Below are 121,896 nucleotides of genomic sequence, written 5' to 3'. Positions count from 1 at the left end.
GATGAGGCATTTATGTAAACGCAGTCGGTTTGGTCTAAAGTGAGTGTAAACAGAGGGACAAAAAGCGTATTTGGATTAAAATGTTGGACTTGGAGTGTACGTGTAACCGAATTGAGCACTGTCTAGAAGGCTATGTCATATGACAGCTATAAATCAAACAACAAGGAAATGAAAAAAACACTCACTGCTTTTGGCTGAATAACTTGAGTAGCTTGACATTTATGCATTTGGCAGACATTTACATTTATGCATTTGGCAGATGCTTTTGTCCAAAGCTACTTACAGTGCACTTATTACAGGGACAATACCCCCCGGAGTAACCTGGAGTTAAGTGCCTTACTCAAGGACACAATGGTGGTGGCTGTGGGGCTCAAACCAGTGACCTTCTGATTAACAGATATATGCTTTATCCCACTACACCACCAATTGAGTAGCTAGAGATGATAAAATAATTTATAATTATGCTTAGCCTTTATCTTTTTTCTAATGCCTGATAGAAAAGTATCAACATTTCTAGAGCAATACTTCAGCAGAACATTCCACCAGTCACAAACTTCAGAAAATTGTGCATCATACATTACAATGAGAACACAACTCTTTCTGGGCTTAAAAGATACAAGAACTAAATAATTGTGTAACATTGTATCTCAAAAGGAGGACAATGTACCCCCCCCAGACAACAGTTCACTCAAAAATGTACATTCTCCCATCATTTACTCACCCTCATGCCATCCCAGATGTGTATGAAGAAGAACACAAACTAAGAGTTTTAGAAGAATATTTCAGCTCCATACATTTTTAATTGCAGAATAGATGTTTTATTATAAAGGGGCATAGCTATCGCAAATCAGTACTCAGTTCTCACTACTCTTTACTCTTAACTGAGGAGATTTTAGGACAAGTACATTTACTCTACACACACTACATTTTTTAATATGTAACTTAAGTATTACTGTTACTTGAGTATTATTTTTCAATACTCTTTCAACCCTGCTCTTTAGCAGCATAAATCTAGCTAACATTTTATGTTTTCGAATTTAAAAGTTTATCAAAGCCTTCTGGAAATATGTCAATAAGTCAACTTTTAGTTTAATAATTTGGATCTAGTTAATTCAAGGTCAAGTTGATGGTGGAAAAGTGCATTAAGAATGAGGGAGAGTAAGAAAGAAAAAGTTATTGTAGTGGTATATACAGTATTGTAGTTCATAGTAGCCAGATTGTGTTTTTTATATAATGTGTTGTCAGACTTCGTTATTCACTCTTTTTCAGAAATTTAGCAACCAGGGAGAAAGACACAAGCATGAACACATTTTTGTTTACTGTTTGCACAGCCTGGTGCTGTCACATAGACTGATGAGGTATCTCAGCACACTTATTGTATTTCAATTATATCTTTCAGGACGAAGGAATATTTTCTCCATACCATTCCATAATATATATGTTTCTCTTACTGCACCTTTAAGAGAAAACCAATGTAAATGTGTGTCACTGAAGAGGGCACCATCCCATAACTTTGCCTAGTGCCCCCAAATCACTAAATCCACCCCAGGCTGACACAATTCTGTAGGAACACCAAATGTACAAACCTTCAGTTTAAAATGGAGCATTAAATCATAAATGACTTTAATTTGTAGATACTAAACAAGCATTAAACAGTTAATCTTTTAGATGTAATTATACTAAAAAAATACATAATGTCTGATTATTATGTACATTTAGTGTAAACTTAATTTAAAATTCAAAATCCTTGCGCCCAACGTGGGGCTCGAACCCACGACCCTGAGATTAAGAGTCTCATGCTCTACCGACTGAGCTAGCCGGGCTATGAAGAAGAGAGTGCACCTGCTTCTTTGGTGTTGCCGTCGTTTATTATTTATTGATTTCCCGAATAAGCGTTTTATAAGACAGATTCTGTTGCTGAGTTCGGAGCTGCATATTATGCATACTACTCGTACTATTTCAGTAATATCTGTCACTGTCTTCCAAATATTGACATACTCTCTCCTTTGTAATACACACCCTCTCTATACACGCTCTACAGTGGCCTAAAGCAACCTGTCAATAGAGCTAATTTCTGATAGTGATATCCAGAAATGAACCTACCAAGAATAATATTCGAAGAATGAACCAATCAAACGCTTGTCACTTCCTGGTTACTGGAATTGACCAATCACGGCCCATACCGCTACTTGGATTCTTCGACCAATGAGGCGCGCGCGTTATCTAAATAATACCTAAGCATGTAAATAGTATATTATTTTGGCTTCATGTTAACAAATTGCATTGCTGTAAACATATAACCTGTAAAGTGAATGTTATTGACTCTCATGGCAAAAACTGTAAAATAAATAAATAAATAAACAGGTTTGTAAGCATTTGTGCTCACGTTATTAGTATTTTTATATTTGCACTTATATTTACAATATACTTACATTTGCAAAGAAAGCATTTTAATGTTGGTGATTACTCATTTGCACAGTCTTATATTATGATATTAATAATGTGACATTTTATTTCATGCGTTTGATTTTCTAAGTAATACCTAATTATAGAGTATGAATATTGTTTACAAACTGCACTGCTGTAATTATATAGAGTATATCCTATAATATGTATGTGTGTGTGTGTGTGTGGGGGGGGGGGTTCATCACACATTTTAATTCAAACAGGTTTGTAAGTACTTGTCCTCACCTTATTATTATCGAGATATGTATATATTTATAAATGTCCAATATTTAATGACACGCCAGAAGAATTGTTACCCCATTTATACCAGTCCATGTATAATTTATTCGTAACGATCGTTTTAGTAGTGACACAAACAATAAGAACTGTACAAATATTTCTTAAGTGTGTATCGTCTGCATACGCGTGTCCGTCGTGGTACAGCTCAAGCACAAACCGTCATAGAGATGTGGGTTCGAATCCAGCTCTGCAGTATAAACATATATATGATATTATCAGTTGCAGAATCGTTATATGATTTTAGTTTTGTGACGTTCTTATTGTTCTTATTGTTTCAGAACTGCGTTGCGTTCTTTAATTGCTTTAGGAAACACTCCGCTACAGCCGACTACTTTCGTTTTGACATGATAGCGGTATCTGCAAGGATAATTGTCTCGTCGGCTATTTTCACTTCACTATGAAACGACACTTCAAGAAAATAATACCGAGGACATGACCTCGGTGTCCTCAATGGTAGTTACGGCCATGGGGTGCAATTTTAATCTGCCCTCTGACACCAAAACGTACTGTACCTTTTCAACAATAAAGTATGTATACCCTTTCAATAAATACAAATTCAATTAAATATATAAACAAAAACATCTATAACTTAAACCATATGTTTAAAATAAAACGATGTCAGGCCGGATAATCGCAGCACTTTTGCGCTCACTGAAATCTTATTCAAGTAGGAAAAACTATTCGCATTCACAATATACAGGTCCTTCTCAAAAAATTAGCATATTGTGATAAAGTTCATTATTTTCCATAATGTAATGATAAAAATTTAACTTTCATATATTTTAGATTCATTGCACACCAACTGAAATATTTCAGGTCTTTTATTGTTTTAATACTGATGATTTTGGCATACAGCTCATGAAAACCCAAAATTCCTATCTCAAAAAATTAGCATATTTCATCAATTCAATGAAAGAAGTGTTTTTAATACAAAAAAAAAAGTCAACCTTCAAATAATTATGTTCAGTTATGCACTCAATACTTGGTCGGGAATCCTTTTGCAGAAATGACTGCTTCAGTGCGGCGTGGCATGGAGGCAATCAGCCTGTGGCACTGCTGAGGTGTTATGGAGGCCCAGGATGCTTCGATAGCGGCCTTAAGCTCATCCAGAGTGTTGGGTCTTGTGTCTCTCAACTTTCTCTTCACAATATCCCACAGATTCTCTATGGGGTTCAGGTCAGGAGAGTTGGCAGGCCAATTGAGCACAATAATACCATGGTCAGTAAACCATTTACCAGTGGTTTTGGCACTGTGAGCAGGTGCCAGGTCGTGCTGAAAAATGAAATCTTCATCTCCATAAAGCTTTTCAGCAGATGGAAGCATGAAGTGCTCCAAAATCTCCTGATAGCTAGCTGCATTGACCCTGCCCTTGATAAACACAGTGGACCAACACCAGCAGCTGACATGGCACCCCAGACCATCATTCCTTCTCCCCAGTCTTCCTCCAGACTCTGGCACCTTGATTTCGAATGACATGCAAAATTTGCTTTCATCCGAAAAAGTACTTTGGACCACTGAGCAACAGTCCAGTGCTGCTTCTCTGTAGCCCAGGTCAGGCGCTTCTGCAGCTGTTTCTGGTTCAAAAGTGGCTTGACCTGGGGAATGCGGCACCTGTAGCCCATTTCCTGCACACACCTGTGCACGGTGGCTCTGGATGTTTCTACTCCAGACTCAGTCCACTGCTTCGGCAGGTCCCCAAGGTCTGGAATCGGGTCCTTCTCCACAATCTTCCTCAGGGTCCGGTCACCTCTTCTCGTTGTGCAGCGTTTTTTGCCACACTTTTTCCTTCCCACAGACTTCCCACTGAGGTGCCTTGATACAGCACTCTGGGAACAGCCTATTTGTTCAGAAATTTCTTTCTGTGTCTTACCCTCTTGCTTGAGGGTGTCAATGATGGCCTTCTGGACAGCAGTCAGGTTGGCAGTCTTACCCATGATTGCGGTTTTGAGTATTGAAACAGGCTGAGAGTTTTTAAAAGCCTCAGGAATCTTTTGCAGGTGTTTAGAGTTAATTAGTTGATTCAGATGATTAGGTTAATAGCTCGTTTAGAGACCCTTTTCATGATATGCTAATTTTTTGAGATAGGAATTTTGGGTTTTCATGAGCTGTACGCCAAAATCATCAGTATTAAAACAATAAAAGACCTGAAATATTTCAGTTGGTGTGCAATGAATCTAAAATATATGAAAGTTTAATTTTTATCATTACATTATGGAAAATAATGAACTTTATCACAATATGCTAATTTTTTGAGAAGGACCTGTAATGCTGAACCCCTCCTCTTGTCAACTTAAAATACACAACTCTTCGGGTATACAGTTTTATAAATGTCCAATATTAATGACACGTTAGAAGAATTGTTACCCCATTTATACCAGTCCATGTATCATTATTCGTAACGATCGTTTTAATAGTGACACAAACAACAAGATCTGTACAAATATTTCTTAAGTGTGTATCGTCTTGGTAGAGCTCAAGCACAAATCGTCATAGAGATGTGGGTTCGAATCCAGCTCTGCAGTAGAAACATTTATATGATATTATCAGTTGCAAAATCGTTATGTGATTTTAGTCTTGTAACGTTTCGTGCCTGACGATACACACTTAAAAAATATTTGCACAGTTCATATTGTTTGTGTCACTACTAAAACGATTGTTACAAATAATGATACATGGACTGAATTTCCACAACGTTTAATGACTTATTTGAAAGAATGTAATGCTTGAAAATGTGCTATATCTAAATATATATTGTGGAAGGCACACAGTAAGAACACGGTAAATGAGCAATAGAGGTATTTTACAAACACAAACGTGCGTCTTTGTACGTCACATTGCGGTATAAACGTGTATATTTGTTAGTCTACACTGCCATCTAGTGGCATTTCACAACCTAATATTCGAATAAAAACAAAAACAAGCCAATTATAACGTTCTGGTTTATGGTTCTTATATAAATGTATGTTGTTTTATCTATCTTTTGTTATTTGTAAGGAAAGATACACTAGAAGCAATCCATGTTTACTGCATCCGCATTGATGATGGATTCCGCCAATGGCAATAGCACTTTAATCCGGTCTCTGTGGCGCAATCGGTTAGCGCGTTCGGCTGTTAACCGAAAGGTTGGTGGTTCAAGCCCACCCAGGGACGATATACATGTTTTTTGATTTTAACAACAAAAAGTAATCATGCATTGGAAGACTTAAGTTAAAACTGTCATTTATTCTATAATTATTTTCCTAATGGACTCAGCTGAAGTAAGCATTATGATCTCCATTAAGTTATAGGAGCAGGCTCACAAGTCAGCATGGTTTGATATTCTATATAAAATTTAAACGTATTAAGAAACATATGTGAATGCATGTCTGTTTGTTATCGTGAAATCTTTGAAATACGGCAAAAACATGATATGTCCCTAGTCGGGCTGAACCACCAACCTTTCGGTTAACAGCCGAACAGCGTCACAGAGACCGATGCACTGCACTTGTTTTTCGCGTCTGTCCGCACTGCTTTTAAGTGCTTTTCTATGCAAACAAACGCTAAAATTACTGTTTTTCAACATATCCCACATGAGCACAGTGAAAAAATTGAACGTGTCGCGAGTCGCGTTGTGTTGTTGTATTGTTTGAGCAAAAACGCGTTCAGTCAGAACTCGTTGTCGGCAAATCAGTGCCCTTTTTATCCTTCCGCTCCTGTCCCTGCTAACGCGCACGTCACTGACCTCAAATATCATTGGTTAGTCCCTTTCCCGGACATTAGATGTGGATATACATTGTTGATGGTATGGTTATTGTCTGATAAAATAAAAAAAATAAAAAATCACGATTATCTGATAATTTACCTATAATGCAACAATACAAACCTCCACAAACATATAACAAATTAAGTTTTATTGCAGCATTAGTTAGGACATGCAGTTAACATATATATTGCTACTTTTAACTGAAAACAAGTTGAAAACAAATAGGTAAATTAGATGCAATTTTCAATCTGCCCTCTGACACCAAAACGTACTGTACCCTTTCAATTAATACAAATTACATTAAATATAAAAATAAATGTGTTATATATATTATATAAATCCTTCTTTCTTTATTCAGTATTCTAACCATCAGCCGGATAATCGCAGCACTTTTGCGCTCACTGAAATCCTATTCAAGTTGGAAAAACTATTCGCATTCACAATATAAAGCTGATCACGGGTTCGAACCCTCCTCTTGTCAACTTAAAATACACAACTCTTCGGAATTTCAATTTAGTGTTTGACTTTACAAAAAGGTAAGTAGTACACTACATATAATATTTAATTATTTTTAAACACTATTAAAAATCGTATTTTATCTAAATTACACAATGATGATTAATCGACTTTATAGACATTACAGTTTTATCGTCTGTTAATGCTGATATTCTGTAAAGCTGCTTTGAAACGATGTGTGTTGTGAAAGGCGCTATACAAATAAAATTGACTTGACTTGACTATTTACTGTGTTTTGTAAAATTATTACCTTCATCTGGTCATGAATCTCTGGATGGTGATCCCTCAGGTGCTGGAACATATTCGATGTTTTGCACACTGGATACCGTCTTCAACTCCTGTATAATTTTTTAGATAGCCAAAATGCTCCCAAATAGCTGATTTTATTTCGCTTCTTCGGCGGATACAATTCTGGGAGATCGCGTTGTTCCGCCATGTTTTCATGTTGAGAGTTTCGCGTGCGCTGAAAGTTTACATTCTGCACGCGCCCGCCTGAGACAATTATTACTTTATTTGTTGCTAATTCTTCATATAATAACAGGGCTGATTTAATGTTATAGAATGTATGTAAGTACTGTGTACTGTGCCAGACACTTTAAAAACAGGAAGTTGACTGGAAGTATGCAGTATAAATATTTTAGAGAAAGCATTTTTTTTTTTCAGTCTAGATATCGTCATTGTCCATTTCAGTGGATGATTCTGTTCCTACCTACACGTCACACACAGCTATGTGTTTATGCCTAAATTGTAATTAAAAGCTGTAGTTTACTGCAGCAGGGGCATATTAGCCTTCTTCACAGGATCTTTTTAGATCATTGCTGTCATAAACAGTAGATAGATGATTTAACTCTAAATGTGAGGGAACATAAACCGCCTCAGAAAGTGAATTGTTTTATTTTTTTTTATCAAATTTTCCAAGACTCAAAAAATTATATTTCACACTATTTTAAAAACGGTTTTTATTTTTAATCTTACAGTTTCTCCACAAGAGAAAATAATGTAAAAGATATGACCATTTATTTCTAGGTCTGCAGCCTTCTCACAGTATGCCATGATACTACATAAAGATGAAGTAATTTTATTCCAAGTCACTTGACCTGAGTAATTGCAGATCTCTTTTTAAATGTTTTTTTTTTTTTTTTAAAGATATTTGGCCCAATTACAGTCCCTCCCACAGCCTCTCAAATATCTTCTGCCCCATAGGGATATCTTAAGTGTTAAGATCACTTGGTGATCGCTTATTATTTCCTGTTTATTGCTTTTTTCAATTATATGTTTTTCTTTATTCTGAAGCACTATCTTTTGGAGCAACTTCTCTGTGAGAGTGCACTTTTGAGAACTCCACTTGACCTGGAGTTGGTCTTGTGTTTTCTAAGCACAATTGACACAAATTCTTTCAAAGGTGGTGGAGCAAGTTTGTTAATAATTTTGTACATTAGGCAAAAAATATTATAATTAACAAAATTATCAAATTTTAAGACTCCATATCTGGTTATTCATCCAAGGTAGATTTTTTTTCCAACTTGTTTTACATATTTTCTCTTTATACTGTTTATTTTATTATAAGAGCTTGTTGTGCAAATTCCAAATTATCAGTAGATAAGAGTGGTGTCCAGTCAGTTTGTCTGAGCTCTTCTTCAAACACACTTATCTTTTTGGGAATTCTGTATAAAAGGGAGCCAAATCACAACTGATGTCGGAGGCGGGTTACTGTGAATGCAAACTTTAATACAGTGAAAAAGACACTCTATTTCCATAACATAAATATATATATATATATATAATAAAAATGTCAAACATTCTTTATAAATTCTCCAACATTCATAGGCCTGCTGGCTATGTGGCTCATTTATGCCGCTCTCCCCGTGTTCACTGTAATCAGAAACAGGTGTTAGGCATAATTTAGCTCAGGTGCAAGCGCCCTTGCCGCTCTCCCTCTCTCCGGACAGACACTTGACCACGCCCCTGCTGCCAAATATCCCCACCACGCGACTCAGGCCGGGGAGACATCTGGACTGCCTACCCCCCCCCCCCGGGGCCGGCGGCCGCCATCTGCGGTCCCGGTCTGTGAACCACCTAGAACTTAAATGGCTGAAGAGCCAGTTATCAACGGGTATTCCGCGCATTGGTGTCTTTCATGCGGTGGAGCCACTGGAGTGGGGCGTGATCTGAACAGAGGGTGAAGGACCACCCACTTGATGGCCAGACATTCCTTTTCTACGGTGCTGTACTTAAGTCTCCCTCAATGACAGCTTGCGGTTAGTGTACGTGACATAAAAGTTGTGCCCTGATTGGTGAGAATTTCTTTCGGAATCCCCACCCGGGAGATTATTTTGAAGAGTGCCTCCACAACACGTGCTGAGATGTTGCTCAGGGGCACTGCTTCCGGATATCACGTTGCATAATCCACTAGGACCAATACAAAGAGATGTCCACATGCTGTCCGCTCTAATGAGTCGATGAGGTCCATGCCAATTCTCTCAAAGGGGACCTTGCTTAGAGGAAGTGGATGCGATGGCGCTTTTGGGGTGGCCGGTGGATTTACCAGCTGACGTTTGCGGCACGCTACACACCACCAATAAAAACGGGCTATTAGACGGTGTAGTGTTTTTCTTTCTCCTAAGTGACCCGCCATGGGATTATAATGAGCCGTCTGGAACACAATATCTTTACGGCTCCGTGGTATCAAGAGGTGAGTTGTATTGTCTTTCGTTTGAGCGTCCTGCATCACTTGCTCCTTTATAATGGCAAAATAGGGATATGAAAAGGCGATGTCTGGCTGGAGTTGTTGACCATTGATCACTCTCACTTGGTCAAAGGCGTGTTTGAGGGTTTTGTCTCATGACTGCTCCAAAGGGAAGCTGCCGCCTCTCCCCTTCTCTCATCATTCTGATGTGGAGCTGTAGAGGACGGCCCGGGCTCCACCTCCCCTGCCAGAGCATCGCATATTTTATCTCCCTAATTTAGTGCAGAACCCATCCGTGCAAATTCCCTTCAATACATTTCCAAAATCAGGCCAATCAGTCCCCAAGATCAGCAGATGGGGTGAACTAACCGCGGCATCCACTCCACTATGCTTTTTTCCCTGGAATTTAACCACAAGGGTAACCACAGGATACTTGTGAATAAACCCCATGCACAGACTTCACTCTAACTGTTTTAGCTGTGCCCAAAGCCTTCTGTTGAACCAAGCATTTGTGGATTGTTGTTTGATTGCAACCTGTGTCCACCAATTCTTGGTGAGTACCCCCCTTGACACTTACCGGTATCCGGTATGCACCGGCCCAATTGGGGGCAGCCTGCAGGATGTCGGAGACCCACACCACGGTCCACAGCTCCATCAAAGGGCACTGATCCCGGAAGTGGTCCGGGTCCATGCACCTCCAGCACACTGCCCAGGCGCTACGCCCGAACTTGATCGGGCAGGGGAAGGTGTCGCCTCCCATGCCCGGGGAACTGGCTTCAGGAATCCTCCTTGCCTGCGGGGGGCAGGAACTGGTCCTGGGGAGAGAGCAGTGCAACGAGGAATGAGACAGGGGAAAACATAGGGGGAGAGAGTAGGAGGGCTCTGGCACTGGATGCTGGGCGGTGGCACTGAACCCACTCCACCGTCCCTTTTAGCAGACGATGAATGAACTGTTCCAGTACCACTTGGTTGACAATCTCCTCGATGTTGCGGTCCCCCACTAGCAGCCATCTCTGGCAGGTGTCTCAGAGCTGTTCGGTCGAAGGAGAACGGGCTGTTTCATTCCGGACTCTGACCAACCCATTGCAGGGTGGCCTTCTTTAAGTCTGCATATGCCAGGAGGCATCGTTGCCGGCAGTCGTTGAGCTGGGCTTCCCATGACAACAGTGGGATGAGACAAGCTGCCCATTGGGAGCGTGGCCAGCCCCAGATCTTAGTGGAAAGCTCAAACAAATCTGGATCGTCTACCGCCCCATCTTCTGTAACATGGATGGGGACAAAGGGGGGCTGGTGTCCGGGGTCACGGCTGGGGCAGCCTCCTGGCTGAGGAGGCTCTGGATCGCAAGCGGGTCCTCTGTTTGAGCTATAAGATCTTTAAAAAAAAATGGCACTCTTGGTCTTGCCGGAGCTTAAGCAGGGTCTGATGGTAGTTTTGCTGCATACCAGCGAGGGACTGAAGGACCTCCACCAACTGGGAAGACTCTACAGGGTGACTTCCTTCCACCAACTAAAGGTCCCGGGTTTCAGCACCAGTGTGGAGATACTTAGAGGAGACGGGGAATCAGGTTCCTTCACTCAGGTGAGTAGGCTTTCATTATAATGCTTGGGGCGCCACAATAGGTCAGTTTCTCAAAACTTCAGCTTCACAGTAACTTTTCCGATTAATAATAAACTTCAGATTCAGACTCTCCCCCTCGTCTGCTGGCGGTGTGGCTCTTTTATGCCGCTCTCCCCATGCTCACTGAAATTAGAGGCAGGTGTTAGACGTAATTTAGCTCAGGTGAAAGCACCCTTACTGCTCTCTCTCTCCGGACGGACACTTGACCATGCCCCAAACCAGCCCCTTGGGTGTGTGAACAGAGCAGGATATGGTGTGACAAGACTTTGGACAGTCTTGTATTTAAGCAGTGTCATTAGGACTAATTCTACATGTGCTCACCTTTGTGCATCCCATCATATAGCCTAGTTCTTGTTTAAAAACTCTGGACCAGCTGAACCATAGTGAATATGACAAACGAATTGTCTTTCCTTTAACTGTCTCCTCTTGCTTGCCACTAGTGAAAGGTTTGACTCATTATCACACGCAGAAGCAATGTTTCTGTCCTCACCACATTGCAAACTCAAGTATTTTCTTAGTTTTGGTGGGAGGAGGGTTCTTCATATTATTTTTGTAAAAAGCCACTTTTCTCATCTTAGTAGCACTCACTTGATGGTTTGGGCACTTCTGTTCATTTAGTTTTGTAATCTGGCTCTGTAACTCAGTGACTTGTTTTTCAAATCATGACAGCATTTCTTTGGGGCTGCACACACTTTTCATTTGATAAGTGGGCTCTGAAGTTTGGCAACTTTTATTTTTAACTCAGGGTTACATAATTCTCTTCCGAGGTCATGTCCAGCTCTCTGTCAATTGGACAAGTGGCTACAATGTGGGAAGCGACCTTTTGATTGTGAGCTCCTAGATGCTTCCTCATTCTGCTCTCTTTAGCAGTGTATTTGCTTTCCTCACAACATAACCGAAGGAGTTATTTGGGGAAGAGAGGCAGGTTTTCTCTCTTGCGTTTAAGCTGGACACATGCTATCAGCACATTTTTCCAACACCCTCGACAAAACTGTTTAAGAAGCTGCTGGGCAGCTTTATCAACAGAGACACAATCTCTCTTGATTGCCTTTGTAAGAGCTGGGCCTCCAGGCCACCCCTGGCTAAAATTTCTGTTGCTGTGATTAGTTAAGTGAGTAGAAGATGAATTGATCTCCAAAAGGTATAAAGTTAAAGATTAAATGTTCTTTTCAACATTTTAAGCAAAATAAGTTTTTTTTTTTTTTGCACAATTTTAGAGTAGAAAAAAAGGAAAGGAGCACCATGGAAAAGTTTGGGCACCCCAAGAGATTTGAGCTCTCAGATAACTTTTAGCAAGATCTCAGGCCTTAATTAGCTTGCTAGGGCTATGGTTTGTACACAATCATCTTTTGGAAAGGCCAGGTGATGCAAATTTCAAAGCTTTACAAATACTTTGACTCCTCAAACCTTGTCCCAATCAGCAGCCATGGGCTCCTCTATGCAGCTACCTAGCACTCTGAAAATTAAAATAATTGATGCCCACAAAGTAGAATAAGGCTATAAAAAGATAGCAAAGCAGTATCAGGTAGCCATTTCCTCAGTTTGTAATGTAATAAAAAAAATAGTAGTTAACAGGAATGGTGGAGGTCAAGTTGAACCCCTGTTTAACTGCAATAGACCTTAAGGAAAATTTAGCAGACTCTGGAGTAGTGGTACACTGTTCTACTGTGCAGCGACACCTGCACAAATATGACGTTCATGGAAGAGTCACGAGAAGAAACTTTTCCTGCATCTTGCCACAAAATTCAGCATCAGAAGTTTGCAAATTAACATCTAATCAAGCCTGATGCATTTCGGAAACAAGTCCTGTGGACAGGACTCATTGGACAAGGCGACCTTCTTCCACTACTCCAAGATCCAGTTCAGATGGGCCAATTGTAGGCGCTTTTGATGGTGGACAGGGGTCATCATAGGCACTCTGACCAGTCCCATACACAGCAGGGTGCAATGCACTTTGTTGTGACACATTCCTCCCATAAACATCATATTAATTTTCTGTGACAGTAGACATTCTGTCAGTTTGGACCAGATAGGATAGCCTTGGTTTCCCTCGAACATCGATGAGCCTTGGGCACCCAAAACCCTGTAGCCGGTTTGTGGTTTGTTCCTTCTCGGACCACTGTAGGTAGGTACTCGCCACTGCTGACCAGGAGCACCCCACAAGCCTTGCCATTTTAGAGATGCTCTGACCCAGTTGTCTGGCAATAACAATTTGGCCCTTGCCAAAGTTGCTTTATGGCAATATGAGAACTGATTGTTCGCAAACCATCTAATCTACCCAGACCTTGACATGTGGCCTTGTTAGGAGATGATCAATGTTTGGCTCATTTGTGTATGTTTCAAAATTACAATTAAATTCTTAAGATGTAAAAGTTTATAATGAGGTTAATAATTACTGGTGTTGAATACTTTGGTTTGATGAGTGGCACTGCAAAATAATTATTATTAACCTTATTAATTTTCAGGAAATCATCTGGATGTGAACAAGACAGTGAGCCAGTATCCAAAGCAACGAGGTGGAACCACAGTGCACTTAATTCATGCTTCCTAGCAGGCAGGGCCGTAGCTAATGGGGTGAAAGTTGGTCACTTTTAGATTGTATCACAGAACATAGAAGTGCAAATTGAAGAGGTGATTTGACCAACCATGTAGCAAGGCACTAAGGAATTTAATCACCCTATGTCCTCCCTTTTGTTTTTGGTCATTGAACAGATACAATATTCTGCAAAAGTTGGCGACATGGAATAAAATGGAAGCATTTTAGATTTTTTTTACTTAAAAAGTTTATCTCCTTTAGGTATGAATGAAGTAAATAGTTTTTTTTTTTTTTTTTTTAATAATTTAATTAAAAATGTTCTACTATGTTAGATTTTGATATGTATTAGCTTTTATCTGTATCTAAAAGTCTTGTGTATAACTGTTATACACAACATAATATGTTTTGTTTATAAAAAAAATGTAAGATGTTTATTTGATTGTAGTTTTCATATTGACCTGTTCTCTATTTTGATGTTTAATTGGTGTGACTAAAATTGGTGTGTTCTGATTGGTTGCTGATGTTATCCTGTTCATTTTATTGACTGGATCTTAGGGTGTGTTCACACTTGTAGTTCGGTTCTCTTTGTCCTCTTGTTCCAAAAAAGAAAATGATACGTTTAGTCCTGGTTTGCTTAGCTTTATCACCGAACCTAACGATACAAAACCAAAGGCATCAAGAAAAAGTCACAAACTGATTAGACAGCTTTTATGATGTATGTTTTTTGGTGGAACTTGCCGATCATTCAAAACAATGCTGGCTGCTGGAATGCTCTCTTTATATTTATATATGTATATATGGTGGTATTTTTACAAACGAATAGCTAAAAGAATGTGTAAAGGTGTCAAAACAGCGCCAGGAATTCCTCCGTTGCACACACAAGCGAAGATATGCTGCAAGGACAGCTGACGGCGATTCCGACCCCTGTACCGAACTGTAATGGGCAACATAGCTCCTATTATGAGAAGAAGTATGCTTGAGGTCAGTATTACACTGCAAAAAAAGATTTTCTAGACAAGTATTTTTGTCTTGTTTTCCTGTCAAATTATCTAAACTTTCTTAAAACATGATTTATTTACTTGTCAAGCAAAATGGGATAAGATATTAAGTCTTGTTTTAAGATAAATCTGACCAAATGTTGTGAACTTTAGACTCAAAACAAGAAAAAAAAAAAATCTGCCAATGGGGTAAGCAAAATAAACTTGTTTTCTCTTTAAATTAAGTTTATTTTGCTTACCCCATTGGCAGATTTTTTTTAACTGTGTTAAATTAAACTGTTGTTGAAGCAGAATCCACAAAGGAACTATTGGCAAAGGGGGAGCCCATAATACAAATAAACATGAGTTAGCTTGCACGCATTCGAATGGGAGAACCCCCTGCTACACTTCGAAAGGGAGAGCCCTTGAGTATTTAGGCAGGCCCAGGGGGCTCCAGGGCTGGATGGAGAGGCACCTACAGTGCCCAAATGGTGGGGCCAGCCTGGTGATCAGACAAGAATAAGGCATGCATCCCCCTGACCCTGATAGTGAATTAATTGTGGTTAATTAATGAGGGCTTGTTGAGCGTTTTTGATGTGAAGACAGTTGGTACGAATGGGCTGTGGTGGTTGCGGTGCTGATAAGGAAGGAATGACTTGAATATAGTTTTTCTGAGATGCCGGATTTAAACAAAACAGATTTGAGATGTTTTTGTAATGAGAATCGGGAAACTGCTTGGTTTTTGTCATCTACAAAGAGTGGGTTGATAAAGTTTTTGGATTGTGAACCACTGTAGTGGAGGTAAAGTGCTAGTGATTGAAAGGGCAAGATGGGAGTGGGCAGGTTGAAAATTAAAATGAGATGCCTTTTGGTCTGATATGTTTTACACTGTTTGATAAGGTATTTGATTGTCTCATGGTCTATAATGTGGAGGTCCTAAATGGTGGGATGGATTCTTTTTTCCATTATAGTGAGTTCTGAACATTGAAAGAAGCCGAAGAAGGTGGGGATGGACATTATGTCTAGAGTTTTTGAGGTGTTTGGAGATATGTAGCCCTGGCTGAGGGTATTTGGACATAAGATGAGCAGGTCAATGTTGAGGTAGTGTTACGTCCCTGTAAAAGGGGTAATAGAAATTATAACATGGACACGATGTAGCTTCAGTCAAGTCCAATGTTGTAATGCATTTACCATTAACAGCATAATAACATGTTTACACAGTATCACAACTAAACATGTAATTTTCCCTTTTCACAACATAATAATGTCATTCTAAGAAACTACACAATTAGGAAAAATATCAGCTGGTCAGTTATAACTCCCTATTACTAAAATACCTGAGTTACCCTTTAAAGTGAGTACATATTTCAAAATATGTTTAATGTTATAGAGGTTAAATAAGACAGCATTTTAAACACAGATCGTCTTTTTATCCTATTAATCTCTTTAGCCTCTTTTACTGAAAAAGCTATAGATTACTGATCAATAGACCATAGGTATTTCAACTTTCTCCTGTTTTATAAAGAATTGAATGATCAGTTTCTTAACCAAACATAAAGCATTTTAACTTAACAGTTTTTACTTTACCCTTTTTATGGACAATTTTAAGTATCTTTTAACTTATATCAACCCATTCAATGTATCAGTATTACATCATTTTTATCATCCTTACAGTAGCCTAGTAACGGTTCTGATGGGTTGGGATTGTGAATGCCCTTGAGTGAGATCTTGGTATGGCTTATTGTAGGAAATCTTTGAAGCATTTCCAAGCTCTCCGGTATGTTTGTAGGGTTTGGGGGGAAATACAGTAGCTTGAAGAATTGTGTCCTGGGGAATGTGGAGAAGGAGTCTGGAAGGGGGATTTCTAGGAATTTCAGGTCTGGAAGGGGAGGAACTGTGGTTGGTGTCAGGTTTTCTTCTAGGGCCAAGGATCTGGATATTTGGAGGAAAACGAAAAAAAGTGTCAGCGATGTGGATTTTTGAGCCTGGAATGTTTTCTGCTTTAACTGTGGTTAGCGGAGGATGAAGTTCGCTTGTGGAAGCAGGGAGGCAAGGAATAGATCTGGAGTAGGAGAGATTTAAAATGGTTGAAAGTAGGGGGATAAAGTGAAGAGGGGAATGGGTCTGGAGCGGGGATCACCAGCAGAGGCAGCCTCATGTGGGAATACACTGTAGTTGCCCATGGATGGGAAGGGGTAGAGGGATGGATGTTAGCACAGAGAGTAGGTTGCATGGAAAAACTAAGGCATCTGGAATGTATGTGAGGCAATGTCAGGGCACGTGCTTGCGTGGCATTTGTGATATGAATGGGCTGAATCTTCATGTGCGGTGTTCAATGGGAGAGCATACGATTTGTGGGAGAATGTTTATACTGAATTTACTGAGCTCGCTTGAAGCTGCAAGTGGCTGGATCCAAAGGCGTGACCCACACGGAGTACGATGGTAGGATGAATGGAATGAATTCTCGTGTGCAGCATTTAACAGGAAGTGCCCTTGCTTTTGTGTTAAATGTTTACGCTGCAAATAAGCCAAAAAACTCACTCTAGTGTACAAATGAGTTGAGCATGGCATTCGTCATGAGGGCATATGTGAGGCTTTGTTCGAATGAAATTGATTGGTGCTGTTTCACATTTATACAGTGCCGAAACAGCTGGTTTGCGGAAGCAGCTTCACGCAGATGGCTGCTCCAGGTGGGAAATTTAGATAAGAGAACATATAAGCAGACATAGGGAGCTTTTTCACATGTATACCGTGCAAAAGCAGCAACTTCATGCGATAAACTGCTTCGGCAAATGGAGCAAAGAAATAAATAGTAAAAATGTAACACTTACTGTTGTGGCAGTCCGTACTGCGAATACAAATGAGCTGCTGTGGCACCTTCTGTTGAATGACGATATTGTTTGGATGGAAGAGTTGTCCAATATGGTGGACGAAGCAAGAGAAATTTGGATTATAACTATACTTCTAATACATTCAATACTAAAAAAATATCGATAAAATGTTTTAATGTCATAGGAGACTGTTTTCCCCAAAATGTGTGTGTACAATGCATACTTATGCTAAGAGTATTGAGTTGTTCCTCTCACATCACCTCTATTGAAATCAGTTGCAAGTGGAGTCTCAAGTGCGCTGCCTGTGCATGACGAGCACTGTTTCTGAATGATGTGCAGAGCTGCCACCTATGTAGAGCATTCCAAATAGCTCTCTTATGAGGATCTCATCAATAGATCTCATCATTCCATTAAGGATGTTGCGATAGAAGACAGCTGCCTATGTAGGCAGGAGACTGCAAGGAAGCTCACTGTTTTGGAACGGAGCCCTAATCTCCCCTATTAAAGGGATGGTTCAAAAATGAAAATTCTCTCATAATTTACTCACTCTCATGCCATCCCAGATGTGCATGACTTTATTTCTTTTTCTGAATACAAAACTAAGATTTTTAGAAGAATATCCAAGCTGTGTAGGTCCATATAATGCAAGCGAATGAGTACCAAAATTGTGAAGCTCCAAAAAGCACATAAAGGCAGCATAAATGTAATCCATAAAACTCCAGTGGTTAAATCAATATCTTTAATCTAAATCTGTCTATCTGTCTGTCTGTCTATCTAATCTAAACTGCCAGCCGTGGTTGCCAGAATAATTATTTTACAAATAGAGCAAACATGTAAACAACTTTACAGAACAAGTTTTTACAGTACATTTTATGTTGCAGTACTGTTGTTTATATTATTAAATGATAAAAGACCGATTACTGTTTTTACCATAATTCTTACAATAATTTACCTTAAAAAGTGCATGTACTTTCTTATAAAATCATACTTTTTACATCTAAAAAAATTTTTTTACAACATTTTACTGTAAAACTATATGCATTTTCCTTTTAAATATATTGCAATTTTTGGGAAATTTGTTTTTTTACTGTAGTCTTTTTTATTTATTAATTACGGATATTTTTTACAGTGTTGAGTTATATCAAGTGTGAATAAATATTGATTATGCTTTGGTTTAAGCTTATGCTTTACTATTTATATGATTGTATTTCCACCATTTGCCACTCTATATATTGTGTATCATGAGAGCTATTTACATCCCTGTGAGCAGTGTTGGTGTGCCAAACAATGGCCACACAAAGGATACATAATGGCAGTGTAATATACTGTTTACATGTCACAAAAATCTGATTGATTAGTTAAACTGGAATACTCTTTCCATTTAATATTGTTTTCATAGGTTGGACAATGTAATTCTCTCCTGATATCAGCTGTTGTTTAATCTTTTGTTTTTGCCACCCTAAGCATATACAATAAATCACAGTATAGTGGTGTGTTTTAAATAATAATAAAAAAAACATTCACAAAATTATTCTGAAGGTATGTCTGGGTCAATATAGGCTGTCTGTTTGCCAGGTATCACCTGACAATCAGTTATTGATGTTTCCACAATCTTCTGGTTAAAAAATATATTGTACATTATATTCATCTGTTATACTGATAAAGGTAATGTAAAAAGATAAAAGCATCTTTGACAACAAGCTTAAAGGAATATTCCAGTTTTAATACAAGTTCAGCTCAATCGAAAGCATGTGTGGAAAATGATGATACTACTATCCTTTAATAAAATTATTACTAACCTTTTCTGTGTAAAGCTGTATCCAATTTTACAACATTTTTGCCATCATAACTTAACACCGTAAACCCTAAAAAGACTGTAAAGCTTAAATAATACACAGAGGAATAAATATGTGATTTTATATAAGTATAGGCTTCACATTTCTGCCTTTTAAACCCTTCAAAAATTGTCCCCATTCACTTCCATTGTTAGTGCCTCACTGTAACCCAGATGTGTGCTTTTTTAACCCTTAAATGCATAGGAATACCACCACACACCCTTACATATTCGGGTTTTTAAAGACCTGGCACTTAGTTATATTTCTAACAAATGGATCTACAAAATGCCCAGATAGAGTAACATTTTCAAAATATTTTCAAGATAATTAGAAAATAATAGAATTAAATATATTTTGATGTTTCATTTTTCATATATCAAAGATATAATGCAACAAATCAGGACAAATCTAGAACAGGATTCATTACTTTCACTCTGAAATGTTGAGACTCAACTGGCTGTCAAACACATATTGAGTAATATTCACATAAGATACACATAAGTATTTTTCTGGCACTTATTTAGTTAGATTGAAGTAGATCCACGACTTACATAATGACAATAGCCAAATCATACAGTCCATGTGTTTTACTTGCTATAAAGTTTACTAGATGTTGTTTCGTCATCAAATATCAATGACAAAACAACAGCGCCACTTTGAGTACGATATAGTTTGTGTGCACGCATATGGGATACAGATAATTCACCACAATGACACAGAAAATTAACGTGATATAATATTTATTTGTATAAATATAGTAATAATAACAAATAAAACACTCTTACTCTAATCACCCTCAAACCCTTATGCATTTAAGGGTTAACGAAAAGGAGGGACAAGTCTAAATTATTATTATTATTATTATTATTATTATTATTATTATCTTTGTAATGAGCATGCCGAAATTGCTGTCAATTGACCTAAACTAACCAGGAATATGCGTCGTGTGCACATCTGTCACTATTCTTGCCATGCTAATGTTAGATGAAAGCGATATTGATTATTAGTAAAAATGTAAGTTAACACTAAAGAACCTTGAAATGAATTGATGCATGCACTCATTTATTAACTCGTAGTAAGAGATGAACCGATATAGACATTTTGGACAGTACTGCTTCCGATAATTATTTTTTTATAATGTTATAGCTTATTGACCTTAACTTATATTACAACTGAACTGACCCTATACTGTAACAACCCCGGCCGGAGTCAATTGTAATATTTCAATTGCTTGAAATTATTTTAAATATCTTCACATTTCTACATTGTAGAAATATTTGGTTGGTATGAGTATTTAATAGACAAATGCATCTCTTTTATGCCAAAAGATTGGTGGTGTAGCTTACTTGGTTCCTGAGATTCAACCAAAAATGTACAAATACGTTACAACTGACCAGGTCTCATATATATATATATATATATATATATATATATATATATATATATATATATATATATATATATATATACTGGATGAATTTGTAACCTCAGGCTGGATAAAAACGTTCCTTAAATAATTTAAAAGAATATTCCGGGTTCAATACAAATTAAGCTCAATCGACAGCATTTGTGGCATGATGTTGATTACCACAAAAATTTAATTTTGACACGTCCCTCCTTTTCTTAATAAAATAAAATCAAATATTGAAGTACCACATTGGGGGTATGCGTCGTGTGAAGCTTATAATTTTATAAAAGCACACTTTCATGAATTAGTCTGTAAACCCCATGCACTCTTTGAGCTGTAAAGTTGTTTAAATTAATTTAGTAGGCCTAATTTTAGGGTTTGTTGACATGACATTGTCAAGGCAAGAAATGAATAAAATTGGCTATAACTTTAATCAGATAAGGTTAGTAACCCAGATAGCACACGTACATCGCTGACATGTCTGTTTTAGATCTTTTCACGATGTGCACCTGAGACCCGTAGTGACAGATTAATTGACAGCTGCTGTCAGACTCTAAAATGGAGTGACTGGAGTGACGCAAGTAGCTTTGCCACGGAGCGGTCTTTTGAAGTCGAGGACCTTTCTCCCCCACCTTCACCTGAAGTGGAGGAGGGTGAATTGTCTGTGGACACAGGGCCGGAGCCATATCAATTCGAGACGCTGGTTCAAACTGCGGTTTTAACTCCCTGTTGAGCATCCGAGTGCGCATTCACCTTCACTCGCGTGCAGGAAAAACAAACGAAACGCTGTTCAGTGATGTTTATCCTTTTAGCAGGATTTTTATTTAGCAAGCTTCACTTGAACATAACATCAGTTAGCTGTTCTCTCAACTTAGAAGAATGTGACGTAAAGCGTAACGTCATCATGTACAAAACCGTATACCTCCAAATAAAACTATACAGTCAATACCGTAATACAATGTATAAGGGTGCAATACGTTTAACACTCCCGCATCGCGAACGCGCGTTTGTCGACCCCAGAGGATTAACTTTAGCCTAACCATAAATTGTGATTCAAATATATATGATCACTCACCTCAAGACGCCGCTGCGGTGGTGGAGTCTATGCAGGAGGAGCAGCGTTTGGCACTGCGTCGCTTTTCAGCGCGAGCTGTTTGGAGAAGCCCATTTCCACCTCCATTGCGTTGGAGAAGCAATCCCGTGTAAAATGCAGTTCTCTTACGAGAGGTTCTCTCGTATTGCGTAAGCTAGCTTACGCTACGGGAAAGATTCATCTTTTCTGAGATATTGAAGCCAAAAAATTATCCTTAATTTTTGTATCCATTATCAGCGCAGTCGCGGCGGCTGCAGACCTTGGCGGGCTAGCTAGCGAGCTCATAGGTTGCTCTGCGGCAACTGCTGCAGCCTATAGACGAGCTTGGGCGAACTTCGCATCCAATGAGAAGCGTCCGGCGCTCACTGCATCAAAGCCCGCCAAAAGGGCGTGACTAGAGTGCATATAAGCGTGGTTCAGTAGGCTGGAACCCTGATTTTCATCTCTTCAGCGAAGCTCTCCGCATCGCTGACCTGGAAGCCAGCGTCGCCGTTTGAGGGGCATCTAGCAAGCGTGGACAGCTAGAAGAAGCCGGCCGTCTCAGCCACCTTCAGCCATCCTGCGAGCTCGCCATCCGGCGGCGTATCCTTTTATTAAGCAAGCTAGTTCTCAAGAACTATTCACAAAAAGTCTGGCGTCTTTTTCAAGATGCCTCGCTCCACTTGCGCCTCATGTCGCGCCCTTCTCAGCACAGGAGACCGCCACATCATCTGCGCTCTCTGCCTGGGACTGGGGCACGCAGAGCTGCGCCCTCACTGAGGCGGATCACGATTCCTGCGAGGAGCTACCGATGTCGACCCTGCGGGCTCGACTTCGAAGCGATCAAAGCAGAAACCGCCAGCGCCGCCTTACCCTCAGCAGCGCAGGAAGAAGCGCCCGCTCACAAAGGCTGCGGAAACTGTGGTTGAAGCGACTGCCTGCGCCGGAGCCTCTCCCTCGAGCATCGCTTTCACCCTCCCGCCCCGGGGCCAGCGCAGTTGCCGCCCGGCGGCCGCACTGCTGCCATCTCCGGATGGCGGCGGAGGATAAGGGCTGCTGTTCCATCATGGCTCGGACAGCGAGGTGGACAGGCTCCCAAGCCTCCTCCTCAGCCCAGGAATCCAGCAGGACCAGCGCCCGGTCGAAGGGGGTTAACTGCGCCTCCTCACACAGGCCGTCGACCGCCTCGGGCTCAGTGGTCACCGCCCCTGAGCAGGCACCCAACAGACTTCGGCGGCTGCTTTCTTCAAAGCCATCGCCGCTCTACACCCGCGGCCGGGCGCTCCCTTCCTGCGGAATTACATGCGGAGCTTGCAAAGTCGGTGGAGCAGCTCCGTTTTCAGCCAGGACCCGTTCACGCGTCTCCACCTCTCTGGCGTCGGTGGGCGGCGCCACTGAAGAGGCTACTCCTCCATCCCCGGTCGAGGACTTCGGTAGCAGCACACCTTTGTCCGCCCTCCGCGAGATGGCGTTCCAAGCCTGTGCTCCGTCTAAGGCCTGCAAGCGACTTCCGCCTATGTTGGCGGCGCCTATTCCGCCGCCCGGCCAAGCGCATCTGCTCTGCACTCAATGGCGTTTTACAGATCCTACAAGCAGACCTTCTTCGGAGTGGGATGAGAAAGGCAGGCACCCAGAGGCTGTTACTGATCTCTGGCGCGACAGACCTGCGCCCTTCGCGCTACCAAAGCTGCAGCCCAAGCTCTAGGGAAGTGCATGGCCTCGCTGACTGTGACCGAGAGACACTTATGGCTAACACTAGCCGACATGGGAGAAGCAGAAGCTCCGCGTTCCTCAACGCACCGCTCTCTCCAACCGGTCTCTTCGGCTCCGCGGTGAGTGGCATTGTTGACCGCTTCTCAGAAGTCCAGAAAGCCACCCAAGCCATGAACCTCTTCCTGCGGCGTCGCTAAGCTCCTCTGCAGGCGCTCGCGTGATCAGCCTCCTGCACGAGCCTCTTCCTGGCGCCCAGTTCAACAATCTCCAGACTTCTCAGCGTCGACAGAGCGGCCGCCCTCGTCAGCGCTCAGACAGCCGCCGCAGACCGCCTCCCAGCGGGCCTCGATCTAAGGTAGCAGCTGAAACCCGAGCAGCCGAAGTCTTCCTAACTGTGTTGAACAAGCGGCGGCTCAGTCCGCCTGCGGCGGACCACTGTCAAAGCTTTACCCCTGTCAGTCCCTTCTCTCAGGCTACTACAGTGGTGAATTTAGCAGCCAACAAGCGGTGACACTGCCGGCTTGCCTGCACTCAAGCGCCCGTTTTCACGGCGACCCAAATAAATCTTGTAAAGAGCAAACATGTCTTATGTGTAGAAAAAGTGCCCACAACCCAGTGTTAGCCCCTACACACAAGCATAACACATCCGATGCCCCTATCAGACGCAGCTCTCATCAAGCGATTCTCGAACAGCTCGGCGTCAGAGTCAATGAAAGCCCACAAATGCGTCTGTAGCGCCCATTCTCTGCCGGCTCTGTCACACGACCAGCCCTATGTGTAGAAAATGTGCCCACAATCCAGTGTTCACTTCTGCACACAAGCACTGCATGTCTCGTGTCCCCACCAGAGCGCAGCTCACATAAAGCGATTCTACGAACAGCTCGGCGCTAGAGTCAATAAATCGCCCGCAAATGCGTCTGTAGCGCCCATTCTCTGCCGGCTCTGTTACACGGCCAGCAACCATTCCTCTGTGTGTAAGTCCGTGCCCATGACTATGCTTAGCATCACGTAACAGATGTGACTCTTTCCCCATTCATTCCAATCGGAAGTCACTCACAAAACAGCCTGTTCATGCTGTCTGCGAGCAATCATGCATGAACACACTAAGCACGCTCACACATTTTGTTCAGCGCTCTGTGTCGCGGCAATCAGAGCGAATTGGCCATTCACCCTCTAGCGTTACGCTTCAAAGCGTGGGAAGCTATTCCAGGGATATCCAAGTGGGTGTTAAGCACAATACAACAGGGCTATTTGCTACAGTTCGATCGCCGCCCCCTACGCTTCAGGCGTGACTCGAAACCACTGTGAACCGCAGGCTTAGCGTGCATGCTTCGTTCAGAAATAACAAGCCTTCTGTGCAAAGGGCCATAGAAAAAGTGCCACCCTCTCTGAGCGAGTCGGGGCTTTACAGCCGTTATTTTCTTGTTCCCAAGAAAGGCGGCGACCTCAGACCCATATTAGATCTCAGGGTTTTGAACAAGGTGCTTGCAAAAGACCGTTCAAAATGCTTACAATCAGGAAACTCCTCGGCGCGTAATGCGCCAGAGGACTGGTTTATTTCTCTCGATCTGAAAGATGCATACTTTCAGATTCAGATAAATCCCGTCACAGGCCATTCTTGAGATTAAGCCGACGGCCAGGTTTATCAATACACCGTCCTTCCGTTCGGCCTGTCCTTAGCACCCGTACTTTCACGAAGTGCATGGATCGCGGCCTTCGCACCCCTCTTGAGTCAGGGTTTCGCGAATTCTGAACTATTTGGGCGACTGGCTGATTATGGCTCAGTCACATATGGAGCTTCTGTCTCACAGAGCAGTTCTCCTCAGCCATCTGAACAGTTTGGGTCTTGCAGTCAATTGGACCAAGAGCTCACTACAGCCCAGTCAGACCATTTCCTTCCTGGGAATAGAACTAGACTCCGTGGCAATGGCGGCTCGCTTATCTACACAGCGCGCGCGCCGTGTTCAGCGACTAGCGCATCTTTTCAGATGAACAGCCTCACGCCTCTGAAGAAATTCCAGAGAGTGCTAGGTTACATGGCCTCAGCGCAGCAGTACTTCAGCTGGGTTTACTGCACATCGCCCGCTTCAGCATTGGCTAAACACCGGCGTCTCGCCGGGCTTGGGCCTGAGGCGCCAGCCCATCAAGGTGACTCAGACCTGCATATCAGCTCTGCAGCCCTGGACAGTGGCGAATGGTATCAGCGGGGAGTGACAATGGGAGCTGTATCTCGCCCGAAAAGTCATCTCGACAGGCAGCGTCCAACGCGGGTTGGAGCGCGGTCTCGCGAGAGCTCTCGGTTTTAGGCCTATGGTCAGTTCAGGAAAAGCTCCTTCACATAAATTGTCTGGAAATGATAGCGGTCGATGCGGCTGTCGTGCATTTCTCCCGGTCATTCAGGGTCACCGCGTCCTGGTCGTTCGGGACAACAGATCTGTGGTATCCTACCTAAACCGTCAGGGCGGTTGTCAGATCAGGAACCTCTTCCATCTGACAAAGCGCATACTGAGTTGGTCCCAGTGCCACCTGCGCTTCGCTGAGGCGGCGCGCGTGCCAGGCCACCTGAGCGGCGGCCGGACAGACTGTCCAGAGACAATATTCCCCCAGGGGAATGGTCCTGCACGCTCAAACAGTCCAGGCGTTATGGCACCTATTCGGCAGAGCAGAGATGAGACCTCTTTGCGTCCAAAGAGAACTCTCACTGCCCAGTATTTTTCTCAGCGAGGGCAGCTGGCCCAGGACTGGCCCAGGCGCCCGCTTACGCCTTCCCTCCGTCTCGCTATTGCCACAGGTAATGCAGAGGATCAGGAAGCAGCGTCACTCGGTGCTCCTCATAGCCCGGCGTTGGGAGAATCAGACATGGTTCCGGAGCTTACGCGGCTGTCACTGACAGCGCCGTGGCCCATCCAGTGAGAGCAGATCTCCTCTCTCAAGCTCGCGGCACAATCTGGCATCCCCACCCAGAGCTGGGGCTGCATGCGTGGGTGATCAGCGACTACCGTCGCTCTGCCAGAAGGAGTAATAAACACCATCATACGCGCTAGAGCCCCTTCCACGAGAAGACTCTATCGTCAAAATGGTCTGTGTTCTCAAAATGGTGCACCGACAGAGACCTGGACCCGCGGACATGTGGGGTGTACGTGCGCTGCTCGTATTTCTACAAGAGCTGCTGGATGAGGGCAGATCCCCATCCACGCTCAAAGTGTATGTGGCGGCCGTTCGCGTTCAGCTGAACCCTGCACGGCCAGTCATGGGGTAAAAGCGAGCTGGTCATCCGGCTTCCTCAGGGAGCTAGAAGGATGAACCCCAGCGCCCCCATCGGTTCCTATCTGGGATCTTTCTATAGTTCTCGAAACTATGAAAGCCCCCCTTCGAACCACTTCAATCCGTGGATTTGAAATACCTTTCACTCAAAACCGTTTTCTGACTGCCCTGTCATCAGTCAAGCGTGTGGGAGACCTTCCGCAGCTGTCTGTCAGCGCTGCGTGTCTTGAGTTTGGACCAAGTGACTCCAAGGTCATTTTAAAGCCTAGACACGGCTATGTTCCCAAGGTGATCGGTACTCCTTTCAGAGCACAGGTCATTTCCCTATCGGCTGCCAGCACCGGATAGCGACAGCGGCGCCAATCTCCTTTGCCGGTCAGAGCACTGAGATTGTATACTGCAGCTCCGCTGCTTTCAGGCGCTCGAGCAGCTTTTCGTTTAGTTCGGGGCGCACCAAAGGTCTCGCCGCCTCGAAACAGACACTATCTAGATGGATAGTGGGCGCTATTGCTGCTGCATACTGGCGTCAAAAGACCTGCCATGCCCGTTGGGCATTAGGGCTCACTCCACTAGAGGCATGGCATCCTCGTGGGCATGGTCCAGCGGAATTTCCATTCCACGACATATGTGTGGCAGCGGGATGGACTTCCCCTCCACCTTTGTCAGATTTTACAATATGGAAGTGCCGGCTCTGCAGGCAAAACTACTAGCGGTTTAATACGCTACAGCTCCCCTGGTGAGCTGCACTGATGGGACACATTCCACACAGACCGGCACCGCCGCTCTGTCGTTCCGTCCTACTATGTGCTTATGTATTACACAATCAATGACCGCATTCTTGCCGGCCAAATATTATTTCCCCACTCATAAGGGCTCCCGGGTCCCCCTTAATTCCCTGGGGCTTATACAGTGGATGCTTGGCGCGCGGCGTTGACAATGGGTTCCGTAGCGTAAGCTAGCTACGCATATCTGAGAGAACCTCTCGTAAGAAGAGCGTGTCGGTTACCTAACGTAACCTCGGTTCTCTCTAGATGAGGAGCAGTATTGCGTAACCGACGTGCTTTCAGCGCCCGCGGCGACTTTTAAGCTTCAGTCAATGAAAACCAGGGTTCCAGCCTCACGAACTACAGCTTATATGCACTCTAGTCACGCCCTTTTTGGCGGGCTTTGATGCAGTGGCGCGGGCGCCTCTCATTGGATCGTGAGTTAAGCCCAAGCTCGTCTATAGGCTGCAGCAGTTGCCGCAGAGCAACCTATGAGCTCGCTAGCTAGCCCGCTCAAGGTCTGCAGCTGCCGCACTGCGTTGACAATGGATACAAAAATTAAGGATAATTTTTTGGCTTCAATATCTCAGAAAAGATGAATCTTTCCCGTAGCGTAAGCTAGCTTACGCAATACTCGTTCCCTCATCTAGAGAGAACCGAGGTTACGTTAGGTAACCGATACGTTTGCACACTCCTCCAGCTCTAGGCGGGAACTCGCGGTCTTCCAGAACAAGGACGTGCATCCCCTGGTGCCTAATTTCCAAGTCTATATGGAAAGCAATACAGTCCAGCAGTGCTGTTGCAACCAGAAACACTACACCTACACTCTCAAAAAGGATGTGTTAATTAATAACACATTTTTTGTGTTATTGCTATTCTAACACATCTCCTCATAGACTTTGGTAGGTTTGCTCCTCACTTTCTAGAGAGAACTCCTTTTGAACGAGTTTTGTTTTTCTTTGTTTGATTTGTTGCAAATGACATGATGTCTGATAAAACGCTGCAGCTCGTTAACGAGTTTGACAAACCGTTAGGCCTAACTGTTAGCAGCTAGTGGTAACGTTATCACTTTCATTCCTATCTGTCGCCTCTATTTCATTAAACAACATAACGTTAATGTATTGATGTTTTGTGAAATGCCCTTTAATATTAACATGATTTATCAAGGTAACGGTACAAATTTGATTGACCTCAGTTTGCGCATTTCGTGTAACTTACGTAATTGACACAAATCGTGTAATAACACATTGGTGTGTAGAAAATTAGCAGGAATAACACATTGTTGAGTTAAAAGTAACACAAACGTGTTGTCCTCAACACAAGTTGTGTTGTTTTCAACATCCTTTTATGAGTGCATTGTAATACCAGACAAACAGATTCGGAATTTCGGAACCGCGTACTAGCACACTAACGTTACTTTTAATATTTTGGGGCAGAATGAAATAGTATTAGTATGAAGTACCAAATTCAGGAAGACTCTTCATTAAAAATGGACTGGTTTTCGGAGATCAAAAGATTGCTTTAGGTTTATCTCGGAAGATTATTATGCTAGCTTGATGTTTTCAGTAAATAAATTGATATTGTTCATTCTTACACTGCTTGTTAACTACTCTTTTACATTATTAATGTGAATACTATGCTTAATCAGTATATAACATTATATATAACAGATTGGTGTTTTTGTTTGCCCTTTTGCAGCTTCAAATGGAGGACACTCCGAAAACACTAGTGGCTGTACTACTTGATGAAAAGGAGATATGCAAAAAATTGCAGCATCTCAAGAGTGCAGCAGAAATAATTGATGCTTCCAAATGTCTCCTCCCCTGTGCTGCAGAGTACCACCGAATTTTAAAATTTAACGCTGATTTTAATGAATTTATTGACACCGACCTAACTGAGAAAGTGGAAGCATTGGACAAGTTTCAAGTTTTGTTTAAGTCGATTAAGAGAAGTGGATCAAATGCATTGGTATGTAATTTCCCTTTTCAGTAACATAACATATAATAAGTGACCTGTGTATCCTGCATACAGATTCCAGTATTATTGTACTTTTCTTAAACATTAAAAATGAATATTGCGTTTCAATTTTGAGCATGGTAAGAAACCGTTCAAGTGGCATTTCCATTCAAACATGGTGTGGGATGATGATCACAAATGATAATGTAAAGTAGTACAGTATTTATCTACATTTCTTTTTTCATTTGCATGGTACATAATGGTAGCAATTGAAAACTCAAATTAACTTGTCAATTAGTAAACACACTTTACTAGTTTGGGATTGTTTAACTTTGTATTATATGATCATCCACCATATAATGCTTCAGCATTTTCCTACAGTATTACACGTCAAACTTTTGTGTCGCAGTACATTGTAATCCTGATTTCATATTTAAACACAATTAAAACAAAATAATTTAATTCAGACACTATTCAGACCAGAAATAGACAACTTTATAAATTAAACTTATCCATTGATAAAAGATTACTTTAACCTTTTTGTACATAACATAAGAGTAGATGCAGTTTCATTGTATTTCATATCTTTATTATTGTACTAATTCTTGTTACATTTGTTGTCCTTTGAGGATGAAAAATTGGATGTAGATGCAGCCAGTCCAAGTCATCAACAGAATGTATGTTCATGGATGACTTGCATATACATAATTACAAGTAATATACTTGAACATATTTTAACTGCCTTTTTTTCTTTTCTTTTTTGAAGGTTGCCCCAAAGAACACGCATGAAGCTGGTCCAAGTAGTCAACAGAAGGTTTGTATATATAACAGAGTGCTGAAATAACAGCACTATTTTCAATATTTGTATTACTCTGTTTGAATTTTTTGGCCCATTCCACAGAAACTAACAGTCTGTACACTTGTACAGTACATCTGTACATTTTGTCAGTAAATTTTGACTGTCTTTATTAATGAGTGAATCATTCATCAGTTCATTTAAAACTGCTGATTCATTCAGGAGCAATATAAGGGATTAACTTTGAGTAACTGAATCACTAACTCATCTAATAAGAACTACTTTGTGCTTTTTATATTTCCAGCATCAACGTAATATACTTGATGTAGACACAATGCGAGCACTACTTGAAAGCAAAGGTCTGAGTATATATAAGGATTATGAAGCTTCAGGAATGCTTTCAGAGACATCAAGAAAGCTCCTTGTGAAGATAGGAGTCAGTGCGTTGGTGGAACAAAGTGGATTGTAAGTTTACAGTTGAGAAATTAACTACAACAACTGTGAATGCAATAACGTATAAAGATGTTGAATACTTTGAAAACACACTGATTACTTTTAATAATTTGAACATAATTGGGGAAACTTGTAAAACAAACTGCTTATCAGCAGCAGAAAAAACTGACTGAATTTGGTTCCTGTATTTTATTTTAATGTATTATGTATGAGTTGAATTAGGTAATTCTTCCATGCTATGTCTTTATTTTGCTTATAGTTACCCTTCTAATGAAGAGAAACGGATGTTGGCAGAAAGTGTGGTAACACTGTTTCCTTCTCTGAAGATCAAGATGGGAGAAGAGAATGAAGGATTTGTAAGTTGCACTTATTAAAACACACAAAGACCACTTTAAATAAATGCAAATTGGAATAGTACTAATTGTGGTATGTTAATTAGTTAACAGGATACAAATCAATTGAAAATTTAGTGACTGTCATTGGTTTTATTTTTATTTTTTAAATTATCAATATCACAGTTACAATAACACCAAAAGTACATCCACTCTGGTTTGCTCGCCACACATGGGTTCTTGTAAAAGTTACAATTGTTAGGGTTAGCAATAACAATTTCACCATATAATGCTTCAGCATTTTCCTACAGTATTACACGTCAAACTTTTGTGTCGCGTACATTGTAATCCTGATTTCATATTTAAACACAATTAAAACAAAATAATGTAAAAAAAAATCACCATGCCATCTGGCCCATTGACACTGTTTTTTGCAAGGAGCACTATTCAGACCAGAAATAGACAACTATTTATTTATAATTCCTCCCCCTTTCATCCAGGAACATTTCTATGACCCAATTTCCCACAGTGGATTTATTGAGATGAGACTTCGGAATCTACGGAGGACACTTCATGATGATCAGCGTCGCTACCAGCGCAAACGTAGTCGAGTCAGTGATTCCTCTGGAGTGTCTATCACTTTGGAAATAACTGCTGAAGGGGAGGAGTCCTCTCGGGAGTGGACGACTGTGATCAAAAGGATGAAACCATCTCCAGAAAACCTCAATACCATCAAATCTGGCATGGAGAAAACATACAATAATCGCAGGTTATGGGTCGCAAACAAGTCCCCAATAGTGAAAGAGATTTTTGAACAATATCCTCGATTTGTAGACATGCCATACTTAGTAAGGACTTGTGTTTTGCTTGGCTTTTCCTTATAGCTAGGTATGAATAGACTTGTCAAGGGACATGGCTGGTAGATATTATTAAAAATGATTGGTTTTTTTACTTTGCTAGTGCATAATACTAGTCTTATGGTGAAGTTTTACACATAGTTCCACAATTTGAAAAAGAAATTGTTTTAGTTTTTCTTAGAGTTTTAACACAAATGTACTTTCACCCACACTTGTATGCTTACGCTGTCCAAAGAACAAATGAGTACAAAGTGATTAATTTGAGCAATGCTGCTGATGTAAAACCTCTTCACATGATTTCCTACAAAGAAAACCTTTTTGTAAATCCAAGATATAAAATTGTTTAAAAATGTCTTTATGAAAATCAAATGACATGTGAATGTTGACTTTGTGAAATGTTGAATGTTGTCTTTACTGATTGATGAGTACAGTCAAATTATTAAGTCTCATTTACTACAATTTAAAGCTTCTAGTATTATTTATTTTTTATATTAAGTATTTTTTGTTCAGTCTAATTTTGTAAGTTGGTATATAGAATTATATTCAGTACTCGTTAGCAGCAGAACTAATATGAGTAAGAATGAAGTGACTTCTCAATTATATTGATTTGTGAGTAGTGTGATTTTCTGCATCTGTTTAGATGTACATGTATAAATGATTTTCACACACAGGTGTGTTAAGATATAACACAGGTTGTGTTGTTTTTAACACATTCGTTTTAAGAGTGTACGTACCATCCTGACCACACTAACATAGGTAGGCTATGTATATATCCCAGCAGGCATTTAAGCGTCTAATAGACGTCTAATAGCCGTCAAAACACAGCCCAGACGTCTAGGCTAAAACAAGGCTAATTTTGGGCTGTCAGTGAAAATCTAATAGACGTCTAACCATAGCCCAAGAATAGACGTCTAACCATAGTCATCAATTAGACAGCTATTGAACGACTACATATATACGTCTAATAGACAGTGAATATGGGTCTAGGCTAAAACAAGGCTGAAATTGGGCTGTCAGTGAAAATCTAATAGACGTCTAACCAGAGCCCAAGAATAGACTAATCACCAATTACACAGCTATTGAAGAACCAAATGTAATAGACAACAAAATGAGGCTAAAGGATTCTTTTCACTCAATTATAACATTCTCATAAATGACAATCCATCCAAACAAATTAAATATAAAATGTTTTATTTATAAAAATAGCATTAACAACTTAAACAATTTACAAAATTTTTCGAAACATAAAAATTAGCAAATAAAATATTAAAAATACAATATAAAGATGATACAAAATATGGAAAACAACTTAAGATAATAAAAATATAAAGAATTACCAAATTAAAAGTAAAATAAAATAACCGGTTATAAAACAACAATTAATTGTTAACTTTATTCCCATAACCCCCCCCCGCTCTCCCTGGTGCTTGTTTAAAATGCCCAGAAATTGCATTTCTTATTTCAAATTCAGTTGTTGCTGGAAAGTTGGTCATCACAGCATCTGCCAAACGAGAAAGAGACAATTGCACAAGAAAAGCATTGTTGACATAATTTTTAAATAATTACAGTAATTTTGACATTCATTATATTTTGCTTGGATGCAAACTAGAGATGGGCAATATAGAGTTAAGATACATGCATATCGTTTCCAAAGGAATATAGATTGAGACTATATAATTAATATCAATAGACAATAATTGATATAAATATTATTAATAGCTGACAGATTTTGCCTGCATAATGGTGATGCACTAATATATATATATATATATATATATATATTTATTTAGCTCAAAAACTGAGATAAGCTCTCTGGTCAATGTGTACGCTCGTGAGCAGACGCTGACACACAAACCTCTAATGACTGAGAACAATGCAGTGTTTTCAAAAGCCACCTTCTGCAGTGGACCACCACCCTTCATATTGAACTTTGACATGAGGGAATTTTTGAAAACACTAAAATATAATACAAATTAAGGTGGTTAACAATTGTGGTTAAAGACTGACATTTCAAAATGTCAGTCTGACATTTGCACTTACATTTCAAAATTAACGTTAAAGGATGTGTTAAATCTCTTATTTACGTTGTGACCACATGAAAGACTTGATCAGTATTGACACCAGAATATTTGATTAATGTTGCACATTTGGTAGGCTTTACCTGTCCAGCATTCTTCTGGCACTGTCTTTGAGGTTTTTTCCTCCTATTTTGCACAACTTTGCCACCTGAACAACACATGCCAATTTCAGTATTTGGAAGGTAGTATTACAGTATATGCTTCAGTTTACAAGTTTTTACCAACCATAAAGGTTGATGCCCATTGACCTGAAAGTTTTCCATCACTATGCCTAAAAAAAACCTATTTCAGCAGATTAAATGAATTATTTTAATACTGATGAATTAATAATTATAATAATAATAATTATTATTATTAATAAATAATAATTAGTTTTAATTATTGCCATTTAAAATCATGTTTTTTTTACGCTTTACAAAATTTTATTTTTTAAAGTGTTTCAAACTCAATCTTAATGTACTTAAATGTACAATGACAAAGATATTGTATTTTTTGGCTCATAGTCTCCTCTTAGTATGCAATAAGTCACAGTTCAATCCTAGATTTAAAATTAAAGATAAAATTTATTATAAACTTTGTCAAAGATGATCATTTTAGTGAGGAAAAGTTGCTCTGGAGTGTTTTTTGATTTGTTTTTTTTTACCATTGCTGCCCGGGTATTCTCACTTTCCAACTGCCTTTCTAGGTATTTGAAATCCTCCTCAGTAGCCAAGGTAGACAGGTGGAACACAGTGTCTGGTTCCACATTTTTACCAATTCTTCTCAGTTCTTCTTTTATTTCTATAAGCTGTGTCAACACTTTTCTTTGGAATCCTAAATGCAACAAAGGCCATGTTAATATCAAATACCATACAAAATAGCATCACAATACAGAGATATGACAACTACAATACATCCATAACAAAGAAGTTGCATGAAAATTTGAACACAAATTTCTGCCTCATCTATAGGGGATATCAAGGAGAAGAACTGTGGCCAGCTATCAAACAGAAGTTAAAAGATAAAGTAGAAAATCTTTATTTACTCCCACGGTAGTGATTCAGGAAAATCGAGAAAAATATTGTAGTAACAATCCATTGATACTTACTTTTGTCTGTCATTGGGAACTTGTCTTGCTTTTCTGTAAAAAAAAGAAAGCAAAAACATGTAATCGATATGCAATTAAAAAAAACATGATTCTCCTAATAAATTGTTAGAAAGTAGTTACGCTGGCCCCTAAATTTTCAAACATCGACACATTAAAAGTAATATGTTAATTAGATCATTTTAACTGATGATTCTTGACTAAACTTAAAGTGGAAAAAGTTCAGCTCATAAGTATGTCCATACTAACCTTGGGGAGTCCTGGGTGTCCTGGCTGATTGCCGTTCAGTCCTGGTAACTAATGAAGTATCACTATATTATTATTTGGAATCTTCACATCAGAATCTAAAAACTCTGGCAAAACATGTCCATACTAACCTTGGGAACTTCTGTCTTGAGGAGTCCTGGGTGTCCTGGCTGATTGGCTCAGTTCTGGTAACTAATGAAGTATCCTATATTATTATTTTGAATATTCACATCAGAATCTATAAACTCTGGCAAAACATGTCCATACTAACCTTGGGAATTTCTGTCTTGAGGAGTCCTGGGTGTCCTGGCTGATTGGCTCAGTTCTGGTAACTAATGAAGTATCACAATATAATATTGTCTGATTGCCGGATAATTTGCAATAAACTAGTTTTTAACTATTTTAATAAACTAGTTGATTTCAAAATAATACTGCTGGTTTTTAAACATTGAATGATTTAAGGCCAAAGTACATTTCTAATCTTCTGATGCATTATGAACCACCCAGAGCAGACCTCTCAGGTCATCTGGAACAGTAGTCAGCTACTTTTCTGTCCCCAGAATCAAAACTAAACATGGAGAAGCAGCATTTAGTTTTTATGCACAATATATATGGAACAAGCTCACAGAAAACTGCAGGCCTGCTGCATCTGTTAATTCTTTTAGATCAAGTTTAAAGACTTTACTGTTTGCCGCTGTGTTTTATTAATTGGAAATAAATAATGTTTATTTATATTGTCTTTTTTATATTTTCCTATGTTGCTGTTAAGTTCTATTAAAGCACTTTGAAAACTTGCCCTAATTCAAAAACTTATATTTCATATCTTAAAATAAAAACTAAAATGTATTTGTATCTTTTATAATAAATAATAATGTTTCATAGTTTCATGCTTAAAACCTTTGAACACAGTTGCAGTTCGCGTGCAGATAACTTTTTGGAGGGAAAAAAACTGCAATGTCAACACTGTATTTCACGGTTCCTAAACATTATAACAAATAATGTATTTAACTAATGAACATGTCAAAACGAACACGAATACTTACAAAATCAAAGTAGAAATGTTATGGTTTTATAAATGTGTCGCTCGCCCGTTGCTCTCCTCTCCAACAGGTGCTTTCTCGTGAAAAATATAATTGAAAATGGCGGAATTGTTAATCGCGAGATCTGGCAACAGTGATCTCGTCGCACGTCATGTCTCAGTAGGGCTTCGCTTGTGCCATCTAGCGGTTGAGAATTGAAATAGAAGTTGTATTTAACTTAAAATGAAAGACAGTCCTATACTATCGTAGAATGTGTATGACTATGAATGTTACAGCAAAGATAATGCTATTTCAAATGTTTATAAAATTGAGGGCTAAAAGCAGCCTACACATATTGCCCGTCCAATTCAGAGCTGTTGCTTAAAAAAAAAGACCATGAAATGGCATCTTGTAGAGATTGACATTGTGAACATGATGGGATAACAAATCTACCTGGCCTAAAACTAAAATGAATCATTCTTTACTTTTGACTCAAAGTGGGCTACAAAGTCGGTCTGAATAGGAGCTAAATCGTGAGCCTATAGAACGTGAAAGAAATGAAAACACCTTGTAATCACTGTTGACTTTGCTTAAATGATGGAATACATCTCATACATCTTTATTTTTACCAAAACGACATGTATCCAAATTCAAGGTTATTTTGGCAAGTGGGTTGCGGACTATATCGGGCAAAACCGAGAAGGTGAAATTACGGCTAATGCTTATGGTGAAATAGCCCGTTTTACGAGCTAAATCGTGTCTACGCACAGCCTACACATAAACATAGCAAATAAATGTAACCAAACACTTTTTAATTACAGTTGACTTTGCTAACATGATGGAATATCTTACATCTCGCAAGTTATTTTTGAAAAAATTACATTTAACCAGATTCAATTTAATTTAGGCTAGAAGTGGGTTACACATAGCCGGACTATATCGGGTCTAGATTTAACCGAGACGTTGAAATGAAGGCTATTGCTTGCTGGGTATATTTCAAACTGTTTCATATTACTAAATTCATGACTATTCAAAGAAGCATCTGAAATGAATCATTAGCACAAGTTTCTCTGTCTCTTTTTACTGGATGTAGTTATGTGATCAGTTCTGCTTTAAATGTTCTAGAAGTCGTCATTTCATTGTTTCCGTGAATTTTCGGTATTTGTTAACACAGTCTTACACGTCAAAAAGTCCCATAGATTTTTATTTTTCTTCATAAAACAGGAATTGAAAGTTTTTACAGTTACATCAAGCCCTTATGTGATGCAACAGACAAACTAAAGGGGGTTTCTAACTGGTAAGGAGCTGTAAAAGACGTGTAGATGTTGCATTTGATGTGATAATAATTACTTGACATGCCTGCATATCTGCATGTAGTCCAGGCCAGGTTAGGATTCCAGTTTGATCACAGGTAAGTACTTTCCATTTTCAAAATGCCTCAGGAAAATCACAGTGTAGCTACAATAAGTTGAGAAATGCATTCACACAGCAGGCCAAAGCTGGTCTTGCATGTTTCTACTCCTGGGATTTTTCCAGATGGCAGGGCTTTCAGGGTTAAGATGTAGCCTACTCTCAATATGTTTCGTTAAATGATGGTTTTAGTCGTAAGGGATTATGTCAGGAGCGTGTATATGTCCTTAACGCAATCCATATGGGACATTGACCCAGTTTCTTCAATCTCTCAATATGTTTGTGTGGACTGTAACTGGAATATGTTACGCCAGTAATATATTCCAGTTAAGACCTACAGAATTGCAATAATATCTAAAGTTTTACCTTTCTAAAGAGAAAAGGTGAATGCCTCTTATTGGGAATTGTTAGGTGTTTGCTAGGTTGTTCTGTGTAGTTGCTAAGTGTAGCCCAAGCCAAGAAAGGCTCAACCCAAGTGATATTCTGGCCCCTAGATATGGCTTGACTCTGCTTTCAATGTAGTCAAAAGTCAATCACTTCAGAAAGTAATATCACATCTTTCCTCAACAAACTGCACAATTTGAGATGGCATTCATGTCCTTGGCACATGGTGCTGAATGAATTGCATACCCAAAGTTTCAGAATGTTCTGGGTTCAATGTAAATTAATATTAATCGACAGCATTTGTGCCATAGTGTGGATTGTAACAAATAATTTAAAATTGTCCCTCATTTATTACAAAATAATGCATTACATTACCATACAATGACAGTAAGAAACTTACAATGGAAGTGAATGGGGCCAACACATAAATATTAAAATACACATGAATCCATATGAATCAAAATCAGAATGAGCTTTATTGCCAATTATGCTTACATGTACAAGGAATTTGTCTTGGTGACAGAAGCTCCCAGTGCATAAACAATACAACAAGACAGATAAAAAGTGAATTATAAAATATAAGTATATATAGAGATACGCAACAAGATATTAGTACTGTGCAAAAGTGTTAGGCACTTGGGAAAAATATTGCATAGTGAGGATGTCTTCCAAAATAATGCCATAAATTGTTTTCATTTATCAATTAACATCATACAAAGTCTAGTAAACAAAAACGCTAAATCAATATTTTGTGTGACCACCTTGGCCTTCAAAACATCACCAAAACTCTTAGACACAGTTTTTCTTGGTTGTTGGCAGATAGGATTTTCCAAGCTTCTTGGAGAATTTTGCCACAGTTCTTCTATCTATTTCAGTGGTCTCCATTGCTTCTGTCTCTTCTTGTAATCCCAGACTGACTCAATATTCAGTGGGGGGTACATGCCATCTGTTGCAGGGCTCCCTGTTCTTCTATTCCATTCTATTTGCAAAATAAATGTTTGGGAGTCTAAAATGTATATTTCCTATTATATATATATATATATATGTACAAATATACATCTGCTATATATAGTTGCAAGGGAATGTATGGCAGAAGAGGTAGGATATGTTGGCTGAATATAAAAAGACTAAGCTGTGTATTGCACCTAATGATTGCTCAATGGGGCAGTTTAAACTGTTCATAAGATGGATAGCCTGAGGGGAAAAAACTGTTCCTGTGCCCGATGGTTTTGGTGCTCTGTATCGCTGTCCAGAAGGCAACAGTTCAGAAAGGAAGTGGGCTGGGTGAGTGTAGTCCAGAGTGATTTTTCCAACTCTGTACACTTTCAGAGTGAGATAAAGTCCTTGAAGGGAGAGCAGGAGGAAACCAATAATCCTCTCAGCAGTCTGAACTGTCCTTTTTGTAGTCTTCTGATTTCATAGCTGAACCAAATCAGACAGTTATTGAGTGCAGAGGACAGACTCAATGTCTGCTGAGTAGAACTGTATCAGCAGCGCCTGTGGCAGGTTGAAATTCCTCAACTGTTGAAGGAAGTACAACCTCTGATGGGCCATTTTCACAATGGTCAATTTGGGGGTCCCACTTCAGGTCCTGTCAGATGGTGCCCAGGAACCTGAATGACTCCACTGCTGCCACAGTGCTGTTTAGAATGGTGAGCAGGGACAATTTTGGGGTATTCCACCTAAAGTCCACTATCATCTTCACTGTTTTGAGCTTGTTCAGCTCCAGGTTGTTTTGACTGCACTAGTGAGCTAGCCTCTCAACTCCCTTCTGTATACAGATGCCGATCACCATTCCTTTTTCCAGTTGCTGGCATCGTGTTGTGTAGTCCTGGTGTGCATTATATATCTTCAAGTCCCCATAGTAGCTGTCTACCAAGCTCCAAAGGCACACTGGTACATGGAAAAACTCCAGTGCATAGCTAACAAGCGTGTGTGGAATTGATCCACACACATTTGCCAAGTCCAGCCAGACTGGATGGATGTCTGTCTTGTCTCTCCTGACAGACTGGATCTGCTCCCATATTACTGACGCATGTTCCATGCACCAAGGAAAACCTGGTATGCCTGACTTCTGGGCAGCTTGTGTCTATGTATTCTTTCTTCATGAGGTAGTCAGACATCCTCCTAGCTACCACCGAAAAGAAAAGCTTTCCCTCCATGTTCAAGTCCTAATTTGACTAATGTTGGTAAATTCCTGCTGTTTGGGTATGAAGATGGCCACTGCCCTTTGCCACTCCACAGATTACTTCTTCCAGGCAACCCTTGATAGTCTCCACAACATTTTGAGAACCATGGGGTACTTCTTATACAGTTGTATGGTATCCCATTTGGGCCTGGGGCTTAAGTTGCCCTGTCTTTTTCTACCACCTGCCTCACCTCGCTCAGCTTAGGCAGATCTATGTCAAATTCCACTACTGGCTCTACTTGCTGTGGGACATATCCAGGGGAGCCAAGCCGGTTGTCTTTGAAGGGGTCACCAATTTGCTGTTCCATGTGGTCCTCTAGTTCCTCTTTTGCTATCACCAGCTTCCAACTCCTCTTTTCTTACATTAGGTTTCAGCAAACTTGAAAGGATCCTTGATGAATTCTCCGCTGTCGGATTCTCTCTGCTCTCCTGAAGATTGCTAATCTAGACCTTATGCCATCCCACAATACCTTCAAGCCCTCCTTCTTCTGCTCCTCCAAGCCTTACAATGCTGCCTCCACTCTTTCACTAGCTGAAGTATCTCCTCCTCTCTCTGACCCATCACCCTGGGAATACTCTTCCTTACTACTGTTCCACCAAATCTACCTATGCATTCTTCCTACACATATCGCTAAATGTATTAAGCTTGGCCTCCACCCTTCCAGTAAGGGAATTCTCCAAGGTGGAGCACATGTCCTCATCTAGTCTGCTCCATTCATCATTATCATTAGATCTCGGCCACTTGATTAGCCGCCTCCTCCCTGGTTTCTTCTCATTGTCATGTCTTCCCTGTCTTGTCTGTGGGTTGAAGGTTGTCTCTTCTTGCAGCTCACCTGTCCTGGCGGAGGTACTGGTCTTCTTAATGCACCTCCACAACAGTGGATTCAGGAGCACAGTTGTGCTCAACCGGGCTCTGTATCCTTTTTGTCTGACCTGCTGCTGCACTGGAAGGTTGTGTCTAACAGCTCCTGCCACAATTCATCCTTCCTTGATGAATCTGCAGGCCTTGTAAGTTCTTACCATCATCCACCCATAACTGCATCTTCTAAGGAGCCTTTGCTCATTATCCATGGCTTTTTCAGTTGGCCATATTGTCTGTCCTAATTGGTCCATCTTCCATCCCACCTCTTAGAGGACCACTGGGCTGTTTTCCTTTTAATTGTGCAGTTGGTAAGGGTGTATCCTTTGTATGGACCTGTGGGTACGGTAACTAGCCTGCCTACTCCTGTGCAGAATTTGCTGTGTCAGCCAGTGGCATACCTCCACCAGTGCCTTCAGTCCAGCTGCAGGGTCATCAGCTTGGAGTCACTTATCTTCAGTGTTTCACCCCATTAATCCCGGAACATCTCCTGGTGGTGGGGCAGCGGTCAGTGACTACTCCCTGCCACCCCCCACAGCTGGACACTGGAACCCCTCCAACTCCTCTCATCCTTCCTTCAAGAATAATTTTCAACCAGAGTTCTATGTCATAATACCTCGACAGGACCATGCGTCCCAGCCCGTTCGCCAACTGGCACCAAAATGCGTACTCTGTGGCCTACATATCGCCCAGGTTCCCCTAATCCTCTGTTTAATATTTTTCCATGGATTTTAATTTGATTAATTTCATTTGCAAGCTTTATGGGATTGTAGTTCATGCCCCCATGAAGTGTTTAATTTAAAAAAAATGTATTCACCTCAGAGCTGGTTGGTTTGTCTCTTGGCAGAGAATTATTTTAGGATGGATTGTATGCAAGCCTATTGGGGAAAAAATTAATGGGCAAAATAGCCAACTTGCGGAACCCAGGCAGATGAAAAAGTAGCCAAGCACTGTTGGACTCTCTTGGCATACATCTCATAAGTTGTTTCCTCTGGGATGTCCAAAGGACATTCATCTTTAAGATTAATTTGTCTTTAAGGCGTATATGATTTAACGTTTTATGCAAATCAACATTGTACACAAACGGAAGATAAAACTCTCTTAAACTGACATCTTGGAGATGTACTTGGGTTATCTGATAAGTGTGGAGAAGAGGAGGGCATGGCCGGGCTGTGAGGATGCACGCCCGTTGCTGAGTTGCCCAATTAGCAGAAGGGGGATAAAGGAGGAGCCAGGGATGCCAGAGAGAGCAAGAGAGACACAAGGAGGGGTGTGTGTGTGTGTGTGTGTGTGTGTGTGTGTGTGTGTGTGTGTGTGTGTGTGTGTATTTATCACTTTGTGGGGACCAAATGTCCCCATAAGAATAGTAAAACCCGAAATTTTTGACCTTGTGGGGACATTTTGTCGGTCCCCATGAGGAAAACAGCTTATAAATCATACTAAATTATGTTTTTGAAAATGTAAAAATGCAGAAAGTTTTCTGTGAGGGTTAGGTTTAGGGGTAGGGTTAGGTTTAGGGATAGAATATAAAGTTTGTACAGTATAAAAACCATTATGTCTATGGAAAGTCCCCATAAAACATGGAAACACAACGTGTGTGTGTGTGTGTGTGTGTGTGTGTGTGTGTGTGTTGTTTCAGTTCAGTGTTTTATGTTGGAATTAATGTCTTAAAGTTAATTGTTAATCCGGTTTCCACTTCCTCCATTCCATTAAGAAGAGACCTTTTACAGCTGGTAAAACCTGTAATCCCCAATGATTTTATCACTGTAAAGAAGGAGACCTAATCTGACGGCAGTTTGGCGCTGGGTCTGACACACACACACACACACACACACACACACACACACACACACACACACACACACACACACACACACACACACACACACACACACACACACACACACACACACACACGTTCAAATTTGCCGCTCCTCTGTTACCGCTATGGTCCGGGTGCACACGAGACACATAGCACTTGTTCATTCAAACTCAAAGTACCCATCGTCCTGATACAATAAACTCACATCGCATTCACACGCATACATATACGTTCAAATAGATTTACCTGTTCATGATGAGTTGATTCCAGGTGTGAAAGAGTCAGATTTAACGTGATTGTTGGTATCGAGGGCTATTTATAGCGCACTGTCAAGTCTCAGCAATAATGGCATCACCCGGAACGGAGGATTCTATGTGTCATGTGATTTGGGAAATGTTTTTTGTGTCTATAGTTCATTTATGTCTTAAAAGAATATTACGTGATGTTGGTATGTATTTTATGGGTATATATTTATGTTTACTGTTTATTAGTGCGAGTTTATGTAGTACTTAAGCACTGTGAAATTTCATATTCCCCCTGGTCTTTGGAAAATGGTTGGCTCCAATAGGGGAGGAGCCAACAGTATAAAAGAGTGGCTGAATATTCATTCAGGGTCTCTTGGTAGACTGATGCGGGAGTGTGCAATTGTGGTGCCACGAACAAATCATGTTTTGCTGTGTGAAACCGTGTATTGTGGATACGTGTTTACAGTTTTTTGTTTATTTTATTTATTTTGTTTAGTTAAGATATTTTTGCCGGTGGAAGAGTTGATTATTTTTGTACAGTTTGGGACTCGCTTATAAATAAGGTTCACCTCTATATAAATGAACCATCATTTTGCACCATAGTGCATTTGCGAGTTGCGCCATCATTTTTATTTTTTCTATCTTGGACCATACCACGTCCAGGAAGTGGGCCATCAAAACCCACTTCCCTACAATCACATTAAATGTTGTGGTTATACTTTTGAAACATTGTGTGTGTATGTGTGTTAATGTTTTTTGACTGGCCTATTGTAAGTCCTTTACTGTAACTGCAATTTTTGCTTTTTTGCTGTAAGTAAATACGTAAATGATGAGCCAGAATTTATGTAGTAATCAGTATTATGCCACAAATGCTGACGACTGAGTTTAACTTGTCCTGAACCAGGAACATTCCTTTTAATGCTTTAATAGTTTTGTTCAAATCCCCAACCCCAAGTATGAATAGTAGTAATAGTGTTTATTGCCTTGACTAGCACCACTAATTATTCTGCTCTGGTCGCCTTACTTGGTTGTGTCTATAAGGTTACCATCCAGATGCCGAAAGTCTCTTAAGAGTCACATGTGACATTTGCACATGCATTCCATCTCTATTTAGCAAGTGTACTTTGAAATATTTTTGAACAATCTCATTATGCTTCACTCAAGTCAGTTGTGGATGCTGGTAGAGGCAGAATATGAGTGCAACACGAGACCACGTACCCCCGCATAGACACTCATTCCTCTTCTGTACCGCGTTGTGGTCCGATCTCTGATTCATAGAAATCAGCTGCTCACTGATGATCCACTGATATGCAGTAGCTATTTACTTAGTTTTGTTTAAAAAGATGAATACCAGAAGAGGTTTTGAATCAGGAATCAATCACATCCAAAAATGCACACTTCTTAAAGAGACCACAGAATGATTTGTTTGCATTTTGCTGTTGATTTGCATCACATATTGAGAACCTACACCTGCTTTATAGAGCTACATAAATAAAAATATGCTCTTGCATATTGTACTCATTATGCATGCTTTATTTGGTTTAATAATACATACAGGTGAAACTCGAAAAATTAGAATATCGTGCAAAAGTTCATTAATTTCAGTAATTCAACTTAAAAGGTGAAACTAATATATTATATAGACTCATTACAAGCAAAGTAAGATATTTCAAGCCTTTATTTGATATAATTTTGATGATTATGGCTTACAGCTTATGAAAACCCCAAATTCAGAATCTCAGAAAATTAGAATATTACATGAAATCAATAAAAAAAAAGGATTTTAAATACAGAAATGTCGGCCCTCTGAAAAGTATAATCATGCATATGTACTCAGTACTTGGTTTGCATTAATTACTGCCTCAATGCGGCGTGGCATGGATGCTATCAGCCTGTGGCACTGCTGAGGTGTTATGGAAGACCAAGATGCTTCAATAGCGGCCTTCAGCTCTTCTGCATTGTTTGGTCTCATGTCTCTCATCTTTCTCTTGGCAATGCCCCATAGATTCTCTATGGGGTTCAGGTCAGGCGAGTTTGCTGGCCAGTCAAGCACAGTAATACCATGGTCATTGAACCAGGTTTTGGTACTTTTGGCAGTGTGGGCAGGTGCCAAGTCCTGCTGGAAAATGAAGTCAGCATCTCCATAAAGCTTGTCTGCTGAAGGAAGCATGAAGTGCTCTAAAATGTCCCGGTAGGCGGCTGCATTGACTCTGGACTTAATAAAGCACAGTGGACCAACACCAGCCGATGACATGGCTCCCCAAACCAACACAGACTGTGGAAACTTCACACTGGACTTCAAGCATCTTGGATTGTGTGCCTCTCCATTCTTCCTCCAGACTCTGGGACCTTGGTTTCCAAATGAGATGCAAAATTTGCTCTCATCAGAAAAGAGGACTTTGGACCACTGAGCAACAGACCAGTTCTTTTTTCTTTAGCCCAGGTAAGACGATTCTGACGACATTTGAAGCCCATGTCCAGGACCCGTCTGTGTGTGGTGGCTCTTGATGCAGTAACTCCAGCCTCAGTCCACTCCTTGTGAAGCTCCCCACACATTTGAATGGCCTTTTCCTGACAATCCTCTCCAGGCTACGGTCATCCCTGCTGCTTGTGCACCTTTTTCTTCCACACTTTTCCCTTCCACTTAACTTTCTATTAATGTGCTTTGATACAGCACTTTGAGAACATCCAACTTCTTTTGCAATTACCTTTTGAGGCTTTCCCTCCTTGTGGAGGGTGTCAATGATGGTTTTCTGCACAACTGTCAGGTCAGCAGTCTTCCCCATGATTGTGAATTCAACTGAACCAGACTGAGAGACCATTTAAAGGCTCAGGAACCCTTTGCAGGTGTTTTGGATTAATTAACTGATTAGAGTGTGACACTTTGAGCCTACAATACTGAACATTTTCACAATATTCTAATTTTCTGAGATTCTGAATTTGGGGTTTTCATAAGCTGTAAGCCATAATCATAAAAATTATATCAAATAAAGGCTTGAAATATCTTACTTTGCTTGTAATGAGTCTATATAATATCTTAGTTTCACCTTTTAAGTTGAATTACTGAAATTAATGAACTTTTGCACGATATTCTAATTTTTCGAGTTTCACCTGTAGACTACATACACCATTTAAACAGATCAGAGATAAAGGCAAGAGCAGCATGCTATGAATGTTAACTAGCCTTGTTCTTAAATGATCACTATTGAGTGTCTTTTTTTCTCTCACAGTAGGATGTTTTGTAATTGCACACGTGAAGCCATACACATGCAGTGGAACAGTTTACTTTCCATTTGTCTGGATCGTAAACCGTTTTTATGTTCTTCATATTCAAAATGTTAATTGTTATTCATGCATATTATGTATGAATTTGACTACAGTTATGTGATCCAAGAAAGGGGGAATATTTGAATTTGAAATATATTCTCATAAAAATGCCAATATACAGTACAAAGAGGTACGAAGACATCCGACATTTGCCTAACACCTACTCTTAAGCCATCTTTACTCTGCAAAGGTGGCATAGAAGCTGCATCTGAAGTGGCTTAAATGCCAAGAAACACGGACCGTTTAATGCATGCTCTGAGGCAGCAAAAATGTATTTACACCGCAATTCCAATTGCATATACATTTTATGAGATCAATGTTTTCATTTATATAGCATCAGAACTGCTTTAAATATAGGGGCTGAGGTGGGTCATATTGAGGCATCATTTTGTCTGGCTTTTATATCTTTACACAGAATTTTGCTTTCTATGGTTGGTTTTTGAAGTCTGCATTGATGTATGCTTTATTTCTGTGCACGCAGTTCAGTGGTAAGAATAAAAATGGCTTCTGATGGAGTGGCTGAAATCAGTAAATTGATTTATAAATATAGTTATAGAATTGTTATATGCCATATATTGTGTCTCAAAACGTATTATTTAAAAAAAAGTTGCCCATATGGTCTAATAATTCCATTGCCCAAACAAGGCTTATTTAATTGCACCTCTTGTCTCTCTGGCGACTCCCATTGGTAGCCTGGCTGAAGGACGGCCCTCAGATGCGAGGCAACGATAACATAAAATTTTCCACATGTTGGGCATTATGACCATTATATGCATTTGACTGTTCATGCGCGCATCCACATTTACCAAGTGTGCTTGCGCCTTCTGGTATATGTGGTAATGTGTCCTTTCACAAATTAAGTGCTGGTAATTCCAACTTGTTTCCAATATTTATCACAGTTTCAGCTTCATGCTGAAAAATCATTGGACTTATGTGGACCTCAGTTGATACACTCATTTAGCTCTCATTCAAGAAATATCTCAGTGTATATAAAAAGTCCTCAGGCTGCAGCAGCTACCGTGCCCAGAATTCACTGAAGCATGCAAAGTGTCAGGTTCAGCTCAGGTTTGAAAATGTCAAGCTCTGCTGAATTATCTAATGTGTGCTCCTGAGAGACATTCCCTCATGGTAGGGTACGTGAATCAGACTCTACTCTAGGAAGAAGATCTTCTGAAAGTCAAATAGCTTTTGGGCCAGTTGACCCTGAGCCTCAAATACCCAAAATGTGACAGCAGCAAGTCTCTGTGGGCTGCATCCGACGACTCTGGTTGGGCCAAGATAAGTCAATATTTAGACAATTTAGGTTTTGAATGCTGCTCAACCTCAAGGTAGCGAGAACTGCTTCCATACACTATGCAAACTTGTAAGGTGTTAGAGACGAACCAAAGTTAAACACCCAGATCTGGTATGCCAACGAACCTGTGCATTAGTACTAAGGACATAGTAATAAGCCTGATTTAGGTTCACAGTCCTAAATCAGTCCCTGGGACTGATGTGTGACAGGACATGCTTTTGATTGACCATTTTGAAGGGAAATGTCCTCCTTGTCCTATTCAGACCTTCTCATGTCCAGGATATAATGAATGTTGCTGTTTTTCCCCCAATCAAAAAATAACGGCTATAGAAGCCATGCAGTGCTCTCTCAGGAGGAACAATCTCTATTGCTTTCTTGCGGAGGAGTGACTGGACTTCCTGCACTAAAACCAGCATGTCCTGCACTGGAACAGTGGAGGAAATAATGGAGTTGAAATGTGGGCTCAGAGCAAATTGAAGCACCTACCCTCGGGTTACTGTGCGAACAAAACAAATTGGCATCCCAGGAAGCCAGCTGATAAGGATGTGAGAATATTGCCATCCTGATTTTGACCCTTTTGACTGCTCACTGAAGGGAAACAAAGCATGGCTGGGATATGCTGCCCGAGTGGCACTGCGTTTGGTGGGCGGAAAACACTTGGGCCAGACTCTACCCATCACACTTTGGGCAGGGAGACTTGACACTTTGTGATGCAGGGAAATAATGTGGTGAGTGAACTTGAAGACCTATTTATTAGAGTCTCTGATATATATCCCCCTGTCCTTGACAAGACACCCTAGAACAACGGTTACCCAGCACTCTTTCAGAGTGTTTCTTTCTGTTCTTTTTTTTAATCCACCACTCTATGGGATGTCTGTCCTGTTTTATTATGGTTAGTACAGCTGCTGAGTTCATTGTGTGTCAAGGAGGTCTGAGGCAGAGTTAACAAAAATAAAACGAGCTTCTTAACAGTGTTAGGTGAATAGGATTTTCCCCTCAGTACATTGTTCACAGTTTATTATCATTTTAACTTTTGTACTTTATACACCATCAGCTTTTGTTCTTCATTTCTCTCTCTCTCAGAGTGATTTTAAGGGAAGAAGATATCTGTGATGAGGTGTGACTGAGGCTTTTCTGAGTTTAGTCCTGATTGAAGTAAGAATGGCCACTACCAAGAAAGGTAAGCCTCTTTCTCTTTTTCTCAGTATTTCTCTGACTCACTCTCTTTCAACCCTAAAACTTTTAAGGTAATTTTTGTAGCCGCTTTGCATTCAAATTGTCAACTTTACCTGGATTCAAACAAGTGAAAAGCTACAATCAAAAACACACAGAAATGGAAAGTGCTTCACTCCAAAGTAAAAGATCAATTTAAACAGAAATAAATCCCTACTGTATAGTTATGTAATATTCACTATTATACTACTACTACTACTACTACTACTACTACTACTATGAATAAATCAATAGTAACTGTATTATACTGTATTTAATCAATATATGTGATGCTCTGTTAGGCAGCACTTCTTGGAGTTTGGATTGTGCTGTGAGGTTCTGTATAAAGACCTTCATTTGATAGAAATATTGAAAATGTAATTTCATTTGATTTAAACTTTTAATACATTCATTTAGACACTATTCTGATGAACTGTTGGTATTAAATAATACAAAAAACTGTTATCGTATCGGCAAGAACTAACAAATTTATATTGTTTCTCGTACTCATTCTCAAAAAAATCCCAAAGACTTTACATTGAAGAAGGGAAGAGTCATATCTGGGATTAGAATATCATGGAGTTTTGTCATAAGAGTGTTGGTCAGTAAGCAAAAACCTACTAGCATTCACCCAGAACACCCTAGCAAACCAAATATCAATGTGCTTACAACCATTTAGAACACCTTGACAACCACCCCCAACACCCTAGCATCATGGTTTACAAGTTTTGTATGGGCAAACACCAAATATCAAATATTTGTTTTCTTTAGAATGAATGTTATCCTTATTTGAGGTTGACTTCAATTTACATGTTAACCTTTACATACCAAGAATGTTTAAAAACTAAAAGTTTGTCTGTGAGAAATTGAATTTGTTGTTTTTATGTCAATCTACATATCAAGACTTTGGGACAACCTGCTGGTTTGAAATTCTGAGGAATGAGACCTCAAGAGGTTTTAATAAACCTGAAACAATAATACATTTTTGCTCTGTTGTTGGTGACCTGGCTGTTGCCTAACATGTGGGCTGTCTCTTACTGTCAGGATGTGTGTGAGTGTGTTTGTCTGGCCACACATGTTCTTGCCAGTTGGTTTTAGAAGAATAGCTTGTGTGTTCACTTCTTTCAATGAGCATTAAAGCCTTTTCACTCAAAGTTCTGAAATCTTTGAAGGATAATGTCAGTCTTACCCTGTAATCTTTCCACCATACGTTGTGGTAAACAATCCGTGTCACTCTCCAGAATCTAGGTTATGTGATAACGTTTAATTTTTAGATTAGCACTAGGGACACAATTGTCATGCAGTGTATTGTTTGTCAATCCCAGTGCATCCACAATTTCTCCGGGTCAGACAGCAACATTCACATAACATCTTCCTGTCCTAGGTCAGCTAATCTCAAAACTCACCCTGAAATGGCATTCCATGCAACATGATCACATGGGAGGTCAGCATGTTGTTTCTGATAGTTCCTGTACACTAGGTTCGGCGACATTATGCCAACTTACGGACCACCATCATCTCCTATCAGATAGGTTTGTCGTGTTAGCAGGGGGAAGACTAGGGTTCGGATCCCGTGTCGAGACCAGGGAGTAATCATGATCGCATAATCGGTGACGACGTTGCATTTTCACCTCTAACATTAAATGATTGCTCCACTAATGGGTAAGTTTAGACATGGGTTTGGTGGCAGACTTTATAAAACATATATTTCTCTTTACTGTATTAATGCCTGTACAGATGAAAACAACTCGCTCGTCTTGCTTTTGGCGCCCCTATGTGGACAGCACACCCATGGAGATCACACGTGCCCATACGCCCAAATTCACTTACCACTTTGGCCACGGGGGTCAGTGTTATGATTTTCGGTAAGTATAGACCGATTTTAGATGAAGAAAAGTCGACCAACTCTTTCTGATCTCACTATGAGATCAGTCTGCAGTCCATGGTGTGATCTTTTTGGAAATGTTTCTTTCCATTGTGGCATAGGGTGGACTTTTCTCAGAGGCAAATTCTCTCGGTGCTGCCATGGTTACAGTGTGAAGTTTTAGATGAGGTTCATTAATGAACAGCACCACTGGGCTTTACTTAAATAGAGAGTCTGTCATTCTCTCGTGGCAGACAACATTTCTGCACCACTTTCATTATATTAACACCTAGGGTGGGGGGATATGACGATGTATATTGTGGCGATAATATAAAGTGTCAGTCATTAGAGATATTGCTATATTGTGAATATGGCGATATGTAAAAGTGTGTGTGTGTGTGTGTGTGTGTGTCTCTATCAGTGGGCAAAGAGAATTGAAGAGACAAGGACAGGGTTTTTCCAGCATTGAAAATGTCAATAAAATTCAGCAAATTCAATGGCATTCATCTTGTGTTCGGTGCTTCATAAGCACTAAATATGATTCTCATCTGGTTCTTGCATCCGTAACCATTTTTATGCGCATTTTCAAATTGCACATATGAAATCCTGAATGGAAATGCTTTATGCGAATAAACTTTTTTTTTTTTTTTTTTTTTTGGAGTTTCGCATTAGTTAAAATGAGCATTATGGTGATGGAAACAGTTTATGCACAAAAGGATGATGTGTTTTTTCCATTCATGCATGTTATGAGTGTGCGATAGCTTGATATGTATGAAAGGTCTGACCTTGGCACACAATTATCCATATATAGCCCTTGGCATTTGGAAGTGTTTAACACACAGCTGGTCTTCACAAGTGGGTCCTCACAATCTGCTAGAACAGTTTTTAGCATGTGCGCTCCCATGTATGTGGAGGCTGGTGACATATGGGCATCACATCCATTTCAGCCCTCATTATATCAGATATTTTACTTATTCTGTGGCATCTTCTGGCAGCATTGAATAAAAGGAGGTACAATTGCTCCAATCCTGCAAATAAAACTGCCTGAAGCAAGGAGCACATTCAGCTGTTGAATCAATTGTCTTTTTCTTTACTCCAAGTGCAGGGATCCAACAATCTCCAGTGTAAACTATATTATATACAGGTATGTCGGTCTGTGGCCACTCACCTCAATATGGGTCCTTTGGGCCAATCGCCAGCCAAGTTTTAATCACCCAGAAAAGGATACATATCCTCAAATGTATAAGTAATTCTTGGTTGGTCTATCATATTGTATGTCAACCTTGCTATACACTATTGTAAGGGAATTTCGGATCAATATAACTTGAATTACAGTGAATTAGAACCAAATTTATAGGTAAATGATTCAGAATTAACATTTAACACTTTATCAACTATTCGTCCACTGATAAGTTGATATTAGAGTATTTGACCAATTCTGGACAGAATATTATCCCTTGGCCAATGGTAAAAATATCATAAAGTTATGATTACTGATTATGAGCAAGGTAACAAAATCGACAGTTTAAGGCAGTAACTTATAAGCACACAGCACAAGACACTTGTATGTAAAATTAAACAAGACTTTATTGAACTACTCTAATACACTTAAACGAATCTAACGAGAACACACAGACATTCATACAGAGGCAGGATTGAGCTAATGTCTAGCATTAGACATTATTTCTTAGACCTCAACCTGAGAGAATCATCACACTAGCAATTCAACCTTTGCTCATTTGCTTAATAAGATTTGCAAGAGTTAGGAGACTGTTGTACTTTCGTTTGGTTGCTCCTGTGAGTTTGCTGGAGGGAATCTTGGCGGCGCTGATTGGCTGGCGGTCAGTCGATGTTGAGTTCTCAGGAAACCACTCTGCTGTGAATGGATGGTTGGCTTTGCAGGGTGGAGCCTCGTATGCCAGATTCATCGACGTAATCGACGTAATCGACGTCATCGATTACAGAAATATGTCGATTTGCATAACATGCATCGCAATGGAATAATTGAAATGGCAGCGCCCAGTTTAAGCATGGATTCCCCAAAGAACAAACTGCAGCTAAAAAAAACTTGCCCATGGTGATCTAAAGCGTGGGAGTATTTTAGCCGGAAACCCAACGATGTGGTGCTGTTTAAGATATGCAAATTGGAAATGGCGTACAACCTCCATGAACGAACACTTGAAGTGAAAGCATCTCGGAGTGCTTGTCAAGACAGCAGCACCGTAAGTCCGATTTAATTTTGTACCCACCCAAACATGATATAGTATTATAACACGTGTTTCTGTTAGTAGTAGTCACTTAAAATAGATTTTCTAAATGTTTCCTCATCGCCCCCATGTTAAAAGTAATTTCTGCACCGCTGCTAACGTAACTTGACACCATGCATCATCTAATTTTGTTATTTGGCCATTTTATATTTTCTGTTTACTTTAATGGCCATGCAGCCCTCTACATTGTGAGTAAATTTTGTACTATGTGAATAAAAACCTCTGTTATTAGCCACTGGCAAGTCAGTTTTATCATTTTACTCGCCAGTGAGCGCAGAGGAAAAAGCACTTGTGTCTCATTCACTTGAACTCCAAACATCTCAGGGAACCGCACCACGGACGTCACAAGAGCAGCTCTCTTGAGAATGTGTGAAGATGAACCACTTCAAGCGCTCTGAAGTGCATGCCGTCTACAGAGGCGTGTGCAAAACTCCCGCGAAAATATAAACAAGGTATAAACAGATTCGTTTTGTGAACGCAAAGCGCTCCAGTTTCACTTTACGGCCATGTAATGTGGTCATTGTGGGTTTATTCACGCAGTGTTATAACATGCAGTGAGACCGAGGAGATGCTCTATTTCTGTGGAGATGATCAAATGCAAGAAACGATAGTATATTGTTGTTGGATTTAGCAATCCAACAACAATATAAATGAAACCAATGTAAAATTCAAGTCACTTTAAGGGGGAATATCAAAACATTGTGCAACATCGAGTTTAGCATTCCAACTTAAAATCTCTCCAAAATAAAATAAATGTTGGACTGTAAAATGGAGATTACCAGTTAAAACGGGGCTATTTTTGTTGCAGAATAATGCCCTGCAGTATACACTTAGTTTCTTGTACATTTGTATGTGTTTAAGAGAAGATAATTAATTTATATATTAATCAAGAAATAATGTTTTAAAAATCTTTAGGAAAATCAGCAAATTATTCATTATATTATCCGACTAATAAAAAAAATAATCGTTAGATTAATCGCTAAAAATATAATCGTTAGGTGCAGCCCTACTGCGCAAGGAAGTTTTCTCCACATCTCGATGAACTGCTGGAGTTATTCTTCGGCAAGGTTTAACGAAGGCTCAGACGGAAGAGTTGATTAATCTTGGAGTGAGCTCTTGGTGGTCGAAGATCGTGCAAGCAGGACGAGCAAACAAAAGTAAACAGCCAACTTTGAATGATTATCATTGGGTTTTAACCATGTCGATCTGGTCCATCCCGACAAGTGTTTCTCCCAATCAGATGTGGGCTTGGGCGGGTCCACGCCCTGTTCTCCTGTTCTTGCATGTAATTTGCATAATATCCACATGATCACGTGCGGCCAAACTTTTAAGAGTTTTAGTACGCACTTTAAGAATCAACTTTCATAGTGTACCTATGGTGCATCCTGCACAAGTCTACATTGCATCAAATCATTCATCCATCAAAAATATACCAAATTACATATACTTCCTATAATTGAGTTTATATAAAACATACATGATACATAAAATATATCTAAGGCAACAACTGGTGAGTAATACAGCTTATTGGTAGCAATTTTGAGACCGTTGTCTATTAAACCAATGAGAGGGGAATCCATGTGGTCTCTGCTGAGCTAAAAGAGAACGTCTCTGGAATGTGCAGCTGGGGAGAGGAGGTGTCCTGGGGGAGCAAGGAGAATGTCACCGTCTTCACGATCTGCATTCCTGATATGCCAGCGTTGATTTGTGCATTAAGGTCAAGAGGTGTTACCTGGCCATTTGGTCTTACAAGAGTGTTGAGTTTGTGGAACAAAGAAAGGTCTTCGTTATTGGTCAGAGCTGTCATTACAAACCCTGGTCAGAAGTTAAACCGGTATGGGAGAGACGGTCTCCTTCAGCAATTTGGGTGTGATGGATTTAGTTTTTATTGCTCTCTAATGGCTCTGTGGGGGGATCTCTCTCTCATCTGTGGAATGTGGTGTTCTGTTCATTTTATGTGCTTTGTTCACAGATAATCCTACACTATGTAGGCCTATGTGTAGTGTGGACTTGATAGGGCATGAGCAATCATCTGAATTTGAAATGACTGTACATGTGTGCAGTCTAGATGAGGGAACGAGTATTGCATAAGCTAGCTTACGCTACGGGAAAGATTCATCTTTTCTGAGATATTGAAGCCAAAAAATTATCCTTAATTTTGTATCCATTGTCAACACAGTGGGGCAGCTGCAGACCTTGAGCGGGCTAACTAGCGAGCTCATTGGTTGCTCTGCGGCAACTGCTGCAGCCTATAGACGAGCTTGGGCGGAACTCGCATCCAATGAGAGGCGTCCGTGCGCTCACTGCATCAAAGCCCCCCAAAAGGGCGTGACTAGAGTGCATATAAGCGTAGTTCGTAGGCTGGAACCCTGGTTTTCATTGAATGAAGCGAAAAATCGCTGCGTGGCGCTGAAGCACGGCCGGTTCCGCAATACTCGTTCCCTCATCTAGAGAGAACCGAGGTTACGTTAGTAACCGATTCGTTCTCTTACGAGAGGTTCTCTCGTATTGCGTAAGCTAGCTTACGCTACGGGAACCCTTTGTCAACGCCGTGCGCGCCAAGCATCCACTGCATGAGCCCCAGGGTATTAAGGGGGACCCGAGGGAGCCCTTGTGAGTGGGGAATTAATATTTGGCCGGCAAGAGTGCGGGCCAGTGTGTGTGTAGTACATAAGCACATAGACAGAGCGGCGGTGCCGGTCTGTGTGGACTGTGTCCCATTAATGCAGCTCACCAGGGGAGCTGTAGCGTATTAAACCGCTAGCAGTTTAGCCTGCAGAGCGGGTACTTCCAGATTGTAAAATCTGACAAAGGTGGAGGGGGAAGCCCAGCCCGCTGCCACACGTATGTCGTGAATGGAAATCCCGCTGGACCATGCCCACGTGGAGGCCATGCCTCTAGTGGAGTGAGCCTTAATGCCTAGCGGGCATGGTAGGTCTTTTGACGCGTACGCGGCAGCAATAGCGTCCACTATCCATCTGGACAGTGTCTGTTTCGAGGCGGCGAGACCTTTGGTGCGCCCTCCGAACGAAACGAAAAGCTGCTCGGAGCTTCTGAAAGATGCGGAGCGCGCAGTATACAATCTCAGTGCTCTGACTGGCAAAGGAGATTGGCGTCGCGTTCGCTATCAGATGCTGGTAGCGCCGACAAGGAAATGATCTGTGCTCTGAAAGGAGTACCGACCACCTTGGGGACGTAGCCATGTCTAGGCTTTAAAATGACCTTGGAGTCACTTGGTCCAAACTCAAGACACGCAGCGCTGACAGATCTCCCACCCGTTTAACTGATGATAGGGCAGTTAGAAAAACGGTTTTAAGTGAGAGGTGTTTCACATCCACGGATTGAAGCGGTTCGAAAGGGGGGGCTTTCATAGCTTCGAGAACTATAGAAAGGTCCCAGATAGGAACCGATGGGGGGCGCGGAGGGTTCATCCTTCTAGCTCCCCTGAGGAAGCGGATGACCAGCTCATTTTTATCCTGTGACTGGCCGTGCAGGGGTTCAGCGAACGCCGCGACGGCCGCCACGCATCACTTTGAGCGTGGATGGGGATCTGCCCTTATCCAGCAGCTCTTGTAAAAACACGAGCAGCGGCGACACCCCACATGTCCGTGGGTCCAGGTCTCTGTCGGTGCACCATTTTGAAAACACAGACCATTTTGACGCATAGAGTCTTCTCGTGGAGGGGCTCTAGCGTGTATGATGGTGTTTATTACTCCTTCTGGCAAAGCGACGGGTAGTCGTTGATCACCCACGTGTAGCGCCCAGCGCTCTGGGTGGGGATGCCAGATCGTTCCGCGAGCTTGCGAGAGGAGATCTGCTCTCACTGGGATGGGCCACGCGCTGTCAGTGACAGCTGCGTAAGCTCCGGGAACCATGTTTGATTCTCCCAGCGCGGGGCTATGAGGAGCACCGAGTGGCGGGTTTCCCTGATCCTCTCCATTACCTGTGGCAATAGCGAGACGGGAGGGAAGGCGTAAAGCGGGCGGTTGGGCCAGTCCTGGGCCAGCGCGTCCTTGCTTTTCGAGAAAAATATTGGGCAGTGAGAGTTCTCTTCTGACGCAAAGAGGTCTATCTCTGCTCTGCCGAATATGCGCCATAACGTCTGGACTGTTTGAGCGTGCAGGGACCATTCCCCTGGGGAATATTGTCTCTGGACAGTCTGTCTGGGCCGTCGTTCAGGTGGCCTGGCACGTCGCGTCGCCCTCAGCGAGCGCAGGTGGCGCTGGGACCAACTCAGTATGCGTTTCGTCAGATGGAAGAGGTTCCTGGATCTGACACCACCCTGACGGTTTAGATAGGATACCACAGACCTGTTGTCCGAGCGGACCAGGACGTGGTGACCCTGAATGATCGGGAGGAAGCGCCGAGCGCGTACTCGACCGCTATCATTTCCAGACAATTTATGTGAAGGAGCTTTTCCTGAACTGACCATAGGCCAAAAACCGGAGAGCCCTCGCAGACCGCGCCCCAACCCGTTTTGGACGCGTCTGTCGAGATGACTTTTCGGCGAGATACAGCTCCCATCATCACTCCCCGCTGATACCACTCGGCCACTGTCCAGGGCTGCAGAGCTGAAATACAGGTCTGAGTCACTCTGATTGGCTGGCGGCCTGTGGCCCAAGCCCGGCGAGACGCGCGGTGTTTAGCCAATGCTGAAGCGGGCGATGCGCAGTAAACCCAGTTCAAGTACTGCTGCGGCTGAGGCCATGTAGCCTAGCACTCTCTGAAACTTCTTCAGAGGTGTGAGGCTGTTCATCTGAAATGACGCTGGCTAGTCGCTGCACACGGCGCAGCTGTGTAGATAAGCGAGCCGTCATTGCCACTGAGTCTAGTTCTATTCCAAGGAAGGAAATTGTCTGACTGGGCTGTAGTGAGCTCTTGGTCCAATTGACTGCAAGGCCCAAACTGTTCAGATGACTGAGGAGAACTGTCCTGTGAGACAGAAGCTCCGTATGTGATTGTGCCAAAATCAGCCAATCGTCCAAATAGTTCAGAATTCGCAAACCCTGACTCCGCAGGGGTGCGAGCGCCACGTCCATGCACTTCGTGAAAGTACGGGTGCTAAGGACAGGCCGAACGGAAGGACGGTGTATTGATAAACCTGGCCGTCAGGCGAATCTCGAGAATGGCCTGTGACGGGGATTTATCTGAATCTGAAAGTATGCATCTTTCAGATCGAGAGAAATAAACCAGTCCCCCTGGCGCACATGCGCGAGGAGTTTGCTGGTTGTAAGCATTTTGAACGGTCTTTTGCAAGCGCTTTGTTCAAAACCCTGAGATCTAATATTGGTCTGAGGCCGCCGTCTTTCTTGGGGACAAGAAAATAACGGCTGTAAAACCCCGACTTCGCTCAGGGGAGGCGGCACTCTCTCTATGGCCCTTTTGCACAGAAGGTTTGCTATTTCTGAACGAAGCATGCGCGCTGCTTCCGTGTTCACAGTAGTTTCGAGCGCGCTCTGAAGCGAGGAGGACGGCGATCGAACTGTAGCAAATAGCCCTGTTTTATTGTGCTTAACACCCATTCGGATATCCCTGGAATATCTTCCCACGCTTTGAAGCGTAATGTTAGAGGGTGAGTGGCCAAATCGCTCTGATTGCTGCACACAGCGCGCTGAACAGAATGTGTGAGCGCGCTTACTGTGCTTATGCTGGACTGCTCGCAGACAGCATGGACAGGCTGTTCTGTGAGTGACTTCCCGATTGAGGTGAATGGGGAAAGAGTCACGTCTGTTAAGTGATACGCAAGCATAGTCACGGGCACGGGACTTACATACAGAGAAGTGTTTGCTGGCCGTGTGACAGAGCGGGCAGAGAATGGGCGTGCGCACGTATTCGTGAGCGTATTTATTGACTCTAACACTCGAGTGGTTCGTAACCACTTTTGAGTGTGCTCTGATGGGGACACGGAACGTGTAATGCTTGTGTGTAGAGGTGAACACTGGATCGTGGGCACATTTTCTACACATGAGGCTGGCCGTGTGACAGAGCGGCCAGAGAATGGGCGCGCGCACGGATTCGTGGGTGCGCTTATTAACCCTAACACTCGAGCGGTTCGTAACCGCTTTATGTGAGTGTGCCGTGATAGGGCCACGGGATGTGTAATGCTTGTGTGTAGGGGTGAACACTGGATTGTGGGCACATTTTCTACACATAAGACATGTTTGCTCTCTGGTATGGACACGGGATGTGTAATGCTTGTGTGTAGAGGTGAACACTGGGTTGTGGGCACATTTTCTATACATATGGCATGCTTGCTCTTTACCAGATTTATTTGGGTCGCCGTGAAAACGGCGTTTGAGCCCAGGCAAGCGGGCGTTAACACCGGCTTGTTGGCTGCTGAATCTACCACTGTAGTAGCCTGAAGGAAGGGGACTGACAGGGGGCGAAGCTTTGACGGTGGTCCGGCCGCAGCAGGACTGATCCGTTGTTTTGTCAACAAAGCTAGGAGGACTTCGGTTGTTCAGGTTTCAGCGCAATTCTAGTCCGAGGCCCGCGGGGGGGCGGCGGTCTGCGGCGGCTGTCTGAGCGTGATCGAGGGCGGCCGCCCTGTCGACGCTGAGAAGTCTGGCTTTGTTGAGCTGGGCGCTGTGAAGAGGCTCGTGCAGGAGGCTCACATGGGCGGCCTGCAGAGGAGCTAGCACGACAAGGCAGAAAGAGATTCATGGCTTGTGTGGCTTTTTGGACCTCTGAAAACCGGTCAATGATACCACTCACCGCGGAGCCGAAGAGACCGGATGGAGAGAGCGGTGCATTGAGGAACGTAGAGCGCTCTGCTTCTCCCATGTCGGCTAGCGTTAGCCACAGATGTCTCTCGGTCACAGTCAGCGCGGCCATGCACTTCCCTATAGCTTGGGCTGCAGCTTTGGTAGCGCGGAGGGCGAGGTCCGTAGCACTCCGTATGTCTGCAACCGCCTCTGGATGCCTGCTTTCCTCATCCCACTCCCGCAGAAGGTCCGCTTGGAGGATCTGTAGGACGGCCATAGAGTGCAGAGCAGATGCAGCTTGGCCGGCGGCGGAATAGGCGCGGCCAACACAGGCGGAAGTTGTTCTGCAGGCCTTAGACAGGAGCACTGGTTTAGACCGCCATCTCGCGGAGGGCGGGCAAAGGTGTGCTGCTACCGCATCCTCGACCGGAGGGATGGAAGCGTAGCCCTTCTCAGTGGCGCCGTCCACCGAAGCAAGAGAGGTGGAGACGTGGGATCGCACCCTGGCCGAGAAAGCGCGTTCCATGATTTGGAAAGCTCGGCGTGGAGTTCCGGCAGGAAGGGAGCGGCCGGGTAGCGGGTGCTGCTGGCGGCGGCTCTGTAGAAAGCAGCCGTCAAGTCTGTTGGGTGCCTGCTCAAGGGGCAGTGACCACTCGAGCCCGAGGCGGTCGACGGCCTGTGTGAGGAGGCGTGTTAGTTCCCCTTCGACTCCGGCGTGGGTCCTGCTGGATTCCTGGGCCGAGGAGGAGGCGTGTGAGCCTGACCACTCCTCGCTGTCCGAAGCCATGATGGAACAGCCCTTATCCTCCGCTTCTTCGTCCGAGATGGCAGCAGAGCAGCCGCTCGGCGGCAACTGCGCGTCCGGGGGGGCGGGGAGGGTGAAGGCGATGCTCGAGGGATGGGCTCCGGCGAGGCAATCGCTTCTACCACTGTTTCCGGCAGCCTTTGAAAGCGGCGCTTTTTTCTGCGCGGCTGAACAGAAGGCGGCGCGGCGGCTCGGTCCTGAGCGCTCGAGTCGAGCCCGCAGGGTCGACATCGGCAGCTCCTCGCAGAGATCGCATCCGCCCGGCGAGGGCGAGCTCTGCATGCCCCAGTCCCAGGCAGAGAGCGCCAGATGATGTGGCGGTCTCCGGTGCTGAGAGGAGCGCGGCATGAGGCGCAAGTGGAGCGAGGCATCTTAAAAAAGACGCTCATACTCTTTTGTGAAGTTCTTTAAGAACTAGCTTGCTTTTAAAAAGGATACGTCGCCGGATGGCGTAGCTCGCAGGATGGCTGAAGGTGGCGAAGACGGCCGGCTTCTTCGAGCGCTGTCCACGCTTGCTTGATGCCCCTCGAACGGCGACGCGGCTTCCGGTTCAGTGATGCGAAGAGCTTCGCTGAAGAGATGAAAATCAGGGTTCCAGCCTACGAACTACGCTTATATGCACTCTAGTCACACCCTTTTTGGCGGGCTTTGATGCAGTGAGCGCGCGGACGCCTCTCATTGGATGCGAGTTCGCCCTAGCTCGTCTATAGGCTGCAGCAGTTGCCGCAGAGCAACCAATGAGCTCGCTAGTTAGCCCACTCAAGGTCTGCAGCTGCCGCACTGCGTTGACAATGGATACAAAATTAAGGATAATTTTTTGGCTTCAATATCTCAGAAAAGATTAATCTTTCCCGTAGTGTAAGCTAGCTTACGCAATACGAGAGAACCTCTCGTAAGAGAACCCCTGACTTAAAACATTTGCTTTTGTGTGATGCTGCATCCACGCTGATAAGTGTCAATGTAAGTCCAATACGAATGCCCAATGGCTTGTCCAACATAAAATACTGAGTGCACCTTTAAACATTGAGGGTCTAAGCTTGTTGGCTAGTCTTAACTGGTCTCCCAGCATGGTCAGGCTTGTCAGTTGGCTGGTTTACAGCTGGTCAACAAGCTTAGCCTGGTTTTAGTTACTTTTGTCTGCATGATTTTTGCTGAACATTCCAGTCAGCATGTCTGAATATGCATCAAGAATTCAGAGACCTGTACCTGGTCACAGGTCATTTTTCTGTGTAATTAGTGTTTGCTTTTGTTCTTCCTGCAGCGTCATCTAAGACCGGGGGTGTTTGCTTTGCCCAGGAACCCGTTGTTGCCGCTGCTCACTCTCATGTGCATTTTGATGAGAAACTTCATGACTCTGTCGTCATGGTAATACCAGAGTCAAATGAGAATTTCCTGGTTAAGGTAAGAGGACGTTATTTTGCTGGGGTTACTCATTCACCTCATTTGTTTTCCCACTGATGGTTTTCAGTTAGGAATATGAATTCATATTACAGCAAGTGCATTGATTATGTGAATTTTGTCATCATATTTATAGCTCATAGCTCATTTCCCACCTCACAACTAAATGTCAACATTTAACTGGACGTGAGTTTCTCCTGTACTGATAAACCCCCCATTGTGAGTTCTTTAATGTGCGCTGTAATTTAAAAATTATCGTACATTACACTGCACAGCAGATGTGCTGGAGGACTGATTATATCACAGCGGGAGAAACTGGAGGTCAGATTATATGTTATCTAACATATAATGTTGTTTACAGATAAGATGCAAATGCGCTTGCCGCCTATGCGCGCCGCCATATTGTTTACATGCAGTTCAGCATGGGTTTCTGAGTTCACCATAGAAGCATGGACGGTTCTAAAAACCTAGCTCTTTCACAGCACCGGAAGTGGTTAGAATGAGTGACAGACGGAATGGGAGAAGGCTCGGGTGGATTGACTAGTTTGGATATTCTTTATTTAACATTGTAAAGTATAGCCGCATCACTGCATCAAAACTTTGTTGACATGATGACGGAATGATGTAAATTCTGCAATCCTGGGTTGACGATTTAAACTTTACAGCTCAAATAATAAAAAGTTTTAACAGAAGAATCAAAGTGTATTTACTGTATTAAAAGCTTCACATTTCTAACTTCACATTCCAAAAATGGGCTTCATTGTAATAGAGATTTTTTCTTTTTTGTCAAAATAAATTGTTGTGGTAATCAACATAATGCCATAAATGCTGTTGATTGACCTATACTTGTATCGAACCTGGAATATTTCTGTAAGCCCCCAGTCTCCCTTATTGATTGGAATACTTGCAATGAGCTAAATATACACCGAAAATGTACAAGATAATTAAGTGGGAACATCTACCACAAACTATTTAGTCAACGATGGCCTCATCAACGATAAGTATGTTTTCATAAATGAAAACGTTCAAGTATGATTTCATTAAAGACACTAACTATGCCCTCTTTATTGATTACAGTGAACAATGTTTTAATAAATCAACTATTATCTAATAAAAAATGGCAGACCTGGTTCTAAAAGCACATAAAATTAAATTCAGACATTGAGTTTTATTCTCCTAATCCATATTGTATATAATGTGATGACCGCTTCTCTTTCACTCTTCGCAGGTGGGCTTCCTGAAAACTCAACACCGGTATGAGATTGTGTTCACGTTGCCTGAGGTGCCAGGGCTTGGGAAAGATGTATGTCCAGCCCCCATTCCAAATCCACACCTCTGCATCACTAATTTAACGGAAACTCCGGATGGTAGGCTCACCAGTCTAATCCTAGCCTTGGTTCATTAGTAGTACCATGGTATTTTTTGAAGTACATTAGACAGAGCCAAAATGCAGTAACTAACCATTCTGTCCAAAATAGTTCAACTAAATCAGGTGCTGAGTGATTCCAGCCAGGTCTCCTAAGCGACCAAATTGGCCTGGTTGCTAGGCAGGGTAGAGTTACATGGGGTAACCTTGTGGTCACTATAATGTGTGGTTCTCGCTCTCGGTGGAGCACGTGGTGAGTTGTGCGTGGATGCCGCGGAGAATAGCGTGAATCCTCCACATGTGCTATGTCTTCAAGGTAACGTGATTGACTGTCTCAGACACGAAGGCAACTGAGATTGTCCTCTGCCACGTGGATTGAGGCGAGTCACTACGCCACCACTAGGACTAGGAGCATTGGTAATTGGGCATTCCAAATTGTGGAGAAAAAAGTTCAGGTCTCTTATGCTATAATATTTGCTATGACAGATGGGTTTGGCTCAACTATTCTCAGAGAAAATGGAGTAAGACCAAGTCACATGGTTGGCTGCAAAATCAGAAAAGAACTTTGCATATTTACTGTGTTTTGGCTCTGTATGGTACAGCCACAGAACTTTTTTTGTGAAGATAGATCATTTATTCTAGTGATGTCGAACTGTCTCTTGCACTCGCCTCTGCACATACAGAATGCAAAGAGAAATTAATTTTGAAGTGTTAATGTAATGTGATAGAATGAACACTTACTGAATGAATGTAAAGGTGCAAGTCGTATCAGCGATGACTTACATGTCCATTCAGAGCGATTGCATTTTTGCGCAAACAGTACTGTTTCAGATCATTCTGGTGCCTTAGGCGAGATCCCGGGGGGGCGAGCCCTAGGCGACCACCTAGTTCGCTTATGTCTAGAAACGGCACTGTGCACAACAAATAAAACTGAATGCAGGTGTCTTGAGACACATTCAAAGATTGACCTTCCTTTTAGATTGACACATTATCTCTCCTGCAGAAGATGCTGAAAAAATAGCCAGACGTGGCACAATAGTCAAAGTCGGTGGCCTAGTGTATGCTTGTATAGAAAAAATACTGACACAAAATTGCGTTTGGAGTAAACAAACCCTTAGGTGGTATTTGATCATTGTGTCTTGCTTTCTTATTGATGTCTCAGTGCTTGAACATGTTGCTGGAGTCTGTGGTACAATAACGGCACCAGTATAAGCTACTGTGCAAAACTAAGTTAACATAAAACCATCTTTTAGAAGTGTTTCTTTTTTGTTTGATGTCTAATGATATATCTATAGTGAAACAAAAAGTTATGAACCATATCTACCAGACCATGTTTGTGAATCAAAGATGAGGTGACTTCACTTTCACTGAATAATGTGTCTTAATGTCCTTTCTATTTACAGTCAGATTATAAAAAATAAATAAATATTACTTTTAATCTCACGTTGCATGGATGCACTAAAGAAACTTCTCGTTAATGTTCGCTGAACCAGAACACTCATTGAAATCTTAAAGTGACAATTACTTATTTAGCTTTTCTTGTACAAATGAATGTAAACTAACTTAAATGTAATTACATGGAAATTGTACACATTATTTCAAACAGTGACCGCTCATATCATTATTATATATATACAATTTCATGATATAATATTAATTAAAATAATGTAGAATTTTCTATTTTTATAAAGTAACATTTTTATTATAATAATGACAAACAATTTATTAAAATATAAATATAAACTTTCGCATACTTTTTTCAGGAGAGGTTCTGTTGCTTGTTCTGCACCTGATCCACCTTAATGTACCCCAATATTTTTGAAAGCTTATTTGTTTGTGATTTTTCTTATAGAGAAATGTATATGAGCAACTCTTATTATTTAAACTTTAAGCATTTATATTGTGTATTAAATAACTTTTATTTTTATGAGAAATTATAATGAGCATTTTGCTCAATTATTCTTTAGAAAACAAGCAATTTTCTGTAATGTTTAGTCATTTAAGAGTTATTATATTGAATCGTGAACCTCATATCGTATATCGAACCGAATCTTGAGAACTGTATTTTCATATCCCTAAGAGCCAGATGTTCTTTGTAATAAACATTAGCTTTCAATGCAAAATACAGTTGAAGTCAAAAGTTTCCAGGAAACAGGTAGAGTATCTATATCCACAGTAAAACGAGTCCTTTTTCGACATAACCTAAAAGGCTGCTCAGCAAGTAAGAAGCCACTGCTCCAAAACTGCCATAAAAAAGCCAGACTACAGTTTGCAAGTGCACATGGGGACAAAGATCTTACTTTTTGGAGAAATGTCCTCTTATCTGAGGAGACAAAAATCAAGCCATTTGGCCATAATGAACATCATTATGTTTGGAGGAAAAAGGTTGAGGCTTGCAAACCAAAGAACACCATCCCAACCGTAAAGCATGGAGGTGGCAGCATTATATTGTGGGGGTGATTTGCTGCAGGAGGGACTGGTGCACTTCACAACATAGATGGCATCATGAGGAAGGAAAATTATGTGGATATATTGAAGCAACATCTCAAAAGTATGTAAAATTCTGCCCCACTGGGAATGTGATGAAAGAAATAAAAGCTGAAATAAATCATTCTCTCTACTTTTATTCTGACATTTCTCATTCTTAAAATAAAGTAGTGATCTTAACTGACCTAAGACGGAGAACGTTTTCTACGATTAAATGTCAGGAATTGTGAAAAACTGAGTTTAAATGTATTTGGTTAAGGTGTATGTAAACTTCAGCTGTACAAAAGTCCATTTGAATGAATTCTTGGACACTGCTGACTGTTCTTTATGTACACTAAACAGGCAAAAAAATGTCTGTTCTGCAGCTACAAGCATTGACCGTTTAGAATGCAATGTTGTATGCCTGTACGATATAGTTATATAGTCTTTAACCTAATTGTGCTAATGATAAGTTTTGTAAGATTTTCACCTCCAGTGAGCGTGGGGAGGAGCAACCGACGAATGTCAAAATAAAATATCGAACCTGGAGCTAAAACTGTAATGTGTCCTGGAAGCATTATTGGAAGTTTCAGGCCCTGGTCACACTAGGCTTTTGAGCATGCAAAATTATTTCGGACATCACAATGGGTCAGGATATAATGTCATGGCAAGTGTTTCTGTTTTTTTTAAATAATAAATCACAAATAATAATATATTCAAAATATGGTGTCTGCTTACTTTCCAGCAACAATAAAAATATGCAGCATTGAAGTATGTATCCTTTGAATTGACCCAAGAGGTCAGTTTGTGACATTTCAATCTTCAATTCATCACACATCTCATCATTCAGATTCATAGGTTAGGGAATGGAGCACCAATAGTGTGACCACCCCGTTTAATTCAGCATCATTCTGCCCGATTGAATTCAACTGTGCACTTAATCTTATTTTGGCAAGCATTCGTTGATTTAAAGGAGAGAAAATAATTTTTGTGTTGATGTGTTATGATTTTCACTCTGTTTTGTCAATCTAAAAACAACATGGCTTAAAGTTTGTGGGCTAACCCCAAGTTTTAGGTGTATAAAATGATTGATTAATTGCTTCTGCTTGTCCACTCGCTTTTTGAGGATTGACCACAGGTTCTCAATGGGATTAAGATCCGGGGAGTTGCCTGGCCATGGATCCAAAATTTAAATGTAATGATCTCTGAGTTACTTCATTATCACTCTTGCCTTGTGATATGGTGCTCCATCATGCTGGAAAATACACAGATCATCACCAAATTTCTCCTGGATCGTTGGGAGAAGTTGCTCTTGATCCCATTCTTTATTCATGGAAGTTTTTTGGGGGCAGAATTGTGAGATAGCCCACTCCTTTGGATGAAATGCAACCCCACACATGGATGGTCTCAGGATGCTTCACTTCACTGGCACTTTCACAGGACTCATGGTAGCGTTCACCTTTTCTTCTCCAGACTATTGATTTTCCGGATGTCCCAAACAGTCGTAAGGGGGCTTCATCAGAGAAAATAACTTTGCACCAGTCTTCTGCTTTCCAATCCTTGTACTTCCTGAAGAATTTCAGTCTGTCCTTGATGTTTTACTTTAAGAGAAGTGGCTTCTTTGCTGCCCTTCTTGACACCAGCCATTGTCCAAAAGTCTTCGCCTCACTGTGCGTGCAGATGCACTCACACCAACCTGCTGCCAACATTGAGTAAGCTCTGCACTGGTGGTGACATGATTCCGTAGCTGACTCCTCAGGAGGAGATAGTCCTGGCGCTTGCTGGACACTCTGGGACGTCCTGAAGCCTTCTTCACTGCAGTTGAACCTCTCTCCTTGAAGTTATTGATGATCTGGTAAATGGTTGCAGTATTCTTTGCAGCAATTTCCATGCATGTGAGGCCATTTTGATTCAAAGCAATGATGGCTACACATCTTTCATTAGAGGCAACCATTGCAAACAAGAACACAATGATTGGAAGCACTTCTTCTCTCCTTTTATAGCAATCAGTCTGATCTTATAATCCAATCAGAATGATAGAGTGATTTCACCTGACTAGTACTTGTTCACATTTTCCCAGGTGATGCTGAGTGAAATTTATGTTAGCTGGTCATTTTGTGCCAGGGCCAAAAAAAATTGAAATTTTGGGTTTTGTGATTAAAGTTCGTTTTTTTGGCCAATGAAGCTTTTTGCAATTATTTAAAATGCATCTGATCACTCTGCACAGTAATCTAGAAACAATGTGAATCAACACCACAACAACTGAAGCAGAAAACTTGTCGAAACACAAAATGTATGTCGCTGCCAATACATTTGGCCATGGCTGTACAGAAGACATTTATAATGTAATGAAGTTGCCCCCCTATACAAGCACACCCAGCCCCTGCCTACCCCAATCTACAAACCATTACACTTTTCTATAAAAGAGGCAAAGACATCATTCTTGCAGCCTTTCATTGAATGCCTGGAGAGGGACATACTGTTTGTATGAGTGTATTATTGTATACTGATTATTGATTTTGCTCTGTTATTCTCTCCATCTCTCTCCTGCTCTTTGGTTGAAATTATTTTCCATTCCTGTTTCTGTCTGTAGGAGGTCTAAGGGTGACATGTGAATATATGGTCCATCAGGAGGGTGTGATGAGTGAGGAGGTTCAGATTGTTAGTGAGAGCAAAGACGATGTGTATGTGAAGGTCAAAGTTCATGCCCGTGTCATGGGTAAGTGATGTCTGCGTAGTCAAGTAAATATTGTAGGTAATGCAGCCTTTCTAAAATCAGTTAAAATACATAGTCATTTAATGTTGGTTAACATTAATGAAATAAAAGTTACGGCTGTAATAACAAATAATGATAGGCCATTGGGATACGTCAACATGCTCTTGAGGTTGACTTTCAGACTCCACATCTCTGTTAAAAAGAATCCTCAAAAGTGGGTACAGGTTTGGATTCACACTCGGGTGTGGCTGAATTCTAGTATGAAACAAACTTTATACAATCCAGTCCATTTACAATAGTCCCACCTAAAAATAATTTTCATTTATAATTATTCTCATTGAATATTCTGTTTCACTCTGAAATATGTCACAGTACAGATGCAAAATGGGGTTATGGGGTTGTTCAGATGTGCGGTTATATGTTGTCCTCTAGAGGTGTACTGGTGTAAAGAATTGATCAAAATGATCAAGAATCAACTAATATGTTATAAGTAACTGATTTGATCAGCATATCTATTTTTCTTTTCTTTTTTTGTTTTTATTAATTTGCTATTGTTTTTCGCTGTGAATTAAAGTAATATGAAACATAAGTTAAGCTCAAGTAACTGCATTTATGGCATAATGCCAATTTCCACAAAACAATTATTCTGACCAAAAAGATGTTGGTTACAGTGAGGCACTTACAATGGAAGTGAATTGGGCCAGTAAAGAAATACTAATAAACATTTTAATCATAAAACATTGGGCAAATTTTGCATATTTAGTTCGATACATTCATCATATATGACACTAACACTCTTAACCTGAACTGCTTGCTGATGCGTGCCACTGGAATAATCCATGAGTTTGCTGCTTAGCTTCTGAAACTTGAGTCCCGCGACTCCCGCCTTCATGTATTTAAATTGACAATGACGATGACAATGACGAGCGGTGTTCGACTACTGAGCATGCTCAGCATTCAAATGTTTGTTTTTTTTAAACAATTGTTATTCCTGCAACAACTTAATGACAACTGACGGCGATGTATAATGGAATGCACCAGATCAGCAACAAGGATATCAATTATTGGGGGGACAATCGGGCCATATCTGATTATTGGAGGGGACTTGTCCCCCTCAATGCATATTGTGGTTACTACACTGATTTTATAGTGGTAAAATCAATTGCTAACCTTATCAGTGTAAAGGTATATCCAATATTACAACAAAACCGTGTTATACTAGTATTGGATATAACTTTGCATACAGAGTTATATTTGTGCCACAGTTCTGTGTAAAATAATATGTTGTGCGCAAAAACATATCTGCATGTACAAGATAATATTTTGAAAGTTTTTTTATATTTGTGCAGAATTGTGGCATCTCCATATTTGCTCAGATAAGATTTGTAAGATCAGTAGTTTTATCACACTAAAACATTTTATTTAGGGCTGTCGAGTTAAACTAGTTTTTAAATAGTGTGATTAATTAGATAAAAATAAATAACGCAGAAAGTATTTTTACACAAGTAATCATATCCCCGGACCGTAATAGAGAATATTCCTTCCATCTGAGCAATTCAAGCATGGAGTACCACTTGTTTTCTCCAGGGGGCAGTAAGCGAAACTCCAGCTGCATAGGCAACGTGCAGCTTAAATAAGCGGTCTCATTTTGATGGCTGTGTGCTATCTAAGACACATCCATTGAAGGGTGCATTATACCTAGCGTCCTTCTTTAAACAAGCCTAATTTAAACGAGACGGCCTTCGTAGGACAAACGGAAACAGAACTTATCAAGGTTGCTTTGACCGCACGCCTCTGTTTAACAAGCGCGAGCGCTTTCCCTTTTAAAGGGACTTTGTTCCCTTCTCACTCAATGTATGAGGTACATTTTAGAAGAGTTATAATGATGTAAAGAGAAAAGAAAATAGATTTTACAGGTGTAGTTATAGTCCATAATACTTTATTTGAATTATGTATTAATATAATTATACATATGATATACTCTGCACACATCTGAGGTACTTCAACTTGTGAATTAACATTCCTTGCGTTTGAACATCATATTTTCAAGCAAATTGCCGCCATTTTATTTAGCAAAGAATTGTGGGTTATGAGTGCCCACGAAGGATACACCTCATGCACCCTCCGAATTTCCGTGAAAGAAGGTCACATTCGAAGGCTGCATTTAGAGTGTCCTACTCGTTTTTCTGAAATGAGACAGCCTCGATGACACGTGCAGCCGATAAATGCAACCTCCGGAGGACGTGGCCTTCGAAACGAGACACGGCAATAGACCAGAGAATAAACCATACTTGCCTTAAACATACTTTTAAGGTGCTGTAAGCGATGATTTTATTTTTTCATGGAAAGGTATACAAAAATGTTTCCTACTGTTCAACAGTATCTGTGCGGTGTTTTGGAAAGAGGGGGCTTGGCTAAATCAATGGCTCAGTCTTGGTTAGAATGGCTAAAATTGCAGCACCTTTAACTTCACAACGAACTAAAAACGGTATGATTATGAGGCAACCGAGGCGCTCAAAGCGTCCATCTGATGCAGCTGTACATTGATGTCCTTAGACAAGCCCTTATGATAAATTTCGAACTGATTGATGAATTCAATTGCAGAATGGATTGCTGTGAACTGTAGGCCAATAATTATGTTTAGTAATATGTAAACAAACAATATATTGCATTCTAAAGCCACTGTTTGTATTGTGTTTTTTTAATGCTTTACTTATGTGCCCAAATAATGTAATCCATTTTAATTATTCTAGTAGTATTTTTTAAATATATTTTATTTATAATTGTTTATATATAACTGTAAAAATTATTTAACCATTATATATTGAATTATTGTTATTTATGTGTGTGTGTTTTTTTTAATTCGATTAATCAAATTTGTATCAAATGACAGCCCTAATTTTAACTTGTATAATGTTTATGTTAGGGCTTTCAATCGATTCATTTTTAATCTAATTAATTACACGGTGTCCCGATTAATTAATCACATATACAAATATTTGCTGAGAAAGCCCCTCATATAACAATAATTCAATATATAAAGATTATACATATTTATATCAATATAGTATTATACATAGTTATCTTTAAATATTAAAACATGATATATATATATATATATATATATATATATATATATATATATATATATATATATATATATTCAGATAATTTAAATGCATTACATTGTTGTAGCAGAAGAGTTAATCATTGATAACAATACAAAAAGTGGCTTTAGAATACAATGTATTGTTTACTACCATATTATTGAACATAAGTCAATCATTGACACACACTTCACAGCAATCCATTACACAAGTGAATTTGTCAATCAGTTGGGTATTATGAGGGCTTGTTTAAGGGCCCGTCAATTTACACCTGCGTCAGACGTCTCGGGTGTGTTGTGTCATAAACATAAAATGTTTAGTTCACTGTGTCAAGTTAAATATAGTTTAATACTCAATCTTTAAACACATCTTGAGATCCCTTAGATCGCATTTTGCGCTCCTTCGAGTGTTTTGAACGCAAGAACGTGACACATGTTTGTGTTATTTTGCCTACTGAAGTGTTTTCTTCACTGTATAAACTGTGTGTTGCTCATACAGCTGAAGTTTCACTTACTGCCCTCTGGAGTAAACAGGTGATACTACAAGCTTGCATTTCTCAGGAATCTTCCTTATTATGGTTTGTGGGCATGCGATTCATGGCGTTAATTTGTTTTAACGCGTTATTTTTTGTAAAATTAATCGCACTGAATTAATGTTAAATCGACAGCCCTAGTTTATGTCTTTTGTCTATACTTTTGAAGCTGCATATTTTAGCGTTTATGGACTCGACCTATTCACTTCAATTGTGAGTGTCTTACTGTAACCGCAATGATTTATTAAACGAGGGACAGGTCAAAATAAGTTTTTGTGGTAATCAACATTATGCCACACATGCTGCTAACTGGGCTTAACTTGTTTTCATCCTGAAATTTTCCTTTTAAGGACTAAGTATTTATGAATAATCATTCTAATTTTGTCAAGTAGCTCTGTTTAATCAAGTGCTGTCAATGCATTATCTTTGCACTGCTGTTATATATATATTGCTCATATTAATTTCAAAGAATTAAAATAATGTATGCACTGTGAGATTAAACAAAGTAGTCTCTCAAATGGCCTGCTCTATTTAAAAGACTGTTTTTCTGTCTGTCTGTTAGACCGCCACCATGGGACTCCCATGCTCCTGGATGGCGTACGATGTATAGGAGAAGAGCTGGAGTACGACTCTGAGCAAAGCGACTGGCAAGGATTTGACTAAACGTGTAAACTTCAGACTTTCTAATCAGTGCCACATATCTGCACTGTGGGTGGGAACAAAATATTCCAGATTATGAACACAGTCAAGGGTGCTTTTGTCTGTCAAAACACACTGTGGTTACTTGCTTGTTCTTACTGTTACAATGGAATGATTGTTTATTGTAGCTTTTTTTCTTCAGGTTCGGAAGAAAATAATCAAGCAGTGTGTTATCCTCTAACTAACTGAATTCCAGTGTTATGACTGAGTGTTTATTTGAGATTAAATGCAGTCTTTTGTCTTGTAATTAATACTTTGTGTGTGTGTGTGTGTGTGTGTGTGTGTGTGTGTGTGTGTGTGTGTGTGTGAGCGTGTATTTATCACTTTGTGGGGAACAAATGTCCCCATAAGGATAGTAAAACCCGAAATTTTTGACCTTGTGGGGACATTTTGTCGGTCCCCATGAGGAAAACAGCTTATAAATCATACTAAATTATGTTTTTTGAAAATGTAAAAATGCAGAAAGTTTTCTGTGAGGTTTAGGTTTAGGGGTAGGGTTAGGTTTAGGGGATAGAATATAAAGTTTGTACATTATAAAAACCATTATGTCTATGGAAAGTCCCCATAAAACATGGAAACACAACATGTGTGTGTGTGTGTGTGTGTGTGTGTGTGTGTGTGTGTCATCAGTGGCATATAAACAAACTTGCATTTTATGATTTTTTTTTTTTTTTAATCAAAAGTTTACTTGAGTTGAAATGCTTTTTAACATCATTTGTGCGGTAAAATGACTTGTGAGTTGTTGCATTGAACATCCACTAGTGGTCAGTGTACTCCATCCAATAAACATGCCGTTTTGTTTCAGTGTAATAAAATGGGTTGAATTGAAAACTAGAATATATACAACAAATAAATCATATCTGGTATGTATTCCACTCACGCACAAATACCACAATTACTTTTTTAAAGTTGTTTTTATCTTGATCAGTCAAGTTACAAGTATACAAATACTTTATGCTCATCAAAAGTTTATTATTCAAAAGTGACATATTTATTGACACATTTTCCACGTGGTGTATGAAGTGCTGACTGGTAAGATCTCATGGTGGTCACTTTAACATATTTGTATTCAATAACCTGTAGTGAGTTTTGAAGTGAAATCTTTCATATGCTTTTTCAACACAAATGTAGTAGCACATCACATGCATTTAAAGTCCATTGCCTTTCAGTTTTATCATAACTAATAACCATGAAAATAAAACAACATTTTGTCTTCTGTTCTAATTTTAATGATCTATATTTAATACCCCAATCAGCATGTCAAGGTTTGAGTTTTATATGTCATTCATTCAGATGCCTTCCCTTAAGGCCAGAATATTGTCTCTAGTGTCTCTATTGCATTGAGGCGCTTTGAGGTCTGATACAATATCAGCTTCAAGGAGGGCCCGTCGATAGTGATCCAGCAGAACCGAACCGCCTTCCACCCCAGTGTGCTCAGGGCCAGAAGGCCAAAATAAACACTCATATGAACTTAGTTTTATAAACAAAGTCAACCAAAAGATAAAAAGTGTCCAAACCTTTGGAACATTATTAAATGCATATCATTTTTCATCAATAAATGGCAAATGTAGCGATCGCTGCAACATTGACAGTTTGACGGAGAAAAAAAAAAAAAAGAGTAGAAAATAAGTTTTAGGTCGTTATCTTGAAAACTAAACGTAAACGTATGTTTGTTAAAATAAGATGCTTCTATCACAAACCAAACGTCTCTATTATTTTGGGTGTATTACGTAGGCCTACATTTAAAAACAATCGAAATGTATTTCCATCATAACAATTGCTTTTCAGATGATTATGTTGTCATGACGTCATTGATGTTTTATTTCGATAGCCGACATTAACTTATATTTATATTAATTCAGAGTATTGCAACCCACTTTTTAAATGCGTCATTCTCAAATCACAAAATGTTTCTTCATTGTAACTTCACCCTTGTGCGTCAGTTTAAAGGTTACTCAGAGGTCAAGTGGACAAAAATGTCCGCGTCAAAAAACTGCCATGATCATATTATTAATATTATTTTCCTCTTTCAATTAGTTCATTTTTAACCAACATCAGTCCTGAATCATAACTACCAAATATGAATTCATTTTCAGGATTTTAACCCTTTAAATGCCAGTTTGTTTACATAATGCCACTGTTGTTTTATAAAACACATAAACGCAAAATGTATTATTTTCCATATACTAAATGCAAAGAGGAATATTATTTTACTTGTTTTTATTTTTGTTTTTGGATTATCACAGTCTGGAATATGTCAATGATTAGCAACAACATTGATTTTTCATGCATTAAAAATGTTTTGTGAAGTCAGATTAAAAACATTTTTTTTTTTTTAAAGATCTCACACTCAGGACATTAGAGGACAAAAATGTCAGTATCAAAAAACTGCCATAAAATTATTATATATTAATATTATTTTCCACTTTCACTGACTTACTAACTAACTACCAAATAGTCATTCATTTTCAGGATTTTAACCCTTTAAAAGCCAGTTTGTTTACATAATGCCACTGTTGTTGTTCACAAACACACACATTTCTCAATACACACATACAAACACTCTGACATCCATACCAACACATCCACACAATTTTAGCTGCATCATTTATTCAGTTGGCCAGCATTGCACTATAATACAGCAAACAGAGAATAGGAAAAAAGCATGTATTTGCTCCATAGGCTAAATATGAGAAAAATGGCGCCATCTGGCAAAATTTTAAGTCAGTGCTCCGAAATGAAAGCATATTATCATAGAATTCATGATTTATGCTTTAATTTTACCACTGTTTTTGTTCACACACACACACACACACACACACACACACACACACACACACACATACACACACACACGTTGTGTTTCCATGTTTTATGGGGACTTTCCATAGACATAATGGTTTTTATAATGTACCAACTTTATATTCTATCCCCTAAACCTAACCCTACCCCTAAACCTAACCCTCACAGAAAACTTTCTGCATTTTTACATTTTCAAAAAACATAATTTAGTATGATTTATAAGCTGTTTTCCTCATGGGGACCGACAAAATGTCCCCACAAGGTCAAAAATTTCGGGTTTTACTATCCTTATGGGGACATTTGTTCCCCACAAAGTGATAAATACATGCTCACACACACTCATACACACACACACACACACACACACACACACACACACACACACACACACACACACACACACACTATGTATATATATATATATATATATATATATATATACACGCACACACACATTTCTCAAGACACATATACCAAAACACCCTAACAATTTTAGCTGCATCTTTTATTCAACTGGCCTGCAGTGCACTATAATACAGCAAACAGAAAATAGGAAAAAAACTTGTATTTGCTCCATAGGCTAAACATGAGACAGATGGCGCCATCTGGTGGAAAATCTAAAAAAAATATTTGAAGCCAGAGCTCCGGAATGAAAGCATAATATCATAGAATTCATGTTTTTTATTCTTTAATGGCACTGGGATCAAATATTTTAATGGGTTTCAATGGGGACATTTTTAACAAGATTAACAAGAGTTTGTTAAACATGTATCGCTTTTTGTTTGAAACAACTTACCGTCGTGTCGTTCAAACGTATTTGTCCTTTATCCGCACAGCAAAATCTCTATTAATATTTAATTAGGCTCTTTCGGCTGTATATTTTCCTGCTATTAAATCATAAGATTATTTAATTAATTAATATACTAACATTGAATAGCCTATATTAATTTCCAGGTATTTATTGGTAGACAATTGCAACGATTAGCTACTGATTAACAAAGTTAATATATATATATATATATATATATATATATATATATATATATATATATATATATATATATATATATATATATATATATATATATATATATATATATATCTTTTTTAAATTGGTGCAATTGAAACTATTAATTGTGTTAATCAAATGTGCTGTAAGTCTGTTATTTCTACCTGATCCCATTGCAACTTGCGGTGTTATGTTGCCAGGTTTATTAGTCATTAATAGTAATATAGTGATTAATAACATAGTAATTAGCCTAATATTTATTACTTGGACAAAGCGAGTTATTTTAGGTAACATGCATTACAGACCAAACATTTTTGAAAATGTAGCTACAACATCAACACAATTTGATACACAATAACATAAAAATCAGCCTGTTAGCTAAATGAATGACTTAAGATGTCTACAGGTGCCTACGCACACTTCGAGAAGGCGTTGTAATAGCAGCGAGAGTCTTTCTCACACCACACAAATATGAGAACTGGGCAAGTTGTCACACTTTTTTACTACATTTAATATTTCTCAAGGTAGTTTTATTTCATTTAAAAAAAATCTAATTCCGTGCAGGCTTCACTACAAAAACAAACAAACAATCAAACAAAAAATTGAAATACAAAATGTAAGTTTATAGGACAAAACATTAATCCTTATACCGGGGCATGTTGTCACACTATATATGGGGTAAGAAGTGACAATAGGAACCTGCTGTTTGTTGAATCTTCTTTGAGAAGAATACATATTGTGTGTGTGTGTGTATGTGTGTGTGTGCGTGTGTGTGCGTGCGTGCGTGTGCGTGCGTGTGTGTAAATATTAATACTTCAAAGTAAAAAATTAAAAAGTCATATGCCATTTTCCAAAAATGTGCTGATAGTGCTAAACACCATTGAACTATGTGTTTGAATATATTGCTTTAGTAAACAAGCATTTATGCAATTTGGCTGGCACAATTAATCGACCGATATTTGTCTTATTTAAATTGTCAGCATCTGAACAAAAGTGTTAGTTGTCCCTTGTGTCACTTCCAAAATCTACTGACAGCCAGTTCATTCTAAACAATCTCTGTTGTCAGTTATTTGTTCATTTTGTGTGTGTGTGAATTTTGAATAATGTGTAAAATAAGTGTTTATTTTATATCAGCAATTAAATTGCTTCAGTCATTCATATATAACTCTTACGTGACACTTGACTCAAACTGTTATGTTAAATGAATACATCGGCATGTATAAATCAGCATTATTTGTGCCACCTTGCTGTCTTTGTGTCAGCATCGGCCAGTGGAAACCTCATATACGTTGAGGCATGCTCCCTTACTCAGTTAATCAGACCCAGATGCTGAAGCAGTATCAATGCTGCAAATGTGTTTGACAGCTGCCACTATGCCAAGATAAGACAGACCTTTTCTAACCTTTGCTGGCACACAGTACTGTTTATTAAAATAATGACACCTTCATCATCTTTACACTCCTAATTCTGTAAAGTTTGTTTAAGTGATTAATTATGCAAACACAAGCATTCACTTTTTTGGTTTGGTGTTTTGATGTAAAGGAAAAGTGTTTTGTGTGTTTGGTTGTGTTTATGGTATATGGGAAACGTATTGGCTGTTCTGCAACATTTGTATGGTGAAGGAGAGGACCAGTGTGAGACAGTGGAGGCAAGAGAGCAGTGGAAGCAATTAAAGCTCTCTTGACTGTACTGTGGGATTGAGGAAGTGAGTGACAGCTCCATTCAAAACATTCACGGTTTAATCTGCGTTCAGCAGCTGAATACAATAATGAGCCATTTCGGCACTGAATGATAAACACTGTTGAAAGTGGCAAAACTGCAATTATGTCATTGCGGCCTCCGTAATGGGATTGAGCACTCAGATAAAGGATTCTAATGTTGTTGTTGTGTATTATGGAAACGGTTCAATGATGAGATGAACACCTGCGGTTCAAATAAACATAACTTTCATACTATCGCAACACGCAATGGTCAATCACACGATAATCAGTTTCACACACCCAACTTCTTCCCTCCACTTTGTGTTCACCTTTTACTCTTGCTGATGTCCGTTCTGTCTAATAGACTTCGCATGTTGTGCTTAAGTTAATAAATTGTAAATTTAGTCAAAATTAATACAAATAAAGAAATTAAGCTGTTTGTCTTTAAATTGAAAGGTAATAGACTTGAAAGGTTAAATTGATTAACGAGTATTAACTGTAAAATATACAGTACATTTTTTTAAATATATTTTAAAAGACAGTGCATATTTTTTTACAATAAAATGTTTTAGATGTAAAAAGACTGATTTTCCTGTATAATTAATGGTAAAAATGTGTTATTATGTTTAACATGAGAGAACATGTACTTTTAACAGTAAATTATTGTTCAATAATCAATAATCAGGTGTTCCCACGACTCCCTGCTTGACCCATTACATTTAATTATATGTTATGGGAATAATTATGTTTATTCTTATTTTAATATCAGTTATGTACTTATATTACTTATATTACTGTGTTATATTTGATCTAGTTTTTTTTCATGTTTATTGCATTATTGTAATTTCACATGAGTTACTCTGATGGTGTTCAGTGTGTGTCTCCACATGTTTATTAGTCATTGCTCCTGGAAGAGCCTCTATTGATGAACTTCATGTCATCATGTGCCCTTCTTTAATTACTACAGTGACTAACAATACATTATAAAGTGAAAAGCAGATTTATACAGTTTCAGAAGGTTAATATCAAGTTTATGACATATTTGTTTTTACTGTAACATTTTATTATTTAATTTTTTACAGTGCCAGTGTGGTCATGTAAATTACAAAAGTTTTAAACTGTAAAATGTACAGGTTGTTCTGTAAAGTTGTTTATATATTTACTGTATTAATTACATCATTATTCTGGCAACCACGGCTGGCAGTTTTAATTTTTTTTTGTAAAAACAACATGATTTGTAAAAAATGTTATTACTTTTTATTATTATTATTTTTTTTTTACAGTGTAGGGCATAAGCTTAGTCATATGTGTTCAGTCTTATAGCGTTAAAAATTTAAAGTTTATGAGGTTATAAAATAGAAGCCTACAGGTATTTATTTCCCCCTTGTTGTTTTAATGCATGAAACGAAAAAGCAAGGGGCATATTTATTTTTCGGAGATAAAACAATAGTAGCTTATTCGGGGCTTCCGTTTATTCGGGTGCTTTCATTAAAAATATGAAATGTGTGGAATATTCCTGGTCCAAAACAAATTAAGCTCAATCGGCAGCATTTTGATGATACTGTAGAATAAATTTCGACGTGTCCCTCCTTTTCTATAAAAAATGTAATTAAATAAAAAAAAGCAAAAATATGGGTTACAATGAGGCACTAATGGAATTTAATGGGGTCAATGCATACACATTAAAATACTCACTGTTTCAAAACTATAGCCATTTCTGTGTTAACATGATTTTAGTGTGATAAAATAACTTCTAACCTTTTCTGTGTCAAGTTATAGCCAATTTTACAACTTTGTTACCATAAAGACAACAACGTAAACCCCTAAGATTTCATTTTACAGCTCAAATAATTCATACGTTTTAACAGAGTAATTAATATAAGTGTTTTTTTTTTTGTTTTTTTTATATATAAAATGAGAAGCTTTAAAATTCTGCTTTTAAACCCTTGAATCGGCCCCATTCACTTCCACTGAAAGTGTCTCAACCTCGATTTTTGCCTCTTTTACAGAAAAGGAGAGACGAGTCGAGATTCATTTTGTGTTAATCAACATCATCGCTGTCGATTGAGCTTAACTGAACCCCAAACATTCGTTTAAGAAAACAATATGCTATTAGTTTCAATAGTTGCTGTAGGCGATTCAGCCTAAAGATATCAAAAAGCTTGTAAATAAAAACGGATGTTCCATGTTCATTACACTTACCGAAAGCAAAGAAAAAACGTTGAAAAAAAAAACGAAATAATAATAAATACGTAAAAACGAATCAGCGTAACTCATTTCATTCAAGTCTGGCTGAATACTAACGAGCGTTAAAACCTGCTGGTGTTCTTACTCTCTCTGTTTACCAAGCAATGGATGGATTACATCCCGGAAGTGACGTCGATACTGTCAGTCAGTTTGCAAAAGAAAAAAGTATGCCACCTACTCTAGAATTATGTATTCATATGACGGATGTACATCAAAACTTTTGAATCGTTTTTAAATAATAAATAAGAGTTAGCCTATTCATAAATCTCGGTATTTATTTTATTTATTGAATTATTTTTGTCAGCGAATATTCCGACTTGGTCCAGTAGAAAATGACCTCCTCCTCCTTCCGAAATCGTGAAATCCTCTGGCTCTTTCTCTTGACAGAGCTCCTCTGGACATCGAGCTCACCAGTCTTGAGCAGCTGAAAACAAATCCCGCGCAGACAGTAAATTGACTAGAATAGTGAGGAAAGCTTGCTCTCCTCGGATGCATGTTTGTTGTGTGGAATTACTTATACGTGGTTAAGCAGTGAAGCGCCTCCCAGTGCCTCGGTCATAGACCTTGAATCCTAGCGCATTTATGCAGAATGCATTTTGGGTTGAACACGATCCTATAGCTCAGGAGAATCCTTCCACTTGCCCACAGGGCCCCCTCCACCTACACCTGCATTCCCTTCTCTATAGATCTCCACCTGCATAAACGTCGGATCCCGGAACATGCTAAAATAATTGGGCTGGAACTCGGTTCGGTCGCTGGACTCTGTGACATTGGATTCCAATTGTTTTATGGTGTTTTGGAAATAGTCTTCCCATTTAAGGAAAGGAAACAGAAAACAGGGGCGACAGACTATTTCTTAAACCTCGAGAATAGCTATAGGCCTACAAAAACTAAGTGAACAAAGAAATCTTGAATTATTCGATGTTCGATCAAGCCACGAGTATGGGCGATGGAATCGCCGAGGATCGAAACCATTGTGTTTCCAATTCGTTGTGCCGTGGCAGAGTCAGAGACTTCAGAAGCCGAACTGAGGTGGGAAACCGGTCACCCGAGCAGAGCTCCACCGACACACCGGGGACATCGGCATGCACACCGACTTCATCCAGCGAGGATGGGCACGATAAACTTTTAGGAGTGGATCCGGACTACTGTCGAAGAATTCTGGTCAGAGGTGAGTGATCGAAGACTAAATCTGTTTAAACTAACTGTTCATTTACTTCACATTTGTCTTAAAATAGCCAGTACTTCGGGGGGAAAATAAAAAAACATGTGTCTGCTGTCTCAAACAGACACCTTCTTTTTCTATAATTGAAAAAAAAAAAAAAAGATATATATTTTGTTTTTTACATATTTTTAGAATCAGAATTTCTCTTTAAGTCCTGGTGTATAATGTTCTTGTCGTGACAACAATCAAACACATGTATTATTCGATATGTTATAGGCCTACAATATTTTATTTATTACAACACTGACAAAGAACATCGAAGAATTGAACATAGTTCAAGTTCATGTTGGGATGTTTAGGTTTATTTAAAATAAATACTGCAAACTGCAATCGAATGCGCGATTAATGAATGTCTCTTGAGAAATATGAAAGGTATTAAGTCATAAACTACTGGCTTTTGATGAGCTCAGATTGGGTTTATATTTAAATGTATTCGTTGTGTTCATTTCTGTTTCCTTGGATGTCAGTGTGTGAGATCTAAACATATAGATGCTTAAAAATACTGACATGACGCCTCTATGATATTGGTTCTGTAAATATGAATATGTATCTATATTTGAGTACATTTCTAAACGCATTTAAAACTTCAGAATAATTGTTATCTTACCAAGAAGTAAGAAATAGCAATAAATCTGTGATCATGCTTGATTGCTTATTTATTTGTAATTATCTTTTTAATGTAATTTTTCCTTCTTCTTTTTTTTTTTTGTATACGTTCAAATGGACGGGCAGCGTGTTTTGATGTAGCCTAAATCTTGAAAGTAAAAGCTAAATTCACTGATGCCCTTATTCGGTATGTTGGACTGTATATAAATGAATATGTAAGATGTACACTTGCACAAAAAATGATCTGAATTGTAGCTATAACGACCATTACAATCTTGAGCCAAATTATTGTTCATATTTTAAACATTGCTTATCATGTCATTCAATGCAGTTGTACATTTTCAACTGACCTATTGTATTGACTGTTGTATTTATCTATATCTGCTAATCTCAGGTGAGGAAAACAAATACATGTTTTTAAAGGACAAGACCTTTTTATTATTGTTATTATTCCAGCATGCATACCTTAAAACTCTAATCATGAACCGTGAACTGCTGATTTGCAGATATTTTACGCATTTTTACGCACCCACAAACTAGAGTGCATTAGCACTGCAATAATGGCAATGATTGGACGAATCGGGTCTGATCGGTCTGAGTAGACGGGGAGTAGGGGATCTGAGTGGTTTTGGCTGAGTGGCTCGGCAGAGCTAAGCTCACAATCCCCGGTGTCACTATTTGTTTTTAAATCTGATGATTGAATGCGTCGGTTCCCTCATGAGAACCCCGGGTCACCGAAAGGTCAACAAGTCTGTATTATGGGCCGACAGGCTCTGGTCGATTTTAAACTACAAGGAAAGAGCAATAAGCATTTTAGTGCTTTATATCTACAAATACAATTAAGGTTATTGTCATACTGCAGGTCATCCAAGAGTGATAATCATATCATATCATATATATCATATCATATTTATATCATATATGATACTGGGCTGGGTTTGCCAGGCAGACATCCACATAGGCGGAGCTATGATCTCCAGAACGTCATTCAAAATATGAATACTTCACCACATAATATTAGAAAAATATAGCCAATTATTTTCAATCTAAATTCATATGTATAATATCACCATCAACGTTTAATATCATGTAACGGTTACTGTTTAGAAGTTGTGAAACTGTCAGCAAATAATTAAGATTTAGATATTTTTTTTTGGACAATACAACTTCTCAAATATGACTTTTTTTTCTTTCTTAAAGCATCTTTATTCCTAAATGTAGGCCTACAATTTTGACCCTGCTGCATGGAAGGTGTTTGGTGCAAGAAGAAACTGTGGATGGGTTTCTGTAAATAATAGTGTTTTCTCAAATCTGGTGAGGTGATTCATCAATCAAACTGAAAACAGAATTGAAAGATTCTCTAAATCAAAATAACAGTGTACATTGATTGGAAGAAATTCAGTTGATTTGAATACACAAGCCAGAATCTCATATGAGTTCAAAAGTGATTGAAATATGTGTTTGATATATGAAATTGGCCAACCTGGAACAATAGCTGGAAATAGTTCATAAATAGCAGTTCTTTAACACTAAATATACCGGAAGAAACATTTTCATCGTTTCCTCAATATGGCAGCTGAGCTCAAAACAACAACTTTAAATGTAGAAATGATGTTGTGAGATGCAATCATTTAGACATTTTCTCATATAATGATAAATGTACTTGAAACTTGTAACATTTTAGCTTTTTGCTCAATGATCTTCCCAAATGTACTATCCAAGACATTAACTGGCGGATGAAATGGCATTTTGGAACATATGGATATTCCCAATATTTTCCACACATACTGTCCCTTGATGCAGTATTTTCAACAAGACTTAAGTACTAGATTTTTTATCATGTATGTCAGTGGTGATATGAATAAAATATTATATCACTTGTTTCATGATGAGAAAGAAAAAATGATTTTCATGATGTGATTGCTAACAAAAATGTAGCTTATTTGCTTGTTCAGTTGCTTTGGACTGCTTGGAACTTGAATGTAGATGTTGTAGTACCTTTTCATGGTTTCATCCAACAAATAGACCAACTCAAACTTCTACATTACTCACTGCAGCAATGAAGTTTTAAAACATTCAAACTGCTGAGCACCTCTTCACACCCCAGTATAGAACTCATCACCATTTAGAGCAGATTTACAGTATTTTGGATTTTATATAATGGTAATTTTTTTTTAATTCTTAGAAGATAACTGACTGAATATATCAAAATTACCACAGCGTTTTTGCAATGTGACTATAAAATAATAATGACTTTAAAAATGCCCACCAACGGTATCCTAATGTATTGTATATATTTCCTAAACAGACGCCAAGGGCACTATTCGGGAGATTGTACTGCCAAAAGGCCTCGACCTAGACCGGCCGAAACGCACGCGGACCTCCTTCACGGCGGAGCAGCTCTACCGGTTGGAGCTCGAGTTCCAGCGATGTCAGTACGTGGTCGGTCGCGAACGCACGGAGCTTGCCAGACTGCTGAATCTTTCAGAAACTCAGGTACGACTTAAAATAAAAGCTTTTTTTTTTTTGTTATGTTATTGTGCTTCGATACTGAATTAGGTACTGCTTTTTAAATCTTATTACAAGAAAAGGCTACTTCTTTAGATTAAATACAACATTGTTATTATTATTGCTATTATTGTTATTGTTGTTAGTGATTAATAACAGTAATAATAGGCCTAATAGTTTATTGTTATTATTATTATTAGTGATTAATATCAGTAATAATATAATTGTATTGTTATTATTATTATTATTATTATTGTTGTTAGTCATTAATAACAGTAATAATAATAATATTAATAATAATAATAATAATGCATTATTATTATTATTATTATTGTTGTTAGTCATTAATAACAGTAATAATAATAATAATAGTAATAATAATGCATTATTATTATTATTATTATTATTAGTGATTAATATCAGTAATAATGTTTTATTTGTATTAATATTATTATTAATATAATAATAAGAATATAATATATGAGTAGTAAGCCTATAATTAACACATTATTCATTAACATGGCCATTTTTGAGATTTACATATATTTTCCTGCAACAATGCCAGTGTCAAGTTTAATGCGTCTCCGTAAATTCTAAAGTATTCTTATTCATATAATTTCTTAAAGACATCAGGTCATAAATGTACAATATTAACTATTCATCAAGCATTTTCTTTGATCTTACGTGCAACATTGAGTCGTGACGTATCGCCCTCATGCACTAAAGTGGATGTTATGGGACTGATTCATCCTCTGCACACATTACTGACCTAATTTGAAGATCAATGTATCTGTATCAGTATACTGGAAAAAGCAATATTAAAATCAACTTTATACTGGACCAGAAGTCCATAATAGCTCAACATTTCTTTTGGATGCTGTCCAGATCTTCAAATGACTCTTAATATTGTACATGTATTTAACAGTGTATCGCATACATATTTAGTAATGTACATATTAGTATCCTTTCCATGCAACTCCTATACTAGACTTTTTTACTTCTATATCCTTAATGATAATAGGCTACATTCCAAGTAGGCTACAATATGGCAAAATGCTTGTGTGTAGGCTACTATTGAACGACTGTCGTTATAACAGATTTGATTACAGTTAAATTATTAACTAGCATTCAGGTAAATAGAGAGGCTGATAAAACATAAAGAGCTCAAGGCCCGAGGAAAAAAATAAGATGGATATTTAAAAAGGTTTGTGGCATACTGGAAATAAATAAATCGGATTTTAATTTCCCGACAAAACTACGTTTTATTCAAAAACATTTTTTTCGGAATTCATCGATTTCAAACGGGGGTGAAAATAAATAAATAAAATAGATGATATTTTTGGTTCGTTATAATAAAAGCAACAGATTTCGCCAAGTCAAGTTAGCGCACCAAAGTTGGAAAAATATAACGAGCATATAGACGTCAGATCGTGCATGAGAGTCACCAATCACCTGTCTGCAAATGCTACATGTCAGCCTGCTTTGTTATGGGCACAATGCTTATAATTAGTATTCGCACAGTGGGCGTTAGTGGGCGGGGTTTCTCTTTGTCCAGACGTGAAGAAAAAAACGGGGGAAAAAAAAAACTGGGGTGCCCGTTTATCATCATGCATGCCCTATGAACTGCGTCGTCACAGTTAACCATTTCTTCTCTCAGTGTATTTTAAAAGTTTGATTTCAGTATCAATTACGTTATCAATCTGAAATACTACAAATATGGATTTTTTTTTTGTTTAGCCAAATTGTGTTATCATCCAAGTAATTGTAAGTAAAACAATAACAACTTTCCTCAGATAAAATGAACTGGATAAGACATTATGAAGCACATTTAAAAGGCTGTACAATACCATAACTGTATCTTCAAATAAAGGACATGATTCAAATGGTGCTGTCACCTGCAAGGGTTTATTTGGAAAATGTAATAGAGCCATTTCACAAGTTATATGCTTCAGGGTTTCTAACATTTTTTTAGCCTCGTTTGTGGTCCAAATAATATGTTCATAATTATTTAATTGTGGTGGGCAGGCTACTTACTATCTTCACATCCTGACCAAGTCATTCAACTATAGGCATAGTCGTGTTTATACATAGGACGTTTTACACTAAGCCAATAAAAAACGTGGTAAATAGTTACTTTATTCAAATAAAATAATTAATAAATCAAATGCAAAATTCAATTGAATATAATTTGAATCCTAGAAGCATATAGATGAAAATTGTCGCCTTGTCACAGATCAGAAATGTCAAGATTTTGATATCAGTCTAAAATATATTCGTTTGTGAAGTTTTGTTGGAGGCAACTTGGTGAGAAATATTATATGACACCAGGGGCGCTTTTTCAAAATCAGTTATTGCCGCTTGAAATATCTAGGCCTATAGGAATTTTTCAAAACACTCTCAGCGAAATCGTCAGGATTCGTACGACTTTTCTAAATGGACTAATTCGTATGATATCGACTGCTCTTGTTTGAATATCTATGACTATCAAAGCGACAATATTTTTTCCAAATAAAACATGCAATTATCGATGATTTGTTGAACAGATAAGCGGATAAGCTAATATCCTAACTGTGGAAATGTTCCAGAGACTCAATGATATTGGTTAAAGGGAATTTATTTCTCTTTTTTTTCCCCATACAAAACTCGTTTTTGGGAGCTTTTCGATGAGTTTGCGCCACAAAATGTAAAAATGTACAAATCAATCAAGAACTTTTACAGTCAGCTTTATAGTCTGTCTACTTACAAAATCACATATAGGATAAATAAAATGATTGTAGCCGATTTCTTTAGATGGTTTGACGTTAATAATATTCAGATATATGTAAGCTATTTCAAACAGATTTATCTCACATTACTGTCTGGGACATTTCTCAAACTTTGAAAAATCTTTACACAACTTTTAAAATCTGAACTGATTTAATAATACTATATACACTTGATACAGACAAAAACTGGGCATCCTACAGCAAACTCTCTCTCTCTCTCTCTCTCTCTCTCTCTCTCTCTCTCTCTCTCTCTCTCTCTTTATGGTTTAATTTTTCAATTTCAAATGATTTCAAATAAAGAAAGCAAAAGTATAAAATAAATTATAAGTATAATTATAAGTATAAAAGTATAATATACATATAAAGTTAATATTTCGTTTCTCTAAAAGTATTTCTGTAAAATGCTAAACCAAGAATGTTACAAAAGTGGTAGTCTAAAATGAATTGCCTTGGATATTTAGCAATAAATCGTGTTCTTGAACAGAACAAAAACGTTTCCATTTTCGTTTTAATGAAATGCCTTTTTAAAATCTGCATAGGCCTATTAAGCAGAGATTGTAAGTGCTAATACTCATTTACATTAATTGATGTTGCAATTCCCAGTTCAGCAACTTCTGTCAATTTTGATTAAAATAAAAAAGCAAAATGCAATAGATTAAAACACATGCAGAGCCGTATTCAAGATACGTAGAATAAAATGAATTTATTTTTCATTAGGCAAATCCAGTGCTGGTGAAACAAGAAAGAAGTAGCTCATTCAGTGTAAGAGAAATCATTGGACGAAAACGAAATTTTTATCTGTGTAGATTTTAAATGTAGACATTTGATTGGAAATAAAATAGCAATAAATGTAAGACATCGTGTGTTTCTTAAATTAAAAATGACGTAGAGGAATAACGAGAAATGTCCGCATTTACTTTTCAAAAAGGAACTTAGAAACGTCAAATCTTTCTAAAATGGTAAATTGTGGCTCTTGAGTGAATAAAACATCCAATAGGCATATTTTAACCACATGTATAGAGCTCGAAGCCTACATTAAAGTGTCATTTATTTATTTATTGTGTGTTTTGGCCATTGATGTACTTATTATAACACAGCTGTCCGTAGAAACCCGAACAACTTTGAATACACACAGATACACAAACTCTCGTCGTGACATTTCCATTAGGCCTATCCATTAAGAAAACCTGGTGAGTTTTATCATGATGCGGAATATGGATTTGATTGTTTTAAGAGCGGACATTCATGCCACACTGGTAAATCGCCAATTATTTTGCCATTTAAATGGTGTCCATGAAAATAAAAATGTTAAGAAAAAAATGTGACATCTGCATATGCTATTATGCAAACTGCAAGTATACAGCCTATAAATTAAGTAATAACATATTACACGATGCAGACTTTTTTTCTCAATGTAATGTCATGATATCAGTCAGACAGACAGACAGACAGACAGACAGACAGACAGACAGACAGATAGATAGATAAATAGATAGACAGACAAACAGACAGACAGACAGATGATAGATAGATAGACAGACAGACAGACAGGCATGCAGACAGACAGAAAGATAAATGATAGATAGATAGATAGATAGACAGACATGCAGACAGACAGACATATAGACAGATAAATGATAAATAAATAGACAGATAGACAGACAGACAAATAAATGACAGATAAATAGATAGATAGATAGATAGATAGATAGATAGATAGATAGATAGATAGATAGATAGATAGACAGACAGACATATAGACAGACAGACAGATAGATAGACAAACAGACAGACAGACAGACATATAGATGATAGACAGACAGACAGACAGACATATAAATGATAGATCTATAGACAGACAGACATACAGATAGATAGATAGACAGATAGATAGATAGATAAACAGACAGACATACATATAGATAGATAGATACACAGACAAACAGACAGGTAGACAGACAGATAGACAGGCATGCAGACAGACAGATACATTCTAGATAAATAGATAGAAAGATAGACAGACATGCAGACAGACAGACATATAGAAAGACAGATAAATGATAAATAAATAGACAGATAGACAGACAGACAGACAAATAAATGACAGATAAATAGATAGACAGACAGACAGATAGATAGATAGACAGACAGACAGACAGACAGATAAATAAATAAATAGATAGCTAGACAGACAGACAGACAGACAGACAGACATATAGATGATAGACAGACAGACAGACAGACATATAGATGATAGACAGACAGACATACAGACAGATAAATGATAGATAGACAGACAGACAGATAAATAGATAGATAGACAGACAAACAGACAGATAAATAGATAGATAGACAGACAGACATATAGACAGACAGACATACAGACAGATAGACAGATAGACATATAAATAGATAGACAGACAAACAGACAGATAGACAGACATATAGATGATATACAGACAAACAGACAGATAGACAGACATATAGATGATATACAGACAGACAGATAGATGAAAGATATAAAGGCAGACAGACAGACAGATGATAGATAGACAGACAGACAGTCAGACAGACAGATAAATAGACAGACAGATAGATAGATAGACAGACAGACAGATAGATACAAACACTGATGGATCAGTTATATACTGTCCATTTAACATATCAGAGCAATAATTGACGAACTATACACGTTTTGAACATCATAACTGAGGTTTACATCAAAATGTAGACTTTTCCCCAGACCCCATCCCCAGCAGGTGGCTCCCCGCTCCAGCATAAGACAGTGGGGAACCCAAACCACACGTGGCAGTCAGACACCATAAACTCATTGATAACTGATCTGATCCAGTGTCTTAGATATTTACCCATTCAAGATGCTGCTGTTAATTCACTCTTTATTCAGGGCTTTGGTTACCCTGTTAACCCCAGTTCAGTTTTGCTTAAATGGCTTGGGATCACTTAATAAAACAGATAAAATCGAGACTCATATAAAAAGAAATCAAAAGAACGACATGGCTTAAGCTACTGCCACCCAGATTTGGAAATAAACAGAATTTATGCAACTCTCAGAACACTTTGTTTCTTTGTGTTTATTAAAGTGCGAGCTTTTTTATTAGCGGAGTGACTGACGGTTCACTTTAGCATATCTCTCTAAGTGACCTTAACATCCATAAGCAGAGCAAGGGCACGATTTAACAAGGGCCCATTGAAAAACATCAGGAGAGTCTGATTATGTTTAATAAGGTTCAAAAGCATTTACACAGCATGTTTCAGACTGCAAATATGTTTGAAAGAATGTATTCTTTGGAGTCTAGCCACCATTATAAGGTAGATAAACAAACAAAGCTGGTAAATATGAAGTCTATCTGCTTTGAGTTCGCTGGTCCTCTCTGTGTTAAATGGCATCTTTAACAGAATTAAAATGGCAATCCTGAAAGTCTATAATGAGTCTGTGAGTGCAGTCTTTTTAACCAGCAGCATGTTGCCACAGAGTATGTACAGGCACACTTTACACACAAGGACTTCAAGAACAAGAAAACACAATTTTACTCTTTTTTTTTTGTTTTTGTTTTAGAGAGTTGGATTTTCAGTTGTTTGAGCCTTCTGTGTTCCTGTTTATCTTGAATAAGCCGTGCTGGTTAGGGCTTACAGAAATGTTTTGGTTGGCCTCATTCCAATAACATTAAAATGTTAATACCACCAGTGAAGGACGAGACTCAACTGGTGGTGGTGGGGTGGTGGAGGTTGCCATGTTAGCACACTGAAACAGCAATGTGATAGATTGTGAGCAGACTTATAAAGCAATAGCTTACATGTGATTGGCTAGAAATTACCCAGCTGATGATGCGATGACGTACAGCTGCTGGTTTTCCCGCTAGAACTACGCTGCGCTTACATTCTCAACAATAATATAAGTAGGTCATTAATAGAGATCTATATACAGGCTAATGAAATGTAATTACTGTAGTTCAATAACTGGGATTTCTGGATACTTGGAAATGATAAAGTAATAATTAATTAAAATGTAAAAATTTAAGACATTCAATTTCTCAATATCTCATTCAATAAAACTTTAAATATTTCTTGAAGCTTTGTACAAAAGCTTATCAATTGTGAAAGATATCAATTGTGAGACAAAAACATGTGTGAAAAAACACTTTAAACTGGGAATACGTTGTTTGGCAAAAATCAACAATATCAATCAGCAAAACGTGTCAACATTCATTTTTTATTTTCTCTTCACTCATGGAGAGGGACTGTTTATTTTTGTTACCAAGGAGAATTAACCTTGACTGTGGTCACCATTTGTATTTGATAAAAACATCTTACATTAGAATGTACAGATGATATTTGTTTTGTGAACTGAATGTCAGTGTGAATGAATTGAACAGATTCAGTGTCAAAAGTATATGCTTTTCAATGTAACTGTTGTTGGGTCTGCTGTGTATGTGTGGTCTTTATTCCTGAGACCCCTGGACTTCCTTAACACTTTGTACCCTTTTATTGTTGCATTCAGTTCATCCATGAAAAAGTCATGGATTTAATGGCTGAGAGATCAGGTAAGCCAGAAACAAACAGGGAAAGACTGAGGCAAATGGCCCTGTGAGAGCTTTAGAAGGAAAGACCATCATTACTTTTAATACAGTAAAAATATTTGGAGATTTCACAGGATATAAAAGTGTAGAAACAGTGGTTTTGACTGACTAGCCTGACAGCTGGCTTATGAGATAGATGGATAGATCAGATAACATCAGCTTTTCACAGAGACAAATGCATCTCTGCTGACTTGTCTCTACTCTTCCTGTCTCTGTCAGCTGACATGAGTCTTAAAAAGAGAAAGACTTAGCTGACTAACATTTTAATTCCCATTCAAGGGAAACTGTAAAAGGTTGGTGGGAACTGGTGACCCCTTTCAGTACTACATTGTAAACAACTTCATATTTTTAATTCAGATTTTTGGCAGACATTAAGGAAAAACACTTTGTAATCTGTGATTTTCATATTCTGCTCTATGTCTCCCACTGAGCTTGTGACCAACCCAAATGTGTTTGTTGTGCATTGTTCTCCACTGCAGCCAGACAGCATGTAAACTAACGTAATGTCTGGAGCGAGAAGTGATGCAATGTGGTCTAGAAGATGGAAACAAAGAAAGAAAGACCACAGAGTTTTGAAATGGAGAGTTCAGACAATCTGAATGCCTAATATGCCACTTAGCTGGTTGTGTTTTGGACACTGGTGTGCTAGTGTCCCCACCAAGCTTCTTTACTGTCTAAACCAGCAAGACATCTTTGATAAACTAGTAGTTAGACCACCACCAAACAAGCACAAATGAGTATTAATCAGCACAGTCCAGCCAGAAAATTCACACTGGTTTTAGCTAGTCTTTTCAGCAGGGAAGTAATAAGTAAATCCATTACACAGTGCTAGTCTACATGTGTGGTTGTGACACTGGGTAGATAAACCTAAAATAAGAATTTCTTCTTGACAATGCCAAGCACAAATTAGTTTTTCGCTCTGTTCCTCACACAATGCTATCTTAAGATGTCTAAAGTCTTTTACTACTATGTTTTTAACGTATACACTTAGCATCTGCGTACAGTTGAATGCTAGCCTTTCAAAGTATAATTCATTTGACTGTACACGCGTACACAGGCAGTTGGCACATGCAGGCTACTGCATGCAATTACATCTTATTCTACCACTTCTTCATGACAGCGATAGCTCAACTGTGAGTGTTGCCACCTTGTGGACCCAATATAGTGCAAATATTTCCAGTCATACGCGCATAATGTGTGTATACTTTGGCCTTTAAAAGATGATACATTTTAATGTTTGCATTACATAACCAACTACATTAACAAGCTTGCTTGATCGTGATCAAATTGCACAGTAGCTTATCTTATACAGCGTTTCACTTTTGACACAAAGGGCAGATGATATCAGAAATCATGCAGCTCGTTGAGGAGAGGAACTATTCTTTTTCTAAGAGATTATACTTGTTTTTTACCATTGGCGCCAAAGGTTTCTGTGAACTACTTAGGTTTACAATACTTTTGAAAATGCATCCCTAGCCATTCTTCGTTGACCTCTCTCATCAACAAGTTGTTTCCATCCACAGAACAGCCACACACTTTTTTTGGCACCATTCTGAGTAAACTCTAGAGATGATCGGCAGTTACAGAAATACTCAAACCAGCCTGTCTGGTACCAACAATCAAGTCCTCGTGGTGGCGTAGTGATTTACCTCAATCTGGGAGGTGGAGGAAGAATCTCAATTGCCTCTACGTCTGAGACCGTCAACCCTTGCATCTTATCACGTGGCTTGTTGAGTGCATTACATTGGAGACATATTGTATGTGTGGAGCCGCATGCGCTATTCACCACGTGCCCCACCGAAGAGGTTACCCCATGTGACTCTACACTCCCTAGCAACCGGGCCAATTTGGTTGCTTAGGAGACCTGGTTGGAGTCACTCAGCACACCCTAGGATTCGAACTCGTGAACTCCAGGGGTGGTAGTTGGTGTCTTTACTTGCTGAGCTACCCAGGCCCCGGGTTGATGTGAATATTAATTGAAGCTCCTGAACCATATCTGAATGATTTTATGCATTGCAGTGCTGCCACACAATTGGCAGATTCGATAATCTCATGAATATGGAGGTGTACAGGTATTCCTAATAAAGTGTTTAGTGAGTGTATATCCTTCTCTCATCCTCACATTTCATCCTTGCTTCCTTTCATCGCATCCTGAGAGGGAAGAACTAGGACATGAGGAAAGGATGCTAGGACTCGAGGGAAGAATGCAAGGAAAGGAAACAAGGACTTTAGAAATAAGAAGCGCCATGTATTTTTCTATGAGATATTACTAGCATGTGCAATTGGATGTTTACCACTAGGGGCATTGTGCTTCAGTAGGGATGCCTTTTAATTCATTAGGGTGCACAATCTATCTGTATCTGACCACACACTAAGCCTAATTGCCAGATCACACATGCACGCAGGCCAAATCAGGCAGTAGTGCTATGGGGAAGGAAACTAATAATAGTCCAACTGCTTTTGCTGTTAGGAGGATTATAGAGCGATATCTACCAGCAATTCAGTAAGATGGAGTTGACCCTTTGCTGAACCTGCATGGACATGTGTTTCAACAAAACTAGAACCAAGGGCCAAGGTTCAGTGTATGAAGGCAAAAGGGTAAACAGGCGCAACAGAGTAGGAAGATAAGGTAGATGGAAGGTTATAAGCAGGAGAAAAACAAGTTTATTTAATTTGGATGACTCATAATTAAGAGGGAATGGACAATACCCACATAATAAATATACACACAAAAACATACCAATATTTTTCAATCACACATTCTTCCCAACTTCATTACCCCACAGGTGCGGTGTATTTTACAGAATGCATGCACATTACCTAACATGCATACATGCTGCACATTCTAGCATGCATGTGTTCCCTTCACACCATATGTTGTGGCAGATGCGCCAAGAGAGTTTGTAAAGACATCAACTCAGGCTTCAGCTAAATCAAAAATCCCTTGGTAAAGATGCATGACCTTCAAGAATTAATGACCAACAATTAATGACAAGAATTAATGACCTTCAAGCCCTCTAAAGAAGAGGTCAAAGAGCGGTCACCAAATACCAGAATGCCACATTGTGTTCCACGCTACATGGCGTTATCACATGTGTGGGATAACCAGGGCAGTTTGAGGGCAGTTTAGCCCCTGGATGGGGTCAACGAAAGTATCAAAAAGATCAGAGGAAAGCATCTATCACGCAAGAGGTTTTTACCCAACTCACTTTAAAAGATTAAAGTTTAGAGTTCATTAGTTGTATTTTAGTAATGTAGTGGTACACCGTAGACAATTTTAAAGCAGTGGATATGTTTACAGAAGTCTTTGCTGAGGTATTTTCCAACTTCAACTTGGAAGCATGAGTTCTTAAATGCTGCTTATTTATTGAACTTTGCCTTGTGACATTGATTCTTCTGAAACAAATTGTATGACACCAACATGGAGCGTATCGAGAGTGGACACCATGTTTTATTTGACGTAAACAAGACTGGGAGGGATAGGACGTACAGTCAGTTCAATATTTTGTCATGTCTAATTTTCACAACCCATATTTTCTGGTGTTTTTTGACAACTGGGAATGTTTCGCAAAGACCTATTTTTTTATGTTTTGATGCCTGAACGATCAACACTAACTTACACAACAGTATAACCAATTGATCTGTCTGTATTTCTATCCTTCACAGCTTAGTTTTCATTTGTACCACATTAAATGTGGCGTCTAACCCGGCAAAGGTCAAACTCTAGTTGAACTATTTTAATTTATGAGTATTGGCAAGCTACAGCTTCAAAGTAGGTTCCCCAACAATGATACAGGAGCACAGTTTTTTTTTTTCAGTATGATACCAATATCTGATTTGATGAATTAGCTTATTGGAACACATTCTACGCTGTGAAGTGTGCACACCAGTGCCTAGTGGAGATTCTGAAAAAGCTTAGCAAAATATGCTGAAGAAAGAGAGTGAAGTGGATTGGGATGCTGCGGGTGAGGGAGCAAATCCATGTCATGCAGATCCTGCATTTAGAAATCTCTGCCCTAGCTCTGAACCCTCTATCTCATTAAAGAGGATTTAATTCCAATAGTGTAAATGTACTATGGAGGAGATTTGCTTTTGTCTCCTCTTCTCCCCTATGTTCATTTTTTTTTTTTCTTTTTTTGTTAAAGTAAAACTTTTCTCAGGCTCCATTCTGTGATGTTAAGACCAAGTAAACTCCGCCCACTAGTGGCCCTGAAAAGCTGATTAGTATGGGTTTGGCCCTTTCTGGGGGCCTTTATGGTCTCAAAAATGTGCATACACAGATTATAGGGATAAAGCAAAAGAATAAAAGCTTTAAATGGATTCAAGGTGAGCGTATAAATACATTTTTGTAAACTCAAAAAATATTTTTAAAATAATCAAAGAATACTGGTATTGGATTGGATTGCTTGGATTGTAGCATCAGTATGCTTTTGTAAGCTAAGGGATCACTCCACAATCTCATTATCCTCACACTAATGGGCATGTAGAGTCCATGATCTCAGTGTTACAGACTTCAGCTTTATTACTGCTTACAAAACTGTTGTCTGGGCAGGGTCTTATTCAGCTGTTAGGGACTTAATGTGTTTAAAATGGTCTATAATTATTTTTCCTGTGTGTGTGCGAATGCAAGATCTTTTTGTATGTTGTGTGTCGACCCTTGACATTATGGAGGTCATACCACCCCAGCCCACCAACTCCAAACATACAGTCCAAATTTCTAACCCCAGGGTCATGTGTTTTTAGCATGTCCAAGTACATAGTCAATGTTTATATCAATGTGAGCAACTGAAACTGTGCGTGACAGGGGTTGAAATGTAAGAGGGATTGGTGACGTCAGCCGCAAAGGAAAATCGTTTCAGACAGTTTACTGTGCACAATTCTTAGGTGCACATTATAACAGAAAATATATTTGTTTTTAAAACCTTTAATCAAAATTGTATAACTTGCTTCGTCACTTTTCCCAGATGTCTCCAAAGTCATTTAAAGGAATAGTTCAGCAAAAATGTAGAACTCTTTCATCATTTACTCACCTTTCTGCCAATTCAAACTCATATGAAATTCTTTCTGAGAAAGTCAATAGGGGTCCAATAATTTCCAGATCCAAAAAAGACAGAAAGGCTGTATTAAGGTAATCCAAACAACGCGAGTGGTTTTACTTTTGTGAGTGGTTTTGTCTTTTGAAAAGTTTTCCTTAATCGCTATTAGCGCATTTACCGTTTAAATGCATTTAAACCAACATAAACATAAACAAAATAAATTATAGGCATTGATCAGACAAGACAAAAATTGACATTAGAATCCAATGTACTGTTTATTTACATATTATTGAACATAAGCAAATCATTGGCCTACAGTTCACAGCAACCAATTTTGGAATTTAATTTGTCAATCAGTCTGAGATTTATTATGAGGGCTTGTTTAAGGATGCATCAATGTACACCTGAATCAGACGGATGATTCTAGAGCATAGAAACATAAAATGTTTAGGTCGCTGTGTTAAGATACTAAACTTAGTTTAATACTTAGAAAAACACGTCTTGAGATCCCTACAGTACGTTTGGATTTGCGTTCCATCTGCATTTGAACACAAGAACGTGTCCTCATGTTGTGCTGTCTGCTGAAGGGTTGGTTTGTTCTCTGTATAAACTGCCCATTGCCTATACAGCTGGAGATTTGCTTACTGCCCCCTGGAGAGAACAGGTGGTACTTCAAGATTAAATTGCTCAGGAATCTTCCTTATTATGGTCTGGGGACAGGATTAATTGTTAATTCAACACATAATTTTTTATATAATTAATCGCACTTAAATAATGCATTAAAATGACAGCCCTACTAGAAACTTTACATTTTGGAATATTGCTCACCCAAAACCGATTGTATCACATCATGGATATGAATTACCTTTCTGCTGCCTTTATGTTCTTTTTGGAGCTTGAAAGTGTTGGACCACTTTGACTTACATTGTAATGAAAAAAACACTTTATATCTCCATCAAAAGACCTAAGTTTGTGTTCTGCAGCAGAAAGAAAGTCATACGAGTTTGAGATGGGATAAGGGTGAGTAAAAGACGAGAGAATTATAATTTTTGGGTGAACTAACCCTTTTAAGTTTCAACCAATGTGTGCTGTTGATATAAGACTGGAGCAGTCCTTCACAGTTGACTGCAAGCTCTGGTATTGAACACCTACATTACTTTTACAGGATAAATGATCAAATCAAGACCCATCCAACATCATTTTCCTCCTCTGTAAACTAGGTTTTGAATGTTTTTCATGTTGACATGAAACTGTCAGTTACAAGCAAATAACGTACATATGACATGAACGCAATCCCTTTGGCTATTGTTCGGTATGTCGCTGTTCACTGCTAAAATCATTTTTTCCCTGCATACGTACACCGATTATATAGAGAGAAAAGTGTCAAGGCACAGGTTCTCCTAGAATAGACAAGTGTTAAGTGCTTTGCTTGATGGCCGTGGTTAGTGGAAGTGCCCTAAGTGGGATTGGAAGCTCCGTCACGGCATGTTGTAGAGCTCTAAACATTAAAAGTGAGAAAATGAGAGTGAATGTGTATTTCTGAGAACTTACAATGTGTTGATGTGTTTGTGCGTATGTATGTAGTCGTAAATGGCACTGTCTCAGTTGCAGTCCTCCTTCGTGGTCCCAAGGGTCAGGCATAGCAGCAGGTGACAGGTAAAAACCCGGTCAGGATGAGATGCATTTTTCATAGCCTTGATTTTCTCTGTTTATGAGCAGAACTTGATCTCAACCCATCGTTGACCCCAAAATATCCTATGCATTAAAGCAGCACTATATCAATTAAACATGTAGAACAAGGACAAGCAGAGTTCAGTGCACTTTTTAACCTGAGGTCAGCAGCATTTTAACCTGAGTTTAATGCACTTCGGAACATGCCTCATAAGGGAAATACCTTGGCATGGCATGACATATGTCATGTTGTAGAAATAACAAACCCAGTCTAGTTAAAGAGACAAACTCTTTGTGAGGTAATTAGTTGTGCTTGCAAAGTCACTTGCATTTTATTAAACTTGTCCTACACTGTTTGTGCAATGAACATGAAAGATATTACAAACAATGCAGCTTGTTGAGGAGCAGCGTGTTACTTTCATAAGCGATCACACCCAAGATTTTCACCAAGCAATTCGATAAATTGGGGGTGATCATCTGTGCTACGCGACTGCTATTGGGTCCTTGAATAACAAATAATCTCAAAAGAAGGGCATCTAGTAGAGTTTCTGGTGCCCCCCTAGGTTATGATGGTGCCCACCTTGGAATTTGGTTGAATTTTGTGGAATCTGCGTATAGGGAGTGCCAGAACTGGGAACGAGAATACAAGAGACTTGGGGATGAGCTCTTTTGACTTGGGAATTGAGCAACCACCTAAGTGGCAAATTCTGCACGAGCAAGCACCACTCACATTTTCTTAAGAAAATCATGTCCTTCACTCTTTGTTTCTTTAACAATTTTCACTGTTGTTTCACAGGTGAAAGTATGGTTCCAAAACCGTCGCACCAAACAGAAGAAGGACCAGACCAAGGACACTGACAAGCGTTTGTCGTCCACTTCCGAATCACTTGCCACATGCAACATCCTGCGTCTCCTGGAGCAGGGGCATCTTCTGTCCGTGCCCTCACCTCCACATAACCCGCTGCTGGCTCACCCACACCCAGGCAATGGCTCTCTCCTCAGCAGCCCATCTGTGTCCTCTTCGCCTGGGGTGAGTAGCACCACCTCACCTCCTGGGGCCATAACAGGAGGGGGTGGGACTTTTGGACTGTCACTCTCTTCTTTAGGAGGCACTCCGCCCTCGCCACGCCTGGGGGTTCCGCCCCCCCCTCTTTGCTTTACCATGCCTCTCTTAGGCGGGGCCCATCATGAACTGCCATCTGGATATGGGTGTGGATCCTCGGCATTTGAGCCCTACACAAGGATAGAAAGGAAGGATGGAGAGTTAAGTGGAAAGAAGACAATTTCCTAAAAGTGTTCCCTTCCTGCTGTACCTGCTTCCGTCTACCTGTCTCAGGGGTCTCACCTGTGCCGCAATCAGCCAGGAGTGGTCATAGGGGAAGAGTGTGGATGGATTAGAGCTGTGCTAGAACTCAATGTCTTTGTTTTCGGAATCTGATTCATCATCTTCTTGCTGGCCTCTCTTGCGCTAGTGCCTACAACCAAATTCCTGAAAAGAAGTCAGTATGACACCATCTTTTCTGTGGAGGTGCGGTAAGGAGCGTTTGAGAGATAAAGGATGAAGCCTTGTAATTAATCATTACTGAATCTAGCAAGTTCTTGTCATTTACACTGTTTTCTTCAATTTTTGAATTAATTGTGTGGTGCGGAAAGCCTCCAGCTTATTCTATGTGAATAATGGAAAACTCTGTAAATGTAACTATAAAAGGCAAAATTGTTCTGTTTGTTTCAAAATGGGTGTTAAAAAACGAAATCAAAAAACGAAAAGGAAGAAAAAAGTGAAGTCATAATGTCATGTTTGATCATCCTTGTGATATGTTTTTATGCTGCTCTAAATTAAGTGACTTCAATTGTCATTTTGGGGGAGCTTTTTGTCGATATCAATGTGTGTCCATATGAAAGAATGAGAGAATTTCATGCTATACTTAAACAGTTATAACAAGGCACTGACAAATATGTTTTTGATTTATTTCACAGTGGACATTTGTGAAGGTATACTAACAACAGTTAAATGAACATTCTGGAGCACTGATTAATTATTCATATAGTGCTGTTGGCTGTTTCAGATTCAGTAACTACCTTACGTCCGGCCCTGTCAAGATCGACTTTTTAGCACCAGCACATTCCATAATGCTAAAATAATTTGCATTAAAAAAATTCTCAAGGCCAAGCTGGTGTTAAACACATACCCCTTTTAAATACTTTCCCTTCAAAATTCTTGGTTGAAAAGTGTAAGCCATGCCCACGCTGTACTCTCATTGGATCAGCAACATGTTATATTGCCCTAGGTTATCATGCTGCCTTATACTAGAGAGTTGCTTCCAAATAAAACTGACACAAAGGGCTAATTATGCTGACTTCCAAGACAGAATGCCAGCCACTTTGTTTCTTTGGTTCTTGAAGCACATGGTTTCATCCTTTCAGATCTTAGGCAATGTTTAATTATTGATTAAATGTGCATAGGATCTGTTTCACATCAGACTCACAGTTTTGCATGTGCACAACATTTAGACAAGGCTATCGGGTTACATACAAAATGCCCGCCATTTCAATATTACTTGAAAACCTTATCACAACCAATATTTATGAATACAATTTAAAGAACAAACTTGTTGTCCCAAATTATGACCTTTGTCCTCCTGAGTCAGTATTAGTTATGAATGTGATTAGCATTGTCCTTGACAAAGCCATTAGGTTAGTCAGAATTCCAACCTGCAATTAATCTGATGCACTTTTTTTCTTAGGCAGTTTTGCTAACAACCTAGCATACATTTCGTCAACACTAGCATACATTGGTTTAAAACAAATTCCAGTTTTTGCTTGTTGAAAGACAGCCAAATATTTTAAAGAGTTCCAGCCATCTACAACTACTTGGTGAAAAAAGAAAATACAAAAAGAAAAACGCAGGCTTGTTCAGCTGTAGGGATTTCAGGTTAAACTAATTAAAGAGATAGTTCACCAAAACATTAACATTCTCTCATAATTTCCACACCTTCATGCCATCCCAGATGTGAGACTTTCTTTCTTTTGCAGAATACAAATGAAGATTTTTAGAAGAATATCTCAGCTCTGTAAATCCGAGTAATGCAATTGAACGGTGACCAAAATATTGAAGCCCCAGAAAGCACACAAAGGCAGCATAAAAGTAATCCATAAGACTCCACTGGTTCAATCCATGTCATCTAAAGTGATCTAATCAATTTTGGGTGAGAACAGACCAAAATATAACTCCAAATGGATTGCTTCATAAAGACATGGATTAAACCAATGGAGTCTTATGAAATATGTTTATGCTGCATTTGTGCTTTTTTTCAAAGATTTGGTCACCATTGACTTGCATCATATGAACCTAAAGCGCTGATATCTTCTGAAATCTTTCTTTGTGTTCTAATTAAGACTAAAAAGGTCATACAGGTTTGGAACTATTAATCATTAATGAAAAATAAATGTTTAATGAACAATCCAAGTCAAGATGTTACAGATTATTCTTAGCGTAAATGGTGTTGATTGAGATCAGGCTTTTTGAGGAAGAAAAATACATGAACATAGTATTGGTTTATTTAACATCTATTATTTGATTGCAAATGGATCACAACCTGTTCTGAAAATGATTGTTGCAGGGGTGTTGATGTTGAACATTTTCTACAAGCATCATATGTAATTCACTGCAGCGTCATTGGGTCTGAAACGCCGATGGAAACCTGGCTGGCTAAAATTTGCGGATACAGTTGAGGTTTGCAAAATTAAGATTCAAACACATCCTTTTGCTTATTCACTCTCTTGTTTTGTTACATCATCAAATGTAGCATTCAACAGTCTGTATTTAATTGTGGTGAGACTTCTTAACCTGGCAAAACAGCAACAGTTGTGAATAGAATTAAAGACAAAATCAGACAAAAAGAAAGTTTTGAGTTTTGAAGACCTTTACCGTCACTTGATCCAAAATGATATATACAGTTCATCCCTGGAACATGTCTGAAATATGTTTTATCAATATGGCAAATAAGCAAAGATAAATAAATACTAGCAGAAATAAATAATATCCCATGTAAACTGCCACAGACTTGATTGTAAATTGTTTAGAACATTCCAGTAAGGTTTGAGTTTGTTGTGATTGTTTGGCAAACACATTTTTAATTTAATTTTATTGTTTTGTTTGTTGCTTTCTGTTTTGAGCTCTCCCTCACATTTCCTTCCATATTTAAAAGGTCAGTGGTCAGTGTTCTTGTTCTTACACAGAGGTTATGTGTAAGTAAGCCATACGTTTTTTGGCAGTATAACGTTTGTGTGACGGTGTCCGAAAATAATAATAATTAAAAAAAGAATAATAAGAATGGCACCAGCTACTCACAAATAAAGAAAACACTTAAACAGTATGTAAATATATGAGTCTTTGCACAGTACTTTCATGTTGTATTATGTGATTTTACAGAAAAAAGAAAGAATGAAAAACATAAATGCTTTACAATTCTTTGTCTCATTAACTATTTGCACTTATTTAAAAACAATTTTTTTTTTTTTTTTTTGTGATCTGTTGCAAAAGAGCCTTTTTCATGGTTTGGTGAAAAAGAGCCAAGATATTGTACAATATGTACATGTGTTTTTATTCATATGCATATAAATATATGTCTATGTAATCTGCCTGCTTGTGTGTCTTTTGTACAACTCTCCACATTTTCGCTGATAATAATTCACTCTTAGACACAATTACTTTTAATTCCAGTTATCAGCATTTTCCCATTTACATATGCAAGAACATGTCAACTTTCTATTCATTATCATTATGTAAATATAAGAGATTTCATTAGTTATTACATAAGTTGTTTAGATAATCCGAGAATTCCCGAAAGAGCAGAAGATGCTCCATTTAAAGCTATCAAAAACAAATCTGTTTCCAGGTCACAAAAGTGCATTCTACCGATATTTTCAATATTTATATTTCAGCTTTGGATGACATAATGCAAACAGGCAGTAACCTGCACCTCTATCTGTCTTTAAACAACCCCTAAAAACTTTCAGTCTTTTCTCCCGATGAGCTAGACGGCACAGTCATTTATTTCAGGATATGGTGGACATCCTGACACAATATGTTTAACCACATGTTAGTCCCCTCTCTCTCCTCCCTGTGCACTCCCTTTCAGAGATGTGCTGGGACAATCAACTCCAGGGTGCCAATTAAAATGATTGGCATCTTTTCTTCATGGGAGTGGATGGATGGAGGGCAAGGGGACTGGATGGGTGGCCCAGTGGTTTGTGTGTGGGTAAAAAAAAGGTGGGGTGAGAAACACAACTGACAGAAACAGTGTTCATTAAGACAGTGGTTTTTAACTGGTTTTGCTTCAGGACCCAGATTTTACATCTGACATTACGTGGTGACCAACACACTGCCTACATTGTTTATCAGACAAAGGTAAAAATCAACTTAGAATAAAACATGGAAATTCATTCTTACCATAACCTGCATATGTCCAACAATATGCAAAATTATTAACATGAAATGGGCTGTAAAGGAAAATTGACAATTTTGTTAATACATATAAAATACCAGAAGAGTGATTTACCAGCCTAACACTGACTAAATATTGTAATTTAGTACTAGCCATTTAAAAAATGTGCCCTCCTGCTCACCGTTGCACTACGATACCTTCATCTGGAGTGATGTCTGTGCTGTATTATAACTCAGATAAATGCTTAGTGCATTGGCAATGCAAGCTTTTCATCTCCATTTTCGATCAAATCAAGTGGATAAAAATGAATCTGATAACAAAAAGTATAATACAGTCAGGCTATCAAATCTAGAACGCTTGTGAGCAAAATCCCAAAAAGACGAAATTACTATTACAGCTTGGCATCAATTTACACTCCAGTTTGACAAAAAGAGAGCCCCATCAATCCAACAGCCTCAATTTATTTAATTTTCTTTTTGGCAATCAACGTAAAACCTATTTTGCTGGTCCTGGCCTTCACTCCTTTAACCACGCATCACTGTACCACTGCCACCCTCCCTTTTTCTTTACAATCCTTTTCTTTTCACTACCTCCCTCTCTCTCTGTGTCCCTTTCTCTATCCGTCTGTGCTCCCCAGACCCTGTTCAGTGACCCTGCAGGAGGCTTCATCAGTAATTAGGGTTGCTAATTGGGGGGGTGATGGGGCCGGGGTCCTCTACACACCTGCACAAGTCATGTGACCCATCAAGAGGTGCGCGTGTCAAAGGCCATGAGGGTGGGGGGTTGGGGGGGTATGTGGTGGGATGGATCAGCTGTGAAGGTTCTGGATTAGTCAGAGAGGAGAGATCATGAAAGAATGTAAGGAAGTGCTATAGGGGTTAATTGCAGGAAGACCCCTGGGCCTGACCAGCTCAGAAGAGCCCCCTAGCATGAGCCATTTTTTTAGCTCAGGAAAGATGAAGGCTGCTTGTTTTGACACAAGTGGCTGACCCCGCCATAAAAGAATGATACCGCATTCCTCTGAAAGAAGCTTCATGAGCTCCGGAAGAATATTAGAAGATCCTAGAAGTCATTATTTTGGTTTTAAATATAATTGACACATTTTATTATCTATTGTATCTGGTAATTAGGGGTGGTTGCTTAGTCAGGTATCACTACAGAGTGTAACGTATTGGTCCGGATGTATATTTTCCCATTTCTTTTTCACATGGGATTTCATAAAAGAGTTCAGCCATGAAAAAAAGCCAGCTCCGAGGAGGATCATATTATTACAAACTTTGATTTGAAGAAGAAAATTATTTGAAAATTGGACAAAAAGCCAGAGGTACAAATACAAGTTTATTTACCGTCTTTCATGAGGGCATGAATTAAGATCCAATGAAGCATTGCGAATGACGCCATAAATTTAAAATATATAAAATGGAATATGGGAAAATATAAAACTATTGATTTAAACAAAATGTTAATTTTATTGCAATATATATGTATTTTGATAGGGTAGCATCATTAGCAGTGTGTCGTGGGAATGGGCAGTTGCTAGCAGCTTTGGTGTGATTTTTTTGCTGCAGTTCTCTGATTGGTGGATCTTTTATCTTCAGGATCAGGTTCAGTGTTGTTCTTCACCATGAATTCCACTAATAAACACTTGATTTTTAAAATATCATCTATTAACAGCCTTAAAGCTAATGGTAGGTCTGTCTTTAAAGGCTGATAATTAAAATTAAATTTGCCTATGGGAAAAATTATTAGGATTTTTTTATTCTACCACCAGAAAAACTTGGAATAAATGAGAATAATCATAATATGGGGATAGAATATTTCCCTTTGGCGTAAGTCCCATCCTACATTTCAGCGCTTAGAATCTCTCTCAAACCGTCAAATCCAGCTGGAAGATTTTTTTGAGGGGTCATTGTGGAATACCCTCGTAAATGATAAACAATGCTTAGGAAGTTTCTGAGCCCTGAATAGGGCAAGCTTTGATTGTGCAATATGCTTGAAAAGGATAATCAAAGCTTTTGACTTGTCTGAGCCCTGAATAGTGTGGCATTGGTTGTGCAATACTTTTGAAAAGGTTAACCATTGCTTTCCTATATGTACAAGCCCTTGAAAAAGGGGGGTACTGTTTGTGCAATACCCTTGAAAAGGATAACCAATGCTTAGCTGTGCGTAGAAGCCCTGAAAAGGGGAGCATTGTTGGTGCAATACCCTTGAAAAGAATAACAAAATAACAACGTGATTTAAGGGAGGTGAGCATTGTTTTGCAATACCCTTGAAAAGAATAAACAATGCTGTAATTATGCTTTTTTATGTATTATTTAAGTTTTCATTAAGGAAAATAGAAATAATCTGTAAAAAATGACAAATGCAATAAATGCGGATCAAGATTATGTGATGTTTGATACCTAAGCTTTGTCGAACCCTCTGTCAAAGCAACACGCTTTACATAATCCATGATGTGTGAAGCGTCATTCAACTGAATATCAGGGATCTGCTTCGAAAAAGTGCTAATCCTAGAACAGTACAAACAGTACAAAAATACCATTACTTACTTACCTAAAGTTGTCAAAGCACACATTGTAGAATTATTTAGTGGAAGCATTTAAAGGCACAGGTGGCCACACCAAATATTGATTTAGCTTTTTATGTTTACTAGACTTTGTATGACGTTAACTGATAAATGAAAACTATTTATGGCATTATTTTTGAAGACATCCTCACTATGCAACATTTTTCACAAGTGCCTAAAACGTTTGCACAGTATTGTATTTATCAACTATGTGATAGTTAAATGAAATTATTAGGTCTGCATAATAGTTCCCCTAAGAGAAGTATAAACACAAGACTGAGTGATTAAACAAAGTGATGTATAATCCAAATATGAAGTTTGCTTGTAAAGCAAAGGCATAGTATGAATTATGATTATGTGATTCAATCACGTGCAAGTGAGTTAATTAAAATGCACCTGACGATAACCGATAAGAAGATTATGATTGGATGAGATGCCTGAATTGAATGAATGATGCATGCTACCACAAGCCTTCCTGACAGAACTATTGCTATGCTTCCGTGTCCACAACCAGAATGTTGCACTCTATCACTTCTGCTCATACTTAGGGTTAGGTTAGTGTTAGGTAGGGTTAAGGGGTTAAGGCCAACATATACTTCGGGTGTCCATGTTGCAGATAGCTCCGCTCGCAGTATGTGTGATGCAAATTGCATTATCAGCTCAGCCGCGTGGCATGACTATGCACCGCCCAGATTTTCTTGACCCATGAATGCGGTACTTGGCTGTTAGCATCGCTGATGCATGTGCCTGCTATTGAATGTACTAAGACTGTACTACATTGTGATACCAGAGTATCACAAAGAAGTTATAGTGAGTATGGTCAAAAGCATATGTTTTGTCAAAAAAAGTCTTTACTCCTGCACATTTCTCTACCATTCAACACGTTGACTAATAGAATTGATTGTTCGCTTTCCATCTCATCTACCCAGACCTTGACATGTGGCCTTGATTTGAGATGATCAACATTATTCGCTGCACCTGTGAGTGGTCATAATGTATTGGCTCATCAGTGTATATTGAAGGAGGGACTCATGCCATAAGTAAGGACCAAAATATCATGAAAACTTGAGGGTGGGCTCTTTAGACTTCCGTCAATGGGTGTTTGTCCCGTACAACTATGTTACTCACTGCTTAACCACCATAGTACGATGCATCTTTGCAGAATTAACTAGCAAGTGACAACTGTTTCCTGAAACCATAGTAACAATGTCGCACATCTATCATTTTAAAGCCTTGAGTGCTGAGTCCACGAAGTGTCCAACATTCCACACTCCCTTTTGACGATTGAAGAATTCAGGAACTTCTTTTCGTAGTACACTTCTTTTTGTTGCATTTTTAGTGTTACCATACAACTCGCACTACTACAAAGCAACACAATGGCAACAACAGCAGCACTGTATAAGCCTGGGTTTTGCACCAATGTCATTATCTTCTGAAAGTGTAAAAGTGTAGTTGTTTATCATTATTTTCTACTTTGTAGATAACCACAGTGATATTTTAAATAACTTTTTCAATGCTCATTAAGATGCAGGAGATGTATACATGTGTTTTGTTTATATTGAATTGAGCTTTGTTAAGTATGAACTCTTCTCTTAAACCCTCTCAGCCCATTCAGAACCAGAAGCCCATTCACAGAGAAAAGAGAAACAAACATAGATTTTGAGAATAGACAGCTGCTCTTTCAACTACACCAACATTTCTTGAGAGAGCTGAAGAGACAATAATGGCATTAAAAGGAAGAGCACCTGGTGAAAAGAATGAGAAGCTTTCACAAATGCTTAGCAATCAGGGAATACGTCATTGTTAGTTTAGAGACACAAGAGAAATGAAGCAGTATAGATTTCCTGAATCTGATATTGATGGCTCATTAGAGACAAGGACTGAGTTTTTGGAGGCCCATAACAAAGTAGTCGGCACCATAATGAATCTTTAGCCAACTGCAGATGCAAATAATACTGAATAATTCAGTGCCCCCCCCAAAAAGTTTTGGGACACAATTAAAACATGTGACTGTCTTTGTGTTTACATAATATATCAAATTTTGTGGCATTTATTTGAAATAAATATGGCACAAACACAGTTTTCATGCAAAACATTTCACAAAAAGACATTTGTAATAGATCAATTGCTTAAAATTAAGACAAAATGTATTTGGACATATTCTGGTTGTCAAACATTAATGGAACATTAATCAAACATTATCTAGAGTTAATGCAATGAACTTCACCTTTGGTTACTTTTAAAAGGCAAATGCATGTAGACCAGTTGGTTAAAAGTAATTTAAAAAAATGGCTCAGAAAAGTGAAGTTCTGATAACAACTCTAGCATCATTTCTTTGCAGATGTCGGTTGGTTTGATATTTTGGATCTATTGCATTTAAATTAAGACAATTTTAAGTGTGACAATGGTGTCCAAATATTTTTAAACCTCTCAGGAAAGAGTCAACAAACAAAAAAATGATAATTTGCTCTTGGAAGAATTTGACATGAATGCTTGAATTCAAATTGAAATCTCAGACTTTTCATCGCAGACTTGTTGAGATCTCCTCTGAAAAGCCACCCATCTATCCACCCATCCATCCATCCATCCATCCATCCATCCATGCATACTGTACAAACATACATATATGAATGGATGCATGTATGGATGGATGGATGGAGGGACGGACGGACGGACGGACAGACAGTTATTAGTGTATCTAGTGTGACTTCCATTTTTAACATATTCAAAAAGCTACACTCACACACACACACACACACACACACACATATATATATATAATGTGTGTGTGTGTTTTTACATTTAGTTAATTTTTTTAGACATTTAAAGGGGAAACAATTGTGCTCTAGTCTTGCTCTCTGCAAATGGTAACATCAGTTAGGTGAATAAAATGTTGATTTTCACCTTTTCTTAAAGAACAAGTAAATTCCTCACCTACAGCCAACCCTTTTTTTTCAGACTGGATGACCCCAATTTTCACATGTAGTCCTATTATAAATCCCAAGGACGATTTAGTCTTTGATGTATTTTGCTTCTTCTCCATCTGTGCCATCAAGACTCCTCCACAGAGGCCATGAATTTGCTTTGTGTCCCCTAACATTTGCTCAAAACCAATTAAACCTTGTATCTTTGTATTTATTCTGTCTTTTTGGCCCATTGCAAAGTAATGCATTACTGTACCTATACACCTCACTCAACATTAATTGAAAAGCTTTTGCCCTCTCTATGGTGTTATTTGACAGTGTGGTTTTGGTTTAAGCACATGTTGAAGTGACTGTGTTCAATAGTTTTGTGTGGAATGTTTGATTTAACATCTATTCAATGTAATAATCCATCCCTCCCTCCCTCCCTTCATCATCCAAGGATGGAGTTTATGTATCTCTAAACTGTATAAATATGTTGGTTACATTTATAATTAAAATCTTCCCTTTATTAACTTTATATAAACAACTTAATTAATAGTTTTTCACAATGTTTTATCAAGCAAGTGGTTTTTATTGTCGTTCAACAATATACAGTTAGGACAGTACACAGCGAAACAAGACAATGTTCCTCCAGGACCATGGTGCTACATAAAAACAACATAGGATAAACACAGGACCACATGAGACTACACAGACTGAATAAACGTTCTACATAAAGTGCACGTGCAAACGTGTGCAAAAAAGTATGGGACAGTACAATAAATTACTAAAAGGAACAGAACAATAGGCACAGTAAGAGACAGTACAGTGCCGACCAGTACACATTTGTAATCTGAGTAGTGCGAAAAGATGACACTTTCTAAAAATGCCAAATGTAAACATAAAATACTTTGAAATAGTGTTCTATGGACATAGCAGTTACTGAGGTAGCAGCCAGGTATAAGTGACAATGAATTACAGTGCAACTCTGGACATATGCAAAAGTTAGATGGTGTACAGGTGTGTGTGTGTGTGTGTGTGTGTGTGTGTGTGTGTGTGTGTGTGTGTGTCAGTCCAGTCTCTGGGTATTGAGGAGTCTGATGGCTTGGGGGAAGAAGCTGTCTCATAGTCTGGCCGTGAGGGTACGAATACTTCGGTACCTCTTGCCAAGTAGCAGGAGGATGAAGAGTTTGTGTGAGGGGTGTGTGGAGTCATGTAGCATTTTGTGTAAATGTCTTTGATTGAGGGAAGAGAGAGACCCCGATGATCTTCTCAGCTGTCCTCACTATCCACTGCAGGGCTTTGCGGTCCGAAACGGTGCAAGTCCCAAACCAGGCAGTGATGCAGCTGCTCAGGATGCTCTCAATAGTCCATATATAGAATGTAGTGAGGATGGGGGGTGGGAGATGTGCTTTCCTCAGCCTTCGAAGAAAGTAGAGATGCTGCTGGGCTTTCTTCATAATAGAGCTAGTATAGGGACCCGGTGAGGTTCTCCGCCAGGTGAACACCAAGGAATTTGGTGCTCTTGATGATCTCCACAGAGGAGCCGTCGATGTTCAGCAGAGAGTAGTCAATCTGTGCTCTCCTAAAGTCAACAACCATCTCTTTTGTTTTGTCCACATTCAGAGACAGATTGTTGGCTCTACACCAGTCCGTTAGCCGCTGCACCTCCTCTCTGTATGCTGACTCGTCTGTCTTGCTGATGAGACCCACCACAGTCGTGTCATCGGCGAACTTCATGATGTGGTTCGAGCTGTGCATTGCTGCACAGTCGTGAGTCAGCAGAGTGAACAGTGGTGGACTGAGCACACAGCCCTGGGGGGCCCCAGTGCTCAGTGTGGTGGTGGTGGAGATGCTGTTACAGATCCAGACTGACTGAGGTCTCCCAGTCAGGAAGTCCAGGATCCAGTTGCAGAGGGAGGTGTCCATGCCCAGTAAGTTCAGCTTTCCAAACAGGTGCTGAGGAATGATTGTGTTGAATGCTGAGCTGAAGTCTATGAACAGTATTCGAACGTATGAGTCCTTTTTATTTAGGTGGGTGAGGGCCAGATGGAGGGTGGTGGCGATGGGGTCTTCTGTTGAATGGTTGAGATGATACCCGAACTGCAGTGGGTCTAGTGAGGGGGTAGCTGGGTCTTAATGGATGGTAGTCGTTGAGGCAGGACACTTGAAGACTTCTTTGCCATGGGGACGATGGTGGTGGACTAGAAGCACGTTGGAACAATGGCGCTGCTCAGAGAGATGTTGAAGATGTCAGTAAGAACATCTGCCAGTTGGTCTGCACATCCTCAGAGCACTCTACCAGGAATGTTGTCTGTTCCAGCAGCCGTCTGTGGGTTGACTCTACGTAGAGAGTCACATCAGCCGTGGTAACACAGAGCACTTGGTCGTTGGGAGGAGGGGTGGTCTTCCTCGCCGAGCGTAGAAGTCGCTCAATGCATCTGGAAGGGAGTCATCTTTGTCACAGGCAACTGATGTTGTCCTGTAGTTGGTGATGGCCTGGATACCCTGCCACATGCGCTGCATGATGCCGCTGTCCTGGAAGTGACTGTGGATTCTCTGGGCATGTGCACGCTTTGTCTCTCTGATGGCCCGGGACAGTTTGGCCCTCGCTGTTCTTTGGGCCATCTTGTCGCCTGCTCTGAAGGCGGAGTCTCGGGTCCTCAGCAGCCCACGCACCTCTGCAGTCATCCACAGCTTCTGGTTGGAGCGTGTGGTGATGGTCTTGGAGAAAGTGACATCATCAATGCACTTGCTGATGTAGCTGATCACTGATGCTGTGTATTCCCCCAAGTTGGTAGAGTCGCCATATGTTGCAGCCTCCCTGAACATGTGCCAGTCAGTACACTCAAAACAGTCCTGAACAGCAGAGATTGCTCCTGCTGGCCAGGTTTTCACCTGCTTCTGAAGCGGTTTTGTGCGCCTGACGTGCGATCTGTATGCTGGGATTAGCATAACAGAGATGTGGTCTGAGTAGCCGAGGTGGGGGCGGGGCTCCGCCCGGTACACGCCTGGGATGTTTGTGTAAACAAGATCAAGCATGTTTGCCCCACTCGTTGCAAAGTCCACATACTGATGGAATTTAGGGAGCACTGTCTTGAAATTCGCATGGTTGAAATCTCCGGTGACAATAAACAGTTAGTCAGGGTGAGTGTTCTGCAGTTAGCTAATAATATATAATAATATATAATATACAATAATATACTGTATTACTAAATTATGTTTGTGATGCAAAAAGGTTTGCTAATATTATTAGTGGACCTCCGGTAAAATACAATAATTAGAAGAAAAAACAAACTTTAAACTATATATACAGGTATATACTGTATATATATTTCTAACGTTTGACATATTCCATAAAATTCCAAGGCCTATCAAGGAGAGTTTAGTCCTCTGTAAACACTGTAGTGACCTGTAACTGATATGAAGCGGTTTTTGAATAGGAAAACTAGCTGTTAATTTATGGCTAGACAAATCGTTTGCCCTCATAAATGTATAATAAAAAAGAAAATACAAAAACACTGGAAATCCATTCCAAGCAGCAAATTTTACCCCACGTACAAAAATGTATTTCTGAAAAATAAATAAATAAGGGACAAGACAATCAAAGTAGGGTTATCAGCCATTCCGAAAATACGGGATTGCCCCCAATTTAAAGAAGAAATGATTTATCCCTTATTGAATCAATACAGGATGCGATTTGACCCATATTTAAGCTGGTTCGATGGTGTCACTGTGGAATAATTCAAGATCGTTAATGTATCCTAGATATTTGTTGGAAATTGTGCCTCCGGTGGATAAGGGACTGTCTGAAAAGTCCTCACATTGTGCCAAAACAAGCTTAAACTTTGGAGGGTATAGTAATGGACCATCTGAAAACTAACACACCCATTAAACATGTTTTTGAACCAGAAGTTGAATGCAACACAGAGCAGAGTAGAAGAGCAAAAACAACATGTGTGTGTTTCACTCAGAAGTGATCATCCCTATTCCCTTCAGTTTACCATCCACTTAGAGAGCTTTTGGAGAGCTTCAAAATGTGTGGCTCAAAAAGAACGTCTATTCAGAACTCACAATTAAGTCATTTTTATTGGAAATTAAGTCTGAAGTGATTTTACAGCATAGCTATCATGATTGTTCTCCCTTTGAAGTGCCTTTCGGAGGATGGTTTAGCCAGTTTGGAACTCAGGGACACGTCAAATGTTAGAAATCTTTCTGCCATAGTGACAGTTGTATATGGTGGTTATGGCCCTGAGCACAGTGGATAACATAAATCTGATCTTCACCAAAATCAGCATGTAAAGAATGTAGGAAATCCATGTGCTTTTGAAGTTTTCCATATTGTTCTGTGCGTCTCGCTGTTGAGATGCTAGTTATCTGACTTCTTCGATGATGTCCTTTCTTCAACTATTTGATTGTGCATGGTGACATGTACACTGTACTTGGATAGAGAGATGAAGACTGTAGCTCAACAATGCAAAAACCTGCAGAAGCTCGATTATAGCTGCCCTTCTAAAGGTACTTAGTGAGAAATTTACAATGGAAGAGAATGGGGCCAATTTTTACAGGATGCAAAAGCAGAAATGTGAAGCTTTTAATTTTATAAAAGCCCCTACATTAATTCTTCTGTTAAAGGTAATGTATTATTTGAGCTGTAAAGTTGTTAATATCATTGTTTACTGGGATTTCAGGATTTCCTTTTACGTCATCTTGTCAACTCTTTTGAAAAATTGGACATAACTTACACAGAAAAGGTTTGCAAGCGATTTCATCACAAAAAATCATGTTTACATCTTGTGGTTATAGTTTTGAAAAAGTGAGTATATTAATGTTTACAGATTGGCCCCATTTACTTCCATTGTAAATGCCTCTCTGTATCTTCGATCTATGCTTTTAATTTTAGAGAAAGTGAGGGATTATTCAATTTGTAGTAATCAACATTATTCCACAAATGCTGTCGATTAAACATAATGTTCTATTTTTACTGTACTGAGACATAAATTGACCATAATATGCCATTAGAGAATTAGGAAACATGCTAAGTTGAATTACTAGCTTCTCTGATAACAATGTTACAGCAAGTATATTCTACTAAGTTTCCATTCCGGCTGGAATTTCTGTTTATGTTTTGGCCTGTGTAATCCCGCCCACTGCTCACTCACCAATAGTATTTCGACATTGCCGGTTGCCAGATTTGAACAAGTTTACAGGCAAACAACTCTGCGTGCTGCAGCCACGGAAGCCAGCAAACAAACTGGATCAGAAATAAAAGATTCCACCCGACTTAAAAAGCCTCACCATCCATCTAAAAACCACCAAGACCAGAGGCGTAGTAAAACAAGGACAAATATTGGAGATGACTTTGGAAGATGGAGACAGCTGAAAGCCCAGAAATCCATTGAAACGGATGTTGAGTTGGCATATATGTGTGAACATTCTGGCCACCTGAATGAGCTTCGAGTCTGGGGTGAGGAAGACAATCCTCCAATATTTTGAATTTGGACTGCAGAACCCATTTCAAGCGCTTGTTGTCAATCTTACATATAGCACCTTTAAGCTAAACTTATATTGAACCAGAATATTCCAACAAATAAAACAATAAATAAAAACTGGTGTCAAATGGGAGATTGTAATATAATAAATAAGTTCAATCAATTGAGATTGCCAGTTCAATTACATGTCTTGATGTGATGAGAAACACCTAAGGTCTTCTCTCTGTCTGACCATTGACCCAGAGCTCATTCCCTGTAGCCTCATTAATAGAGAGAGGTCAAGCAGTTGCCCTAAAAATGTTCAGGTCACGGCCACCCATCCGCACACACTCAAATCCACACACACACTCAATAACATGCAAACACATGCATGCCACTGCTAGCATTGCCAGTGTTTTTACGGAGGTAAATTTGAATGAAACAGAGAGAGAAAGATGTGTGTGCATAAGCAAGAGAGAATGAAAAAGCCAGAGAGAGTGACATATAGAACAGCAGAGGGAGGGAGGGCTGAGAAGAGCACGTCTTTTGAACAAATGTGTGAACAAAAGCCAGAACAAACTGTTGAGCCAGAGGCCTGGGTGTTTATGGCTTCTGTATCTATAACCAACAAATCAAGGCTTCCCCCCTTACACAGCCCCCTAGCCGCCTCTCTTTATTGGGAACAGCAAATTAGAGCCCTGTCCATCTGGGTGTTAGCACCAATTATGAGAGTAAGCTGTCAGCCCAGATTAGACCCTGTAGAGAAGGCGGGCATATGAACTGTTTTATTAGTGAAAGAAAGAGATGGACAAGTAAAGAAAACAGTCGCACAAATTATTTAGTTGCAAATTATGTGAAAGAATGACAACCATATTTTCGATTTCAGTTGACTCAGATTAATCAAGTTTTGAACTTATTCAGCACATTTAATACTAGACAACTCTGCATAGAAAATAAAGCTCATAGGGAGAAAAAAATTTAATTAAAAGGCGATGAAATGACAGAAGAAATTCTATGTGCATAAAGAAAAACAAAAACTCTTTTTACACATTTTACGGTTTGTTGTTTCTTTTGTTGGTGCTCGCTGGCACCAGTAACAATTTGATGTTTCACAAACTTTTTTCTGCCTTCGACCCCGCAGAAGTGCCATCATTAACTTTTTGCTCCGTCGGAATGCTAAAAGCCCCAGCCCAACCCCCCTCTCTTTCCCTCTGTTCTTTCCCTGCTCATCAGAGCCCTAATTTACCAGGACCAGGTGTGCAGAGGCCAAGGAGAGGGGGTGTGCAGTGAACTAGAGGAAAGATTGCAAGAGTTTTGGGGCTGAGGGAGGGCGGACAATGAAGGCCACACAATGGAGTCCAAAATCATGCTAGGGAGCAATGATGCACATCCATAGGCAGAGTTTGGGATGCGCCTTAGTAGGGTGACAAGTGGCTGAAATCTGTTTTTTTTTTTTTATTGTTATTTAAGTTTGTGAATAAAATGTAAATATATATATATATATATATATATATATATATATATATATATATATATGATTTGTGTTGTTTTTATTAATGTGGCTAAAATGGTGTAGACTAATAAACAATGTTTTTGAACTGGCACTTCAGTCTCATCTGAACCATACACCTTATACTTGACAGATTCCATGACAATCTTTAGATGTCCTGTTTTGAGACGCAACAATGAATGTCAAAGATCAAGCGTATGATCCTGTAGCTCTGTTCCAAATCCTAGTAAACTGCATACTTATGCAGCATTTTAAGGCATCTTAGGCAGTGTTTGAATTTAGGGGGACTTAGGGGTCTGGGACCCCCATAAGAGTTGATTGACACCCCATAAGGCAAAAAAACATTTACTTAGTCATCCCCTGCATGTCATTTCATCAAAACTAGAGTAATAGATGTTTTGTTGTCAGAGAGAAAAGGAAACATGAAGGAAGCCAGGTTCATTCTTGCATATTTCTTGGGGATCTCTTATTTTGACATGTATAACATGTTAGTCAGCTTGCCTTGCTGACAATAATGGAACTTTGGTATACAGTGGCAAGAAAACGTTTGTGAAGCCTTTAGAATAAGCTGGTTTTCTGTATAAATTGGTCATTAAATCTTCATCAAAGCCCAAAGTATAGACAAACAATATGCATAAGCTAACAACACACAAACAATTATAATATTTCATGTCTTTACTACACCCATCCCATTAAACATTCACAGTGCAGTGGAAAAGTAAGTGAACCTCCACGATAAAGGCATCAACAAAAGCTAATTAGAGTCATGTGTTGGAAAACCTGGCATCCAATTAATGAAACAAAATTGGAGGTGAGGGTTAGAGCAACTTATAAAAAGCACTCAAAAATTTTGAGTTTGATATTCACAAGAAGTATCTGTTGATGTGGAACATGCCTTGCAAAAAAGAGATTTCAGAAGACCTACGATGAAGAATGTTTGCTTATCACAAAGCTGGAAAGGGTTCCAAAGTTATCTTGAAGAGCTTAGATATTCATCAGTCCACAGTTAGATGAATTGTCTATAAATGGAAATTATTTAGTACTGTGGCTACTCTCCCTAGAAGTGGCCGTCCAGCCAAGATGACTCGAAGGGCACACTGCAGAATGCTAAATGAGCTAAAAAAGAACCCTAGAGTGACAGTTAAAGACTTGAAGGAATCACTGGAACTGGTGAAGATCTCTGTTCATGTGTCTACTACACATAAACTATTAAACAGGCTTGGTGTCCATGTCAGGACATGACAAAAGAAGCCGCTGCTTTCCAACAAAAACATTGCTGTGCATCCGAACTTTGGTAAAGACCATCTTGACGCCCCACAACGCTATTGAGAAAATGTGGACACATGAAACTGAGGTTAAATTTTTCGGGAAGAACACAAGAGCACCGCATACCAACATAAAAAAATATTCCAAAAGGTGAAGTACGGTGGAAGGAGCATCATGATTTGGGGATACTTTGCTGCTTCGGGGCCTGAACCGCTTGCTATCAGAGGGTAAAATTAATTCCCAAGATAATCAAGATAACCTACAGGATATTGTCAGGGTGGCTGTGCACCAGCTGAAGCTCAGTAGAAGCTGGGTGATGCAGCAGGACAATGACCCTAAAAATCAAAGTAAATCCACAACAGAATGGCTTAAAAAACAGGAAAAAAAAGAAAATCCACCTTTTGGAGTCGCTCAATCATATAGTTGCTGTTAAATGACATCAAGAGAGCTGTTCAAACCAGACAATGGTTTGAATATGGCTGAGCTGAATCAGTTCTGTGAAGAAGAATGGTTCAAAATTCCTCCTGAACATTGTGCAGGTCTAACATACATTTTCCACAGCACTGTGAAAGTTTAATGGGATGTATTCAATAAAGACATGTTTATAATTGTTTGTGTGTTGTTAGCTTAAGCACCATCGTGTTTGTCTATACTTGTGACTTTGATGAAGATGGGCTAACATTTTATAATCAATTAATGCAGAAAACCAGCTCCAAAGGGTTAATATTGTTACGAATCAGACGAGGGCAGACGAGGAGTGAGGATCTACACGCAGTTTATTGAAAATTAACATGGACAAACAACTGGTAAACACAGGAACAAACAAAACATCCACGATGGGAAACCAAAATATAAACAAGAGGAACAAAATATAAACAAGAGTAACATCCATGAAGGGTACGGGCAGGAACACGGGCGGGAACACGGGCGGGAACACGGGCGGGAACACGGGCGGGAACACGGGCGGGAACACGGGCGGGAACACGGGCGGGAACAGACATTACCTAATATTTAACAACCGACAAAGACTGAACAAACAACAGGGCTTAAATACACAGGGATAATGATTAACAGGTGAGAACAATCAAGCTGGCAGTGATGAGGGCAGGGAATTGTGGGAAGTGTAGTCCGGGAGAAATGGCAAGGGAGAAACACAGGGCAGACAACAGGGCACAAGAGGCAAACAGACAGTCCATGGGGGGCACAAGGGGCAAACAGACAGTCCACGGGGGGCACAAGGGGCAAACAGGCAGTCCACGGGGAGCACAAGGGACAAACAGGTAGAGATCGGGAGGTAGGGACAGGATGGAGCCGGGGACCAGGGAGACCAAAGAAGGTCAGGCGGACGGTCAGGAGACCAAGGGGATGACCTGAAGGTTGGGGCTGGGTCAGGAGGTCGGAGAGGTGGCCAGAGGACGGGGAGTGGATCTGGAGGCCTGGGAGGCGGCCACAGGACAGGGACTGGGTCAGGAGGCCTGGGAGGCGGCCACAGGACAGGGACTGGATCAGGAGGCCGGGGAGGCGGCCAGAGGACGGGGAGTGGGTCAGGTGGTCGGGAGGCAGTCAGAGGACGGGGAGTGGGTCAGGAGGCCTGGGAGGCGGCCACAGGACGGGGACTGTGTCAGGAGGCAGCCACAGGACGGGGACTGGGTCAGGAGGCCTGGGAGGCGGCCACAAGACGGGGACTGGGTTAGGAGGCCTGGGAGGCGGCCACAGGACGGGGACTGGGTCAGGAGACCCGGGAGGTGGCCATAGGACCACAGCCATGGAAAACTCAGAGGGCGGAGCCGTGGAAGATTCAGGTGGCGGAGCCATGGAGGGCGGAGCCGTGGAAGACTCAGGTGGCAGGGCCGTGGAAGGCTCAGGAGATGAAGCCGTGGGAGGCGAAGCCAGGGAGGACTTCGAGGGTGGAGCTGTGGTAGGCGGAGCCATGGAGGCTCTGGAGGCGGAGCATAGAAGGCGGAGCCGTGGAAGGCTCTGTAGGCGGAGCCATAGAAGGCGGAGCCGTGGAAGGCTCTGGAGGCGGAGCCATAGAAGGCGGAGCCATGGGAGGCTCAGGAGGCTGAGCCGTGGGAGGCTCGAGAGGCGGAGACCTGGAAGGCTCGAGAGGCGGAGCCCTGGCGCACACGTACACGGCCATCCATGTGATGTAAAATAAAATGGGACTCATGGGACCAGGCAACTTTCTTCCACTGCTCCATGGTCCATTGTAGGCACTTTCGACAGTGGACAGGGGTCATCATGGGCATCCTGACTGGTCTATGGCTAAGCAGCCCCATAAGCAGCAGGGTGCGATGCACTGTGTTTTGTGACACATTCCTCTAGTAACCATCATCAAACTTTTCTGTGACTTCTGTGCCACTGTAGACCTTCGGTTGTTTCCGACCAGATGGGCTCGCCTTTGTTGCCCTGACGCATCAATGAACCCTGTGCGTCCAACACCCTTTCGCTGGTTTGTGGTTTGTCCCTCCTTGGACCACTTTTGGTACTCACCACTGCTGACACTGAGCATCCAACAATTGCCAGTCATCTGGCCATAACAATTTGGCCCTTATCAAAGTTTCTCAGATCTTTACTCCTGCCCATTTCTCCTGAATTCAACACGTTGACAATGAGAACTATGTATTGTCTGCTTACCATCTAATCCAGCGTTTCCCAACCCTGGCCCTGGAGTACCCCAAACACAGCACATTTTGCTTGTCTCCCTTATTTAGCATGCTCAACTTCAGAGATCATATATCAAGTTTACTAAACATTATTAAGCCAGTAATTAAGGCTAGTATTGGCTTTACAAAGCTGTTACTAGCAAATTAATAACAACTTCACTCCCTGTTCTAAATTGAAGGGTTAACATACTCAATTTATGAGTATGTTTTACTCATGTTTCTGTTTACTGCAAGTACTGTTATCACCTAATAAATGTAAAAAAAAACAACAAAAAAAAAACTTAGTTTTAGTTGTAAAAACCGAGTTGGCCTTTTAGCTAACATAACTTAAAGTGTCAAGTTCAAATAACTGCCTTGGATTGTTCTTGTTGAGATAACTTAATTATCCAAGTTATTGTTGAATGAACATGTGAAAAGTTATTGATATTAGAAAAACTATCCAGCTAAATGACTATATTTAAATGTTTTTATTTTATTTTGTATTGCTTGCTGCTTTTGCTTTCGCTGTTTATTGTGTTTGTTGTTACTTTCAGTTATTTGTCATGTAGCAATAATTCAAAGCTCATCTTTTTACTCAATGATGTGTTGGATTGTTCTCACCATCTTTTTAATTGCTTTGTGATCTTTGTGATCTTTCGACAGTGTAAATGTTTCACTTTATATCAGAGTAAAATTTTCTTTAAGGTTTTAGCAATTCTTTAATAAAA

General features: G+C 39.6%; 2 protein-coding genes and 2 non-coding genes across 5 annotated transcripts; 3 read left to right on the top strand and 1 right to left on the bottom strand.

The window, feature by feature from the left end:
- Positions 1-1,750: 1,750 nt before the first annotated feature.
- Positions 1,751-1,823, bottom strand: trnak-cuu (transfer RNA lysine (anticodon CUU)). The gene has a single exon. It is a non-coding gene; the product is annotated as a tRNA-Lys (tRNA).
- A 3,998-nt stretch (positions 1,824-5,821) lies between these two features.
- On the top strand, positions 5,822-5,895 carry trnan-guu (transfer RNA asparagine (anticodon GUU)). Its single transcript has one exon. It is a non-coding gene; the product is annotated as a tRNA-Asn (tRNA).
- Positions 5,896-37,828: 31,933 nt separating this feature from the next.
- On the top strand, positions 37,829-74,925 carry LOC127618961 (UPF0687 protein C20orf27 homolog). Of its 2 annotated transcripts, none has more exons than XM_052091670.1 (6): positions 37,829-37,939; positions 49,141-49,237; positions 62,171-62,310; positions 63,536-63,674; positions 68,733-68,858; positions 73,057-74,925. In XM_052091670.1, exons 2-6 carry the CDS (start codon positions 49,219-49,221, stop codon positions 73,155-73,157), a joined length of 525 nt encoding a protein of 174 aa, XP_051947630.1. In that variant the 5' UTR covers positions 37,829-37,939; positions 49,141-49,218; the 3' UTR covers positions 73,158-74,925. The 2 variants fall into 2 exon arrangements, with proteins under 2 accessions (XP_051947630.1, XP_051947636.1); XM_052091676.1 differs by lacking the exon at positions 37,829-37,939 and adding an exon at positions 48,999-49,035.
- Positions 74,926-81,872: 6,947 nt separating this feature from the next.
- LOC127618923 (ventral anterior homeobox 2-like) lies at positions 81,873-100,651 on the top strand. The gene is made up of 3 exons (XM_052091629.1): positions 81,873-82,122; positions 85,091-85,278; positions 100,157-100,651. Exons 1-3 carry the CDS (start codon positions 81,873-81,875, stop codon positions 100,649-100,651), a joined length of 933 nt encoding a protein of 310 aa, XP_051947589.1.
- The last annotated feature ends 21,245 nt before the right edge of the window (positions 100,652-121,896 follow it).

The sequence above is a fragment of the Xyrauchen texanus genome, chromosome 2, assembly GCF_025860055.1.
Source record: "Xyrauchen texanus isolate HMW12.3.18 chromosome 2, RBS_HiC_50CHRs, whole genome shotgun sequence".
NCBI classification, from domain to species: Eukaryota; Metazoa; Chordata; class Actinopteri; order Cypriniformes; family Catostomidae; genus Xyrauchen; species Xyrauchen texanus.
This window is presented reverse-complemented; position numbering and strand designations above follow the sequence as displayed.

Excerpts from the sequence above, each read along its gene's own strand:
- LOC127618961 (XM_052091670.1), top strand. Across the intron at positions 62,311-63,535 it reads ATGAGAATTTCCTGGTTAAG|GTGGGCTTCCTGAAAACTCA; the intron begins GTAAGAGGACGT and ends CACTCTTCGCAG. Across the intron at positions 68,859-73,056 it reads AGTTCATGCCCGTGTCATGG|ACCGCCACCATGGGACTCCC; the intron begins GTAAGTGATGTC and ends TCTGTCTGTTAG.
- LOC127618923 (XM_052091629.1), top strand. The coding sequence starts at position 81,873 with ATGTTCGATCAAGCCACGAGTATGGGCGATGGAATCGCCGAGGATCGA. Across the intron at positions 82,123-85,090 it reads TCGAAGAATTCTGGTCAGAG|ACGCCAAGGGCACTATTCGG; the intron begins GTGAGTGATCGA and ends TTTCCTAAACAG. Across the intron at positions 85,279-100,156 it reads TGAATCTTTCAGAAACTCAG|GTGAAAGTATGGTTCCAAAA; the intron begins GTACGACTTAAA and ends GTTGTTTCACAG.